Raw genomic sequence first — 139,372 nt, 5'->3', positions numbered from 1 at the left:
AAACGAGTTATATTAGAAGAATCATTGCTATAATTGGGTCAAAACTAAGGGACCATTACTTCAATTAGGTTAAGGTTGAAGGATCATTTCTCCAATTAGATTAAAGTTGAGAGACCATTTCTACAATTTTCTTTATTTAGTTTTCTATATTTTCTCATTGATTCAGCCTCACAAGTGTGGCACATGATTTATTTTGACGGCAGTTAACGAAGTAACGAAAAAGACCAAAGTTACACATTTTCATGAGTTAAGAAACCAATGGTTATGAATTTTGAGTTGAACAACTATTGCTCCAATTAAGTTAAAATTAAGAAACATCACTACAATTTTCTCTCTCTCTCTCTCACACACACACATATATATATATATATATGAAGAAATTAGGTTCTCATACTTCTTTTTGCTACTTCATTGATTAAAATCCTATTCATTTTCAATTTTTGATCAAGGTCCTTGGGTATTAATAACATCATTAATTATTACAATAATAAAATATTTTTTTATTTCTAAATATATTCATTTAATGTTAAAATGTTACAATTAGTATATTTATATTTATGACTAAATATTTTATCATATATTTTTAGTTTTTAGTTTGTACCCATTTTTAATTTGTAATTCTTTTTTAACTTGTACCAATTTTCCTTTCAGTTTTAATTTGTACCCATATATTAATTTCTTTTTAGCCCTTATTTTTTAAAGTTTATTTTTATTTGTACCCATATATTTTTTTTTATTTGTACTTTTTATTTTGCTAAATGTACCCTTGCTAATTATATGTACCCACTCATGTAAAACTTTTTAATCTTAAAATGTACTCATTCTTAAATATACCAATTTGTTATATGTAAAATTTACCCTTTTTTTATATATAAAATCTATTTAATTTGTTTCTAATACATTTTTAAACTTATATGGGTACATTCTTTTTTCTTTGATTTTAAAATGTATACATGTCAAGTTTAATCGAAAAAATTTATTAATGTTATTAAGCCTAATATCTTTTTTTTTTTGTGTGTGATTTTGAAGAATTTACCCATGTTTTGATACAATAATTTTTTTGGTTAATTTTATGTACCCATGTGTATATAGATACACACACACACAATAGTGTATTTATATTTTAATATTTTTAATCCCACAAATTATGTTTTATTTATTTAAAATCTCATTTATATAGACAATTAAAATTTCTAATTTTTAATTTAAAAAATATAGTAACGTACATAAAAATAAATTATCACATTAATTTCAAAGACCTCGATAAAAAATTAAAAACCAATAAGATTTCAATAAAAGAATATTCATAATTAAAAACCGTATCCAAAGTCTTTTTATATATATATTTGCAAGAATAAATATAAATGGCTGATGTTGAAATGTGGTGTGATCGAATGGATCTGACATATCGTTGCTTATGATATATATATATATATATATATATATATATAAGTCTTTTTATATATATATTTGCAAGAAATATAAATGGCTGATGTTGAAATGTGGTGTGATCCAATGGATCTGACATATCGTTGCTTATGATATATATATATATATATATAAGTCTTTTTATATATGTGTATTTGCAAGAATAAATATAAATGGCTGATGTTGAAATGTGGTGCGAACCAATGGATCTGACATATCGTTGTTTATGAGGACTGCAAACTGCTGCAGAATTTTTCTGCACCGGTCACCTCCTTAGCCATATAAATATTTATGGACCAAGGCTGACCAAATATTCTTTATTATGGTCAAAGGTGTTAGATAGTGTTGACCATAAAAACTACTAAGCTTACGTGGTATGTAGGCCGAGTAACTAATAAACTAATTATGTTCTTCAGTTATGTGCAGGGCGTGCCAAGTCGACGGGCGAGCTCGACCAGTGAGTAAAATATGCTGATGTTTTGTTGAACGCGTTGCTGACTTCTTAATCTTGTGATTGCGGCCGAGGAAGGAACATGTTTTGGCTTTTTGGGTTCTAGAGCCTAAAGACAAGGCTGCTAGTTCTACGAGTTCATAGATTGTCGGCGCCGGGGTTCGGTTTTAGTTATATTAGTCGTGAAAATATAACTACGCCGAATTGGGACCAAACTACACGGACACAAATCCTCGACAGAGATAAATGTCTTGATCGTAAATGTGATTCGGCCATCAACGTGCCAAACTCTAAAATGTAATTGCGAATATCCAATCATAAAACCACTCGGCGTTCAACGTACCAAGCCTAGTAACTTGTAACATCTTACTTCACTGAGAAGGCTGATGAGATGACATCTACCAATAAGGACCAAAAAATCCTTATCGACAGAGACTTGGATAAATAACCAGTCGGTCTCGAAACAGTACTGTTTATCCAAACTGAAGGTGCTCCTTGATCGACTGACTCTACGACTCTAGTGATATTTATCCAAATTGAAAATGTTGCCGGTTGCCTTCACAGTGCTGTTTATCCAAACTGAAGATGTGTTAGCGGAAGAAAGGGAAAGAAGGATAAAATCTCAGGTTGTTGAGAAGCTTTGCGCAGGGCAATTTGTGTATTGAATTGGAGGGGGCTTGGTGAGTTGCTCATGTTTCTGTATTTATAGAACATATTTACCTCGGCACGGCCTGATAATTACGTAGAGTTCAACTGCAACTCAAACTAGTGAAGATGAACCGTGTCATAGGCTAAGACCAATCCACCTATCCTTATCAAGTCACCACAAATAAACTAGTTTATCTCCATGCAATCACTTCACCAATCAAATCCATCATGTATATTTCCCTTGACGAAGGCCACATGCACGTGTGATGATTCCTTCACCAACTTAAACTATGAAAAGCAATTGTAATTGATGAAATATAATCACCATATCCCAAGACAAAGTCATGTGCTACAACCCCATCCATGAATTCCAAGTCTATATTAGAAATAGGACTTAGGTTTTGATAACAATTAGCCATGTAAGAGACTGCATGCACCTGGGGCTTGATATGATGAGCCTATTCGAACATCTTCATGCAACCCCTTGAAGACAGATCAGATAATCTTTTTTTTCAAAACAACCAGCTGGATATACCAAATTTTAGGTTTAGATATCCTAATATATCTTAAGAGAAAATATCATGATTAAAATCAAAATATTATTTCTAAATAATAACTAAAAATAGTTTCAACCACTTTGTCGTTCAACGGTCTTCTACCATTCAATGGCCTCGATTACTCCGGTCAATGATGTAATTTCGGGTCCAAACAGATAGATTGACCATGTTTCCGGTAAATGCATATTTTATTATGTAGGTCTCGTTCAGGTTTTAAAAAGCGCTAGGCGTTAGTTGGTTGACGGATAGAGGCTTAGCGCTTAGGAGTCTAGACCGAGACTAGGCGGTTTTTTTTTTGTTAATTAAATTAATTATATAACATATAAATGTGTACTTATACTTAAAATAAATAATAACATATAAATGTATACTTATACTTAAAATAAACAAATAAATGTATTGAGATACATAATACAAAAATAGAATGACATATAAAGTATAAAGTACTTAAACATGTTGAAAATATGGAGGACAAATATATAATGAGTGTTCATACAAGTATCCAACAAATCTCTTACTATTTATTGAAAAAATAAAATGCATGTCTAGGTGGGTTTAGGTGGGCGTCTAAGCAGGTCTAGATGTCATTTCTTATTTTTTAAATAAAAAAGGTCGTACCCAGTGCACAAGGCTCCCGCTTTACGCAGGGTCTGGGAGAGGTGAATGTCGGCTAGCCTTACCCCCATTTATGGAGAGGCTGCTCCCAAGTCTCGAACCCGAGACCTACCGCTCATGGGCGAAGGCACTTGCCATCGCACCAAGTGCGACCTCTATTTCTTATTTTTTAAATGCCTAGAAATAATCATGGTGGAGGCTAGCCACCTAAGCGGGGCCTAGACGGTGTTAGGTGGAGACTTTTAGCCCAGGCTCCCCTTCTTATTTTTTAAACGCTTAGAAATTAATCATGGTGGAGGCTAGCTGCCTAAGCGGGGTCTAGACGACGTTAGGCCGAGACTTTTAGCCTAGGCGCCCTTTCTTATTTTTTAAACGTCTAGAAATTAATCATGGCGGAAGTTTGCCGCCTAAGCGGAATCTAGACGGTGTTAGCCGGAGACTTTTATAACCGAGTCCTATATATTTTTTACCCTCGCCTTTCTTATTTTTTAAACGTCTATAAATTAATCATGGCGAAGGCTAGCCACCTAAGCAAAGTCTAGACGACGTTAGGCCGAGACTTTTAGCCTAGGCGCCCTTTCTTATTTTTTAAACGTCTAGAAATTAATCATGGCGGAAGTTTGCCGCCTAAGCGGAATCTAGACGGTGTTAGCCGGAGACTTTTATAACCGAGTCCTATATATATACATATATATCTCACACTACAAGTCTCAACTCACAATAAGAATTTGAGACGAAGTTTGTGATTGGAGCATTCAATAATCCAAATCCAAATGTACAAGTTTCCTACAAGTTTTTCATCAATGTCCCATGCCCTGACATTGCAGCCTGTGATGATAATTCAGGCCTTCAGGTACTACTCTGCAATTCCTTTCAAAATTATAAGCTACCTCACTAGTTCACTACTCTTTCAGTTCTACCTATCCTCCATTTTCTGCAAACAACAACAACAAACCCTAGACCTTGCATTCACAAGTAATCATGCTCCATTGCACTTGCCACTTGATTTACTAATCTGTAACCTTTCCTTTGTTTGTCATTCACGCAGCTTCAAGAACGAAAAGGACCGATTGTTTGGTATGAACACTATTTCTCCTCTACGTGATTATCCATTCCTTCCACACACACACACACTGTGTATCGTAATTTTTTAATCTTTAAATCTGCCACCTTATAAGACCAAAGAATTAAGAAACTGATCACGAATATGATTCTTCCAACTGTAAAAATCAGGTTGTCGTACGAAGGTAGCTCGCAATGCAAACATGGAGAAATTGCGGAATGGCCTGTTTCCTGAGGTGAGTTCATTCTTCTTTTGGCAATTGGATTAGTCTCTTGAATACACTATTCAGAAACTGATGCTAACAATATATATATATATATATATATATATATATATATATATGTATCTGTGTGTGTGTGTGGTAAATTCAGATTTCAAGGCTGGAGCTTGAACACATTGAGAAGTACCCGAATGCAAAGTTGATAAGCCTCGGAATAGGCGACACAACAGAACCAATACCAGAAATCATCGCATCAAGCATGGCTAATGTTAGTAAATTTAACTGAATCGATGAATATATTCTACTAACTACTTTTAAAAGCATACAGTTTACAGACGAAGGGGGAATAAGAAAAGAAAAGATTTTGGGTGGACTTTGTTTTCAATGTCTTAATAACGTTTAGAGAATTTTGATGTTTTGCAGTATGCACATGCCCTTTCGACCGCTGACGGTTATTCAGGGTACGGACCTGAACAAGGCAATAAGGTACCATAGTAATGCATGATTCTCTCCCGAATGTCATGAAAGTTGAGTTTTAATTAAATCTTATTAAGTTAAATCTCAATTGTTCTCATCTTTTAATGCTTGGATACCCTAAATTGATTGCTGATGAGTAGATTTTATATTATATATTTTACCCTAATCTTAGTATATTTTGGTTAATGTATTGGAAGAATTTTGATACTTTGAATTGTATTTTCAATATAGGACTTCCGACTTCCTCTGGAGCAAAACAGGATCAAATGGACGAATTTTGGAGTAATTCCAGAGGAAGTCGGAAGTCCTATATTGAAAATACAATTCAAATTATCAAAATTCTTCCAATATATTAACCAAAATATACTAAGATTAGGGTAAAATATATAATATAAAATCTACTCATCAATTGCTTTGCCTTCTTTCAACATTTATTAAATGTTCCATGCATCAATGTTTAAAATATTAATATTGGTGAAAATATCGATGAATGTATTGATACCAATTGTTTTTTATGGAAATGATAAAAATTTTGCTCAAAAACGTAAAAATTTAAAATGAAACTTTAGGATATGGGAGTTTGCTGATATTTAACCAATATATTAGAAATATTGATGAAATCAATTGATTTTAGTTGAAATTTAAGAGTTTCTCCAGGCCAATGCAATCTGTTGATTTTTCAATATTTCCACGGAAATGTCGACCACATTAAAGAAATTTCAAACTTTGCCGTGCATTCATTTTTTCTTCTTTTGCTTTGCTTCCCCGAGCTCCAACCATCGTTCTCTTGTCGGACTATGAATCTCAAGTGTGTTCCACGTTCATAGTCAACTGAACACAAGTCTAGCGAATTGACCAAAAAAAAAGAACACAAGTCTAGTGAGAAAACATTACTCCTCTTTCTCTCCCTCTATATACACGCTGGTGTGTTTGTGTGCGCGCTCGTTTCCGTGCGCTTGCTAAGTACCTAAACTTGTTTATATGTCTACATATAGGCATTGCGGAAGGCAATTGTAAAAGCATTCTATAAAGATCTGCAGATAAAAGACACAGAAGTTTTCGTATCAGATGGTGCGCAGTGTGACATTACGCGACTTCAGGTACACAATTACCGTTTAAGTTTGGCGGATGCTCGTTATCTTATTACGTGCAACGCTCGAAGCAAGGGTATTCTAGTAACACAGATTTATGATTTTCTTGTGTACTTACAGTTGTTGCTGGGTTCCAAAGTGACCATAGCTGTGCAGGATCCATCATTTCCGGTATGTTGTTATGTTACTGAACATGTTCCAAACGAAGGAATGCTTAATTGAATTATTCCAAACAAATGAAAGATTGGTATCTGATCCGATACATGGCGCTGGCAGGCTTACATCGACTCAAGTGTGATTATCGGTCAAGCTGGAGACGAAGGTGGGAGTGGAAGGTATGGGAGCATTGAGTACATGAAGTGCGGACACAAAAATAACTTCTTTCCGGACTTGGCAACCACTTCAAGAACAGATGTTATCTTCTTCTGCTCTCCAAACAACCCCACTGGTCATGCAGCAACTAGGGAGCAATTAGAGCTTCTTGTCAAGTTTGCCAGGGACAATGGATCCATTATCATCTTCGACGCTGCTTATTTGTCATATGTACAAGACGATAACTGCCCTCGTTCCATCTTTGAAATTCCCGGTTCTAGACAGGTTGCAATCGAAATATCATCATTCTCCAAGTTTGCTGGCTTCACTGGTGTCCGTCTAGGCTGGACAGTAGTGCCTGACGAGCTCTTATACTCGAATGGATTTCCTGTTATACACGACTTCAATCGCATTGTCAATACTTGCTTCACCGGGGCGTCCAATGTTGCTCAAGCTGGTGGACTCGCCTGTCTTTCCTCGCAAGGCTTCAAGGTAAACCTTTTATACATAAAATAAATAACTTCCAAACAAATTACACATCTCCAAAATTACAAATTCACATTTTGCGGTTTCAGGCTGTGAATTCTCTGGTTGACTACTACATGGAGAATGCAAATATACTGGGTGAGGCATTGTCTTCTGTTGGTTTACAAGTATACGGCGGTGCAAATGCTCCCTACATTTGGGTGCACTTTCCAGGTTCAAATTCTTGGGATTTATGCAAACACATTCTTGAGAAAACACACATAATTACAGTTCCGGGATCTGGATTTGGTCCGTTGGGTGAAGAGTTCCTGAGAATTAGTGCTTTTGGCCACAGAGAGTGTATCCTAGAGGCCGCAGCTAGGCTAAAATACCTATTTCTATAGGACTTAGGAACACTCTACTTCTCGCTTCATCTATTCACAATCATCATCCATGGCATCATTGGGATGGATTGGCCTGCTAAATGTTATACGTTACAACTTAGAGGGTTCATTTTATGAGAGGAATAATTACTAAACCAATAATGATTTGTGGCACGGGTAAAAATTTGTACGAGAATATGAGATTTATTATATTTTCTACCTATTAAAGTTATATATGTCTTTGAGAGCCTATGTGGGTTTTTTTAAATATTAAGTCGCTTGGCTGCACTTACCCTTGAATTAAAGAGTCTTGTCACAGAAGTAATCTCAAAGGAACGAGGCAAATGGATAAGCAAAACTTTGCCCTAAACATTCACTACCTACTTTCGTACAAAAGAAACCGTCATGATTAACTCAAACCACATACACTGTTTCTTTAAGAAAATGTTACGAAGATCTGCTGACATATTTATCTCACTCGCCATTTAACTACTAGCCACATCGCTTCAACTCACTATATATTCCAGGGGCTGAACGTCTGCACCTCAAAATAAAGTACTTCTTAAAGAAATCTACAATCTATGTCAACAGAAATGCACCAACAATCCGATGCACCGCTATCAAGATAAAGAAAATGTTAAAAGTCTTTTCTCAATGTAGCATAGAGGTAATTGAGCGAACTGCAGATCTGGGAAAATTAATTCATAACAAATTCATCAAAAGGAAAGAAAATAGCTTGAGACACCAGGTTTTATATACAATATATCCTGAACCTTTATAATTTTGCTTCTTTTAAACGCAACGGTCAATATAGAATGATTACATCCAGTAAAGAGCTATCACAATGCACTGATAAAAGTCTCAAATTTTGACAGAAAAAAGGGTAAGATAACTTATAGCAATCACATCAACCGAAACTTTTTTCAAGTTTTGAGCTATACTCAAAATCTTAAGGGAGTGCAAAACATCAAACATCAAGGACTAGACAGCTAACCAGTTCAGCAGGGAAAATCCATCAAGTTCGTGGTTTGTACTGATCTATTTCTCTCTCTAGATCTCTCGCATTCTCTCTCTTTGTCTCTCTTTGTCTCTCTCTCATGTTCATGTGTGTAAATTGCGTTGTTGTTGTTGCAGGTGAAATCATCTTCTTACACTCGACTATGTAGTACCAAGGAAATCCTGACTGTGAACGGCCGATTCCCAGGGCCGACTTTGAAAGCTCGTAGAGGAGTTAAATTATTATTACGGGCTATAAAAAGGCAAACTACATCATCATGTTTCATTGGTGCGTCATGTTGACTGATATTGACTCAAGTGAATGCCACATAATCTGTTACATCATCTGCCATGTCATTCATATTTCTGTTGAAAGTTAGTTAGGATGGTGCTGTGTAGCTTACACAGTAAGCAAGGTAGTTAGGCTACTAGAGTGCTATAAAAAGCTGATTGCAGCTTCATGTTTGTAAGAAAATATCATTCTATCAATACGAAACCTTTCATATTGTTTCAAAGTTTTCTTCTATATTCTCTGTATTGTTTCTTTCTCCTTCTTTCTGCAAGTCTGATCTTCTTGGTTAAGATGGTATCGAGCCAAGGTTGAATTTTTTTTGGGTATTTTCTTCCGCTGAGAAATTTTTTTTTTTTTGGGATTGATCGTTGAAGGCTTTGTTGGAGTTCTTGGAGGATTGGTGAAGTTCTTGAAAGCTTGCTGCTGAATTTTGGGTCGAGGGTCATTCAATCATGTTGTTGGTTCATTTCCCGAATTACAAACTCTACAGTTGGATAATGAGTGTGATTTTACTGGGGGTTTTTCATTTATTGCTGCAATACAAGATTTGGAGGAACCATCAACATTTCGAAAAGCTTCTACAAGCCCACATTGGCAAAGTGCAATGCAAGAGGAGTTTAATGCCCTCAAAACTCAAGGAACCTGGCAGTTGGTTCCTTCTCCACCAAACCGAACCATTATTGGCAGTAAGTGGGTATATAAAGTTAAGAAGAATCCTGATGGCAGTGTATCGAGGTATAAAGCCAGACTTGTGGCTCAAGGTTTTTCCCAAGAACAAGGCATTGACTACTCAGAAACTTTTAGTCCAGTAGTATGCCACACTACTGTACGACTCATTTTATCCTTAGCAGCTATAAATAAATGGGAATTGAGGCAGTTAGATATCAAAAATGCATTTCTGCATGGTGACTTACAAGAAGAGGTGTATATGAAACAGCCTCAAGGGTTTGTTGATCAAACTAAACCTCATTATGTCTGCAAGTTGATTAAATCGTTGTATGGGTTGAAGCAAGCCCCTCGGGCATGGAATTCCAAATTCACGACCTATTTACCAGCGTTGGGGTTTGTACCTTCTTCATCGGATACCAGTTTATTTGTGAAGAATGATGACAAGGATGTGGTGGTTCTTTTACTATATGTCGATGACATCATTTTGACAGGATCAGATGTTAGCAAAGTTCAGCAAGTTATTGATGATTTGGCAGGTGTTTTTGACTTAAAGGATATGGGCAGACTTACTTACTTCCTGGGACTTCAGATTCACTACAAGGCGAATGGAGACATATTTGTGAATCAATCCAAGTATGTTAAAGATCTTATTCATAAAGCTGGAATGAAGTCTTGTAAACCTGCAAATACACCATGCAAACCTCACAATCAAATGCTATTGAATGAGGGCATACCATTGCAGGACTCCACATTGTACAGAAGTTTGGTTGGTTCCCTGCAATATCTAACTTTTACACGTCCTGATATAGCTTATGCTGTGAATTCCGTGTGTCAATTTATGACTGCTCCAACAGATATACATCTTACTTCTGTCAAACGACTTATTCGATATCTTCAAGGCACTGCCAAATGTGGTATTACATATGCAGCTGATACTGATATGCATTTGACAGCGTTTTCTGATGCTGATTGGGCTGCTGATTTGAACACAAGACGATCTGTGACTGGTTATGTGGTTTATCTTGGTGGGAATCCAATCTCTTGGCAGTCAAAGAAGCAATCCTCCGTCTCTCGCAGTTCTACAGAGGCGGAATACAAGGCACTTGCTCATATTGCAGCAGATGTGGCATGGATTCGGCTCCTTTTGAAAGATTTGGGAGTTGCATTACCTATTAAACCCACTATATTCTGTGATAATAAATCTGCAATAGCCCTCAGTGCTAATCCGATGTATCATTCGAGAATCAAACACCTTGATACGGATTATCATTTTGTCCGTGAAAGGGTGCATAATGGTGATCTGTTGGTTGAGTATCTCCCTACTGATGAACAGACCGCTGATATTCTTACTAAAGGATTACATAGTCCGTCATTCATTCAGCATTGTTTCAATCTCAAGCTTGATTTCCCTCGTTGAGATTGAGGGGGGATGTTGACTGATATTGACTCAAGTGAATGCCACATAATCTGCCACATCATCTGCCATGTCATTCATATTTCTGTTGAAAGTTAGTTAGGATGGTGTTGTGTAGCTTACACAGTAAGCAAGGTAGTTAGGCTACTAGAGTGCTATAAAAAGCTGATTGCAGCTTCATGTTTGTAAGAAAATATCATTCTATCAATACGAAACCTTTCATATTCTTTCTAAGTTTTCTTCTATATTCTTTGTATTGTTTCTTTCTCCTTCTTTCTGCAAGTCTGATCTTCTTGGTTAAGACGTCATTTAATTTATATTCAAATTATAGTTCTATCCATGAATTTAACTAATTATTTTGTTTTTGTGTCAAAATGTGTTAAGATTTCAAAGTCGGGCCAACAACCTATTACTAATCATTCCAATAAAGTCCTACTTAACCATTTGTGTAGTACGACATGTGTTAAGTTTTATCGTAAAAGATCTCGATGTTACTTATAGCAGAACCATTCATCTATAAGTAGTAATATATTTTGCCAAGTTTTCGATGTACGATTGCATTTTTTGTTGTAAACTGAAATAGAAAAGAACGAAGTTACCAAAAAAATGTAGAACCCTTGAGTGGTGAATGATTCTTGGGATGAGTCGCAGACTAAGTCGCTCTCTTTAAAACGTTTCGCGGCTCTGCCTAAAGTGTGCAAGCAGTTCACAAACACCACGTCGTCCCCAGAATAAAACAGCCCAGAACCTGCTTCTTCTGATAAGATTCTTCCTTGCACAACGGAAGAACCTTCGAACTAAACCTTTTCGATATGTTGCTTTTTAAATTAATATATTTAAACTTTTTTTCCTTGTTTTTTCTTCTACTATTTCTACTCCACGCCTAACTGATATCTCTATCTGTATCCTTATACATATATATAAAGAAATAGATGTGGGGGGGGGGGTGTAAAACCGTAAGGATATAAAGAGAGTTTATGGGGTGCGAAACGGTCGGTTGCAAACAAAAGGAGTTATTAACATCACATTAATTTACTTCTTAAATTGCTTTAAGAAATTTCAGTTATAGACTTTGAAATGAAAAAATACGCAGTGCAATATTTACCAGTTGATGCAGATCAAATCAAAATGTAATTCAAATTCAAACAAGAAATAAAAACGAAATGGTTTGATTGCATAACTCCTTAAGCTAAAATCAATTGACTTTCAATATTGGTAATAAAGCAAAACGTTGTGTATATAATATTGGTAGTAAAACAAAACATAAATATATTTAAATATTTAAATAAAAACATATTTGCTCCAACATTTTTCAACAAAATGTATGTTTAATTTACAGGCATGAAGTTAGACAAGTAAAGAATCCATGGTCAGATGGACCTAAGTACCCCAATTCAGCCAGGAAACAAGTACAATTACAAAGTAGAGTTTTCAACGGAAGAAGGAACAATGTGGTGGCACGCACACAGTGGGTGGGCAAGAGCAACGGTTCACGAACCCATTTTTGTCTATCCAAAGTGTGGTTCTCGCTATCCCTTTTCTAAACGTCATGCAGAGGTTCCAATCATACTAGGTATGTACGTACTGAAAACTGAAAATGCAATAAGGTATGTACGTAGAAAATGCAATGATTATCCTATGCAGTGGGTTAGGAGAGGTCCGTGCTTATTCTGAAGTTTTTTCACTTTGTAACTTCTATTTGTGTGCTTTTGGTTGAACATAGTGCATTCTTCGACTTATGTGCTTTTGCTCCCAGCTAGCTTTATTATATTTCTCTAATTGACCAACAAAATGTGTTTTACAGTAGTATTATTATGAAACCAAAGCCTTATATCAACTAGCCTTCCTTAGTTCATCATTTTGCATGGTAGAGTGTTGTTTTACAATAAAACTACTTATATATGGAATAGAGGAAGAATTTATCTTGAAAGACCATTTTCATAGCTTGAACCATGGTTATTAATTTTTTTTCAACGTCATTGTAGAAACTTACAAAAAAGTTTGGTGCTTATGATGCATATATTATCTCAATCTTATTTTTTTTCCCCTACTCTCTTTTGATTAAAATTTGGGTAAATTACATAAAACTACCTCAACTATTGGGTCAGTCACAGTTTCATACCCCACCTTTAAAAAAATGTCAATGTCATATCTCATCTTACGAATTTCTTCCATTCGTGCTATTATATTTTGTCCAATTTCTTTTATATGGCTTAAAAGCCCCTCTTAACTCCAATTTTTAGCTCCGCCACTGATCAAACGATCTTTAAAATATTCAAAATTAATAATGTTATTGTTCTTTCTTAGGGGAATGGTGGAAGAAAGATGTTATGGAGATACCAGGAAATGCAAATATAACTGGAGGTGAACCCATGCTCTCAGATGCATATACCATAAATGGGCAACCGGGCCATCTCTATCCATGTTCCAAATCAGGTATATTGATATCAACAAAGAAAATTGATAAATATTCTTGTAAATAAATAATTGTTGTAGTATGAATTTAGTGAATGAAGAAAGAGAGAGATCGGTCAGAGAGAAGAGGAGAGATAAAGGCTTGAGAATTTGTGAGTGATGTTTCTCAGGCCCTATGCATTTATTTAAATTATACTAATAAGAGAGACAGAGAGAGAAACTTCTAATAGAAAATATCAATAAATTTGTGTCAATATAATATATTTAGGCTTGGTCTGGTTTCTTGAATTGGATTGGACAACTCACTACATTCAATGTATGCTAAAGGAGGAAATGAATGCTTAACCTTCAAATCTTGTTCTAGTCGAAGATGGAAAATGAATTAGCTATTAAAAACTTATCCTGTCAATAAGTTTCCTTCATGACTAGCTAGTCATTTTATAACTTTATTTTAAACAAAATTTTGAAGTTGAAATTGTAACAGCCCGTCCCAAATTTTACGTTTTTATTAACTTTAAAAGCGTGAATTCACGAAAATGCCCTAGAGGCAAGGACTTTGACTTTCGTTGATCATCGGTTAGAGAAACATATGATTTATTCTTTTAGCATATCCTCGTAGTACTTGTCGCTACGGACGCGTGGGCGCAAACGGGACTTGATTTGGAGCTATAGCGAGGGATATATTAACGTTTGAAGTTTGGGGCATATTAATAATTTGGTTATTATTAGAAAACTCTAAAAACATTTAAATGAAATCTGGTGTGCCACGTGGGTGGCCCAGATTTAAAGACAAGGATATGGATGGTTGTGATGGAAAGGCAAGAAGAGAGATGAGAGATAAGTGGAGCAATGAGGAGAAGAGAGAGAAGGGTGGACCAATGAGGGAGGAGAGAAAGGAGAGAAAGGAGAGAAGGAGAGAAGAAGAGGAGGGAACCGGTCGGGTTTACCATGACCCGTGACCCGACCTAGTTCCATCTTCCGATTCCGACCACCATAGACGGCGAGGTTGGTGTCAAAATGATCCTTAGCTCGAGGCCATTTGAAAATTCTTCATATTTCACCCCAAAAATCAAGGGATTTGGCATTGATTTCACAAAACCCGCACGGTGGGGTGCGGTGGTTTTGGGTTCGAACCACACAATTTCGAAGTTAATGACATCCATCACCACCACCCATAACATCCTCTTGAGGCCTAGAATAAAGCCCAAACAAGTTTGGGGGCGGCAGAGTTGTTTTGGAGTCGGATCGAACACACCCAATTTTAAGGGTTTCGTACGATTTTAGTAGAATTGAAGCTTTTCCAGGTCAAATTGGCCTTAGTTACAGGCATAGATCGATTCTTCTCGTCGATTAGATAAATTTTCATGTTTGGATCGTGTGATTTGGTTGAAAAATAAGAAAGTTATAACGATTTAAAGTTTGCCCAGTTTCCGGCGACCTCCGCCACTTTCGAGGCATTTTCCGGCCAAACCACTGCGAGTCGAGAAAGGTATCAATCTCTTCCTCTCGTCGAAAACTAAGATTTCCGTTTTTAAATCACTTGATTTCGTGGAGTATTGACAAAGTTATGGACATTGAAAGGTTGCCCATAAATTTTGGCGAGTTACCAGTTTTCCCGCGGACAGCCGTGTTTCAGACCATTTTCTGGACACCTCCGGCCACCATTTGGACTCCAAGCTGGTGTAATTTGTTCTACATTTCTCTAGCTTCGATTTGGTATATTATGGATTGAATTTGGTTGAGAAACAAGTGAGATATGGAGTTCTAAAGATTGCCCAGAAATCTGTGAAATCTGCAGAATCCGGCGAAGTTCCATTAAGGTCCACCACTTGATTAGAATAATAATCGACGATCCGACCATTGGATCGTCACCAAACGTTTTTACATTAGTACGTAATATTTGAAGAATGTAGGAATTTACGGATTGGGAATCCGACGTACGGATCTTCCCAAATTGGATTTGTAAGTCCATAAAATAGAATGTTAACCGGCACTTGGTTTTGGAAATTGGCGGAGATCCAACCGTTGGATCATAATGAAATTTTAATATGTTATTCTAGAAGTATAATGTGAATCTTTGGAAGTTACAGATTGGAAATTTGATATGCGGATCTTTTGGATCGAGTTATACAGGGTTGTAGACCCTACCGTCGATCTATGATCGACAGTTGACTGATGGTCAATGAGTCTCAAATTATTTTAGAATGTACTTGAAGATGTATTTTATGTGAATTACATATTCTATTGATAAGAGTTCTGAGATGTGATTCAATAATTGTTCTAGGTGCCAATCATTCGGGACTTCTCGATGCGCGTGCTAGAGAATCATAGCATGGACTCCAGGTGAGTGGGTCTTTTCCTTTTATTATAGGCATATAATTGATAGTTCCACAAACGCTTCTAAAGTGATTTAGGCATCTTACCTACAATTAATTATTGTGAACTACGAATGACTTGATCCCTGTTTAGAGTACGTAGTCAATCTAACGAGACGTTAGATGCAGCCATACAATAAGTGAGATTAAATAATCGAGACAAAAGCTTTGTTTGGGAAAATGAGCAATGTGAAGGAATCTGGTGAAAAACGTGAGATTTAACCATATGTTTTGGGTGAATAAATGTTGGTTATAAATCAACGTGCGAGGAAACGAGAAATTGTGGTTTTATGTTTTATAAATGCCACGCCATAATTAGTTTACATTTTAGTATGTGATTTAGTACAACCTTGCACAGTGTTGCACACCAATGCGGAGGCTAAGGTAAGTTCAGGTGAGTATATAATGTTGGTATAATTGATGAGATATGTGATGAGATATGAATAAGTCGTATAGGTCACTATAGATGACTCTGACTTATATGCTAGCCATGATTGATGAGATATGAATAAGTCGTACAGTTCACTACATGTGACTCTGACTTATATGCTAGCCATGATTGATGAGATATGAATGAGTCGTACAAGTCACTATAGGTGACTCTGGCTTGCGTGCTAATATGGTTTATTAAGCACATGATTATTTATACTGCTAATGAGTTGCTAAGTAGTATTATACTTTGGGGTTTACCGTTAGTATATTTTTGACTTCATACTTCTATGTAGTATGATTTTTTGGAAACTATACAGATTTTACAGTGAGGGGTTACTTCCTTTGATAATGGAAATGACTTTGAAAATCTTTGTTTTGACCACTCACACTTTCTATCCTTGCACCCCTCCAGGTTCTAGTAGCAAGGTTCCGCATCGACGAGGACTTGTGGCACTCCCAGTTCTGGTGGCTCTTTATGATGGTATAATTATTATCTTTGCTCACTAGACTTGTCTTATGCTCTGTATCACACGTGAAATGGCTCCAGACCTGCTCACCTAGCACTTATGAAATACTTTTAGAATTAATTTATTCACATTTTATACATTATTACACTTTATGGCTTCGTCACCTTCCAAATGTCGGCCAACATGGCTCGATTCGGGGTCATAGTGGACATTCCGGGTCGGGGTGTGTTAGAAATAATTTAGTGAGTTAAATTGTAAACCTCAAAAATAGACTTATCATTTAAGGCTAGATTATAGATTTTGAAAGTAAAATGTGTTGATGCACAAAATCCGGAGGATCTTGGACCAACGTAAATCCGGCCGTGAATCACACAAACGCACAAGAACACAAAGATGTATCGTGGTTCACCCCAATGTTTGGGCTACGTCCGTACTGATGTTGATTCTGATTCACTGTAAATGTATGGATTACAATAGATCGGCAAGTGAGCTCTCTATGGATGCAGCCCTTGCCATTTTGCTCTCTGTTTGGATGTGAGGGTATTGCCCTCTATTGTTGTGAGGATGAATCTGAGACTCTGTCTCTCTCTATTTTGTGAGGCTCTCTGGATGTGAGCCCTTGTTTCTCTCCCTTAGTGAAGGTTAGGCCCTTAATGAGGGTGAGGGAGAGTCCCTTTTATAGAACAAGGGCTCCCTCCCCTTTTACATAAATCATGGGCTTAGGGATGAGGCCCAAAGACGAAGCCCAAAGACGAGGCCCAATATATGGTACCAACATGAGTCCCCCAAGTCTTCAGTTAAGAGAGTCTTTTGGCTTGAGACTTCAAATCTAATCCATGTACGGGCCAAAGTGACTAGATGTCGTCCAGAACTGGTACTTAACACAAGGCAATACTCAACATAAAGCAATACTCGGCTAGAGGTATCACACGTTACGAGACTGCTTGGCTGGAGGCGATGCTCGTTGCGAGGCTGCTTGGCTAGAGGCTATGCTCGCTGCGAGGCGGCTCGGCTCGTGGTATTCCTTATTGCAAGTATCTACTTTATGTCGACATGCACTCAGTATGAGTAGATTCTCGACATGACTTGGGTCTGCTTGTCGGGTTAAACAAGAGATCATTGTTCAGACTGAATCTTTGGCACCATGAGCACGTGGCTCATCCGTTTATAAGTTGGTAGACTTCTTTAATCAGCAACAATGTTGATCAGTAGATCTAGTTGCTCAATAATTCCTGACAATAAATGACAGTATAAGTATGATTGTATAATGAATGAATCAAATTGACAAAAGTTTGTCGAGGAAAAATATTGTGCTATGTGCCTTCTATAAATAAATAATTTATTCAGTCGTGTGGTAAATCACATGTTGTATAAGTGACACAGTTTAATGGCAGTCACAATACTCTAGGCCAATAAATATTGTATAATAAAGTTTTACCCTACCACTTTAAATAATGAAGTCAGGAATGATTAAAGATGTAATAATAAAATATTAATTAATAAAATAACTGTAAGGAAGATTGCAAACAAGCATTTGTAAAGCATATGCACATTGTAAAGCAAATCAAACCGAGAACGCACTATATAGGTGTGATAGAAATGATGTGGCCTCATGTTAAAGAATATACACACAGATGTAAAGCAAAAGGATCTTATCAAAATAATAATAAAGTAATAAAATAATAAAAAAAAGAATCTTATCTTCCTATTCCCGTGGCTTTTTCAGAAAAGCCTTTTCATGATGAAAGTTTCATTGTTGATGGGCATCTTCTGGTCTAATAGAAAGTGGAGATGGGGAACCTTGGTGCAATGTAGTGGGAACTTTGCACCAGTTCTTATCTTATTCATGAGTGCTACGGTTGTCGATCCCATCTCCTCAAACCCATTCAAGCACGTTTTCTGATCCGTCACCGCGCTGCTTATCCACGTCTGTATGTCCTTCACTTTGTCTCCAGTCAACGCATTCTCTCCACGACATCAAACCCGTCCGTCCAAGTCTCCTCGTTGGTAAGTGCGGTGCTCATCCACATCTGGACGTTGCTCATCTGGAATCGGAACGACGAGGATTCGCCTCTTGAGTTTGCAGTGGAACTAAGTTGGTGCATCTGGTTGAGGGAGCCCATAATCTCGTTGAACCCTGGCGAAGCAGTCGTGGAGGGCTGAGGCGGCGCGAGGGTCGACGCCGTAGTCAGCTTGTCGGGATATGTTGGAGAAGTAGGCAGCCATGCGGCAGACCCTAGCGAGGTTGACGCTGATGGCTACCTTGGCGAGCCGAGTCAGGTTGTCCTGGACGACTCTGGCGAAGCGGGACATGGAGGTGTATCGGAGGTCAAGGTACAGAGTTGTGTTGCAGCTTGTACGGATGAATGCCGAGTCGTTGGATGAGAGTCCGACCGTGGGAATGAGGGTGGGAAAAGAGGAAGAATATGAAGGTGAATGAGAGTTGGGGGAGGAAGAAGTGTGGATCTTGAAGCTATGCTTTGGTATCTTGAAGCTATGTTTTGGTATTTAGAGAAGCAGGAAGAAGAAACTAGAGAGAGACCACAAGACAGAGAGAGGAGAGAGAAGAAATTGTGGTTGAGTTTAGGAGTTTTTCATTTTTGCATTTTTTAGAGATGGGTTTTGTAGTGACTCTGCAGGTGTTTGGTTCTTGGTTTCTGCAGATTCACTGTGGATATTGTGGTGAGGTTTCACGGTGGTGAGATGAAAAAATAAAAGAGAACCGACATAGCTTTTCGTGTCGTTTCCCACAGATGGCACCAAATGTTGATGCACAAAATCCGGAGGATTTTGGATCAACGTAAATCTAGCCGTGAATCACACAAACGCACAAGAACACAAAGATGTATCGTGGTTCACCCCAATGTTTAGGCTACGTCCACATTGAACTTGATTCTGATTCACTGTATGAATGTATGAATTACAATATATCGGCAATGGAGCTCTCCGTGGATGCAGCCCTTGCCATTTTGCTCTCTTTTTGGATGTGAGGGTATTGCCCTCTATTGTTGTGAGGATGAATCTGAGACTCTGTCTCTCTTTGTTTTGTGAGGCTCTCTGGATGTGAGCCATTGTTTCTCTCCCTTAGTGAAGGTCAGGCCCTTAATGAGGGTGAGGGAGAGTCCCTTTTATAGAATAAGGGCTCCTTCCCCTTTTACATAAATCATGGGCTTAGGGATGAGGCCCAAAGACGAGGCCCAATATATGGTACCAACAAAATGCATACGTGCTAGATTATTATTGTATAATAGAAAAAAATTTAAAAACTTGTTTTAATCTTTAATTCTTTTTCTAGTTCTCTATCTTAGTCTATATATATTTTACAATATCTGTTTTCTCTCTTAATCTCTCTTTCTTTAGTATATATATATCTTAAATCTTTTATTCATTTCTCTCTACTGACTCCTATAATATGAAATCCTTGTTCCGTCACTGCAGCAATAACATTGTTATTAACAACATTTTAATGGAACATGCATGTACTTTCGAAATGTCAGTGAAGCATAGGAAAACCTATTTGCTTCGGATAATTAGCACGGTAATGGATGAAGAGCTTTTCTTCGGCATAGCAAACCACAAATTAACATTGGTGGGAAAATGGTTACTAAACAAAACAAATCGAGACATCTTACACCTTAACATTCAATCTCTTTCGATTCAAGTTTGCAATGAATTCCAACTAGGGGTACTCATCCCATTCCAAATTGGAAGAAAAATGAGCACAGATGAGACGAGAAGATGAGGAGTCTAATGAAGAAGATGAAGCATGGCGCAACACACAATATGTGGTAGTCATGGCTGCGGTCAAGGTGTGTCAGCCAACTAAGGAACAATCTCAATAGGGTAGCTTTGTTCTGGTCGCTCTTACAAACCACAAAACAGAGCGATGACGCATGCTAATCTGATGAACAACTACTTCAACCCCAACTCGGTATACACGGAAGAGGATTTCAGACGTTGCTTCCGGATGAGGTGTCATGTCTTCTAGTGTTTACTTCATGATGTCGAGTAGGTCAATCTATACTTTCGACAGAAGCTGGATAGAGCAAGCCGCCCTGGTTTCTCACCTTATCAGAAGGTTTCTGTTGCACTCCGAATGATGGTCAATGTCTAAGTCTACATGCCTTGATACTCTTGTTGAATTATGTAATACAATTATTCAGCTTTACAAAGAGGAGTACCTCTGTGACCCAAATCAAGAAGATCTGGATCGGCTCATTCGCAAAGCTGAAAACTATGGGTTTCCGGGTATGATAGGGTCATTAGAATTCATGCATTGGAATTGGAAGAACTGTCCCACTAGATTGCCAGGAGACTTTAGCAGAAGGTCGAAAAAACCAACTGTTGTGTTAGAGGCGGTTGTCTCATATGACACATGGATCTAGCATGTTTTCTTTGGAGTCCCTGGATCCCAAAACGACATTACAGTTCTTGGGCGTTCACCCTTCTTTAATAACCTGATGGAAGGTAATCACCTCAACTTGACTACTACATCAACGACCGTGAGTACAATATGGGGTATTACTTGGCAGATGACATCTACCCAAAGTGGGCGACACTTGTCCAAGCAATTCCAAAGCTTGCGAATGACGCCGAAAAATTGTTTACCTTACAACAAGAGGCATACCAGAAAGATATTGAGAGAGCTTTCAATATTCTACAAGCACGGTGAAAGATCATCAGCGAACCGACAGGAGGGTGGAGTCGAGAAAATTTGGACTCCATCATGATGTCTTGCATCATATTACACAACATGATTGTGGAGGATGAGTGAGATGGATATATTGATGAAGAGTCTAATGACAACCAGATCTAAATAGGTTAAGAAGAGCTAGTGCAAAAATATACGATGGGCCTAATTTGCATTTGAATCCAAGAACTGGTAATATCTCTTTAAATGAGTACATGAGGTGCTATAGAATGATACGTTCCCGTGCCACAAACAAGTACATACAACAAGATCTTGTTGCACATCTTTGGGCCAAAAGAAGCATGAAGTAGGCGTTTAAGTTTCATATTGTTAAATGTTTTTAAAAATGTTGTTTAAGTTTTATGTTGTATAATTTTTATGTTGTTTAATGTTATTTAATATTGTTTCATGTTACTTAATGTTGTTTAATGACTTAGGAAGTTAAAGGGGAAAAAAATAGAATTAAAAAAAAAAACCAAAAAAACAAAAAAACAAAACTATGAAAAAAAAATTCAAATATAACAGCAAGCTGACATCAGTATGTTACCGTTGGGTTTCAAATTCCGGCCAGGCCCGGGGCTGGCTAGGTTGGACTAGCCAGTTGGCCCTTTGGCCTTTTTTTGTCTCGTGGGGCCCACGAGCCCTTTGGCCTAGCCTTTGGTTTGAGACTATTTTTGGGCTATTTTCGGCTCTCTGGTCCTTTAGACCCTGGTTGGAGATGGCCTAAGTGTATATAATATCGTTTATTAAAAAAAATATAATAATAATATACCAAAGTGAATGGGTCTTGTATATCTAAAACTAATTTTAATTTAGCTTCAAATTTCGTACATAACGAATTTGATACTAATTTATTCCCCACTTCTTAATGTAAATATATATAGGGAACGAATCAATATCATCATTTTTTTTTGCACAACTTTTGACACATTTTTCATAAACTCATTCAGTAATGTATTTTAATGACCCGAACCATCTATCTTTTAGAACATCATTCATAGATCATCGTTCGCAAAAAATTAGATGAGTCCAAAATCATTAAGACATTCATTTGTAGTGAAGGAAATTGACAAATCCAATTCTATAAAGAAACCTTAAACCTTTAATCCAACTGCCATATAGTTTCAGATTTTTTGGTAAACATAATCTTTGATGGAAGATCTAAAAGATAAACAGTTAAATTTGTCAAAATACATTATAAAGTGGACTCCACAAAAACATATGTCAAAAATTATGTAAAAAAAGTGATGCCGCAAATCTTTTCCTATTATTGTATATTGGAAAAGAAAAGTAAAAAAACTAATTATAATTTCATTTCCGTGCTTTTAAGACAAAAATGACTTTGTTCATATTTAACTTGAAGTACCTGAGTTTAGGAACATCGACGAAAGCGAGGTAAATGCCTAATTTAGAACATGTAAGATCGCATCAGAATAACGAAAAACCTCAAGCTCATTGAAATTTAGCAAAGAAATTTATAAGGTTTGAATTCTCAGCACAAAATGGAACCCTCACTGTTGAAAGCACTGCAAGGTATAGGTTGACTGCACCTCGCCATTGCCTGAAAAAATCAGAAAACCCTCTATTAGTCACTTATACGCGTACAAAACAAATGATCAGTAACCAAATATATAAATAGGAAGGAGAGAGTCAGGGACTATGAAAATTGTATTTAGCCAGAATCATTCCTTTCATTGATAGAATGCTCAATATATACAATATCTTTCCTTGTACAACAAGAAGACCTAGAAACTAGGAATACGATAACAGAAAGTATCAATTACAAATCAATTAAATAAAACATTCCTATCTAGTTACATTGACTTTCTAACACTCCCCCTCAAGTTGGAGAGTGGATGTCAAGAACTCCCAACTTGCCCAACATGGATGAAAATTTTTCTTTGCCTAAGGCCTTTGTAAAGATGTCTGCCAATTGTTGAGAAGAACTGACATATCGAGTAGTTATAGAGCCGTCTAAAATCTTGTCCCGAACGAAATGGCAATCCATCTCTATGTGGCGTGTTCTCTCATGAAAGACAGGATTAGCAGCAATATGCAATGCTGCCTGGTTATCACAAGACATAATGGCAGGTCCTGAAATGGGTACATGCAAATCTGTTAACAAATACCGTAACCAAATGAGCTCGCAACATGTTCCAGTCATAGCCCTATACTCGGCTTCAGCACTAGAAAGTGAGACCGTTTTCTGCCTCTTAGTCCTCCACGAAATCAACGAATTCCCCAAGAATATACAATACCCAGTCGTAGAACGTCGAGTTATCGGACAACCAGCCCAATCCGAATCACAAAAGGCTATCAAAGTTAACTTATTATCTGACTGAAAATATAAGCCCTGACCTGGTGCAAACTTCAAATACCGCACAATTCGAAGTGCTGCATCCATATGTGGTTGATGCGGTTGATGCATAAAACGGTTGAGTACATGCACGGAGTATGTGATGTCGGGTCTAGTAACGGTAAGATAAATCAACCGTCCAACCAATCTGCGATACAAAGATGGGTCTTTGAGTAATTCACCTTTATCTGAAAGTTTGTTTTCCTCCATTGGAAATCCTACTGGTTTTGCACCCAAAAGGCCGCAATCCTTGATTATTTCAAGGGCATACTTTCTTTGTGAAATACATAGTCCTCTTTTTGAACGAGAAACTTCAATACCCAGAAAATATTTCAGATTGCCAAGATCCTTAATACGAAAGCGAGTATGAAGAAACCGTTTGAGAGCATTAATGGTATCTAAATTGTTGCCCGTAATAATAATATCATCAACGTAAATCAACAAAGCTGTGAAGGATGTACCGTTCTTTTGGGTGAAGAGAGAATAATCTGCTTTGGACTGAGTAAAACCATTGGCAAGGATAGCTTCTGTGAATTTTGCAAACCACTGTCGAGAGGCTTGCTTGAGACCATATAAGGACTTGTTGAGGCGGCATACAAGGTTCTCCCCCTGACGCCGAAGACCAGGAGGAGGGGACATGTAAATTTCTTCCTGAAGGTCGCCATGAAGAAAGGCATTATGAACATCAAATTGTTGAAGAGACCACCCTTGACCAGCGGCAAGAGCAAGTAGACAACGAACTGTGATCATTTTGGCGGTGGGAGAGAAAGTGTCATGATAATCAATCCCCTCGGCTTGAGTGAATCCTTTGGCCACTAAACGAGCTTTGTAACGCTCGATAGAACCATCAGCATTATGCTTGATTTTGTAGACCCACCGACAATCAATGGGACGCTTGCCGGGAGGAAGCGGAGTAAGAGTCCAGGTATTGTTGGAAGAAAGTGCCTCAAGTTCTGAATCCATAGCTGCGCGCCAATGAGGGTCTTGAAGAGCCTCTACAAAAGAAGAAGGTTCTACATTTCGACTAATGTGAGCAACAAAAGAAAGATGCAATGGTGAATATCTGTGATAGGAAATAAAATTACAAATGGGATAACGAGTACCTTTGGTGGAACCGGATGACGAAGGCGACGAAGATTGGAGTGGGGGCAGCATCACCTGCGAGCAAACGTAGTCACGGAGACGAACATTGGGCTCCTTGTGGCGTGTGGAAAAAACGGGTGGGTTGAGTAGAAATAGGAAGGTCAGGGGTGGGGTCCGTGGGGGGGGTCCGTGAGGGGGTGAAAGGTGGGAGGATGTGAGGATGAGTCAGGCGGTGGGGATGGGTCAAGCGGTGGGTCAAGCGGTGTGGAAGTGTGGGGGACAATATCTAGTGGAGTAGTGGTGGAATGGTCAAGGGTGATGGGATCAAGTGGGATGGGTAAAGGTGTGGAATGAGGTAAATCGGATAAGGGAGGGGATGGTGCAGCGGTGGTGGATGGATCAAAAGGAAACGTGTCTTCAAGAAAAATAACATCCCGATTGGTGAAAATTTTATGTGTCTCAAGATCATAAAGCTTATAAGCCTTTTGACCTGGGGGATAACCAAGAAAAACACATCGATGAGCCCTCGGAGAGAACTTGGAGGAAGGATGGACAGACGTGGCATAGGCAAGACAACCGAAAACACGCATATGGGAATAAGAAGGTGGTTTGTTGTATAGTATCTCAAATGGTGATTTTCTGGAAAGTAATGGTGTAGGGAGACGGTTTATGAGATAAGTGGCTGTGAGAATACACTCCCCCTAAAACTTAACTGGTAAATGAGACTGAAAACGCAAAGCTCGGGCAATTTCTAGGATGTGGCGATGCTTGCGTTCTACAACACCATTTTGTTGTGGTGTGTAAACACAAGAGTGTTGATAAATGATCCCATTGTCAGAGAAGAAATCCCGCATGGAATAAAATTCACCCCCATTATCGACTCTAATTTGTTTGATTTTCGTGTGAAATTGAGTTTCAATATAAGCAAAAAAGGTTTTGAGGGTAGGTTGTGTTTCATGTTTGTGTCGCATTAAGAAAACCCAGGTGAAACGAGAAAAATCATCAACGATAGTTAAGAAATAATGAGCACCAGTAAGGGAGGCAGTCTTATGAGGACCCCAAATGTCACAATGCAAAAGTTCAAAAAAACTAGAAGTTGAAATGGAGCTACGACTAAAAGGTTGGCGAGTTTGTTTCGCTAACGGACAAACATGACAACGATGACTTGAATCAAAAGGGAAATTTAAGGTTTGATTTGCTAAATATTGTAGACGCCCAAGAGAAGGATGCCCCAGACGGCGGTGCCAAAGGTCAGCAGAAACGGTAATGAGGTGACAGGAGGGTCGGTTTTGCAGAGAAGAAGTAGAAGCCAACGCCACAAGGTAATAGAGATTGCCCCGTCGCTTACCAACACCAATCGTCACCTTCGAAATCAGGTCCTGTAAAATGCACTAAGAGGGAAAAAAAGTCACTGAACAATGTAACCCATCTGTAATTTTTCCAACAGATAATAAATCAACTTGGAAAGAAGGCACGCATAGAACATCTTTCAATTGTAGTAAATCACTTAATTGAATATTGCCAATCGAAGTAATAGAAGCATTCTCTCCGCTAGGCAGTGAGACAGGCGGCAAAGAGGTATTGTTAATGGAATTTGTCAATAAACTAGACGAGCAAGTGATGTGATCCGTTGCTCTGCTGTCGATGATCCATCGACCGGGAACAAGCAGAGACAAACCTGAGGGTGGTGGAGAAGTGATAGCGGCATGGGCTTGTGGTGCTTCATTCGCAGCTTGTGATTTGTCATTCTTGGAAGTCAAGGCAGAAAAGATGTCTGCATATTGTTTTTCGGACAGGTTGGGCACAGCAGCTTGAAGAGCCTTGATGGTGGGAGTAGAAGCAACGTGATGAGCAGAAGAACTTCCACGAGAGAAGCCGCTGCCACCACCATTTTGTTTGGAGTTGCGTGTCGTGTTGGGATTGTGACGGGGATGATCCGGTGCATAACCATTCTTCTGCCAACAAGTCTCAACGGTATGATACTTAGCGTCGCAGTAAGAGCAGTGAAGAGGAGGTCGACTGTTGCAGCTGGTCTGCGACTGTTGGTGCTGCTTCTTGGAAGATTGCTGCTGATGGCGAACCGCCATGGCTGCTGGTTCAGTTAGACTGCGGGATCCAGTGCCTAACTCCCGTTGTTTTTCTTCTTGGATGATCGAGGAATACGCTTGTCGGTAGGAAGGAAGTGGATTCATCAATAGGATTTGTCCACGAATAGCACTGTAAGACTCATTCAATCCCATGAGGAACTGCATAAGTCTATTGGTTTCATGTTGTGCGCCACAAGTGCAGATTGTTGAAGAACTATAGGATGCTAAAGACCCTTCAATTTTGTGTAATAAACAGCCACAGATTGTTGGCCTTGGGTGAGAGAGGCAATCTCTCTTTGAAGCTGAAAAATTCGTGGAGCATTGCTTTGAGAAAATCTTTCCCAAAGATCTTCCCAAACTTCATAGGCTGTCTTCAAGTAAAGAATTGAATCTGAAATATCAGATTCAATGGAATTGATGATCCATGCAAGTAACATGTTATTGCACCTCTGCCATGCGGCGTAAGCATCGGGTTGCTTTGTTTCAGATGGCATGTTCACCTTGCCGTTAATAAAACCAATTTTGTTCTTGGCACCTAAAGAAATCTCCATAGCTCGGCACCAAGTGTTGTAGTTGTCCACAATCAATTTTTTGGAGACTAAAATCAAACCAGGATGATCTGAAGGATGAAGAAAATAAGGGTCGGCAAAACTCTCGCCGTCGCCCTTCTTGATAATGGTGTTGTCGCTGTCAGCCATGGAGAAGGAGGACAACGAACGAAAAAAAGGTTCTGGTGGTTTCGGCGGAGAAAAGAGCTAGGGTTTGGAACCTGCTCTGTATACCATGTGAAAATTGTATTTAGCCAGAATCATTCCTTTCATTGATAGAATGCTCAATATATACAATACCTTTCCTTGTACAACAAGAAGACCTAGAAACTAGGAATACGATAACAGAAAGTATCAATTACAAATCAATTAAATAAAACATTCCTATCTAGTTACATTGACTTTCTAACAGGGACTGGGCAAGCTCATGCCAGAAAAAGAAAATGACTTGTACAGAATTAAAGCCAACAAAGTAAAATTGCCAGATTAGCGGCAACTTAAACTGATCGGAAACCAACAGTCAAGATGCTTATAATACAAAGACAAAAGTAGCAGTAGAAAATAGATGTGGGAGAAACCTTTAGTCTCTGTTTGCTATCCTTATCCCAAAAATTGAAAGAACCGTCAGAACCAGCGGTAGCAAATGTGTGATGTACCTGAAACGAGGAGCACAAAATAAGCTCTACTGCGACAAATAACAGGAAAACAGAAAATGAAGCCTCATAATTTATCAACATCTCACTCAACAACCTAACAATAACCATGACGAACCGACCGTGAATGTTCTATAAATTAGTTTGGATGGAAACTGTGAAATAATTAGGCATTCCAAATCATGATTCTGAAGTAAACTCATTCCTTAAAAAAAAGACAAATTCGAACATGAAGGTAAGATTTAACTTGACCAAATTCACCGTTCAGACAAAATAATCCAGTATACATAGCAATCTAACTACTTTACAGAATCTCATACACTATGACAAGCCAACAACCAATACAATCCATTAAAAATATAAACGAAAAATTGAAAACAAAAGAAAAATAGTAATTCAAGGATTATTCAGAAACCCTTTTGCTTTTTGTCTTTCACAATTCAAGAGAGTGAAAAGCAACAGGAAAAAGGAAAGGGGGACATGGGACATTACAGAGCTGACGAAGACTGCATGTAACGAAAACCACAACAGAGACATTTCACTTTGAAGTGTTTTGACTTTTGAGTTTCAAATTCTATAAACTACTCTAACGTATTTCTCTCTCCTTCACCCCTATCTTTAATTTAAAAACAAAAATATAAAACACCAAAAACAAATACGTTGGACCCTCAGTACATTGTCCAGACATAACTATGAAAAAGGAAAAAGACAAAGGGATCTTACAGGATGGAAGTTCAGAGAGTTGACCGAGTAGATGTCATTGCCCTCTCTATGGCACTTGAAGGTAAAGTTTTTACTTCGTAGTTCATCATCAAGATGATGTGCACCAACCCTCCCTTCAATAGAGCCAACCTGGTCAGAATCATAATTATTTGATTCCTTAATTATTCAGATAAGGTAATAGGTTATGAAGCAAAGGAAAAAAAAGAGTACAAATGATCCTATGTGATGTTCAATAATCACGAATCACGATAGTAAAAAAAAGTAGAATGACAAAAGATAGAACTGATGGCAAAGTGGTATATCAGTTATGTCCAATGATATCAACACATCAATTTCTCAAAGAGGTTATAATACATTTGAGCAGATAATTTACACAATCTCCCCCTGTGCTTTAGTGGAAGGGAACACCCATCTCATTCTGAAAAATTATAGCACTATTACCGAAGTCAAAGATATAAACTTGGCAGCGCTCATATTCTTCATGGTTTTGGTCTCCCCTAGATAATTAATAGAACAACTATACTTTTAGAGAGAAACTAAACAGAAAATTACAAGGCCAAAAAATAAATAAAGAACAATTTTGAAGGGAATATCAAATAATTACCAAGAATCCTTGCTGATCTGGAAATGCAGCAACACACCTTGTATGATACTTTAGGGGTGAAACAATTCTCTTGAATTCAGTCTGTTAGTAATTAGAAATAATTGAAATTAGAGGCAAAACATAGAATGTCAATGACGGCAACCCAATTAAATATTAGAACCTCTATATAATAAATCCCATCTCCATTGACTGGACTTGAAAACTTAAAAAAGAACTAGAAGCTTATCTTCAAGGTACCGCAAAAAATAATTAAAAGCCTAGATAAATGTTAATTCTGAAAACAAGAAGTAAATAAAGTTAACGAAGAAGTGAACTGCTTTAATTCGTTGATGTATTCTTGTTGCATCAAATTGATAAAATAAACGATATCTGATAACTCTTACAAATACAATGATACCTGTGGGTTTTGCAAGTTAAAAACAATCAGATTTCGGTCTGCAGTGCCAACAACCATTAGAGGGTATCTCACTGATAGAGCTTGGGTATGGATTGGAGTTTGCTGCCTCAGATCCCAATACCTGAAGATAGGTGGCAAAGGTCATACATTAAAAAGAAGAAGAAAAAAAGACTTCTTTAACAAATTATTTTAACAAGTATCCCACTAAAATTTCTGGTGCACAAATTCAGATAGCTCAAACTAGATAAAAACAACGGCTATGTTTTACTTACTTCTAAGTCTTGTCCCAGCTTCCTGTGACTAAGTAGTTCATCTCCGGGATCCAAGCAGCCTCTTTTATTGGTGCATCGTGCATGGCAACGGTCACCGGTTGGTTACCAGCTAAAGGCCACATCTTAACCTACTTGTCACAGCCTCCAGAGAACACAGTAGATCCATCATCCTTCCAAGCTGAGCACAAAACATATATAGAATTATAGATAGACATATATCCTTCCCAGTTATATCACAGAATTTCCTTAATTAACATACATTGATCTAATGTGGTCTCAAATCAAATGCACAAAACATATGTATTTAACTATTTATCAATAAATCTTTGAAATAGTGGTGATCCTTATTCAAAAGACTCAACTTTTTAAATGAGATCATAGAATAACGGTACAAAAATTACTTTCTTAATCAACAGCATATAACAAGTGTAAAAGCAAGGGGTGTGATATCCACACACCTTTTTTTACTTCTCCCACACCTTTTTAGTTTTCGGCCGTCGGATCGAAAGAATTGAAGAAGATCAACGGACATAAATTAACAAAGGTTGTGTAAGAAGTAAAAAGAGGTGTGTGGATAGCACACCCCAAAAGCAATTGTCCTTGATATCTTCATTGCAAACGTAAGATCTTGCAAACATGTCTCAGACCTCCCATAATTACAATTCCATATTTGACCTTCTACATAAAGATTGTACTGCTTTTATCTAACAAAATTTTGCGTCCAACTGTAACCATAAAATTTTTTTGCATCCAATAAATTTCTCCAAAACTAATCTTATATCGGTTCCTGAGTAATACATCTAGAAACAAAGAGCAAACCTTTTGTTTGTTTTGTACCAGAATAACACTAAGTCAATATGAAGAGCAGAAGTTAAGAATCATATGAGAGGGCCAAGGCCAGATGTAAACTCCCCTAGCTCTGCCAGTGGTACAGTAAAAAGTTCCAAGTTCGAATTCACCAAGTAAAGGCAGACAATCTATCATTTATAAACTCAACAGGCATTACCAATTCATACCCTAGTTCAAGTTAAAAAATATAGTTGACACATTGTTGTGTACGTATCCGTTATTCCACAATATGTTGGAATTCAAACATGTGAAACAAAATAGTTTGACAACCGAACTAGTTTCATGTAACATGGAGAGAGAGAGAGAGAGACGTTACCGGTTGGTCATGGGATATGGATGCCTTGGGCACACTAGCAATTCTGTCCACTCTGGTGTATCTCCCAGCATCACACCTAAACACGGGCATACCAGCTGTCATTACTTAACCAATCAACTGTTTGTTTGGTCGCATAGATAAGAAAAGAAATTATAAAATTCAATCCAATGGTGTATCTTCTTCAGTTACCATGAATCACACATACATACCACATAAGTAATAAATATAAATATATATATATATATATTTTTTTTTTTGCTCGAGAAAGGAAAAAAACTATTAACTAGAGTGACCATGGTCACAACCCGTACCAATACAATCAAATAAAAGAGCTTTTCTCGCCACAGGAGGCAAGGTTCCATCCCAAATATAAAAGTTGGCAACTTTAAATCCCATGCTAGTCGCTGCGTCCGTCACAAAGTTTGCCTCTCTAAAGACATGCTTCCTGTAAATAATTATATGTGAATCCCAATCTTACATTATAGTGCCTGGTAGTATGATGACAGAAATGCAATCCAATCCAATCCAATCCAACCTAATCCAATCCTATAGAAAAAACTTTCTTAGCAACCAAACAGAATGCAAGGCTACATACATACATACTTGGTTGTCCCAGGAGGTGGCGACCAGAATGTTGCTCTTGGGACTGAAGCTTAGGCTCGATATCGAGTCGTTAGGAGGATGGGTGACCTAAAATATCAAAAATTAAAATTGAAATTAAATTGAATAGAATAGAATAGAATTAAATTAAGTTAAGGAAGAAAATCAAAACAAAGCAAAATCGACGAATAACTGCAAGTTAATCGAATTCACCTCAAAGGACTTGTTCGGGTTCTGATTCTGATTCGAAGCAGCCATGAAATTCGACATTGGAGTAGCACTCAGAGAAATTCGCTTCTTCTCTACTTCGAAATTTCAAAAATAAATAAATAAAATACCCAGTATTTATCTGAGAAGTAAAACCTGAGAGAGAGAGAGAGAGAGAGAGAGAGAGAGAGAGAGAGAGAGTTACCTTAGCCGAAGGTCTGAGTGTGGTTTAGAAGTTTGAACGAAGAGGAAGAAGGAGACGAGTATGCATGGGAAACTTTTTTAAATGTCACGTGAATTTATAACTTATTTTAATTTGTAATATAAATATCAATTTCTTAAATCATTTTTCTGTCTAATCTCGTTAAGTTTTTCATTTATAATAAGTAATGTGTTTTGTATATGACTTGGTTTCAAGATTATTTTGAATTTTTTACTCTCCACACCCATTCAATATTATTTCGAATATTTCAACTCTTATCTTTATAATAACAGGATGGACCGTGATAAATTCTCAAAACTTACAATTAGTTAAATTCTATGTTTGATGTGATAGCAAATTTTAGTTACTCTTCGATTTGACGAAATTGTATTTACAAAACAAAGTAACACATTTGGTTACAGTCATAGCCACACGCCCAATGAGTGGGTTTGGTCAATGAACATCAAATGCTTAAGTTAGTTTTTCGGAAAATAGAGATTTTACGATTGAGTTGTGTAGAGTTAACTTCAACTTACTTGAGAAGTGTGTGAATGGGGTATTTATAGGGAGCATGGCTAGCTACCCGGAGAACAATTATTTCTTAAACAAGAAAGAGATAAAAGAGTTCTTCCCCCAATTTTCTACTTTGCTTGCCCTGCGAAGGGGTGTTCATCTTCTTTGTCCTTGCTGTTGCCGCACCTCCAAGGTAAGAAAATTTCTTCTTTTTTTTTTAATAGGAAAATTAACGAAAATTTCTTAAAAATTTTAGTTTTAATAAAAATGACAAAATAAATGTGTGAGTAAATAGTACCAGAAGTGAATTTTTAAGGTAAAAATGTCATTTTCGTTAAAAGACTCAGCTAGGGTTGATGGGCTGGCCCGTCTGTTAAGTTTGTTGGGCTACTACGTTAGGCTGTGCCTAAAGCGTTGGGCTTGGGGTGCTGCCTTTCCCTATTTTTCTTCTCTTTTTTTTTTTTCTCGAATATTTGTCGGTATTCCTATGTAGGACTTTTTTAGAATGTCCTCATCCGAGCGTAACAATGATGAAGATTCCCCACCTAAGTATCGTCAAGGTGGGTCCTCTGGAAGACTTGGATACTTCAAAGCTGCTCATGCCAAGATTGATTTTGATGAGTTGTTTTTGGATTTTCTTGAGGAATTTAGGCATGCAATCTCATCGGGAATTCGTGTTAGGCGCATGAAGGATAGAAGTAACCATGAACCATGCACTAAAGTCGCTTATGCAAGTGAAAAAAACAATACTAAACGAAGCCTAACACTATTTTTGCAAAGACAAAAGACAGCTACTAAATCAAAATAAGCTTTTTAACAAAATTCTTTTGTCATTTACCCAAACACAGAGAATCTTTCCCTTCCTTGCTTCTCTTGATTTGTCGTGCTAATTCGGTCCACTTTTGGTAGTCAAACGGGCCGGATTGAAGCTGTGAATAATTCGCCCAAGGGTACATGATGACACCTAAAATAAGGGGAGTCTTTGTCCACTTTCACGTCAAACGTGTAACATGGGCCACAAAATATTGAGACATAGTAAACTGGTCCGAACTTCATCTTCGTGCCGTAAAATTCAAAAGAATGTGCAACCATAAATGGTTGACACAAATTGGTTGATATCCACTATGATAGAGATTTTTTATTGTGTTGGAAATATGATCCGGTACATCAAACATAATAATACAATTGGTTATGAATTGATAGATTTTTTTTTAACCAATTGTATCATAACATTTGATGTACCAGACCGTATTACCGGAAAATTAAAATAATTTCTCACGACATGAATTCAAATTCACATGCTTGCTCTTCAAGTTTAAGTATTGCAAATTTGCAATGTAGGCAAGGTTCTAAAAGTCGCTAGGCGCTAGTCGGGGGGCGGGCGGGGCCTAGGCGGGCGCCTAGGCGGATTTAAGTAAATCTATCATATTTCAGGTAAATAAGTGTATGCTTCTACTTGAAATATATATAATTTCATCATAAACTACAAAATAGAATGCATATATATCATGAAGTATTGGAACATAATGAAAACATGTGAAATAAGGATATAATGTTTGTTCATTCAAGTATGCAACAAGTCTCTTACAATTTATTGGGAAAAAAAACAAAATGCAAAATGAAAGTTATGTATTTTCTGTCTAAGTGAGTTGCAACCTAGGCGGGTGCCTAGGTGGTCTAGGCGGTGGGCTGGGGCCTAGGCATTAATCGGGGCGGTGGGCTGGGGCCTAGCGCCTAGGCGGCGCTAGGCGGGGCCTAGGCAGCGCTAGACGGGGATTTTTAGAACAGTGAATGTAGGAGGAGGACCAATTTATAATTAAAACAGTAAGTTGTTATTAACACTTCTAAAAAGCCACTATGCAGTCCTCTCAGGTGTCACTTATCTCCTAGTTTTCTTAATGGAAAAAGTGCAGGTTGACTATTACGAAGAGTGAATAATAGCACCTTAGATTAATGAAATTTTTTTAGAATTCTTTTTGTAGTTGACGCTACTTAGTCTAAAATAATACACATATCAACTCGGTCCTTGCTAAACGTTTGTCCCCATGTTGATTGTATTTCATTAATTTTTAGTTGTTTGGCTGGTACGAAAATTTCGTTACTACTTCAAATCCTTCCTTTCATACACTTCATTTTCAATGCATTTAGTTGTGGAAATTTTGTAACTTTATTGCAGTAGACTTGGCACAAAGGGAGACTTGAGCCTAACGGAAGATTTAGCACAAAATCGAACGCAATGGTGTTCTAAGATTTAGAGGTGGTTTGAGAGTGAGGTACTTAAAAAAAAGCACCCATGAAAAAAAGATGTGAGAGTTTTAGGTGTTTAGTAAACTGAAAAAAAAAAAAGACTTATTTTGGAAGCTGTTGTGAGAATAAGCTGAAATCAAAGGAAAAAGCTGAAGCTACTATTTGCAGCTTTGGAAAACTGGTTTTTTTTTTAAAGCACACGGAGCTACAGTGCTCCTTTAATGAAAAGACCCACTATCAGACTGCTTTTTTTTTTTTTCCAAAAGCACTTTTACAAAAAAGTTTATCAAACACTCTGCTGATTTATTTCACAACCGCTTATTCTCACAGTACAACCACTTATTCTCACAACAGTTTTTTTTCAAAGCACAGCAATACCAAACCAGCCCTTATACAGTCGACTCATTTCGTGGCATAAAGCTTTATTGTTGTCGTTGCAGATGTATTCACTTCAACGGAGGATATCGTTTTCCTTGATTGGGAGTTTTCATTTTCTTATTGTTCTTCATCTTCTCTTGCATAAAAAGACGATTCAACATATAAACATCAAGGAGAAGAGGTCAAGTGCAGTTTCCCAGCATTTCACAGGTGGTCAATACGTCACTGTAGAAAAATGTGGAACAAGTGGAAATTAGGTGGTGGTGTGGAAAATAGATTTTTCCATTGTACTTATACTTAAAATAAATAATAACATATAAATGTATACTGATACTTAAAATAAACAAATAAGTGTACTGAGATACATAATACAAAAATAGAATGACATATAAAGTACAAAGTACTTAAACATATTGAAAATATGGAGAACAAATATATAATGAGTGTTTATAAAAGTATTTAACAAGTCTATTACCATTTATTAAAAACATAAAATGCAGGTCTAGGTGGGTTTAGGTGGGCGTCTAGCTAGGTGCCCTTTCTTATTTTTTAAATGCCTAGAAATAATCATGGAGGAGGCTAGCCGCCTAAGCGGGGCCTAGACAGCGTTAGACGGAAACTTTTAGCCTAGGCACCTTTTCTTATTTTTAAACGCTTAGAAATTAATCACGGCAGAGGCTAGTTCCTTAAGCGGGGTTTAGATGGCGTTAGGCCGAGATTTTTAGCCTAGGCGCCCTTTCTTATTTTTTAAACACCTAGAAATTAATCATGACGAAGACTAGCCGCCTAAGCAAGGCCTAGACGACGTTAGGCCAAGACTTTTAGACTAGGCACCCTTTCTTATTTTTTAAACGTCTAGAAATTAATCATGACGGAAGCTAGCCGCCTAAACGGGACCTAGACGGCGTTAGGGCTGAGACTTTTATAACCGAGTCCTATAGATATAGATTATATATATCTCTCTCATACTACAAGTCTCAACTCACAAAAAGAATTTGAGACGAAGTTTGTGATTGAAGCAATCAATAATCCAAATCCAAATGTACAAGTTTCCTACAAGTTTTTCATCAATGTCCCATGCCATGACATTGCAGCCTGTGATGATAATTCAGGCCTTCAGGTACTACTCTAAAATGCCTTTCAAAATTGTAAACTACCTCACTGGTTCACTGCCCTTTCAGTTCTACCTGTCACTCCATTTTCTGCAAACAACAAGCACAAACCCTAAGCCCTGCATTCACAAATTAATAATCATGCTCCATTGCACTTGGTTTGCTATTCTGTAACCTTTCTTTTGTTTGTCATTCACGCAGCTTCAAGAACGAAAAGGACCGATTGTTTGGTATGAACGTTACTATTTCTCCTCTACGTGATTATCCATTCCTTCCACACACACACACACTGCGTATCATAATTTTTTAATCTTTGAATCTGCAACCTTATGAGACCAAAGAATTAAGAAACTGATCACGAATATGATTCTTCCAACTGTAAAAATCAGGTTATCGTACGAAGGTAGCTCGCAATGCAAACATGGAGAAATTGCGGAATGGCTACCTGTTTCCTGAGGTGAGTTCATTCTTCGTTTGGCAATTGGATTAGTCTCCTGAATACACTATTCAGAAACTCATGCTAACAATATATATATATATATATGTGTGTGTGTGTGTGTGTGTGTGTGTGTAAATTCAGATTTCAAGGCTGGAGCTTGAACACATTGAGAAGTACCCGAATGCAAAGTTGATAAGCCTCGGAATCGGCGACACAACAGAACCAGTACCAGAAATCATCGCATCAAGCATGGCTAATGTTAGTAAATTTAACTGAATCAATGAATATATTGCACTAACTACTTTTAAAAGCATACGGTTTACAGAAGAAGAGGGAATAAGAAAAGAAAAGATTTGGGGGGACCTAACTACTTTTAAAAGCATACAGTTTAATTACAGAAGAAGGGGAATAAGAAAAGAAAATAATTTTTTTTTTTGGGGGGAGGGGGGGGGGTGGGGGACTTTGTTTTCAATGTGGTTTTTCAGCCAAAATGATCCGTGAGATTTGCATAACACATAACTTTGGTCCTTAAGATTGAAAATCAATAAAAGTGGTCTCTGAGATTGTTGACCATCCATTATTTTGGTCATTCCATTAAAAAATCCCTTTAAGTGGTCCCTGAGCTTTTTAACGGAATGACCAAAATGATGGATGGTGGACAATCTCAGGGACCAAAGTTATGTGTTATGCAAATCTCATGGACCATTTTGGCTAAAAATACCCTCAACTTAACGGAATTTTTTAACGGAAGAACCAAAATAATAGATGGTGGACAATCTCAGGGACCACTTCTATTGATTTTCAATCTCATGAGACCAAAGTTATGTGTTATGTAAATCTCAATGACCATTTTGACTAAAAAACCATGTGTTAATAATGTTTAGAGAATTTTGGTGTTTTGCAGTATGCACATGCCCTTTCGACCGCTGACGGTTATTCAGGGTACGGACCTGAACAAGGCAATAAGGTACCATAGTAATGCATGATTCTCTCCCGAATGTCATTTTTCATGAGTGGGCGGTTGAGTTTTAATTAAATCTTATTAAGTTAAATTTCTTTTAACATTTATTATGTGATTCATGCATCAGTGTTTAAAATATTGGTATTGATGAAAATATCGATATGCAAGTTTGTGGAAATATCTATAGATGTATTGATACCGGTTGCTTTCGATGGAAATGATAAAATTTTTGCTCAAAAATGGAAAAATTTAAAATGGAACTCTAGGATATGGGAGTTTGCCGATATTTAACCAATATATCAGAAATATTGACGAAATCAAACGATTTTAGTTGAAATTTAAGAGTTTCTCCAGGTCAATGAAATATGTCGATTTTTCAATATTTCTTTGGAAATGTCGACTGCATCAAAGAAATTTCAAACATTGTCGTGCATTCATTTTTTTTCTTTTGCTTTGCTTCCCCGAGCTTGTTATCTTGTCGGATTATGAACTTCAAGTGTGTTCCACGTTCGTAGTCAGCTGAACACAAGTCTAGCAAGAAAGCATTACTTCTCTTTCTCTCCCTCCATATATATGTTGGTGTGTGTGTGCGCGCTCGTGTCCGTGCGCTTGCTAAGTACCTAAACTTGTTTATATGTCTACATATAGGCATTGCGGGAGGCAATTGTAAAAGCATTCTATAAAGATCTGCAGATAAAAGACACAGAAGTTTTCGTATCAGATGGTGCGCAGTGTGACATTACTCGGCTTCAGGTACTCAATTACCGTTTTAGTTTGGCGGATGCTCGTTATCTTAACACGTGCAACGCTAGAAGCAAGGGTATTCCGGTAACACAGATTTATGATTTTCTTATGTACTTACAGTTGTTGCTGGGCTCCAGAGTGACCATAGCTGTGCAGGATCCATCATTTCCGGTACGTTGCTATGTTACTCAATCTTGTTCCAAACGAACAAATGCTTAATTGAATTATTCCGAATAACTGATGATTGGTATCTGATCCGATACATTGCGCTGGCAGGCTTACATCGACTCAAGTGTGATTATCGGTCAAGCTGGAGACGAAGGTGGGAGTGGAAGGTATGGGAGCATTGAGTACATGAAGTGTGGACCAGAAAATAACTTCTTTCCGGACTTGGCAACCACTTCAAGAACAGATGTTATCTTCTTCTGCTCTCCAAACAACCCCACTGGTCATGCAGCAACTAGGGAGCAATTAGAGCTTCTTGTCAAGTTTGCCAGGGACAATGGATCCATTATCATCTTCGACTCTGCTTATTCGTCTTATGTACAAGACGATAACTGCCCTCGTTCCATCTTTGAAATTCCCGGCTCTAGACAGGTTGCGATCGAAATATCATCATTCTCCAAGTTTGCTGGCTTCACTGGTGTCCGTCTAGGCTGGACAGTTGTGCCTGACGAGCTCTTATACTTGAATGGATTTCCTGTTATACATGACTTCAATCGCATTGTCAGCACTTGCTTCAATGGGGCGTCCAATGTTGCTCAAGCTGGTGGACTCGCCTGTCTTTCCTCGCAAGGCTTCAAGGTAAACCTTTTATACATCAAATAAATAACTTCCAAACAAGTTACATTGACTACAAAATTACAAATTCACATTTTGCGGTTTCAGGCTGTGAATTCCCTGGTTGACTACTACATGGAGAATGCAAATATACTGGGTGAGGCATTGTCTTCTGTTGGTTTACAAGTATTCGGCGGTGCAAATGCTCCCTACATTTGGGTGCACTTTCCAGGCTCAAATTCTTGGGATGTATGCAAAGACATTCTTGAGAAAACACACATAATTACAGTTCCGGGATCTGGATTTGGTCCGTCGGGTGAAGAGTTCCTGAGAATTAGTGCTTTTGGCCACCGAGAGTGTATACTAGAGGCCGCAGCTAGGCTTAAAACCCTATTTCTATAGGAATAAGGAACACCCTACTTCTCACTTCATCTATTCACAATCAGCATACACGACATCATTGGGATGGATTGGCCCGCTAAATGTTATACTTTACAACTTAGAGGCTTCATTTTATGAGAGGGAATAATTACTAAACCAATAATAATTTGTGGCACGGGGTAAAAATTTGTACGAGAATATGAGATTTCTTATATTTTCTACCTAGTATTAAAGTTATATATGTCTTTGAGAGTGTATGTGGGTTTTTCTAAATATTAAGTCGCTTGGCTACACTTACCCTTGAATTAAACAGTCTTGTCACAGAAGTAGAGTAATCTCAAAGGAAAGAGGCAATTGGCTAAGCAAAACTTTGCCATAAACATTCACTACCTACTTTCGTACAAAAGAAACTGACATGATTAACCCAAACCACATACACTGTTTCTCTAAGAAAATGTTACGAAGATTTGCTGACATATTTATCTCACTTGCACCATTTAACTACTAGCCACATCGCTTCAACTCACTATATATGCCAGGGGCTGAACGTCTGCGCCTCAAAATAAAGGAATTCTTAAAGAAATCTACAATCTATGTCAGTAGAAATGCACCAACAATCCGATGCACGGCTATCAAGATAAAAGAAAATGCTAAAACTGTGTTCTTAATGTAGCATAGAGATAATTGAGCTAACTGCAGATCTGGGAAAATTAATTCAAAACAAATTCATCAAACGGGAAAGAAAATAGCTTGAGACACAGGTCTTATATACAATATATCCTGAACCTCTATAATTTTGCTTCTTTTAAACACAACGGTCAATATAGAATGATTATATCCAGTAAAGAGCTATCACAATGCACTGATAAAAGTTTCAAACTTTGACAGAAAAAAAGGGTAAGATAATTAATAGCAATCACATCAACCGAAACTTTTTTCAAGTTTTGAGCTATACTCAAAATCTTAAGGGAATGCAAAACATCAAACATCAAGGACTAGACAGCTAACCAGTTCAGCAGCCCGTGCACTCCTTGTGGCAATTACTTTCCAAGGATCTCGTTCTGATTCTGCTGGTCGTTCAACATCTTCATGGGGGTCATTGCGAGATGAGGATGAAGCTACTGAGATCGATGCAAAATGGTCCGGCACAGAAGCCTGCAGAACAGCAATGTTGTTATTTGCATCCCTTGTGATCACATGAAGCTTCCCCAGCAAACCAGCAAGCAAATAGGGAGACTCTGATTCAGTGAAGTCACGAATTGGAACATCTTCTGCAACAACTTTCCAGGCATCAGCTTGGTAATCGTATACCTTGATCTTTGCACTGTCAAGAGAACTAGAAGGATCCAATGCATACAATTCGCCATCAACTGTGACACTCATTTTTGTCCCTGCCTGCCTTGCAGGCCAACCCTCTCCCATGCCAGTTGGCATTTCAACCCATGAATTTGCCTCTGGATCATAAACCTCTCCTCCAACGTCAACAAAAAATGGCCAGCAGTACAAACTCTGTGGAACGAACAACCTTCCCCTGTATGAAGTCATTCCGGTTGCAATAGGCTTCAGCAGGTCAGCCAAAAATGCAGTTGGTAACACCTGAGCTTTCGTAAAAGGCATGCTTGGTAATTGGGACCACACACCTGTTTTTGGATCAAATACTTCAGCTGATTGAAGAGGGGTCAATCCACCGTGACCCCTTGTAACACCTCCAACAACATAAAGCTTATCGTTTAAGATGCCGGTCTTACAATAAGCTCTACCAATAGACATTGGACTTGATTCACTCCAAGTATTTTTAACTGGATTGTACCGCCATGTGCATCTCAAAGCCGAAGCCCTTGAAAATCCCCCTAGCACATAGAGGCAGCCATCAATAGCCCCAATAGAGCAACCACAAAAAGGCATTCGATCCAGTGAATCCTTCCTCCCAAGCCAACCCATGATGACATCTGCAATTCTGACACTAGAGCCTGCCATGTTCCACATTCTCTGGCCAGTTAAACCCTTCCTAGATTCTTCTTCCGGAGTAACATTAGGCATAGATGGCAACCTTTGCCATTTTCTGGCCAGAGGATCCAGAGCACACCATACGAGCTTATCACTTTGGACCTTTGTTAACATGTAGAGCCATTCCTCCGTTGTTCCTAGTTCTTTTCTCAAAGAAAAAAGTTCAGGACTCGTAATGGTGGCTTTCCAGGTCCGTGAAACAGACTTGAGCTTCAAATAGTGGATCCTAGGAATTCTGGCAAGAATCTGAATAGATATCTCGTCAGGAATGCAGGGAATCAATCTTGGGTTTTCGTCATAAAAGCTTGGAGACAACTTCATCCTCTTGCATGATGCACTCAGCAAATCTTGAGAAGGTTCACTGACCCTAGTCCTGGAATGATTCAAGCTCAATATAGCCCCCATTGGGTATATCTTCCTTCAAACTCTTCAATCACAGTTGTAACATCCTATATATATACAACTACAGAACACCGAATAAATACATCAACAACAACAAAGCCTTAGCCAACTAAGTGAGGTCGGCTGTATGAATCCTAGAACGCCAAATAAACTTTGGCATGAGAAATCGAGAATCAATACCGAACGCCAATTATCATAAGTGACAGAATGCAATGCAGATCAAATGAAAACTGAAAACTCTAAAGTTATCATAAGTCCACTAAATTGGTACCTTGAATTCAAGACACCAAAATATAATAACTGCTGCCATCCTTCATCCGCCATACAGGTTAACTCAATGGATTTAAGATATAATTCAGATAACAATGGTTGCTAAGATATTCATGCCGAAAAATGGTTCATAAGATCAAATTATCAACTGAAATGGGTGCCATTAAGGAAATACGAACGAAACATCCAAATAAAAGAGTCCAGAATTCACAAAACAAATTCACTATCTTATTTGTTTGCCTCAATTTTTCTCGGCCACCAACTAACAAACAAATTTGATGCAATTGGAATCAAAATTCAACCATTCTACACAATTCAACAACACAATTGGAAGCAAAATTAAAAAATAAATCAAATAAATAAATTAAAAGGAGAAAGGGAATCGAGAGCGTTGGATCACCTGGGAAATGGAATCTGGGTGCTCTCCAATCCAAGCTTAATAGTGAGCTGAAGCAAAAGTCGTTGAAATCCCTCAGTTTCTTCTCCTCTTCTAATTGCTTTGTTTGTCTCTTTGTTTGCGTTGCGTGCGCTACCAAAGTCGTCCGATTCCCTGCAACGCAGTCCACGTCGTAACTTATGCCTCCGACTTCATTCGTCTTGCTACTTGTTAGGAAATAATCTGCTAATAAAAGACATTCGCATATTCACTCTTAATCCATATCTTTATCGTAAAACTTTCATAATCAAAACCGTTTAATCTTTTAATCTTCGTTTCTAGATCATTTGTACAAAACATCATTTGAAACAGTTTAATTGTGTAAATATATAAAATAAATCAACGGTACATTATGAATACACTACTTGGTATCTACACCGTCGATTTATTTGGATGACTAAAAGTTATCATATTCGAATGGTTTTTTTTTGTAAGGATAGATCTTTAAATGAAGATTAAGAGTTAAACGGTTCCAATGATCAAACTTCTACAATGAAGAATGAGTTCATCCCCTAAGAGGTGAATGCTACTATTATCCAAATTTATGTACACAAAGCAGTTGTTATTAGTACTCTAAAAATGTTATCATGCAATCATCTATTCATTTTTTGTGTTTTTTTTTATAAATTGAAATGTTAGAGACACTCTATAAAATAGTCTAATGAGCTTGTGAAAATCTCTTACAACTTAAGTGATAAAGGGGAAGATATTGATAAATTTTTAGGTTTTTCATGATCCATCACTTACATCACCGACATTGTCACCAACTTAATAACCACAATATAATTTATGTATATAACAAAGTTGGAAAATGAAAAAAATAAAATCATGTACAGCACGACCACCTTTCAATAGTTATCCTAGTTGTTCCCCAACCATCATTGTTACAATCCTCACTACCAGAGTCACCATATCTCCTTCACCCCACACCATTGCTACCACCTCCCACCACCATCTCAACCTTGTCGCCATTTCCACCACCATGGCCACCACCACCTCCACCATCTTCTCTATCACTCACCGATCTAAACCCTTTTTATTGTTATTTAGTTATTTAATCGCTTAGTTCACTTGTGAACTAGTGTTGTAACTAGGTTTTCATTGAAATATCTAATCTTATGTGCATGAGTTCTAGTTAACCCTGTGTATTTGTTTTACCACAACTTCCTTTCATCACCTATCATTCATACGTGTATCTTTGCCATCATCACTCAAATCATCTCCCTAGCACCCTTCCATCACCACCACGCCCTTTCCCCCTCCCCATCCCCTCTCCCCCACGCCACCATCTTCGCAACCATCACTCCAACCACCATTAATTGCTCCCTCTCTCCCAAACTGATGTAACCAAAAACCCCACCAACCAGTGTCACCACTACCCACAACCACCACCCCCTCTCCCCCGACCACGTCTATGCTAAAATTTATATTACAAAAAAGGTTACAACCAACCACTACTATAGATTTACTGTACATGAAACGTAAAACATGTATCATCTTTATAGAGGTCAGAGTGAATGGGTGTGGAACATAGAGAGAGAAGAGAGAGATGTGTAATTGTGAGGTGTGTGTTATTCCACCCCCAGTGTGCATTTATTTATAGTAGTAGGGAATGTAAATTCCTTATCCAAATAGGATTACAACTCTAATAGGATAATATCTAGTCTAAGAGATATAGTAGAATCTCATAAGGATATTCTAAATATGTTAGGATTTACACAATCACATTCCTAATCTAATAGGACTGCAACATTCCCCCTTGAGTATGTAAATACTCACACAAATGACGCATCAGGTCTTCAGCGATGAAGTAAGTACAGTTGATGAAGTCGTCGACACAATGAGCGAATGTGAGTCTCAAATCAACGGAAGAATGCATAAAAGGTAAAACTCACAAAATCTCGCTATGGTAAAACCTAAGATGGGAGAAAAACTCATAAACTAAGGAGAAAAGTGAGAAGTTGCATTAAGTCAAAACTATAAGTCTTCTGCACACAAGTAGAAGAGCTCACAAGGGTATGATCAGCCCAAGATAGGTGCCTCATCAAAACCTAGTTAGGTAGCAAAAACCCAATGGGAAAAATGCTCCTAATCATAGGAAAAAAGAGTACATTAAGATCAAGTGAGTATAATCTGAATACTCCCCCTGAGTTTGACAGACTTCTAAATGAGAACTACAAGCATTTCATATGAATAGTTAGGCATACCAGTTCCTCGAACAAGCTTCTGGAAGGTTGACTTCAGTAGTGACGACGTGTAGAGGTCAGCAAGGTTGTCTGGGATCGGCTTGCATGACTTCAATCTCCTGATGTTGTGTTGATGTAGATGCAATATGTCTTGGCATTGACTTCGTTGATGTATCATATCTTGGTGAGGTCGATACATGCGACATAATCTTCATGGATCGTCCATTAGACTCAACAATGGATGAAAACAGCAGGTACTTCAAATATGCTCAACAAGAGATCTCAACCATGCCTCACGTGTGGCATAGTGAAGTAAGGTGGGTCTTGGAACGAGTCGAAGATTTCGCAACTAAGGTCATCTTGTGGACCTCCAAGATATTACGATATCCCTAACGATAAAGATAACCATTTTGGGGATGTGCTTTGTGTGGGTTTGATAAGTAACCAGCGTCAACATAACAACAAGGCAAGCATCATTTCGATGATCAAGGGGTCGGATCTATTCAGGATGCGTTGGGATTAGTCCAAATCTGTAGTACCTTTCAGGGTAGCAGAAATCGTCTTTAATACCAATTCAGTCGATGCGTGTAGGTGTGATGCTGCATCTTTACTAATAGATCAACAGTGAAGAAGATGTTATTTCTAACGAAATGAGCTAAGTGCAACAAAGCTTAAAGTTGAACTCAGATATGGAACTTCGGATTCCATAACCTCTTCAAGGGTTTCATTTGTATATAGCGTATGAAAGATCATAGGTATACTCAAAAGGTAACACCCTAGGGTATAGTTCAACTAGTAGACCAAATTACCATTAGAACAACGCCTAAACTTCAGGGCAAGGCATAAACAAAATTTTCCAAGATCCATCATCTCAAATTCCGTCTTCAGGTGGGAAGCGGTTTTCTCAAGCTCTTCCAGAGTCTTAGTGAGGTTCATGTCATTTGACATAAACTGAAACTCTAGCAATTTGAAATAAGACTTCATAGTTTAACATGCAAGGGCATAATTCATATCCCTAATTGATCAAATAATCACTTAGACGGGTGTACCACATCCATCAGATTGCTTTAATCTGTAAGTGAACTCCTCAAACAAGTTAAAAGGGTGTGGTTTGGAACTATTTGAACCAGTCCATGTAATTCTTCGAGAACTTACATGTAAATCTCCGTATCAATATCCTCATGGAGAAACACTAACCACACCCGTAATGCTGCAGTCAATCACAGGGCGTTGAAGAGAAACATTGCGTCGTAAGGCGTGCATAATATCACAATATTTCATTCATCTTATTACACTTCATTTCCCACTTGTAACACAACAGGGTTACCTTAGGCAATGTAAAAACTACATGTCCAAACAAACTTTGTTAAGGAATTTAACTTGGATTGTAATTTCGGTTATCCAATCAATTCTACGTTGTCACTGATCAACGGAACGCAGTTTGATATCGTCGCTTTTCATTTATGTCGGTAGCTACCATATAAGTGAAAACATCATCAATGATAATCTCATTCCAATTCCATCATCTCATCCAAACTAGTATACTGGACTAAGAACTTTAAGTCTCGGGAGTAATTTGCATTAATCTCATGAGATGTAAATGATTTGAGATATCGATTGAGTATGGATTCATAGTGTGTTGTGACCTTCTTCTTTTAGGGAAGTGAATCCTATGAACCGAGTGATCTGTTGTGCTTCAGGTCAAAACAGATTGATTGGCTATCCGCCGGTGTACTAGACCGTTCAACAGGGGAGACACATCTTTCGATGATGTTAACTCGACGTCTGTTAAGTACATCTACTCTTGCAGGCATGTTTATAGCTGGTATATGATCTCATCACTTTAGCTAGATCAGAGGAATGCATCTGGAGCAACATTCTGAAAGCTAGAATACATCGTACTTGCTTATCACACTTGTGCGGTACTGGGATTGATATGAGACATAGTGAGCAACATCCATAGAAATTCACGTTGTTCTATAAGAATGTTGACGTTCTTATCTTCCCCTAACGGCGGGAAGACTGTCTCATTCAAGTGACAATCCGTAAATGAGCGGTAAAGAGATCACATGCAATGGCTCTAAAGAGCTAGTGCGAAGGAGAATCATGATCGATAAAGATTCACATCCTTATTTGATGACCCATATTGGTACATTGCGGTGGTGCAACTTGGCATATGGAATGCACACCCAAAACACATAAATACGAAGCGTCAGGATTCGTACCTAGTAACCGACTGTAACGTCAAAAATGGTTGGGTGGCCATGGGCCTCAAGGCGAACCAACATAGTTACGTACAAGATTGCATAGCCTTAGGCATAAACTAAAAGCTTGGTGCGTTCACCAAGGTTCGGAGAATCAATTAAATTGCACTTTATGATTGCTCTACGAGGCTATTTTGGGATGAATATGGGAATTTGATGTCTAATTATAAACCCAAAAGAAATGCAATACTAATTGAAAACCTTCAATATAAACTCTTCAGACTTTATGGGATAATTAGGATGGTGAATCCTTATAATCGGCTAAGAGGATTAACAACAATGTGTGTGGACAAACATGTGACCAGTTTGTCGATTCATTAACCAAAACCATAAGTGTTTATATGGTCTGCATTTTGGTTGGATTAGTCCACATATCGTATCTTTGCTAGGGATGATTTAGAAATCAATTTCCCCAACGAGCAGGCTTGGCAAAGTGTGCTTATAGGCACACAATCCTTATTTCTGGTAAGGAGATGCATCGTGGCATCATTGTTCGACCTAAGTGTCCAAAAAGTTGTGCCAAGGCAAGTAAACTGCTCAATCACCAGGCTTCAGGCCGGTCACATGTGGCGTGTTCCCAGTTGGGAGACAGCCCATTTGCCCCAAAGCAAAGCTTTAAGCTCATATTTGGAGGTGGTGCAAAGATATTCTACTATATTTTCCACCAGTGGTTTCATTCATGATTATTGTCATCTCGAATATCCTTAAGACTCAATGATGTTCTTCCAGAACAGATAGAATATAAGGTATCTTAAATGGTAATGTAGTACTATTCATACAACGATGAGCGTGCCAATGCTCTTAATCAGGTTGGATAGACCTGAAGTCATTGCTAGAGATGTGATTTAGGTCTAAAGTTAGTGTGCGTAGTATCACATTCATCCAAACAACTACCTTTCCCACATTTGTACCTAATCACGTGTTTAATTGAATTTGGTCACATGTATACAAGAAACATGATTCAATTAACTCATATTCAAGGACAATATTGATAAGATTAATGAAAATAAACACCAAACGTGAATCCAAGAACATAGAAAAATGTTCACAAAGTAAACCAAGGTTACTAAGGTGGATTCAGGCAACATGACCACGGTGTTTGCTGGAGCAAAATTAGTCTCACATATAGACTCCAACTGAAGCTAAGTCTATACCGTTCTCACATTTGTGGTAGTAATCAGATACGAGAATTTGGTAAACTTCTGTTTTCTATACTGCTACTTCAAAAGCGAGTTAGAAACATGGAATGACGAGAAAAGTATTCTTTAGTCAAAATTCAATCGGATTTATAACTTCAGAATCACACTCATTCATGGACGTAATCACGGTGTGCTTCAGGTAAAGTTAGAACATTCGGGTTCTAAGACATGGTTTGCATGAAAAACGTTGGGCTTTCATGGGTGTTTTGTTTTATGAAAACTTCGGGTTTTAAAGGCACTAAATTCGAAACTACAGGTTCAATTTAGTTTATGAACGTTTAGTTCATAAAAGAGAGGTTCCTGGAAGAACACAGAATGCATTATGCTGATTTAAGCGTAGTGGATTTAAGTTGCTTCAGGAACTTAAGTGTGAGCGCTTCGAGACTATGAAAGGATGTCAATGATTCAAAGAAGATAAATAAATTATTGAATCGTTAATATCCAAAAATGGGCATCAAGCCAATAATTTTGGATGTCTTGTCAGATTAATGGAATGTTGCTCACTTTTAATTAATTCAACAAATCAGGACCATACGGGGTCTATCATGGAAGCAAAATAATGACATTCGGGTCATATTAGCTTCGATTGGTGGCAGGTTAAGTGACAAGTGAATTATGGCTTAGTACAACTTTAACTAAAAACGTCCCAAAAATATTTGGGTATGGTTAAGAAGCACGGGATGCTAAAATATTGCATTGGGTCGAAAAAATAATGCAGCCTAGCACATATGGGCTGGCTGCAACACACTACCCCGCAACAAATAAAAAAATTGCAGGCCATTGAGCTTGGGGACACGTCTGTAGGTGGCAGCGGGCCGAGGTAAACAACTTATCAAAGCAAAAACAATTTGGTTGCTAGTGGGCTTGGGAAATGATGTTGTGCAACCCATCATACAAAGCAAGTTACAAGCTTACGGTTGAAAGCGAGCCAGTTGCAGATGCAAGCCTAGTCAACAATTGGCTGATGGGTTGGTGTGTGAGAAGCCCAGCAATGCGCTGGCTTCTGGAATGGGATGCGAGATAAGCCTAACAAGTTATGCTTGCTGGCTGGCTGGCTTAAGGCGTTGGACAAGCCTAACACGTGCTGACTTGGTCTGGCATGGGCTGGAGTGAGGAAGAGGCCAGCAAACAAGTTATTGGTATGCAGCTTGGAGGACTGTGGGCCCAACAAATTTCAAAACCAAGGTCGATGGCCTAGTTTACGTACGCAGCAAAGCCCAAATGGCTGCTGCCTCACGGGGGCGTCGATACGACATTGTTCCAACACCCAAGCCTCGAGCTACAGGCTTGGCTTTGGCATCAGGTCGGCGTGGTGGCGCGGCTCTAGGCCTCCGCTTAGCTGCAGATTTCCCAAATTTAAATTTCCCTTTTTTTTCTTTTTTTTTGAAATTCCTAAGGGTTTGAAAACCCTAGTTGCTTATATTTCTTTCAATTCTTTGACTCACAAATTCCATATAGCAAAAAATTGCGTAATGCATGAAATGTGTATATATATACACTAGCAAATATATGAAACATATACAATATATATAGCGGAAGGTAAATCTAAATGTAGGGGGTTCATGCATTATAGGAAATGTTTTCATGCTTCACGGTCGTTTCAAATATCTTAATTTATTTTAAAAGAACCTAATTGGCATAAAACAATTGGGCCTTTGAATTTGTAGAAAATCCTTCTCGGAAAGTCGGAATTGCATCTCCAATGGGTTGTATCACGTTCAATAAAGAAAAATTCATTTGAATCAATAGCATGTTGATCAATTCAAGAAAATAAATAAATTAATCATAAAAAATGATTAAAACGTGATACTCCCCTGATTGAAGAACAAACTCTCTTTAACACAGCGTCAAGAGCGTGCTGATAACGTGTTGTAGGCATAATTTACTAAACAATTATGGAGGCCAGAGGGAGGGGGTGCATCACATGGAGAGAGAAGAGAGAGATATGTAATTGTGAGGTGTGTGTTATTACACCCATTGTGCTTTTATTTATAGTAGTAGTGAGGTGTGTGTTATTACACCCATTGTGCTTTTATTTATAGTAGTAGTGAAGGTAAATTATTTACCCCCCAATAGGATTACAACTCTAATAGGATAATATCTAATCTAAGAGATATGGTAGAATCCCATAAGGATATCCTAGATATGTTAAGATTTACATAATCATATTCCTAATCTAATAGAACGGCAACACCATAAATAATTCATATCATAAAAATGCTAAATTTTATTTGTCCTATTCATTTTACAAAGTAGTTCTTCAAAAATCTTTTTATAAAACATTAAAGACGTGTCCTTATAGTAATCTTAAATTTTTTCATAAAAAAAATTATGATGCTTTGATACCAGATATAAAATTAAGGATCTAAAACTAATATTAATTACATACTAAATCAATTTACACATACAATGAATATGAAGATATGATTGCGGGCACTAGAAGATTGTCCTACTCCCACAAAACTGTATCCTTATGCTTTCAGTGATCACTGACAGAATTTAAACTTGTCTTTGAGAGAGGAGGGACCACCTATATGTAGTCTCATAAGTCCGTCAATATTGCACCTATTAGAACATGATAAAACTCTAACCTGCTAGAGTTACTACAATATGCTTAAACATATATATATAAAGCCTAAATTTACTTCATTAACCTGAGAACATATGAACTCTATATATTACCCCAATTAATAGTCCTTTCGAATAGTGATTATGTGTTCTCAATGTAGTAGATTAATTGAATAATTCAATGTATTGGGAAGTAAAGAAGAGAACGATACATACTAGGGTCGACATTTCTATAATGCTCCGCTTTTTTAACAATTTGTATAAAAATTCAAAATTAATATCTAAAACGATTAAATTAGTATACCAGAAAGCACCATATAACTAGCTTAGCTTTCCATTCAATATATCAAATCATCAATCTAGGCCCATTCTGGTTTTTGCTGCAGGTAGCATTAGTAAGGATGTGGTATATTTACTCAGAAGGGAAAAGGATTAAGGATATATTGCATATGCATATGTGATATGTGGGTATTGGATCAATACAACTGAAGATAAATAGTGAATTGGTGAAGTACATTAAACAGAGAAAAAGACAGGATGGTGAAGTAGGCTAGTACTAGAAATAAAATTAACTGTCTGGCAGAGCCAGTTGCAGTGCAATGCCTGCCAAACTCTGTTAGCTAAGTCATAAAGACAGCATGTTCAGTACCCTCTCCTTCTCATCCCTATTCTTATCATCCTGCCAAGAATTACTTACCTACTACGAGTATTTCATCAATAGTGAAGCATCCCTTTGACATCAAAATAAAAGACGCGTGTAAGTTTTGTCCACATGTATTTATTTTATTGACACATAACACTACATGACGTTGTACTCATGTTATGTAAGTTGTTCTCATTCCTTCACGCATCTTTTATCTATATTATTCACCGCTAGCGTTTGCATAACTTAGTTAACATACACTCTCACTCTCTCTGTCTCTCTCCCTCCCTCCCTCCCTCCTACTAATTAGTAACCAATTATATATCATGAACATGAAAAGCCGCAGCGGTACCAAGGAGAAGATGAAGAAGAAGATGATGATGAGAGGGTTCATGTGCCAGTCTCAGGTAGCAACTGCGGTGTGTATGACTGATGCTCGTTCCATTATCATGCCGCCAACAAGACCAGCTGCAGCTACCACTGTCCGCCACAATCACAATGCTGGACATGGGCATTACATGATGATGAGAAGATCAACTAGTACTAATAACGCTGGTGATGGCGGCAGCGGTGGTCAATACTACTACCCCAGGCTCCTCAACACTCCTCCAGCTCATGGCCATGAGACATCCTACTCTCACGGTCGCAGGCGAAGCACTACCACTAGCAGAATTCTTAACCACCATGATCAGCAGCCAATGTCAAAGTCGATCCGAAAACTACCATTATCTGATCCAGATTTACTACCACCGTCATCATCCGCGGACAATGTCTTCCAGGTAAAAATACATATTTATTTGCAAACTTTGTCATCAACTTTTAATATTTTTTTTCCAACTGTAGTGTGTTAAATGGAACAAAATTTTCTCAAATGTTTATATGAATGATCAACGTCAGTCTAGTCCTATGCAAAAATTCTCAAATCCCCTTATCCCGGACCTCAATCAATCAGTTGAAAATATATTAGGCCCACTGTCAGATCCAGTACTCAATTGAAAGCAGCCATAGCCTGCAAGGCCAGGCCCTCCACAATAACACTATTTTCCTTCTTTTGTTTTTTTATGTAACTATACTATATTTTCTGGATTGTATACTACTGAAGAGTAAAAGAATATCATGTAGGAAATTTGCCAAAATAAATTACAATATATAATGAAAAGTTTCACTTGGTCCGTCTCTCTCAAATCTTGGTTTATATTGCCGACTTCAGCTTAATTACTTTCCTTTCTGCCTAGAAAAACAAAACAAAACAAAAAGTAAATCAATAGTCAAACAAGTTTTACCCTTATATCCACCCATAAAAAAATTATAAGAAAACATTAAGTTCTTCCAAAATTGACTATATATCTCTCTGTTAGAAGTGTTTTAGAAATGTCTACGATCAAGTAAATAGTTCTATGAACGAATGGATCGGGTTGAATTGGAATCATTCTCAACAAGTCCATACGAAGTGATCTCATTTTTTTTCATCCGGTCGAGTAGAGATCAAAGGTCTTGAGTGAATGATCTGGCATAATAACTCAAAGGATAAAGAAATATTCTTAACTTAAAGGTCAATGCAGTGTAATGTGTTGGTTACATATATATGCAGGTGGTTGTTATGAGAGTTTCCATTCATTGCCAAGGATGTGCTGGTAAACTGAAGAAACATCTCTCTAAGATGGAAGGTACGTTTTAATATTTTATATGACTACGAATATCACATTAATATTTTCTAGGCTTTTTCTTCTTAGGGTCCTTGATTCTATTGTGTTTAATTTTCTCTTAGAACTTAGAAGGTTTGATTCACTATATATGTCTTTTAAGGGAGGCACCAATCTTATTTTTAAGAGTTAAGTTATTCACACCCTTTAAAATTTATCGTGTTTTCTCAAAATTTTCATGAGTTCAAAAAATTACACTAAAATCTCCCAAAGTCGGTTTACCGTGTATTTTTCGCTTAACACTTTTTGTTTTGTTATCATTTCCTGTTTGTTTTATCCATTTATGCTTGCAATTAATTAACATTTTCAGGAAATTAAATATTTTTGGGATTTTGTATATATACCAGGGGTTACATCTTTCAGTATTGACCTAGAGACAAAGATGGTAACTGTTAGGGGACACGTTTCAGCAGTTGGAGTCGTGGAGAGCATTTCAAAAGTGAAGAAGGCAGAGTTATTAGCCTCTTGAATCCATTCAAGGGTTACCCCATATAGTGGGAAAAGTTGGTCAATTTTAATAGGTATTTGTCATTACCTTCTGTTTAGAGTAACTACTCCAAGAGGTATTTGACCAATAAAAAAAAAAAAAACTACTCCAAGAGGTAGGTCCTTCCAAAAAATAAAAAGAGGTAAATGTGGGTGCTAATTCGATCATGTGAGCTATGGCCCTATTGATATTGACATGTTTATTTTTCCCTTCTTCCTTTAATTTCCCTGGTCACAAATTGAAAGTGATGGTGATGTATCATGGTTTGACAATCGAAGCAAAATTGAATTTATAGTATTTCTTTATTTCTTACCCTTGTTATGGCAAAAGAAAATTCAAGAGTGGACCGGCTCACAATATAAACAATGTGAATGACGATAAGATATATGATTGAAAGTTTAATAACTAAATACGTAAAGACCAAAGATCTCGATTCATACAAAAAGGCATTTATAGATGTTAGTATTCCCTAAATTTGAGTTTGTAAAGGTTAATATTGTGATAGACCGTTGTCTTCAAATAACATTTATTCTCACTCAAATGAGTTTGGCATTTGGTTTTTGGAAAATCACTTTCAGGTTACATCAAAGTTTGAAATTTTCAACCTAACAATATTAAAGTTATCCTTTGAAAATTCTACAAATAAGTTTAGGGGTGTTTTTTAAGAAGGATTGGATAGAAAACAACATTTCCAATTTTCATTCCAAAATTTTTTAATTGGATTTGATCATAGTTTTTGTAATACCCTGAAAAATTTAAATATATGAATTAGATATTCATAATTATGAATATATAGATAAAATCGAAAATAAATCGATTATGATTATGGAAATAGAATTGGGAAATTTGAACGTTTTGTTTCCGGAAATTATGATAATCTGCGTATTTGTATTATTGAGCTTTTATATGATTTTTTGAGAATTATAATAATTTATGTGAGTTTAAGTTTTAGGTTAAACTAGCTACGAGGTTTAAAGTTTGGAAATTAAATATTTAAAATCTGTAGACCTTTTGAGGTCAAAATTTATACTTTTGAATAGAGCTCGATCTCACGAACACGTAGGCATAAACCTTTCGTGAAACGGAGTTATAACGAAGAAATTATTAACGTTTAAAGTCAGCAATATTATGGTAATTTTATTCCCATTTAGAAGGCTCTAGAAAATCTGGAGCAATGAGTTGTGCCACATGTGTGGCTGTGGTGAAAGGAAAAATAAATGATGGATGGCTGTGATTAAAATAACATAAGAGAAAAGAGAGAAGGAGAAAGGAATCAGGTGGAAATGGCCAATGGGGGAAGAGAGCAAGGAGATGAAAGGAGAGAGGGGAGAGGAACCCTTCGACTCGGTTACATCCATGACCCAACCCGGCCGGATCTCCCCCAATTCCGGCCACCTTGGACGACGGGAAGGGTGCCAAATTGATCCTTATTTCGAACCCAATCGTTACTTCTTCCTATTACACACCAAAAAGAAAATATTTGGCCTTGCAATTAGGAAAAAAAAATGCACCGGTGGTGCGGCGGCTCTTGCTCGAGTTTCCCAAAATTTTGAAATGTTTCCACCCAATTACTACCACCATTAGACTCCCCTTGGGACGTCGGAGTTTTTTTGGAGTCGAATTAAAAACACCAAAAAACAAGGGTTTCCGGTGGTTCGTGGCCAATATGAGGTGTTTTCAGGCCAAATTGGACTTGGCCGCAAGTATGAAACTTGATCCACCCATTGAGATCTACATCTCTGTAAAATTTGGTAATTTTTGTAAATAGTTGATATTTTTCGGCGATTCGGAGCGGCCGACCGCCACCAGCGGCCCCGCGTGCGGCGGTGAGCCAACGCCATATTTTTAAGTCAATTTTGTTTGATTTATGGTTACTTATGTGAATTTCGTAATTTGGTTAAATTTAAATTGGTAAACTACGAAATGTTTGATCCCGTTCAAGGGTATGTAGGCAGTCTAACAGTGTTAGATGCAGCCTTAAACACTTTGAGAATAAATGTTACGTTAATGGAAATTGATCTATGAAATAAGATGGAGACATAGCCATAAAATAAGTAGTACATTTGTTATGGAAATTATAAATTATGGTTCATGGATGGAAATAAGGAATATAATTAAAGAATCGATAAATGGTAGTTAAATAATCAAGAATTTATTTTTTGTGAGAAGTTGTCGTAATAGAAGTAAATTTGGAATTTGAATTGATAGTCTAATAATATGTTTTCACATTGAAAAATATGGTTAGCTATGAAGGAAATTAAAGCATGAAAGTGTAAAATTGTGATTATTGGTAGTAAACTAAACAAAAGTTTAGTTTGGGCCTATTACTAATATAATTATTATTTTCCGAAATTAAACAAATATTTTGGGGCAGGGCTTTACAATTTTTAACTTCAGATCAGTTTTCAGCAAATTCAGAAATTTCGGAATCAGAGTAATCTCGAAAATTTCATAACATAATTTGCTATATGCTTATGTATTTTATAATTTTTTGAATATTCTCAAACATTTTCCTACATGCAAATTATTGTTCTTTCCTAATATTTAGTATATGCTTATGTATAAATTTAAATAACTTTGTGGTATACTAGTATGCTTATCCTTTTTAATATATAAGCGTATGTTTAATAATATAAAAAATTATCAAAATGTATCCAAAACTAACATTATAATACAAAAATTAATTACAAAATATAGAATATGACTCTATGAGTAATTAACTATAAAAAATTAAAAAAAAAGTTTTGGAAGTTTTTGTATTGGAATAAGTTTGGAACACTAAAAAAAATTCGGATTGAAAATACTCGGATTTGAATTTTCGGGTTCGGATTTTAAAACTTACTGGCGAAATTGGAAACACGATTCCAATTTGCACCCCTAAATAAGCTGCCTTTAAATCTAAACTTTAAAATTTTCTTTTAAATATTCTACGGATTATTAGTACTTCAACCGAACCAACTTACCTATTGAACAAGTGGTCATATTTTTTTTATCGGAAAAGGATTTTTGAAATGTACAATCCAATGCAACCCAAACCATTTTGGTTGGATTGGTCGGGTTAGTCAGCAAACCCACTAATGCCCAACCCATTTAGGTGTCTCTATTTTTTAAAATGGTTTAACTTCTCACAAATTGAGAGTATGTGCACGCTGCTAGTTAAGATTTAATTAATCTAGGATAAAGATGTGTTAAGGAGACTAAATATTTAATTTTAATTAAATTGGTCTTACTAGTATTACTCTTAATTGATAGACCCACTGTTTATCCACAAATAGTTACATTATCAAACTATTGTCATTTTGTTTCTTGTTACAAAAGTTATTGTTATTTCTAATTCACTGCTCACAGCTCACATATGAAAATAGCGTTTTGCTTTTTTGCTTTTGTTTTTATCCCTTCTTGGCCTGGAACTGTAGATAATAACAATATAGACATAAACATAAATGACAAGAGAATGTAATTTACTAATCTAAGTTTGGCCGTATACCTACGCGCATATATATTAGAAATATTTATCCTTTGTCTCGATTCGGTTACAACTTTTCAAAGTAGGATCAAGAGTGCAACTATAATTATTGTGTTTCGTTTAGTATCACCAGTGCATGTGAGTTTGGCCGTATTACGATTAATTAGTATTCCTTTTAATTTTTAAGTGACAAGAGCGAAGACTTCTATGTCGTCCAACAGCTGAGTCAGAATTTGGCTGCTCAATAATAGCCTGCCAAACCTTGAAACAGAATGACTGTATTTAGATGCATATATAGTCCGATCCTATTATCTTCCTTCCTTTAGCTTCGTTGGTTCTGACGCATATTGTTTTTGATACAAAACTGTTTTAATTACCTTGGATTAATTATATTGCACGCCCACACTAATTAGACAAAGAGATTGATCAGTGTCGTCAATGCTTTCAAGGTTCTCAGTGATCCACATTCAAGTTTATTATTAAGGTACCAACTTAATTACTCTACACAGCTTAATTAGACTCTCTGTTCAATATATATATATATATATATATATATATTGTTCATATTTCTAATTTGGAACATGATATATTTTGGTTATATGTTTTTCAGTGTCATTCATTCTTTATAATGATTTTCATAGTTTCATTGTTGATCTTGAAAATAAAGTGAAGTACAAATTAATTTGAGTAATTGTTTGTAATTGTCACTGCGCTTAATCGTTAATCTGGCTGGCGGAGAAGGATCACCATGCATGAATGGCTGTCGTCTAAAGTACGTTCCAAAGTCCAGCTAGCAAGTATGAGAGAGACGATTGTATGGTACTACGATTTAGTGATATTCTGCTCTACTTACAAGGGAAGATCTTAGCTTTTACTCTTGTGAATGGTGAGCTAAATACCAAATGATTATGATTGACTAACCCATTGTGCGTCTCAACTCAAATTCCCCATTCCATAGTGCAAATATATCGTTGTATTTAAACAACCAAAATTATATGAAGGAGTTGGATGATTGTGATGTCAAGGTGTGGTTAAGCTCAGCTTGCTTTGTTGGCATGGTGAAGGCTACTGAATTAAACACTTGTATATGTAATTATATATAGTGAGTTTGAGTTGAGGATATCCTTGTACGGTTCACCTTCCAACAAGCTGTTTGTTTTCGTTCTTGCAAAAAATCACTTAAATTGAATATCTAAATGGTTTTGAATTTGTCTAATTTTCGTAAGGACGATCTATGAATGAAAACAACTATAGACAATTCGGATGATTAAAAGAGGAACTCTTAGAGTTATTTGATTTCCCCTTGGTGGTAACTATCTTCTGCTTAGAAACTGAAGTACGTTCTTTAAGATGTTATGATCAGTTTAGCTCAAAAAAAAAAGTTTGTGAAACTGTAGCAGGGTAGCCAGCTCGATTGTAGAAGTGGGGTGTCTGGTCTTGGTATAATGAGTAAGCGTATCAAAGACAATGAAGCGGACATCAGCAGCGGACCTTCATCGAACCAACAAACTAATTCAGCTGAGAGAGTGTTGCCGCAGCAGCAGCAGCAGCAGGCATATCAAGTTCATAAGGTTGGAGAGCCTGCGAAGCCACAACTTTTTGAGGAATTCAGTGCCATCATGAAGGAAACTTTCTTTTCGGATGAGCCCTTGCGTGCTTTCAAAGACCAAACAAAGAGGAGGAAGTTGGTTCTCGGTCTTCAAGCTCTCTTCCCGATATTTGGGTGGGTGAGGGATTACAACCTTTCTAAACTCAGAGGAGACGTCATCGCTGGATTTACCATTGCAAGTCTCTGTATTCCTCAGGATCTTGGATATGCAAAGCTTGCCAATCTGCCCAGTGAGAATGGCTTATGTGAGTCTTCCATCTTCGTCTTCTACCGGCCTTTAATGCATGTACCGTAGCCAAGTCCGGAATTTGATAGATAAGTTAATACATATACACGATTATAACATGATCCGTACGTGATGCAGACAGTAGTTTCGTACCACCGCTTATTTATGCGTTCATGGGTAGTTCAAGGGACATTGCAATTGGACCGGTGGCCGTCGTGTCTCTGTTGCTTGGGAGTTTGGTGCAGAATGAGGTTGATTATAAAACGGATGCAGATGACTATCTGCGCCTAATGTTAACTGCTACATTCTTTGCCGGAGTCACACAACTTACTTTAGGATTTCTCAGGTATTATCATCATCATGTCTGTCTATATAAAAGAACATATATATATGTGTGTGTGTGTGTGTGTGTGTGTGTTGTATGCATGAATATTAGTTAGTAATTAATTCATAGTTTTGTGCAGGTTGGGATTCTTGATTGATTTTCTATCTCATGCTTCCATTGTTGGATTTATGGGCGGAGCTGCCATTACCATTTCCCTTCAGCAGCTTAAAGGGTTACTTGGCATCAAGATATTTACCAAGAAACCTGACATTGTTTCCGTTATGCGTTCAGTATTTTCTGCAGTACATCATGGGGTACTGATATATTGATGCAGCACGATATAATGAACAAGGAAATTGAACGAAATACTCTAAGCTAGAATTCACTAGCAAACTAAGAAAACCTCAAAGTTTATTGTTGAATGATATGGAAAGATTACAATCCTAGCCCCCTAAGGCTGCTTATATAGTCTTAGCCATAGGATTTCTAGAGTACAATAGAAAACGAGAAGCAAATAACAAAATACCAAAAGGGTCATAAATCTTAAAATCCCATTTTAGGTTTGTAAATGAAGAAATTAGGCCAAAATGACCCTACAGTAGGGCAAAGTGATTTTTTGGTTCACCTTGCCGTTCTCTCCGAAACGGCAGGTCACGCGTCCAAACCGGACATGGGAGGCCAAATCTACAATGCTTAGCCTTGCAGCCGATTTTACACCTTTCCAACAAATGTTTTTCAATCCTTTCAGCCATCTGTCCATATATATAAGCTGATCATATGCACATGTGTCAAGAGCGATTAAGTGAGTTTAATTGATATTGTTTATAAAGTATATACTGTTTTCTAACTGACTAGCTTATAGTTCGTCGAGTGGTACTTCTTTTCAATGTATTAATACGTCTCAAGTTCCAATTCCCCTCTTGAATGCCTTTTCTTCATATCTAATTTATCAACTGTATGTCTAACTTTGCAGTGGAACTGGCAAACTATACTAATAGGAGTCTCCTTCTTGGCATTTCTTCTGTTGACGAAGTACATCGTAAGTTCTATTGCTTCTCATAAATTTAGTTCCGCTCAATTGAGAATCAACTGTATATTCATTGATTAATCTTGAATTAATTGATTTATTGGAGCTTGCTAAATTGCTAATGATAATGCTGATGTAGGGAAAAAAGAACAAGAAACTATTTTGGGTGCCTGCAATTGCACCTTTGATCTCAGTTATCCTGTCTACCTTTTTTGTTTATATCACCCGTGCAGATAAGAAAGGTGTTGCAATTGTAAGTAAATTTGAATGTACTGCATTATAATTAAGCATATATAATACTGAAAATTCATTTGACGTTTACGTTTTAATCTTTTTGTTATTTCAGGTGTATAAAATAAGGCCGGGCGTAAACCCACCTTCCGCTCATTTAATTTATTTCACTGGAGAGAATGTTATGAAAGGCTTCAGGATCGGTTCTGTGGCCGGTATGGTAGCATTGACGGTAAGCTTGAACTACGTACTTGCCAAACCAGCTGAACGAACATATTAATCTTGAAATATTGATGGATGGATAATTTATTGATTGACTAATTAATTGATTGATTATATTAAACAGTTAATGTTTTTAATTAATACGCGCAGGAAGGTGTAGCAATCGCGAGAACGTTTGCTGGGATTAAGGACTATGAGGTTGATGGAAACAAAGAAATGGTGGCAATGGGAACCATGAACATTATTGGTTCTTTCACATCCTGCTATGTTGCCACCGGCTCCTTTTCTCGCTCAGCTGTCAATTACATGGCCGGCTGCCACACAGCGGTCTCAAACATCGTCATGTCTTTGGTGGTCCTCCTCACGTTGGAACTCATCACACCCATTTTCAAGTACACCCCCAACGCCATTCTCGCTTCCATCATTATTTCAGCTGTGCTGGGACTGATCGATTTTGAGGCCATGAAACTCATCTGGAAGATTGACAAATTCGACTTTGTTGCTTGCATGGGAGCCTTCTTCGGTGTGGTTTTCATTTCCGTTGAGATTGGCCTGTTGCTTGCCGTCTCCATTTCATTTGCCAAAATCCTCTTGCAAGTCACAAGACCAAGAACCACGCTGCTAGGAAAGCTCCCCAGGACTAATGTGTACAGAAACATCCAGCAGTATCCCCATGCCACACAGATTCCCGGGATTCTCATTATTAGAGTTGATTCTGCAATTTACTTCTCCAACTCGAACTATATTAAAGAGAGGTATGAGAATAACTACATACACATATATGGATGTGTGGATCAATCTGCATGTCCAAATGTTCTCTTATCAGACAATTTGTTCTCGCTTAGACATATATTCGATATTCACAATTTACCATCGTAACTCTAACAAGTGACAAGTTAACGTACTAGGTATGATCACTGGTCGGCTAGAGCCTAGAGAACTAATTGACACCAATTAACTAATTTCCTTCAGGATTTTGAGATGGGTAACAGACGAAGAAGAACAACTAAAGGAAAAGAGTCTACCCAAAATCGAGTACTTGATCGTAGAAATGTCACGTAAGTGAATTCTAATTTTGTCGACTGCCATATAGATTTTACTGATTGAGAGAGATGGCATTAATTCACGGATTTTCATTTCCCGGCCGCAGCTGTCACTGACATAGACACAAGTGGAATTCATGCCTTGGAAGAGCTCTACAGGAGTCTTCAGAAGAGAAAGATCGAGGTAATGCCTTCAATCTTTTCGATAAAAATCTACTCATTGTTACTGCAGTTAACAAGTGACTTGGTTGAAATAACTAATTTGACAATTTCGGTAATGTTACATTTCAGCTTGCTTTAGCAAATCCTGGCACAGTAGTCATTGACAAGATTCATGCATCGGAGTTTGTCGATTTGATTGGAAAGGGCAAGATTTTTCTTTCAGTTGCAGATGCCATTCTTACATTTGCCCCCCATCATGAAGAACCTTGATTTACTCCAACAAACAAGACAGGGTTATCCAAGAACTATATTTTTCGTTTCCTTCTCCTCCTTCCTTTTCTGTCTAAAGTAAGATGGCTAGGGGTCACTTTCTTTTTCCTCTCTTTTTGTATGCTGTATTTTTCTCTTTTTTCTGGGTCATCTTCCGACCTTCGCACACAATGTATATGCAATCTGTCTTAGTTTTTTTCTTGTTCTTTTTCCTTGCGAATTCAGTTTTCTTGCAGTTTGTTTTCTTCTGCGGAAGCACTTATATGCTGAACAATTTAAATGACAAGCAGTCCAAAAGGCCTACTAACGGCTGCAATTTCCAATCTAACGGCCGGAGAATTTTCTTGCCAGACGTCTGGCAAAAGATCAGTTCTGATAGTATGATTCGAGACTCGAGACATCAACATAGTTTACAAAGGAATTTGGCTTAAAAACCATAAATTATAGAATAGCGATGTGCTGCAATCTTGGTGTTGTTCTCTCGGAAATTGCATAAAAACCATAAACCTAAGTCGTAGCACGGAGCCCAAATCTGTGCCAAGTGGAGCTTGTAGTTGTATTTGTGCTTGTCGAGCTGATCTTCGATACAGTCTACGTAAAACCACAATTTCATTTTGTTTTGGGTGTTGTTTTCTTTTAAAATTGTTTTTAGTGTTAAATTGTGTGCCATGTGGGGGCCATCCCCTTTTTGGTCTCCTTCTTCCCTCTCTTTCCCGTCACTCTCCCTCACTTTCTCTCTTTCTTCTTATCCTTCACCGTGCCACACTCATAACCCATATCCTAAAATCATCATCAAATCACAATTTCAACATCGCCATCGTCTTTATCTCGTCACTACAAACTCAACCATAGTCTTGGCATCTTGGAAGTTGAACCATGAAGCCCCGTACACGAGCTCCGACGCAGACTGCTACTTTCGAGGCAATTTCCGGCCAAACCACTGTGAGTTGGCATGTGTACAAGGTATAAATCTCTTCGTCTCACTAAGTACTACAACTTTTCTTTTTGTTTCAACCAATTACGTTGAGTATTGAAGAAGTTATATCCATTTGAAACTTACCCAGTTTCCTGCGACCTCAATGGTTTTTAAGGAGTTTTCCGGCCAAACCACGGTGCGTTAGACATCTTGTAAGGTACCATTCTCTTCGTCTCGTCGAGAACTACAACTTTCATTTTTGTTTCACTCAATTTCGTTGAGTATTGACAAAGTTATGAGCATTTAAAGTTTGTCCAACTTTCCGGCCGAAATCCGGCCTTCCCTTCCGTTTAGCTCTGGCGAGCAGCAACCCAACCAGGCCTTTGGGCCTTTCTTGCCAAGCCCAACCCAACCCTTTTAGGTTTTTTTGTTTTAAAGGCCTTTGGGCCTTGTAGGTTAAAGCCCAAAACCAAATTTAGTTTGGTTTTATTTTTGTTTCTCAAAAACCATAAGGCTTTGGCCCTTTCTCCTTTAGGGCCTTCGGCCCGAGTAACCCAAAACCCCAATCCTCTAACCTATTAACCCAAAACCCTTTTTAAATTAGAAAACCCTTAACCCATTAACCCAATTATTTACCCTAGGCCTTTTATCAACCCAATTCCCAAACTCATTAACCTAAACCCATTAACCCTTTATCCTAAACCTAAACCTAAACCACCTAGACCTAAGCCCTAAACCCTAACCAGTACAAACCCTTTTTGGGGAATATTCCATTACGAAATATTCTATCAGGGAATATTCTATTGACTTTTACAAAATTTAACCGAGACCCTTCTTAGGGTAATTCGACATCCTGAATCCGTTTCCAATGTATGTTTTCCCAAATTCAATTGCTATTATATAAGTTTTATTAATTGGACCCTTTATGTGTTTAGGGGCAATTATTTGTGGCGTTTCTGTCTTCGCTAGTTGCATGGCTCTTTGGCAGCTAAGTACTGTGAGTGGACCCCTTCTAAAAATGCATGTTTTAACAATAGAAATGCAAACATGAAAAGCATGATTTAATGATTACGTTTTATGAAATGTTTTATGAGATAACATGCTTACTGAGGCTAGTTTGAATTATTACTATTTTTCCTATAACCCATGTTCTTATAGAATATCCAATGAATGACAATATGATATTGAGAACATGTTTCGAACACCTCTTTATAGTATAGATGATGGATGACCTTATACTATGAAGTTGCTTTTCAATATATATATATATATATATATATATATATGTTTAATGGTTTTGTACTTACCTAGTGGTCCTTTCTGCTACGGAACGTAGGGATAGATTCTAGTCCGTCCTGGGCGACGGTTTGGTGTTGCCATAGGGCCTGGAGTGTGTTTCCTCTGGCTATTTAGCACAGGGACAGGGAGCCGGCATGGGGCCTGGGGGTTATTGGACAATTCACTAGTGATTATTATATATACAATTTATGATTTGAGACATTGCACGACATGCTAGGTTTCAGAAAACCTATGTTTATCATGATATATATGTGTTTTCATAAAACCTGGGGATTAGTATGTTGATAAATGTTTTAGTATGTGTTTTCATAAAACCTTATTCCGTTAGACATTGTTGATTTTGATGTGATTTTGGGCACTGATTGCTTACATTATAATCGTGCCAAGATAAATTGCTATGGAAAGGCAGTTACTTTCCATCGTCCTAGATTATCTGAAGTTACATTTGTAAGAGAGCCTAGCGGGGTGAGGCATGGTGTTATTTCTGCCCTGAAAGCTAAAAGATTGTTGTGGAAAGGTTGTCAAGGATATTTGGCTCATGTGGTGTTGAATGATAATACTCCTAGTAGTGTGGAGGATATACGTGTGGTCAAGCATTTTCCGAATGTGTTTCCTGATGATTTGCCTGGATTACCGCCAGATAGAGATGTGGAGTTCGTTATTGATCTTCTTCCAGGTACGAATCATATATCTTTGACTCCTTATAGAATGGCTCCTACTGAATTAAGGGAATTGAAAGTTCAGTTGCAAGAATTAGTGGATAAAGGATTTATTCAGCCTAGTACTTCACCCTCGGGAGGTCCAATCTTATTTGTGAGGAAGAAAGACGGAACCTTGAGACTATGCATTGATTACAAGCAATTGAATCAAGTAACAATTAAGAACCGTTATCCGTTACCTCGTATAGATGATTTGTTTGATCAACTCCGAGGTGCCTGTGTGTTTTCTAAGATTGACTTGAGGTCTGGTTACTACCAGTTGAAGATTAGAAGTAAAGATGTCCCTAAGACCGCATTCAGGACTCGATATGGTCATTATGAGTTTCTTGTGATGCCATTCAGGTTAACTAATACACCAACAGCTTTTATGGATTTAATGAATCGAGTATTCCAGCCATATTTGGACAGGTTTGTCATTGTCTTTATCGACGATATTCTGGTATACTCTAAGACTAGAATAGAGCTAGACATCTTAAATTGGTGTTGAAAAGTTTGAGGGAACACCAGTTATATGCTAATGCAGTGCAGGTGGATTGAGTTACTTAGTGATTACGATTGTACGATTGAGTATCACCCTGGTCGGGCAAATGCATTGGCATATGCACTTAATAGGAAGACTCCAGCTAGACTTAATGCCATCTATGATTGTCATGTTCCTCTTCTTACGGATTTGAGGTCCACTGGAGTGGAGTTAGGAGTAGAAGATAGAGGGGAAGCCTTCCTTGCTAATTTTTAAGTTAGGCCAATCTTAATTGATCGTGTGCTCGAGGCCCAGATGAATGATTAAGAGACCCAGGAAATAATTCAAGCAAGGAATTAGGGGAAGAAGAAAGATTTCAGAATTCGAGAAACTGATGGTATGCTTATGCAGGAAAGTAGAATGTATGTGCCGAATAATGTAGAGTTAAAGAAAGAAATCCTTGATGAAACGCATATTTCGGCATATGCAATGCATCTAAGAGGTACCAAGATGTATCATACCATTCGACCATTTTATTATTGGCCGGATATGAAAGAGAAATTGTCGAATATGTGAGTAGGTGTGCCATTTGCCAATAGGTTAAAGCTGAAAGGAAGAAGCCGTTTGGGTTGATGCAGCCACTTCCCGTTCCACAGTGGAAATGGGAAAATATCACCATGGATTTTGTGTACAACCTTCCTCGTACACAAAATGGTTATGACGGCATTTGGGTGATAATTGATTAGCTTACTAAGTCAGCACACTTTATTCCAATGAGGGAAAAATATCCATTAAGCCAATTAGCTAAGTTATTCATATCGATGATCGCAAAGTAACATAGTGTTCCAGTTGATATTATCTCGAATCGGGATCCTAGATTTCCTTTCAAGTTTTGGGTAGCATTCCAGGAAGCTCTTGGTACGAGATTACTTTATAGTACGGCATATCATCCTCAGACTGATGGGCAATCTAAGAGAACCATTTAAACGTTAGAGGATATGTTAAGATCTTCAGTGCTGCAGTTTGGCGATGGTTGGCATGATTGTTTGGATTTGATGTAGTTCGCCTACAACAACAGTTACCATTCGAGTATTGGTATGGCACATTTTGAGGCACTTTATGGCAAGTCTTGTCGAACGCCATTATGCTGGTCAGAAGTGGGTGAAAGAGTTTTAGTGGGTCTTGAGATAGTGGAGGAGACTACTCAAAATGTTCAGGTAATTAAGTATAACCTGAAAACGGCCCAGGATCAACAGAAGAGTTTAGCAGATAAGCATGCCACTGACTGGAGGTATAATGTAGGTGATTGGGTATTTCTGAAGCTATCACCATGGAAATGTATTGTGCGGTTTGGAAAAAAAGGCAAGCTGAGTCCTAGGTATATTGGACCATATATGATCACCGAGCGAGTCGGTGAGGTTGCTTACAAGCTTGAGTTGCCTCCAGAGTTGTCCAAAGTGCATGATGTGTTTCATGTTTCGATGCTTCGTCATTTTGTTGCAGATCCTTCACATATGATTCCTCCTCAACCTTTGGAAATTAATCCGGATTTGACTTATGATGAGGAACCAGTGACTATCTTGGATTGGAAAGACAAGGTTCTGAGAAATAAAACTATGTGTTTAGTGAACATTTTGTAGAGAAATCATTCAGTGGAAAAAGCTACTTGAGAGACAGAAGGCCGGATATGTAGTAATTAATGAAAAATAGATTAAACACACCATAATCATTTATATATAATGATTTACTACAATATTTTACACTTTATACATTGCATGGTAAGATACATGAGTGATTTAGTACCACATAAAGTTCCTATGAGATTCAAAAATTTCACTATCTTCATCATCTCTATGTGTAGACTAAGTTTATTGTGAAGAGTATTCATCAAACGATAAATCCCCAAAATAGTTTTGCATGTAATTGTTAACATGCCACTCATATAAATATAAATATTTTAGCATATTATGACTAAAACATAAGTGATATATGGTGGTTACGGTGTTGGAGGAGTAAAATGGGAGGGGTTCAAATCCCCTTCGTGTTTTTTTTCCTCCCTTTTTCCCTTTTTTCCCTTCTTTTTTTTTTTTTTCCTTCCTTTACATCGATATTTTCCAATATTATCGTCGATATCATCGATATTGTCGATATTTGTACGATATGTACATGGATATGTTCCGAAATATCCGTGATTCGAAAAAACCGAAATATCCTCGATATTTCGTCGATATTATCGATATTTCAGACTATGCTTCTACCCAACCAACTTACCTATTGAACAAGTGGTCATATTTTTTATTGGAAAAGGATTTTTGAAATGTACAATCCAATGCAACCCAAACCATTTTGGTTGGATTGGTCAGGTTAGTCAGCAAACCCACTAATGCCCAACCCATTTAGGTGTCTCTATTTTTTAAAACGGTTTAACTTCTCACAAATCTAGAGTATGTGCACGCTGCTAGTTAAGATTTAATTAATTTAGGATAAAGATGTGCTAGGGAGACCAAAGATTTAATTAAATTGGTCTTACTAGCATTACTCTTAATTGATAGACCAACCATAGTTATTTGTTTATCCACAAATAGTGACTATCTTGGATTGGAAAGACAAGGTTCTGAGAAATAAAACTATGTGTTTAGTGAAGATTTTGTAGAGAAATCATTCAGTGGAAAAAGCTACTTGAGAGACAGAAGGCCGGATGAGAGAGATGTATCCACGCCTATTTTATGATTATTAGTGGATTGTATGATTGTATAAATTTCGAGGACGAAATTTTATAAGGTGGGTAGATTGTCACAGCCCGTCCTGGGATAATTTTATCGATGATGTGAAATGACAATTTTACCCTTAAACGTGGGTAGTGGTGTGCGTACATGACTTAGGTTTAGGTCCAAGTTATTTTCCTAAGTATGTGGAACTAATTGGAATTAAGTTGTATTTTTGTTTTGGTTGGTTGGTTGAAGTGGACAATTTTGGACCACACACACTCCAACTCCCTATCTCTCTCTCCTTCCCGTGCACTCTCTCTCTCCTCCCTCTCGATTTTCTTCTGTTTCAGTCAACTTTGTACGGACGAACTTCAAAACCAACCATACACGCACAGATCGAAGGTTCAAAGGACACCATTGTGTTCCTGAGGTTCATACGAGTTGAATGGTACCATTTTTAGGTAAGAACTTCTTTGAAAACTCGTGAAAACCCTAACCCGATTTTTGTCTCTATTCATGCAATCGTAAAATCGTGTGTTTTTTGGGATTTCAAGCTCACCTGAAGCTTTAGGAGGTTCTCACGAAGCTCGGAGTGGTTCGTTGGAAGAAATGGGAAGTCAAATCATCGAGAACAACGGGTTTTAAGATTTGCCGGAATATCGAGGCTTTTTCCTGCGAGTTTCTAGTGGTTTCAGGGCTCGACTCAGATATGGTTTTGTTCGTCTTGGTGAGATCTTCAAAATGGTTCAAGTTTCTTGAAGTTTGGTGTTAAAATGAGAGAGAAATTAAGGTTAGAAATTTTTCCAGAAACCGGCGAACAGTCGCCGGCGTCTAGTGACTCGTCGGGGAAAAAGAAGCATATTCCGTCAGTTTTGACGGAATATGCTAACGGCGGAAGGTAACGCCGTTAGTTTTTAGACGGAATATTCCTGACACATTAATTGATGCCGTCAATGTGCTAGGCACGTGCCCGCGCGTGGGTAACGCATTTGGCAGTGCCTTAGCCGGAGCATGGCGGTGCGTGAGGGGTCGGAAAATTTTTCTAAAAATATAGGGATGTTCGTGTGGTTGTGTAGATCACGTTGGTATATTCAAATATCCCATTTGAGCAATGTATGAGAAGTTATTAACTAGTATTGGTTATGTGCTTTAAATTAACGTTTTTATAGTTGTTTCACATATAGGGGAAACTTATCCCGAGGATGAGCGCAGTCAAGGGCGACTCGGGGGCTACGACCCTTCGACATACTAGTGAGTGGGCTTTTGGTTTTAAGTATATACGTATATGCTTGATATTTTCCCAAAAATGCATTTAAATGAGTTATGCTTTGAAAATGCCATGCCTATTGATTTATGCTTAAACCATGAGTTAGAATTGTATGCATAAATGTGATTTGGTGCTGTGGGCGCTCAGGTAAGTTCTATGTGAGTTTATGAATTGCGAATGTGTATTGAACGGTTGTGATTAATTGGGAAACTTGAGCTCATAAACCTGCACCCCAGTGTTAATGATTTAGCCAGAGATATGGTACATGCCTGTTTATAATGTCACCTCCCGCACTCTATGCTCACATTGGATCCAATTTAGGTGCACAGTCTTGTCGTACAAACCATCATAGGTGGTTCCGACTCTTAGGCGATTTATTGCATAGCTATCATGAGTGCGTAGCATTGAGTATAGCTATATTACACCCAGTCTTGTCATACAAACCTTTTTAGTGGTTTCGACTTGTGTGCAGTGTAGTGCCGTATAGGTCATTTGTAGTGACTCCGGCTAGATTGACTAATGAGCTATAAATTCAGTTGTACAGACTTCTGCAAGGGTTCCGGCTAATATATTATTTTCCATGAATATATTTTTACCTGAGTTACTTATTCTGTTTTATATTTGGCATGGTATACTTATGATTATGAATATGTGAAGCATGAATTGTGTGTGTGTATATATATATATATATAGATGTATATATTTATATTCTATTTCTGGGAAAATTTATACATGTTTTACGGCGAGGGGTTAGAGCATTTTAATGATGAAATGGTTTTGAAAAACATTTGTTTTTGCCCACTCACATTTTCTGTTTTTGCGCCCCTACAAGTTTTAGGTAGACTTGCAGTTGGTGGCATTAAGGATCTCGGCAGTTCTGACAGAATAAAATATTTGTAGGATATATTTTGGTACTATATAACTAGTACTTGTCATACTGGACTGCACCTAGACTTTCTATGCTCTGATTATGAGTATTTACACTTGTATTTCACTCTTAGCAATTCCTGTTTATTAGTGCACATTAGTAGCTTTCGGTTTTTATTTATTCGTATATTTCTTATCTTTATTACTTCTGCACTGTGCACATAGCTACGTCACCCTCACGTGACGGCCAGCATGCTTCGATCTCAGTCGGGGTGTGTCATAAACGGTTACAATAAAAAAATTCAAACATTTTGATTTAATAAATGGATAAAAACTATTTAAAAATAAGAAATAATAAATGGCAAAAGAATGTATCCATAGTGTTAAAAAAATTGGACATTTCACATATAACAAAGTGGTACATTAATAAAGAAGAATTGGTACATTATAAATAAATTAGGGTACAGATAAAAGATTAAAAAATTATGAGTACAAATGAATTTTTTTAAAATATAGGTGCTAAAAGAAATTAATACATGGGTACAAAATAAAACTAAAAAGAAAATACTACAAATTTAAAAAAAAAATGTTGCAAATTAAAAGTGGGTACAAACTAAAAATATAAATATATGATACAAAGTTTAGGCATAAAACATAAATATACCATATGTAATTTTTTTATCATTGATTAAAGGGTAAAAGACTGTTTACTACCCTTATGTTTTGTGGTTTTCAACATTTAGTACATCAAGTTTTTTTCGTCTCAGATTCATACCTAAAGTGTAAATTTTGAGACAGTCTCATATATCTGTTAGTCAAACTGTTAAATCTGCCGTTAACTGTGACGTGGCGCCATGATTGGGCGCCACGTGTCATCCACTTTTTTTTTCTTTTCTTCTTTCTTCTTCTTCCTTCTTATGCAACTTTTTTTTCTTCCTCCTTCTCCTTCTTCCTTCCTCCTTCTTCCTTCCCCTTCTTCTCCTTCTTCCTTCTTCTTCCTTCTTCCTTCTCCTTCTTCTTCTTCTTACTCCGAGTTGGGGAATTTTTTTTTTCTTTTTTCTTCTTTCTTCTTCTTCCTCCTTCTTCCTCTTTCTTCTTCTTCTTCTTCCTCCGACTGCAACTTTTTTTTTTTTTGTCTTCTTCCTTCCTCCTTCTTCCTTCCCCTTCTTCTCCTTCTTCCTCATTCTTCCTTCTTCTTCCTCCTCGTTCTTCCTTCTTCTTCCTTCTTCTTCTTCCTCCAAATCTGGGGAAGATGAAGGTTTTTTTTTTTCTTCCTCCTTCTTCTCCTTCTTCTCCTTCCTTCCTCCTTCCTTCTTACTCCGAGTTGGGGAATTTTTTTTTTCTTTTTTCTTCTTTCTTCTTCTTCCTCCTTCTTCCTCTTTCTTCTTCTTCTTCTTCCTCCGACTGCAACTTTTTTTTTTTTTTGTCTTCTTCCTTCTCCTTCTTCATTCCTCATTCTTCCTTCCCCTTCTTCTCCTTCTTCCTCCTTCTTCCTTCTTCTTCCTTCTTCTTCTTCCTCCAAATCTGGGGAAGATGAAGGTTTTTTTTTTCTTCCTCCTTCTTCTCCTTCTTCTCATTCCTTCCTCCTTCCTTCCCCTTCTTTTTTTTCTTCATTCTTCTTCCTTCGAATCTGGGGAAGATGAAGGTTTTTTTTTCTTCTTCTTCCTCCTCCTTCCTCCTTCTTCTTCTTCTTTTTCCTCCGACTGCAACTTTTTTTTTTTCTTCCTTCTTCTTCATCTTCCTCAAAAAAAAAAAAAAAACCTTCATCTTCCCCAAATTTGAGGAAGAAGAAGGAAGAAGGGGAAGGAAGAAGGAGGAAGAAAAAAAAAAAAAAGGTTGTAGTCGGAGGAAGAAGAAGAAAGAAGAAAAAAAAAAAAAAACTTCCCCAGATTCGGAGGAAGAAGGAGAAGGAGAAGGAAGAAGAAGGAAGAAGGAGAAGAAAGGGAAGGAAGAAGGAGGAAGGAGGAAGGAAGGAGAAGGAGGAAGAAAAAAAATTGCAAAAGAAAGAAGAAAAGAAGAAAAAAGAAAAGAAAAAAAAAACGTGGATGACACGTGGCGCCCAGTCATAGCGCCACGTCACAATTAACGGTAAATTTAACAGTTTGACTAACGGATGTATGAGACTGTCCCAAAATTTACACTTTAGGTATGAATCTGAGACGAAAAAAACTTGATGTACTAAATGTTGAAAACCACAAAACATGAGGGTAGTAAACAGTCTTTTACCCTTGATTAAATATACAATGTCACGTGACGGTATACACATTGGTACAAACACAAATAAAAGTTTAAAACATTGGGCACAAAAAGAAACTAATATATGGGTACAAATTAAAAATGAAAATAAAATTGGTACAAATTAAAAAATATTTGCAAATTAAAAATAGGTACAAACTAAAAATAAAAATATATGACAAAAAATTTAGCCATAAATATAAATATACTAATTGTAACATTTTTAACACTAAAGAAATATATTTAAAAATAAAAATATTTTATTATTCAAATAATTAATGATGTTATTAATACCCAATGACCTTGATTAAAAATTGAAAATGAATAGGATTTTAATCAATGGAGTAACAAAAAGAATGATATGAACCTAATTTTCCTCTATGATTATCCTACTGTTAGTTAAGACTTAATCTGATAGCTAATTAATTATTATTAATTTTCCTTTATAAGAAATTATTATTACTTTTTGTAACTTATATACAAAATAACAATTAAATGCACAATAATCAATCAAGCCTTATATGGTGCAAATTTCAAAAGTTAATCAAGTAAGAAAACTCTCAATGGTTCTCCTTCTCCAGTTTTTGTTCACCATTGCAGGCCAAGGAAGAGCATCCCCACGTAGGCAATCCTTCATATTGGATTTTCAGAGATGGAACAACTATGGATCGAAATTTCTTTTGCAGTAGATGAGCCTGGAAGATCTTTTCCAGTAAGGTTACTAGAGTTCATGCCAATACAAGGAAGCAAGGGATGAGAAGGTTCAAATGGTTGTGGCATGGTTTGGTTCCAGTAAGGTTGCTAGACGAGTCCGGAAAGATAAACATCAGAACAAGTGATTTAAGTGATGCCATTTTGATTACACAATTAAATGACATTCCTATCAAATGCAGAATTCACTACCCCAGAAACGCCTCAAAGGAATACAAATCTCATACGATTTTCCAGAATTCAGAAGACGCAGTCTTAAGATTCATGAATGAGCCCATTTAATTAGCTTACCAGATACAAGAGCTGGATTCAGGAAATTTTGGAGATATTAAGAGAAGGCGCAAACAAACAGAACAGGAAGCTACAAGAACGTAATTTCAAAATGGCAGCCTAATGTGACTAACTGATCAGGCAACCAAATCTCAAATGACCAAAATTGCTGGATATTCTCATAGGAAAGCAAAAGAAAAGAAAGAAATGGAAAGTTAATGGGATTGGGAGAGAGAATCAGAGTCATAATTAAAAAAAATGTTTCATATTTTTATTTCTAATGTATGTTTTTATTTAAAAATTGTTAAACCTTCCCACATCGGTGGGGTGAAGAAAACTAAAGAAGTTTAAATAGTATTACCCCACTCTAACTAATACCGAGGCCTTTTGATAAAACCCCACACCTGAGGATTGTGCAGGTGGTTAAGTGGGGACAGTATCGGTCTTGTTAGAGTGGGACGGGCCCGGCGATCCAACAATTCCAACATGGTATCAGAGTCCACGGTTGCGGGCCCGTGCAAGCCAACGAGCTTGTGTGCAAGCCAATGAGCTTGTCACCACCCGGAAGGAAACAAGTCTAAACTCTTAATATAGAAACGACCGCTGAGTTCCAATTGAAAACAAGTGGGCCCAACGTGAGCCGACCTCTGAGTTTCAATTACTGATGTGGATCTCCACGTGTGAACCACTAAATGAGGTTACACGTGAGGGGGAGTGTTAAACCTTCCCACATCGGTGGGGTGAAGAAAACTAAAGAAGTTTAAATAGTATTACCCCACTCTAACTAATACCGAGGCCTTTTGATAAAACCCCACACCTGAGGATTGTGCAGGTGGTTAAGTGGGGACAGTATCGGTCTTGTTAGAGTGGGACGGGCCCGGCGATCCAACAATTCCAACAAAAATATCAAATTAATTGTCTTATAAGGTTAAATCTTAACCATTAATAATAGGATAATTTAACGGCTTAAAACTTGTGTCAAATCTTGTGTAAAACTGTGTTCTAAATTTGTTATTATGTAAAGCCAATTCACTCAATGCATTTTACATTGAATTGTAAATCTAAAGAATATTAACAATATAAAATAAGAAAAAAATAAATTCGTATAGAAGTAGATCGGCCCAATAATTTTACGGGCTCAATTTGATCAAGAATATTTAGCAAGTACAGAATTGGTCCAAGAATTTAGTAAAAAGGAAATAAGTGAATGAATGAAATTATGAAATGAGGTGATAAGAGTAACTAGTCAATGGCGCGAGCTCTCCTCATTCTGCTGGCCCATGATCCTTCCTTTTGCGACCTTCTCTTCAACTCAAGAATTTGTTGACTCCATCTGTTTTGTGCACCTTGATTATTTCTGACAGAATTATCCATACTGTATGTGAAGGTGCTCCTCCTACTACAACTATTGTTACAATAATCTTTCAAACCCAACTCGTAATCGTATTCATCACGCAACAGAGGATCTGATAGCGTCTTGTAAGCCTCGTTCAGTTGCACAAATCGCTCGGTTAAAATATTGGAATTTTGTTGATCATGACATACATCTGGATGATAGCGAAGCGCCATGCTTCTGTAAGCTCGCTTGATCTCGTCTTTGCTCGTTTTAGTATTCGGACTCAAGCTAAGTAGCTTGTAGAAATTGGTATGACTAGTACTACCGCCCTCGTAACAATTCGTGGGTCTGCATGAAATTTTAGTGGCTTTGCGTGCATGACAATTTAGAAAAGAAGGTTTAGGCTTAGCAGCTGCAGCACTGGTACTAGGGTTTATGCAGCTTGAAGAAGTCAGCAGAGAGGTGTTCATGGCTATGTGAATGTTCTGCAAAATGCATGGAAAAGAGTTATGCGGGTTGAGGCTAATATATACCAAGGAACATATCCCATCTTTGTAAATATTAAATTATATATCATAATCCAACCATTAAGAAAGGGCTAAGGAAGGTGTTAAAGAAAGACAAGGTTAGGGAAAGAAGGAAATAAATTACTACTAGGCAGCGGTGACTTCTAAACACAACGCGTTTTCTCCATAATAACCATCGAACTACTTGGTTAGCGTTGAGATTACGATGATGATATAAATTAGTTTACTTGGTTAGCGTTGAATCATAAACTATCGTCTTGTCTTGCACAATGTTTTCCCTGCATTTGGAGAAATATTTGTATTCACGAATACACCACTATGGTAGAGTTCCGTATTGTAATATAAAACTATGTGTTAGTTTATTTTTATGTACTCTTATATTATTAGCACATCATTATGACAGTGTACTCGTAATATATAAGTGTTAAAGAATAGAGTTTTATATTGAAAATATAGCAAAGTAATATATAGTTTATATGTTAGACGTCCACTTCTAACATCACTGAGTACTTTTGTAATCACCTATTAACATGTGATTAAATTTGGACAATATCAATGATATTAGTGGTGAACCATGTGGATTAAAAAGGTTTGATAATAAGTTGTTATACTGATTGAAAAGCAACTTATATGAAACAGATTTATTGTCACGTGGCCTCCCGATTAATAATATATCATGTGGAGAAAAATTTACATTTAACAATATATTAATGGATAGAGAATGTTACAAGTAAAATCGTTCCCTATAAATCTTTCTCATAATTTTAATAAGAAAAAGTCCATGGCCTACTGTACTGACCAAAAAGAAACGCTCGGCCGAAAGCAAAATACAACGGAAGCTGCTTTGGTTTCTACGAAAAGAGAAAAAAGAATGTTTACTTTGAGGGGAACTTTTTGGTTTTCTAAAGTCCTCGCGCATGGAAAAGATTCCTCACCGGATTATCTTTTGGGAATTTTAGAAATTCTGTGATCGTAATTGTTCATCATACATAGTTAGAAATTATTTTAAAATTTAAAATGTAAAAATAAATATAAATTATACTTAATAACAACTGATTGCATGATGTATGATAAACGATCACGATCACAAAACTCTTAAATCCCTAAAAAATGATCCAGCAAAGATCCTTTCTCGAGCATAGCCGACTTGTATTATTGATGATAACAATGTTTTACTGTAGTAATATGTTGGTGTCCTTTCCTTTTCTTTCACAACTTCTAACTGGGGAATCAGGTAGCCGACGAGTTTGCTAAACTTATCGTTGAGGATGCATATCTTAAGGCAGAGAATAAGGGGACTGTATATGAGCCAATTAACGATGCAGCACTGAAACAAATGTCTTTAATCTATTGTTAATTAGGATAAAAATGATTGATATATTCTTAATATTGTATTTTTTTTTGGGAGTTTTAATGAAAAGCCCGCGGTACTGTTCATTTTAACAAAAAATCACATTTTTACACTAAAAAGTCAAACCTGATATTATTCATTTTACCCTTTATTTTGTCCTTATCATTAAAACTCAAAGTTTTCAAGCCCTTTTCATTAGTTTTCTTTTTTTTTTTGATAAATCTCCAAATATTGTATTAACAAAAAAATCACATTTTTACACTAAAAAGTCAAACCTGATATTATTCATTTTACCCTTTATTTTGTCCTTATCATTAAAACTCAAAGTTTTCAAGCCCTTTTCATTAGTTTTCCTTTTTTTTTTTGATAAATCTCCAAATATTGTAAATTTTGATTTAGAATAAAGGGTAAAAGACTGGTTACTACATTCATGCTTCGTGGTTTTCAACATTTAGTACATCAAGTTTTTTTCGTCTCAGATTCATACCTAAAGTGTAAATTTTGGAACAGTCTTATACATCCGTTAGTCAAACTGTTAAATCTGCCGTTAATTGTGACGTGGTGCTCATGTGAATAATGACTGGGCGCCACATGTCATCCACGTTTTGTTTTTTTTTTCTTTTTTCTTCCTTCTTCTTCCTCCGACTGCAACTTTTTTTTTCTTATGAGTCATCCACGTTTTGTCATCCACGTATTGTAATTCGCAGTAAATATATATCAAATTACTCCAATGGACACAAGTCATTCTTACAAGTGAACCACTTAAATCTTGTTGTTTTCGTATCCGTTTGGTCCCTAAAACCCCCAATGGTTACTATACTGGTCTGTTAACCTCTCAGTTTTGAGTGTTTACGATGTACAAGTGGTTAAGTTAGAAACAATATATATAATATTTATATTGATTAGTAGTGACCTATTATACCGCTTATAAAATCTCCACAATGAAAAGTTTACTTTTAAGTAAAATAATGATATCGATATTGATTAGTAGTGCTCGTTAGACTGTTACAAGTCCGGCCATGTTGATCCTACAAATATCCTCTTCCTTCATTATCAGATTGAGCTCCTCTCTCGCTTTTGTCGGCCTTCTCGAATAAGTTTCTTTTGACAAAAGAAACTCAAGACCAAATTTGACTCTAGGCCCATAGTGGCTCCACCAGTGGCCTAGTTTAGAATTAGTGTTTATGTGGTATCTGTCATCTAATAAAATTTCTATTTGAATGCAGCCCCTCTTTTCCACCCCAGCCGGCAGACCCCTCCCCCTTTCAAACCTTACCGCTGCCCCTCCCTCCCCACCCTTTCTGCACAGCATATATCCTCATTCAGTCATCCTCTACTTCTTACTACTTTAGAATCTAGTCGCCAGCTTTGAGGCTTTGGTATTCACACTATCTTTGCCACCGTCAATGCTAAAATGCATGCGTAAAAATCACTTCCAATTCATTTGTTAATTAATGTTATTTGAATGCACAATATCCCAAAGCAGATTTGGAAGTGTGTTTGGAAGCTTGAGGTTCGGCCAAAAATAAGATCTTTTATGTGGAAGACCTTACAAGAGGCAGTGGCCACGAAAGTAAATTTGTTTATGCGTCGATCCTCTTCTTCAACAATCTGCCCTATTTGCAATAGGTATGAGGAATCATTGGTACATCTTTTTCTCCAATGTTCGTGGGTAGAGGAGGTATGGCTTGGGGGAAGGTTGACAAGAGGCTTGCGAAGGGGAGTGGTCACAACTTGGGCTAATTGGTTGGGTGATATTGTTGGTTCGGTAAATGGGCAGACAAGTGTGAGGAACAACATGCTTTCATATGTTGCTACAACATGTTGGTATATATGGAAGGCAAGATGCAATTTTCTCTTCAATCAACAACCTATCTTTCCTCGACAGATCATTGCAGTTCTCACCCATTCTGTGGCTGCCTTCAAGGAATCTACTCAGGCTACTGTAATTAGTTTGCCAATTTTTGTCAATGGATCGGCTTCTGATGTCCATTGGTCTCCACCTTGTGTGGGTTTTATCAAAATTAATGTGGATGCAAGCTGGTTAAGGAGTGGGGGTTCGAGTTTTGTGGGTGTTGTGGCTCAGGACGATGCGGGCAGGTTTGTGGCAGCGAACAGGATGAGGGTCACAGCCTCTTCTGTGGCTGTGGCAGAAGCTTTGGCAGTGCTGCATGGGTGTGAGTTTGGAAGAAACATGGGATGGAATTTTGTCATCGTGGAATCTGACTCTCAGGAATCCATATCCTGTATTCGAGACTTGGATACGATGGGCAGTTAGGAAGCTTTCCCAATTTTAGCGCGATGCAAAAGAACGGGGGAGGCTTTTAATGACTGCCGCTGGTCTTGGGTTCCAAGATCGGCCAATATGGCTGCGGATCTTCTGGCGTCGCGGCAAAGTAGGGAGGTATGTGATAATATTTGGGTCAACAGACCCCCATCCTCCCTTGTTCATGTTCTGTGTAATGATGGTCTCCCTTGTCCCCATTAATTTCTTCCTGGCAGTATGAGGAGTGACATTTTTAGCATTTGGTGCGATTTCGTCTTTACCTCTTTGTACTGCTTTTCCTTAGTTGTTGCTGCTTGCTTTTGCCTTGGGGTAGGCTTCTTTGTATCTTTGGCATCTTTGCCCGGTTGTTATTTAATCCAGTTCGCCAAAAAAAAAATATATCAGAGGGCCCTTTACCACATTCATTATGAGAGAGATAATGTTAGAGAGACCAAATATTAAGGGTAATGTCAGAAATACCAAATATTAAGGGTAATGTCAAAGAGACCAAAATTTTAGATAAAATTATGTAAACTAAATGACATGTAAGTTGATGATTAGATTATTACTTAAATGATGTTGATAAACATGCTCATATCTATTAAGGACACATCATTTAGTTTGTAAATTTTGTCTACAAATTTAGTCTATCTAGCATTACCCAATTTTTAAACCAAATTTGCAAATCAATAAGAAATAAGCACGTTAATTAATATTTAAGTAATAATTTAATTATCAACCACCACATCATTTGGTTTACAAATTTGGTTTGAAATTTTGATCTCCTAGTATTACCCTTCCGCAAAAGGCAAGTAATTATTACCTTACAGTATATGCAATTTACAAAAACTAAATCTTTCCAATGCTACAACATTACTAGCTAAAGCTAGAACCCTTCATATCTCGGGATGAGGATCTTCTCCGGATTCTCTTTGTGGGGATCCTAAGAATCGTCACATTCTCGCCGTTCTTCATGCATCATGTGGTCAGTTTTCATTAGGTATTATTTGTATTTAATTTTAAATAAAAAAATCTTCGGACCACTCGATGTACGATAAACGGTTAGAATTTAAAGATTCTTAAAATCCCACAATTTAGATCCAGATGAAATCTAAATTCCATAACTCATAAGTACGAAAATTATAAAACAATCAACAAACACAACTACCAGTAACTACCAACAATACGATGGAACCCTCATTAGCAAACAGTTGTACTCAAGGCCCTTTTCTCTTCTCTAAAAAGCATGGCACCATCAGTTGTACTTCTGCATCACTCTTGTACAACATCATCATGCATCTTAGAGCAACTCCAGTGTTGTAAAGGCCCTCTAGGTCAACTTACTATTGAATCCCCCTAGTGAATAGTAACTACTTTAATGAACAGTAACTGTCTTTTGCATCTACACCCCTAAACTGAATAGCCATAGCAATAGGTAATAAAATATTAGTATTTTTATTTTATAAAATAATACAAAATAATTTTATTTGTAATTTCAGATAAGATTTTTAATCATTCTCATTGCGCCACGTGTCATTATTCGAAAAAATAATTTTTGGTGATAGATTTTGAAAAGATTTTTATCCAATGTCGTTGTGCCACGTGTCGTTACCTTTTCAGAATCGTTAATGATAGATTTCCGATATTATTTTTAACCAATCACGTCTCGCCATGTGTCACAATATGTTTACAATCTTTGAGGATAGATTTCGATCAGATTTTTAACGAATGACGGCATGTCACGTGGCATTATCTACAACCTAATCCTTTCTTTTTCCTCCATATAACCCACCATCCATCTTAAGAAATCACACACTAAAATCAAAATATCTATCATTATTCATAGTTTCTGCTTTCTTCTTACAATGTCTTCTTCAAGGATGTTGTGGGCAATCGATGAGCAAGAGAAAGAATTGTTTAAGCAAGGGGAAGAAATGATCAATCTTCAGGTGGGCGAAAATGAGATGGATGAGGATGAGGATGAGGAGCATAGAATGAGAGATGACGAAGCAAGAAGTCAAAGAGCCTCACATTTCCATCGAGTCATCCAAGCTGTGGCTCAGATCTCCAGGCCCAGCCGTTCCGCAAACATTGATAGAAGTAGGCAACGATGAGGTACAGATCTCTTGGACGATTATTTTGTCCCTAACAGTGCATTCCCTGATACGTACTTTGTACGTCGTTTTAGAATGGAATGACATTTGTTCAACAAAATCATGATTGCTGTTTGCAACCATGATTCTTACTTTGTGTAAAAGAAGGATGCTTTTGGTGTTATGGGTCTCTTTCCTGAGCAAAAAATTACTGCTGCTTTGCGGATGCTTGCATATGGAGCATCTATAGACCAAGTGGATGAGATAGTAAGGATGGGGAAATCAACCATTCTTAAGTCCCTGATGAGGTTTTGCTCCACAATCGAATCTATCTACACTACAGAGTACCTACGGAGACCTACTGAGATGGACTTGCAAAGGATTCTAAAGAAATGCGAGATGCGAGGTTTTCCTGGGATGATTGGAAGCATCGACTATATGCACTAGACTTGGAAAAATTGTCCAAGTGCATGGCAAGGAGCTTATGGAGACATAAAATGAGCAAAAAGTATAATTTTGGAGGTGATGACATCATTTGATACATGGATTTGACAAGCTTTTTTCAGTGTTCCCGGAGCTCAAAATGACCTCAATGTCCTTACCCAATCCCCAGTGTTCAACGATGTCCTACAAGGAAAAGCACCAAGAGTCACGTACTTAGTCAACGGACATAAGTACCACGCGCCATACTACCTAGCAGATGGCATTTACCCAAGGTGGTCATCGTTTGTCAAAACAATGCCACATCCACAAAGTGCAAAGGAAAAACACTTTGCAAGCTGTTAAGAGGGGTGTAGGAAGGATATGGAGTGTTGTTTTGGTATCCTCCAAGCTCGTTGGGCGATTGTCAGGGGTGTTTCCAGAATGTTTGATTTAGAGTTGCTTCGATCCATCATGACGTACATCATTCTTCACAACGTGATTATGGAAGATGAGTATGATTATGATGCCGTTGATGAATATGAGGCAGACACGATGAACAATTCCAAAACATAAATATATTGTGCTCATGACACCACCGAAGAACCCATGCAACACGAGCCATTACAAAGGGATGGATGTTACAATGAAAGGCTCATTCAACAATATACTGCACTTCAGGACCCATATATGCACAATTCCCAGCAAATTGACTTGATAGAGCACCAGTGGGAATTGAAACAAGCTCAAGAAACTTAAGTTCATTTAGTGTGTTTGTTTTTATTTGGTGTGTTTATTTAATTTTATTTGGTATGTTTTTTAAGTTCATTTAGTGAGTTTGTTTTGATTTGGTGTGTTTGTAATTTTGTTTGGTATGTTTATATCGGTGTGTTTATATCCTTTGAATAAAGGTTCTCTTAGTTTAAATAAATTACCAAATTAAATAAATATAAAGTACTAAATTCAATAAATTGGAAACAACATAAAAGTACTCTATTCAATAAATAAGAAATTACAACCCAAAGTGATTGGAAATTATGAGCTTCGATTAACTACAAATTCCCTAGTCCCTCGTGAATGGAAAATCATCACCTAACCAATTTGTGGTGCTAGGATCATCTCCTCTTGTGGTGCTAGGACCATCTCCTCTTGCTTTCGCTTCTCTTACATGCCTCCTTCACACCACGTCCGCTTTCTCCGAATTCCAAAAATATTTAGAATTCGGAGACATCACCTCTGCAGGCTCCTTCATAATGTCACGATCTTATTGTGCCCTTCTTTCTTCTTTAAGCTCTTCCCTTACTTGCCTAAGTAGCTCTCTTTCTCTCTCATTAGCTTGAAATAATCTCTCAACAGCTGCGGCTTTTATCTCCTATCTAGCCTTATCAGCGTCAAATTTAGCCATTTCCCGCGCCAAAGTTAATTCACCTTGGCGAGCAAGTTCTTCCATATATTTTGCATTATCATTCTTGGAAGCACTCCATTTTCTCTTTGAAGCCTTCTTACCTTGAGGCCTAATAGGATAACGGGTGGACCCCGACTCTTGTTCAGGGGACGTTTCTGGCACTTTTTCTGTGTTGGTTTCATGAACATACGAGGCATGATCAAACGTAAAGTGTAGAAGGGTGTTGTTCATGACAACTTCTGGACCGACAGGCATAACTCTGAATTTAGGACAATCTTTGACAATATTCCAACATTTCCACCGGGTGAATGATTTGTTTTTGTTTTTGGTTTTGGCATTATTCCAAGCTTGTGCTTGAAGTGTCTACACAATGCGGGAGAAGAAATAATTATAATCAAAGTAGCTAATGTAAATTTGGGTATAGTACAAACAAATAAATAATATATTGTTACCTGATCCACTAAATTTTCCCCACTTCAAAGATTACTACTAGCTTGTGTCAAGGCGTCTCTCCAAAGACTAAACGATTGGTTGAGTATTCTCCAACGACTAGACATCAATTCTGGCTGAGTATTCTCCAACGACTAGACATCAATTATTTGGTTCTTTTCCCACTAATTTTCTCAAGATAATTGGTATGAATAAGACTCCACATTTCTCGCAACTGCATCTCATTACCCGTAATAGGATCATGAGTAACTTCAACCTAGTTAGAACACAATGTAACATCTTCAATAAGCGTCCAATTTGTACCTGCATCATTTGTCACAGCCCGTCCCGGAAGTACTTTTGACGGGAATGTGAAATGGCGGAAATCCCCTTGACGTTCTAAGGTACGTGTGTGTGAGATTTTATTGGTTCAAATATTATGCAAGGGTAAAAGAAATATATTAGTAAGTTGGATAATATTGAAAGTTTGATTTTTGTTATGTATGGTTAGGATGAAAATAGATGGTGTGGATTAGTTTGGACCACACAAAGGACCTCTCTCTCCTTCTCATTCCCCGTGTCTTCTCTGTCTCTCTCCCTCACGATCTCTCACACACACACACCCAAAACGTACGACACACACCCTAATCCTCCAAAAACTCGACGGATCGAGGCAACCAAGGTATGCATCTTCATCCTTTCGACGTTCTGAGTTCATTGGTGCTAGTTTTAGGAAGTGAAACCCTCGAAATCATGTGGAACCCGAACCTCCATTTTTGAGTTACTATTCATGCACACGTAAAATGTCGTGTTTCAGGGAATTCTAAGCTTGTAGTGAGCTTAGTGAAGTCCTAAGGAGGCTCGGAGTGCTTCGCTTGAAGGATTTGGACGTCGGGATCACGTGGTTCCATTTTGTCCGAAATTCTTGGGAATTTTCCGGTGAGATTTCTTGTTTTTAGAGCCTTAAACTAGTCTATCGTGATTCTTCATGTTTGGGGCTTCAATTTGATATAAAATACGAAGAAAATGGGTGAAAAACGAAAGAGAACGAAGAGTTTTAAAACTCGCCGGAAAATGGCCGCCGGAAAAACCAGTCCGACGAACCAAGGTTGGGGATGATGCGCGTGGGGGCGCGTGTCCCCGTGCTTGTCCTGGCGCGTGGGGGCGCGTGCTGGCTCCTAAAATTTTTCTAAAAATATGTCGACGTCCGTGACGTCGAGTAGATCACTGTGGTATATTTATATACCCAAATTGAGCACCGTATGAGAAAGTTATTACGAATTGTTGGTTAGGTGCTTTAAATAACGTTTTATGGTTATTTTGCATATAGGTGAAAATGTGAATTGACGATCCGACCATTGGATCGTCACCAAACTTTGATATGTTGTAATACGTAATATTTAAGGATTATAGGAACTTACGGATTGGGAATCCGAGTTACGGATCTTCCGGAATTGGAATTGTAAGTTCATAAAATAAAATGTTAACCGTCACTTAGTTTTGGAAATTGACGGAGATCCGACCGTTGGATGGTGATGAAATTTTAGGAGGTTGTCCTAGAGGTATATTTTGGACCTCTGAAAGTTACGGATTTGAAATCTGAGTTGTAGATCTTCCGGATCGAACTACGTAGTGACGTATTTTATATAAGTTATATATTCTATCGATATGAATTCTGAGGTTGGATTTGATTATTGTTTTAGGCGCCGATCGTCATGACGCCTTGGCGTATTGTGCTAGGGAGTTGTAGGGCGAACTCCAGGTGAGTGGGCAGTTTTGTTTTCGTATTACCTATATACAACTATTTTTTCCAGAAAATGCGTTTATATGAAAGTTATGAATTAATTTGCCATGCATACAATTGTTGAGATACCTAGATTGATAATTGATGCTTATATATATGAATTGACGCGGTGGACGCACAGGTGAGTTTTATTATTATTCAGCTGAGTTATTTTATATTAATTGCATTGAAAGCTCTTAAGCTGCACCTAGGTGTTAGTGCTTATATTGTTATTCACCACACCGCACGCTCGCCTTGGATCCAAGTAGGTGGATGTCGTACAAACCATGTGAGGGTTCCGACATGCTAGTCATACAGATCACTAGATGTGATTCCGACTAGTGGGTGACCTTAGTTATGCGCGCTGATGATTGATGAGAGAAGCACTAGAGCATATTATTACACCTATCATCGTACAGACTACTATACGTAGTTCCGAGTGATGTGCAGTGTAGTGCCGTACATGTCATAGTTGGTGACTCCGGCAAGGCCGTATAGGTCACTGTGGTGACTCCGGCTGAGTGGGATGTTGAGCTTTAGAACCAGCCGTACAGGACCATTGTAGGGTCTCCGGTTGATATATTATTTCACCTGATTGATATTGATGCATTCTGATTATATTTTGGGCATGGCATGTCATTATTGAGATATTATGTTGATGAAATTGAGTTGAGTTTGATGTTGCGTATATATATATATATGTATATATACTATTTTCTGGGAAAGTATACAGGTTTTTACGGTGAGGGGTTAGAAATGTTTTAAATAAAAGGTTTTCGAAAGACTTTGTTTTACTGACCCACTCAATTTTGTTTTGCGCCCCTCCAGGTTCTAGATTGCAGAGCTTTGGTGGCCACGAGGAATCCAACGGTGTTCTGACAGAATTCACAAAAGTAGGACTCACCCTCGGGTGTTTCATCTTAATAATTGTATCTTTAAGCTTCCGAACTGTGTAAATGGTTACGTCACTCTCACGTGACGGCCAGCATGTCCTCTTCCGGGACGGGATGTGTCAGTTGGCATCAGAGCCTAGGTTGCAATTCTGGACATCTTGAGAAATTCCTAGTGTCTTCTGTCAGAACGATACCGCCTCGTAGCGAGCCACGTAGTTCGGATGAACCTAATTTCCCTGATATGGTAGTTGGGGGAAATTATTGCCATTATGATTCAGTCTATTATCTAAAGGAACCTTTGAGACTGGTTATAAGTTAAATTTGAATCCCTCTAGGGATATGAAGGACCTAAGGGAGCAGACTGATGGCTTAATCATTTAGGAAAAGGCGTTTCGGATTATGCAAAGTCAAGGGAATCTTCATCCCGACAAGTGAGTCAAGATGACTACCTAGTTTTTAAGTGTTGAATCTGCATTCTGATGGAGATAGGAATGTCATCCGATGATATCGGAAGGACAACTGTTTGGAAGTTGTTTAAAGAATTGTTTAAGAAAAGTTCATTCCTTCGGCATATTGTGATGGTAGTAAGCAAGAATTTGCAAATGTGAGACAAGGAAAATGACGACGGATGAATATTATAGAAAGTTTATAGACTTGCCTTGTTTCCATTCGGATGTTGTTGTTAATCCGGTCGAGGTGTTATGTCGTTTTTGGCTGGATAATAAGAAGTGGCGTACTTTGGCGGCCACTATCCAATGTACTATTTACCAAGAGTTTACGAGATGTTGTTGAGAATTGAGGACTCTGAGAGCATGATCAGCGAGAGTAAAGAAGAATAAGAAAAGAATGGTAATTAGAGGAAAGACGATAAAGTTAAAGAATATTCATATCAAGGACATCGAAAGACTCAGAGCTTCAAAAGAAGTGAAGTTAGAACTAATTCTTCCAGCTTAGGTTTTAATGCCACTGGTCAGAGGCGAAGTGATAGATTTACTGGTGATCCCAGATCTTAAAGACAAGGTGACTCGAGTAAGGAAAATGTACGTTTGTGCCATAGGTACAATATTAGACACTTTGGAAAGTGTGGGGATCAGTGAATGTGTTCATGTGGACGGATGGGACATAGAGTTATGAATGGTCCCTAGAATCAGTTATTACCCAGCAGTCTTCCCTGACACCACAATATCGATCCAGCAGGTTTATGGACTTAATAGTTTGGTCAGATGGGCCGTGAGTACAGGGATATTTGATGAGTTATAAGTCCAGCCGTACAGGCCACAAGAGGTGGATTCGGCGGACATATTATTTGGAAAATTGATGAGTAAGTCGTACAGGTCACTATAGTTGACTCCGACTTATGTGCTAGCATGGACGGTTGAGCTAGAGAATCAGCCGTACAGGTCATTCTAGCTGACTCCGGCTGATATATTTCTTATTATGGACGATGTTGCCAAAGAGAGTAATGTTGGAACACGATCGAGGCGTGTATATGTATTTTCTAAAAGAGGCAAGATCGTAATATTGTATCCTTGGGAATTGTTGCTTACTTATCGAGACAACAGTGAGTTATCTGTATTGCGGGCTGCAGACCGTAATATTTATAACTTATTTGTTGGATTCGTTAAGCAAGTAAACAGGTAGGTTGCCCTACATTGGTCTGGTGTTATTCAGGGTGTTCAGTGATGGTGGAAGATATAGTTAAGCCAGTGAATCTTATTTCGTTGGATATCGTGGATTTGGATATGATTTTAGGCACAGATTAGTTGCGTTATAGTCATGACAAGATAGATTGCTATGGGAAACCAGTTACCTTCCACCAATTTGGATGACTAGAGGTTACTTTTATGGGTATGCAAAGTGGATTGAGTTAGGCCGTTATTTATGCTGTGAGAGCAAAGAGATTGTTATCGAAAAGCTGCCAAGGATACTTAACTCATATGGTGCTAAATGATGTTGCTTCTAATGGTATGAGAGATGTAAGGCGGTTAGACATTTTCTTGATGTTTTTCCTGAGGAATTACCTGGATTGCCGTTAGGCGGAGATATGGAGTTCACTATTGATTTGTCTCCAGGCACAAATTTTATGTTAAGGATTGGTTCATGATGAGTTAAGGGAATTGAAAATTCGGTTACAGGAATTGGTTGACAAATGTATCATTTAAAGTACATCACGTTGGGGGGAGCACCAGTTTATTGGTGAGGAAGAAAATGGACATTAAGGCTATGTTTTAATTATAAGTAATTGAATCGGGTAATGATCAAGAACCGTTATCCATTGTTGCGTATTGATGATTTATTGATCAACTTAGAGGTCTGCGTATTTCCTAAGATTGACTTAAGGTCTGGTTGTTACCGATTGAAGAGTTAATGATAACGTTCCTACGATTGTGTTCAGGACTCGTTACGGTCATTATGAGTTTTCGTGATGCTATTCGAATTGACGGATTCTCCTGCTATTTTATAAGTTGATGGATGAAGTTTTCTAAGAATATCTTAACAGGTTCGTTATTGTTTTCATTGATGATACTCTGGGATACTCTGAGCCGAGAGCAGAGCATGTTAGATATTTTAAGTTGATGTTACAAAGATTGAAGGAACGTTGATTGTATGCTAAGTTTAGCAAATGTCAATGTTGTATGAATCAACAACAATTATAAAATGCGTTATATATGCTTAAGGTATTCAAGCGAAATTTTAAAAGGTAGCAGCGATTGAGAATTTGGAACAACCGCGAACCGTGGCTGAAGTTTGAAATTTTCTTGGCTTAGCAGGGTGTTATAGATGGTTTGTTGAAGGTTTTAATGATGCTTCTTGGAGTGGTGTTGGATGTGTTAAAGTGGAAGTGTTAAGGTAATTGTCTATGCTTCGCGACAAATGGAAACCTCATGAGATAAATTACTCTACTCGTGATTTGGAATTAACAACTATCATCTTTGCTGGGAAGATTGGGAGACATTATCCTTATGAAGGAAAGTGTAAGATTTCTACGAATCATAAGAGTCTCCAATATCTGTTTACTCAGATGAATCTAATCTTAGGCAACGAAGATGGATTGGGTTGCTTAGTGATTATGATTGCACGACCAGGGTGATCTTGAAATTTTTGCGACCAAAGCACTTGGTAGGAAAGCTCCAGTAAGAATTGATGCTTTGTATACTTGTTATGTTTTCCTTCTTGCGGATTTGAGACCTACTGGGATGAAGCTTAAGGTAAAGGTTAAGAAGAAGTTTTATTGGCTAATTTTCAAGTTAGGCTGATTTTAGTTGATTGTATACTTGACGCCTAGAAAAGTGATGAAGGAATTCAAGAATTAACTGAAGGAATTAAAGGAAGCAATTTTGATGATGTATGCGATTCAGTTACGCAATGCATCCCGGAAGTATTAAGATTTATCATACCATTCGTCATGTACTATTGGCCGGGTAGGAAAAGAGAAGTTTCTGAGTATGTAAGTAAGTATATTATTTTGTCAGCAGGTTAAAGCGGAAAGGAAGAAACCTTTTGGTCGGATGCGGCCACTTCCCGTTCCTCAGTGGAAATGGGAAAATATCACTATGGATTTTGTGTATAAGCTTCCACGTACACAGAATGGATTTGATAGCGTTTGGGTGGTTGTAGATCGGCTTACCAAGCCAGCATACTCCATTTCAGTGGGAGAAAAGTATCCTTTGAATAAATTGGCTAAGTTGTTCATCACAAAGATTGTGAGGTATCATGCCGTTCCAGTGAATATTGTTTCTGATCGCCTAGATTTAATAGAATTTGTCTACAACAATAGTTTTCATTTGAGCATTGGTATGTCCCCATTTGAGGCACTTTATGGTAGGGCGTGTCGAACGCCATTATGTTGGTCTGAGGTTGGCGAAAGGGTGTTAGAAGGCCCTGAGATTGTGGACGAGACAACTCAAAATGTTCAGGTAATTAAGTCAAACCTGAAAGCAGCCCAGGATCGACAGAAGAGTTTAGCGGATCGGCATACTACTGATCGAGTGTATGATGTGGGCGATTGGGTGTTTTTGACATTGTCACCTTGGAGAGGTGTGGTACGATTTGGAAAAAGAGGGAAGCTAAGTCCGAGATACATTGGACCTTATGTGATCATTGAAAGAGTTGGTGAAGTTGCCTACCGGTTGGAGCTACCTCCGGAGTTATCTAAGGTCCATAATGTGTTTCACGTCTCTATGCTTCGACATTATATTTCTGATCCTTCTCATGTGATCCCTCCTCAACCGTTAGAGATTAATCCGGATTTGACTTATGATGAGGAACCAGTCACTGTATTGGATTGGAAAGATAAGGTTCTAAGGAACAAAACGGTGAGTTTGGTGAAGGTGTTGTGGAGGAACCATTCTGTAGAGGAAGCTACTTGGGAGACAGAAGACCGGATGAGAGAGATGTACCCAAGGTTATTTTATGAGTATTAAATGGTTTACTTGGTCACGGGAATTTCGGGGACGAAATTCTATAAGGAGGGAAGATTGTCATAGCCTGTCCCGGAAGTACTTTTGACGGGAATGTGAAATGGCGGAAATGCCCTTGACGTTCTAAGGTACGTGTGTGTGAGATTTTATTGGTTCAAATATTATGCAAGGGTAAAAGAAATATATTAGTAAGTTGGATAATATTGAAAGTTTGATTTTTGTTATGTATGGTTAGGATGAAAATGGATGGTGTGGATTAGTTTGGACCACAAAAAGGACCTCTCTCTCCTTCTCATTCCCCGTGTCTTCTCTGTCTCTCTCCCTCACGATCTCTCACACGCACACACCCAAAACGTACGGCACACACCCTAATCTTCCAAAAACGCGACGGATCGAGGCAACCAAGGTATGCATCTTCATCCTTTCGACGTTTTGAGTTCATTGGTGCTAGTTTTAGGAAGTGAAACCCTCGAAATCATGTGGAACCCGAACCTCCATTTTTGAGTTACTGTTCATGCACACGTAAAATGTCGTGTTTCAGGGAATTCTAAGCTTGTAGTGAGCTTAGTGAAGTCCTAAGGAGGCTCGGAGTGCTTCGTTTGAAGGATTTGGACGTCGGGATCATGTGGTTCCATTTTGGCCGAAATTCTTGGGAATTTTCCGGTGAGATTTCTTGATTTTTAGAGCCTTAAACTAGTCTATCGTGATTCTTCATGTTTGGGGCTTCAATTTGATATAAAATACGAAGACAATGGGTGAAAAACGAAGGAGAACGAAGAGTTTTAAAACTCGCCGGAAAATGGCCGCTGGAAAAACCAGTCCGGCGAACCAAGGTTGGGGATGATGCGCGTGGGGGCGCGTGTCCCCGTGCTTGTCCTGGCGCGTGGGGGCGCGTGCTGGCTCCAAAAATTTTTCTAAAAATATGTCGACGTCCGTGACGTCGAGTAGATCACTGTGGTATATTTATATACCCAAATTGAGCACCGTATGATAAAGTTATTACGAATTGTTGGTTAGGTGCTTTAAATAACGTTTTATGGTTATTTTGCATATAGGTGAAAATGTGAATTGACGATCCGACCATTGGATCGTCACCAAACTTTGATATGTTGTAATACGTAATATTTGAGGATTATAGGAACTTGCGGATTGGGAATCCGAGTTACGGATCTTCCGGAATTGGAATTGTAAGTTCATAAAATAAAATGTTAACCGTCACTTAGTTTTGGAAATTGACGGAGATCCGACCGTTGGATGGTGATGAAATTTTAGGAGGTTGTCCTAGAGGTATATTGTGGACCTCTGGAAGTTACGGATTTGAAATCTGAGTTGTAGATCTTCCGGATCGAACTACGTAGTGACGTATTTTATATAAGTTATATATTCTATCGATATGAATTCTGAGGTTGGATTTGATTATTGTTTTAGGCGCCGATCGTCATGACGCCTTGGCGTATTGTGCTAGGGAGTTGTAGGGCGAACTCCAGGTGAGTGGGCAGTTTTGTTTTCGTATTACCTATATACAACTATTTTTTCCAGAAAATGCGTTTATATGAAAGTTATGAATTAATTTGCCATGCATGCAATTGTTGAGATACCTAGATTGATAATTGATGCTTATATATATGAATTGACGCGGTGGACGCACAGGTGAGTTTTATTATTATTCAGCTGAGTTATTTTATATTAATTGCATCGAAAGCTCTTAAGCTGCACCTAGGTGTTAGTGCTTATATTGTTATTCACCACACCGCACGCTCGCCTTGGATCCAAGTAGGTGGATGTCGTACAGACCATGTGAGGGTTCCGACATGCTAGTCGTACAGATCACTAGATGTGATTCCGACTAGTGGGTGACCTTAGTTATGCGCGCTGATGATTGATGAGAGAAGCACTAGAGCGTATTATTACACCTATCATCGTACAGACTACTATACGTAGTTCCGAGTGATGTGCAGTGTAGTGCCGTACAGGTCATAGTTGGTGACTCCGGCAGGGCCGTATAGGTCACTGTGGTGACTCCGGCTGAGTGGGATGTTGAGCTTTAGAACCAGCCGTACAGGACCATTGTAGGGTCTCCGGTTGATATATTATTTCACCTGATTGATATTGATGCATTATGATTATATTTTGGGCATGGCATGTCATTATTGAGATATTATGTTGATGAAATTGAGTTGAGTTTGCTGTTGCGTATATATATATATATGTATATATACTATTTTCTGGGAAAGTATACAGGTTTTTACGGTGAGGGGTTAGAAATGTTTTAAATAAAAGGTTTTCGAAAGACTTTGTTTTACTAACCCACTCAATTTTGTTTTGCGCCCCTCCAGGTTCTAGATTGCAGAGCTTTGGTGGCCACGACGAATCCAACGGTGTTCTGACAGAATTCACAAAAGTAGGACTCACCCTCGGGTGTTTCATCTTAGTAATTGTATCTTTAAGCTTCCGAACTGTGTAAATGGTTACGTCACTCTCACGTGACGGCCAGCATGCCCTCCTCCGGGACGGGGTGTGTCATCATTAGTCATTTTGTTGGAAACCAATTGGATTGAAACTTTGAGAGAAAGATTGGCATGTGGTTGAAAGTATTTGAGAAAATATGAAATTGTGGTGTAAGGTAGAAGATAATGAGAAGGTATTTATAGAAAAGTAAAATCTTTTTTTTTTTAATATTTTTTTATTTTTCGGATTTTTTATTAATTTTTAACATTTTTATTAACATAATTAATTTCTGTTGTTGGATTAAAAAAATTTGAAATCCAACCCTCCAGGATAACATTTCAGAATTTTTTAATGTGAATTTTATTTATTTATTTATTTATAAAGGTAAATAACGTGGATCGTTGATCTCGAATCCAATGGCTGATATAGTGCCACGTCATCTAGCCGTTTGCGGAAGGTTTGAATTTTTTTTTTACCGTTGGAAATCCAACGGTCCAGATAAGGTATTCGTTGAAATCCAACGGACGACTTCGCGCCACATGCCCCACAATGGTAACATTTCAGAACTCTGCGTTGCAGGCCCCACCGACTAAAAAGCTGTTGGTGACGCGCCCCTACGCGCACGTGAACGACTCGTGCCTGACACAAATTTTTTTAAATCGTGACTAACGTCACCCTGAAGTTAGCCTGGCATCACTTGGCCCTCAGGCTCTCGGGCCACCGATTCAAGCCGGGCCTCTCAATCGGGCCCCCCTCAGCCTACACGCTCGCATGGGCTAGAGCAAGCAACTTGGGCTATTGGGTAGGAAAAATCGAAGGTCCATCGGGCTATTGGTCCCGGTGGAGTTGCTCTTACATTTACTCTCCCACCGCTCACCCTTGTTTTTTAGGATTTTCGACAAAAGTTGATATAAGAGATTATTTTCAGTGGTATAATTTTTATTTTCTTTTACTGTACTTTACTATGCTTTACCATCATATGTGAAATGAATTCAATCTCGCTCACACGCACTCTTGTCTTTAGTCACTTTTAAAATTTTATTTATCCATATTTTTCCACATCATTACACTTTATTACTTCGTCACCTTCTTAGTGTCGACCATGATAGCTCAATTTCCAAGTCGGGATGTGTCAGTTTGGTTCTCCTCTCTAAAATGCATACTACATCATGCATCTTACATTTACTCTCCCACCCTGCTTTGGGCGGGGACATTGCAAACAGAATGATAAGAGGCTGACTTGCTAAAAGCTGACGAGAACCGCGGGCGTGTTCTTAAGAAGATTGAAACTGGGACATGGTTGTCAAGTCGAACCACAACCTAATGATTCTCAACATCTACAACATCATGCATCTTACATTTACCCTGCACCCTTCGTTGCCCTCTCCTAATGCCGCGTTTGCGCAAAATGCGGCCACAACACGAGAAATGTTTCGTTCAAACGTCAAATTCAATAGGAAAGGGAGCACAAATGTACATAAATACTGGAATAGGATAGAGATTAATACATTAGGAAAACGTTGTCCAACCAACTAAGCCATCGAAACAGGTTTCGAGTGACCCCGAAAACAATGTTAAAACCTAGCTTAGTCACCCCTCAGAATGAACTAACCCCAATGGTAAAATAAACAGAAGTGCCATATATCACATCATCCCTCTCTACTCGCAAAAATGGCACCACCAAACTCGGCTCTCAGAAACAAGGGAATGATGCAATTACAAGACCAACAAGTAGGGATCCAACCGAACTAGCGAGCGTAAAAGAACCTGAGCTTCCCTGAGGAGATGCAGCGGGTGTTTGCTCATTCCCTCCAGTAGTCGACGACGCTGGTGCACCACCAATGTCAGCACCTGACATTGGAGAAGGTGCCGGCGAGGTAGGTGCTCCACCTATATACATACAATTCATTAATCTCAAGGGACAAATCCACCAAAAGTTGAAATCAAAACAAGTATACGCACTCGTATAATATATAGTGAATTTGGACACTCGGAGTTTGCAGTAATATGAATTCATCGAAGGAAAGTAATTTTCGCACACCGTTGATCTCTTTGCAATAAAAGAGACAGAAATAAAGAACCATGTGCAGAAATTGCTTTCCTTCATTAAATTATTATTCAAGATTAACACATGCGTTTAATTCTAAACAGTATCCTATAGTGTAAAGATCAAGCAAAGTCCAGAAAGAAAATGAATGAGGATCATTCGTCAGATACAGTTTACATTCAATTTTAAATAAAAAAATTACAATAATTTCTGAATTTTCGATGATCGAATGTGACTGAAGGATCTAAAAATCCTCAAAAAGAAACCGTCGAAGAAAAATGCCCCAAAACAAATCAGCCAAAATAATAAATAATTAAATATAATATAAACTAAATACTTTAAATATGCTTGAGTGCTGTCCAGATCTAGGTATAATTAATAAAATAATTAAACAACAAACAAATAATTAAACAAATAGCAGAGCAGCATTAAGATAATAATATGAACATACCAGGAGCACCAGCAGGACTGAGAGATACTGAAAAAAACAACAAAACAAATGTTAAAAAGAGGTTTACTCGTCAATCTTAATTCCCAAAAAATCTAAAAATAAATAAAAATAGATAAAAAGAGAAAAGAGAAGGAAGACAGACATCCACAGTTGGAGGCAGACGGAGCGGAGACTTTGCAAGCGGCGGGGAGGGAGATGGCCTTGGTGATGTTCAAAACGACGCCGAGTTGAGCACTGCTTTTGAAGGCCTCACAGAGGCAGGAAGCGTCGGCTTTGAGAACAGTCTTGAGGCCACTGCAGCAAGTCCCTGCAGGCTTCGTGTCCGTGCTCCCATTCGACACAAACGACAAGCAGTCCGCCATGTTCAAGATCAGGCTCGAGCAGTCCACCGCAGGAGCCGGCGCCGCGCAGTCCCCAAGTCCAAACAGAAGCACCGCCATCACCACCACCAGAGTCGTTGCTGCTCCCATTTTTTCTTGTGGGATTGTGAAAACTCAAGAAGGAATGATGGCACAAAGTAGGAAGTGGGTTGGTGAGGGATGGGATTTTGTAGGATTAATATATAAGGGAGGGGATTAAGTGGCGAGGTGGGAAGGAATGATGGCACCAAGTGAAGAACTCTAACTCCCAACAAAAGATAATGGACTTTATCTCTCATCAAGGTAAAGTATATAGAGAGAGAGACAGAGAGTGAGAGGACAGTGGGCGCAATCGGTAGTCGGTGCTATGAAGTGGGGCTCTATACGTGTATCGCATCGCGTGCTCCTTGTTTCATGCCATTAAATTTCAAAGGCCTCTTTTTCTATTTGAAATGATTTCTACGCATCTTTTTTTTCTCTTGACCTAAATAAGTTAGGAAAGTTAATGAAAAAATTTTGAAATTTTTTCATTTTAACGATAATGATAAAATAAAAGATAAAGTAAATAGTATTATAATTAATTTTTTAATGTAAAAATATAATTTTTCGTTAAAATAAACAATACTAAAAACTTTTCGTTAAAATTCTCAAATAAGTTTTATTTTCTCAATGATTAAAAGTATATAGTCACTTATAGATTTGACATCAAATTCAACGGAAAGCGAGGGTGGCGATTATTATAGTATCAGAAAGAAATTATGTTTATCATTTTTAAATAAAAGATTAATTGGTAGTTTCATTTAAAAATAGAAAAGACTTACATAAGTATTTTTATTTTTCACTAAACAATGAAAATAGTTATGTTTATAAATCTTAGTATATGTTCGATTCTCACTAAACTACTTCTCCTCTTAAAAACTAATTATTTAATGGAGAGTGATCAAATTCTTTAATCATCATGTGACCAAAGAAACATTTATGTGCCCTTTACACATTTTCTCTATTTTCTTGTGGTTCGATTGAATAAAATTAAAAATTAAAAAAATAGAATTATTATTGGCACTCCAAAAATCTTATTTTGCGCTTCTCATAAGTGTATATTCTTTCTAAATTTTGAAAATTTGGAGTATAAATTGAAAATTTTAGAGTGCTAATAACAATAATTTAACAAGTTGACAAATTAAATGAAAAAAGATCGTCAAATATTACTAATTAACTATTTCATTTTATACTAATATTTCAGATCATTCAAAATTGAGATGCTTTAAACTTGAATTTCGTGGATAACAAGTTCATCCAAATTTATCATGATTGACCAATAACGTGGATGAGCTTAAATTCCTCCTAACACCTTAATGTAAATATACCCTTGTATTAAAAAGTAAAATGAAATTCATCCATCGAATTTCTCTTTCACTTACAAATGAAGAAAAGTACTACTAAACAATAGTAGTTCAGACAAATTTAAACTAAATATTAATTTTAATAAATGTTTTAAGAAAACTATCCTTTCCCATTCTATTTGAATAAGCCACAAATTGTGAGCAAATACGTATGTGAACGTTTATATTTTTGTTCTATTACACATGATCCACATGCCACCGGTGTAAATGCAACAAATTGTCGCCGGTCACCGTCATTGTGACTGATTTTTTTTCAACAGTCGGAAAATTTCAAATCACTGACTTTTATTTTTACAAATGATAGCGTTAACGGATTAAACTGTTCAACATTGAGTTAAAAAATAAGGATATTGATATCTACACACCCATTTTACTTCCACACACCTCTCTCAATTTTTGGCAATCGGATCAAATGAAAATTTTTAACAAGGATGAGTGAGAGATAAAAATAAGTATGGAATAGCACCATCCAAAAATAATGCATGCAACTTTTTCATTTTATTATATTTTAATGTGTGAGTTAATTGTTCCTTTACACGTATACGCAATAAAATTAGTAAAATTCATTATCAATATTCACATAATTGTTTTGGTTGATTATTTTTTCTTAAACAAACGATATTATCGACGGAAAAAATACGCTTAGCCTCACTAAAAGACAGAAAGAAAAAAATCTGATTTTGAGAAAGTTCATCACGGAAAAGCATATATCTCAAACGTAATATTATTGTCGTCATGTCATATGGGTCTCGTCCGTCATTCCACGTTCACAACTCCCATGTGTGGAGAAGTACCCAATTTAATTTCTCAGAGGGACCACAATTTTAATTTGTCCCCATCGATCGATCAAGCTAGGAATTCTCCAAGGAGAGGTTTCTTCACATGCCCACCAATTTACTTCACCACGATCTAGGTGTTCACACGGACCACGTTCGAGATTATATTTTAGAGAGTTTTAACAAAATATTCTCGGTATTGTTCAATTTTAACGAAAAATCATATTTATACATTTCTTTGGTACTATTCATTATACCTTTAAAAATGACTTTTCATTAAAAATGAAGTTTTTTTAGACTTTTCGTTAGTTTTCCTTATATTTTATACATCACATCTAAATCATTTATGTAATAGAGATGGAATCTAAATTCATATTTTTATTAGAGAGATGGTTTGTATATGGTTTGCAAAATTTAATGTTCTTAGCATCATAATTTTTCAAATTCTACCTCTTTCGACATATGCCTCAATGTGTACATTATGGATGCAAATTTCGTCCAAGGGTAATTGATAAAATTACACCTATAAAACAATTAACATTGTTAGCCTAATTGACAAACACATGAGAAAATGGAAGAGCTTGTCAACCAAAGAGCCTCTGATGCCTAAGTAGGAAAATAGGAGAAGTCTTTGATGGCAGGCCTATGGCAAGTGTATGCCTTGGAGAGCATGGCACTCAATAAAGACTTCGAATAGTTGACCTCTGCGGCCTTATTGAGTCGGGAAAGGCACGATGGCAGGAGAGGAATATCTTGGGTCCGAAGGGCGCTTTGATATGTGTATGAGTCCGCAGGCAAGCAGATGCTTAGCCCCTTAAGGTTTGGTGTGGTATGCTCGCAACTTCAATAATAAATCCGTCATATTAATATAAAAGTCTATATGTCGTTCTCTTATTTAATATAGTTAATTTATGTCTTCATTAACAGTGTATTTGATGAAATACCTTTTCTTTTCTTTTTTCGAGAAATGCTAAGAAGGCGATTTGTTGTATCCAAATCTAATCTCCCAAACCTCTTTTTTTTCATTTGGTTCTCCAATAAAACTTGGTTAAATACTTTTTAATCCTCAAATTTTTGTGGGCGGGTGAACCCTAAGATTTAATGCTTTTATTATGCATATTAAATGAATAACAACGACTCCCGTTTGACCGACTTTTGTTTCCGTCCAAACTCAACTGTCGACAGTTGTACACGAGTTTGACTCTGGATCTCGAGTACTAATTTGAAAAAACAGAAAAGAAAAAGAGGAACTTATATAAAACAAATCTATCGTTATATAACGTCTTAATTTACCAAAATAATGATATGTATTTAAAAATGTACACAACTGCTAAAAATTTTACAAGACTTTGACTTTGAATCTCGATTACTACTTTGAAAAAAGAAAAGAGAGAGATAGTGATCAACCAACACAACTTATATAAAACGGGTCTATCGCAATATAACGTCTCAATTCACTAAAACAATGATATGTGTTTAAAAATGTACTCAACTGTTAAAAAAATTTATAAGACTTTTGACTTTGAATCTCGACTACTATTTTGAATAAAGAAAATAGAGAGAACTAAACATGAGCGATACACGAAAACAATTTATATGAAACGAGTTTATTGTTACGTACTTTCTCGATGTACTAAAACAATGATTTGTTAAAAAAACGTACACATATCAAGATTTTATTAGAATTGAACGCTACATGAGTGCTAAACCCGTTTCATAAATGCTCTATGAGAAGGACACTTAATGTTGTTCTGGACATCAAATATGTGTCGGCACTGAATACATACACTTAGTCAAGAAAATCGGTGCAGATGGAGATGATGAGTTGCGAAAGAAAGCCAGCAATATCATAGGAAAAAAGGTGTTGCCATTTGCCAAATGATGATCTTCATAGGCTGCCGTTGTTTATAAAGTTGGGCATAAAATCATGAGCTTCCTTCCTCTTTCCTTTTCATCTTTTTGCCTGGCAAGCATGGCGCTTTCCGGCATAATTGCGCTTGATTGAGAGCTACTAAGAAAATCACCCTACACACTTTTTAATCACAATCATCGCAGTCAATCAAATGTTCAAACAGCCGAGAACCGCCAAGAAAGGCCGCTTTTGTACGTTCAACTCCAAATTCAAAGAAACGGTGTAAAAAACTGAAAGCTAATGAGCCGTTGTGATGATCATTTTATTTTCGGTTTTTTATTTTTTATTTTTTTTAAATCAAAATTTTTGGGATGGTTATCGAACGAGTTTTCAGTTTTCAAAATAATGACAACTAAATACTAACAACCAAAACAACTAAAAATTGAACTAAAAACAAAATAATTATCAAACAGTTTCTAAATTAACCGAGCGCTAAAATAACTTTTGGAGTCCAATACTAGCTATTTGTTCTAGTAGTGGCATGCTTACCCACTTCCATCGTAAGATTTACTCAACTTTGTTGAACCTGACTTCTGAAGAGGGCAGATTTTGGGCAAACATGACATTAACACCATCCGCCGACCCTTAGGCCAAACACCAATATTTCAATTTTCGTTTACATTCTATTTTCCTCTCTCCTTCACAGATTCTACGACAAGAAACGTATTTCACACTCCAGTCTCAATACTACGTCATAAAATGAGTGTGCAAAAATCATTTTCTTTTAGAAATCAAATGCGTGGAATACTTTCCCACTCTACATGCATATATACACACAAGCCGTAGATTTTCATTTAAAAGAGAAATTCAAAGCTTCCACATTAGCTACTCACTGACATAATCAAGGGCCAAAACTTTGACATCACAATTGCTTTAGATATACTATTTTATTCAAATTTTACTAGCATACGGGCACACACAAAGTGTATGAGAAAAAATTTTATTTTTGTTTTTTAAATAGAAGGAGAGAGGAAGAGAGTGCTAGAAAATGTGGGAGTGGAAAGTTTTTTTTTATTTTTTTATTTATTTTTTAATTAGAGATATGTTAGAATTACATGTAGGTGAGACTTTGAAAAAAAAAACAAAATTTGATAAAAAATGATAAAAAAATAATGTTACGGAAACCAAATTTGCCCTTCCGATACTTCGCAATTGAAACAAATGATAAAAAATAAAAAATAAATAAATACACGAGTGCAAGGTCACGAGCACACATATATACATGAATAATGTTAAGGAAACCAAATTTGCAAACCAAATAATGTGTCACAAATAAGAAATAAGCACGTTAATCAACATTTAAGTAATAATCTAATTATCAACATCCTTATCATTTAGTTTATAAAATTTAATTTAAAATTTTAGTATCCTAGCATTACTCTATATACATGTACATATTACTTACGTAAGTTACCGACGGGTTTCTTTTCTACATATGACAGGATAACGACCACGTCGTCAAGCTTGCCGCCGCTATATCCGGCATACCCAGATGCCTCGGCTGCATCAGCAAATGGGCTCCTTGTAGATTTAGATCGCCCCAGCTCTTGTGCACTAGTGGCCAACAACTCTGCTATGTCCTTTGAATAGTTGCACACACAGACAACCAAAAGAAAATGCATATAAGAAACCACTACAAAGTAGTTAAAAACTAAAGCTGTCTGTTTTACCAGCAATCATGGTTTTCCTAGCTCAAGTATTTTGCCAATAAACTCGGAAATTATAAGTATGAAAGTCATTGAACGAAAAGATATGGCACCACCACCATCGAGCCATGTATGTTTTGTCGAAATGCCCTTTTCTGCAATGTCTACGGCACCTTTAAGCGAATGCATGACAGTTTTTCTTGTTCGGTTTCCTTTTCAAAGAAAGCTTACGGGAAAGAAATATATCAAGAAAACATTGAGACTACGCACCTGTAGTTCCAATCCCGTTTGCAGTGACTTCAATACAATTGAGGTGATCTCTTGCTCGTACAAGTTATCGAATAGGCCATCTGTTGCAGTAACAACCACATCTCCCTCATCCAAATCAATTCGGTATTTCTGAAAACAGAGTATTCTTGTTAGCATGATCTCTCTCATTGTGTAAAACAAGCAAGTTGCAAGAAAGAGTTGGTAAAATAAAAATAAAAATATACTGTTTCTGCCATCATCTTCCACGGATAAGGGAGGTGAAAAGTTCAAATCTACTTCTTACGAATGATAATATGTCAGGAGCTAGCATTATGGAAAATTTGTTTGGGCACACGATATGGTGATAAATTTATAATGCACGTACCTCTATAAGTTCTGAGGGATCATCACCTCTTTCAACCCGTACTGGAAAATTGAATTCGTGAACCATTGGTGATGATTTTTTAAAGACAGCACCATTTCTAATAACGATAAATCCCGAGTTTCCAATGTTGGCCACATGAAGAGCCTGCAAAAGCAAATTTTCATTACCCATGAACTTGAAATCAAAATTTTCAAACATTACATTTTAAGGTTGTCATATGCAATAACCAAACCATGGTTCACGAAAGAACACTCCGTAATGCTATATGAGGAAGAAAAAAATGAGATAATTAGTAATACCACCCTCATGAGGAAGAAATAATAATCTTAGTTAAGGAAAACTTCCTACCTGACCATCAAAATAAGCAACCAGAACCGTGGATGATCCAGGAGATTTTGTATATGATGAACCTTTAATAAGGACTTCTTCTGGTTCAATCAATGGTAAACCTTTGCAATTGGATATGAACCTTTCACAATTCTCCATGAGTTCACGAGCATATAGTCCAGGATTAACCCCTGAATATATCAGGAGCAAAGTATAACAAATTTAGCCTAGATTTTGTCTAAACAGAGGGTTTAGGGCTTAAGGCATATTGCACAAATAAGAAGAAACATTTGACTTTTGCCGTTGCCCATGGAAAAAAAGACTAATTAACAAATGGAGATTGAGATATAAGTATGGCTATCAGGCTATCAATTATTCCAGTTCAACTTCCATGCTACGTATCATTATATGCTATGACCATTGGATGGTCTGGATTCATGGGACCACAATAAAAACAATAATCTAAACCAATTTAGGCCATCGTATACTCGTAGCATAGAAGAATTTTCCCAAATATTTAACAATTATGGGAACACTGAACCAAAAACATGAACACAAAAAGACACAAGGATGCACCCACATACAAACAAGTTTAACTTCATATTGCGTAATCAGAAGTGAATAATTTAACGGATAAATATGTAAAATATTTTGGCTTCACCATTGAAATAAGTGGGTTAACTAGTGATAGCATTTGGAAAAGAATCTGGTAGTCTAACATGCTGAGATATAGGTATGGCCATCCAATATTCCTAACAGTATTTATCGTGCAAAATTAAACTTCAAGGTGGCGATACCTTCTAGTGACCACTGACCTACTCCATCGGCCACACCTAACCAATTTTGGCAACCAACAAAGTAAGCATCCTCCCCACCTGTCAATGCCTGGAATTTATTAATTCGTAAATTATTTACAGTTATGCTAAATGCAACCGTAAGGTCAAGTAAGTATGGTGTGTGTGCACACAGGTTTGTATGCATGTGTGTGTGTGTGTGTGTGTGTGTCTACCTGCGTATAAACAAACGAGAGAGAATTCAAGACCAACCGAACATAAAGCTCGTTTATGCAAATGTGCATCTGTGGGTTAGATATGTGTATCTGTCTACCTACATACAATTGAATGCATTGATAGATGCCAAATTGCTATTAGGCAATACGAGTTATGTCCACTTCAAAAGGATAAATTTTGGTACTCTGCTAGCAATTTTAGCTAAAAAATTTAGAATTTTTCTACGTTTTTTCCTTCAAATGGGGCATAATGAAAGTTAATAGGGCGTGTATAATATAATTTTGAAAGGGAATTCATGAGACCAAAGTCAGACTGAAACTTTGTTTTCTTGTAAAAGTATAACATATTGAATACAACACAAACTTGTCTGTCAACATCAGTATGTCCCTCCTCACCGTTTTGAGTTTCTTATCAAAAAAGAAAATAAACGTTTACAATATTAGGTACCACTCTAAATTATCCAAAAGTTATATAAAGTGTGTACTAAAACATTACATTGTAAACTTGAGAAGATACCTTTGAGGGATGGGGTAATAAAGCAGCACTAGAAGATAGTTGAAGAACAGCTGCAGATACGTCCTCCCTGTGGAAGAAAGAACGGGTAAGCTGTCCTAGTGCGCTTTATTGACGAAAAATCCTCAGCAATAGACAAACAACATGGTGTAGGAAAACAAAGCATGAACGAAAACATCAACCAGGCTTTTCCCGAAATCTAATCCTTTCACCACCATTACCAAGAACCGATTTTGTATAACAAATAAACTCATGCCATCCTTGTCCGTGCACCTATTGTACACAGACAGCTGCACCATTTTTTAACTCCTCAGGTGAATTCTATTGTCCTTTCATTTTTCAAACAGAAAATTATATCTTAGAAGAAGATGAACTTCAAAAGCAGAAAAAAAAGTATATTATTTATTAGAGGTATATCAAGATTCAAGAGAAAAACTAGCATACCCATCAGAAGTGCCTTCAACTATATTGAATTCCACTATCCTAGAAGTTGATATTCCTGAAACATCTGTTGTATCAGCTTTACCCTCTGTGAATTCATCTTCTGGATTTGTGGAAGGGGCATTCTCTGCTAACTATGTACAATACAAAACAAAAGCATGTGACCCTTAATATTAATATTAAAGAACTGTGTGATGTGCCAGACTGAAAAATAAAAGTAACTGTATGCCCAAGGAGCCAGCTGCCAAGTTTAGTTAAAGGTCAAGCTATAAATTAAGAAGACATGTAAAACATGTGTGCAGGAGTGGGGGTGTGCATGTATGTGCAGATTCAAGACTTTTGGAAATTTATTCTAGTTGTCTCTTGGGGTCTTATAAAACAAAATACAGGTCCCCCACTGCTAAAAGTTATCATGTATCGGCTAGTGCAATGGACACGTTTATAGTAATAACTAATTCATAAAAAGGCACCAAGCAGGATTGAGTGTGTGTAATGTAAACCATTGGTAGTTGGTACAAATCTCCGTAAGAGCTTAACTGCTAACACATTGGACCTTCATATTTCAATCATAAAGAGGAAAGGAATAGCCATCCAGATCATTAGGATATATAAATTATCATCCAATTTGCAGGAGCTTCGGTTGTAACCCCTCTAATTGATGCAGAAGTCCCAGTGACAAAGTTAATAGACATAATATAAAAATGAACCTCAAGTGCAATTTCCGCCTTTCTTAAACTTCCAACTCTTCCACCATGTTTACTATTAAGTCCGAAAAATCAGTAGCTTTATTAAAAATTTAGAACAAAACAATAAAGAACCAAACACATATTTATTATTCATGTCAATTAGTAGCCTCTATCATTGCATCTTTAAATTCTTGTAATTATTGTGTATTCCAGACAAAAATGAGAAGAAAGAAGCGGTAAACCCTTGTAGGGCGTTGAAAGCATACTGAACCCAAAATCCAAATTAGAAACTAGCTCCATGCCCTCAATCGCTTTAACTGGTCCATTTCAAGTTATACCTTGTAGGTTTGAGAACAGTACGGAAAATACAGCCAAATAACCATCTGAAAATGTTGAAATTGATCTCAGCAAAACAATGCTGCACTTGTAAAAATGCTTCCTCTCAACCACCAAAGACGAAAAAGGAAAAAGGGAGCAGCCCCCGGAAACCTTATTAGTAAGTAGTAACTAGCATATTTCTTGACAAAAGTCCCATGCTAAGTGCTAACCAGCCTTGGACACTCCTTGCACTAGATTTCACAAGTCCCATCTAGAAAACTGAAAGATTCTCAGTTGTTGAAATATTCACATATAGCATCTAACCCCATTCAAGCATCCTTTCTAGTCATTAGACTTTTTTTTTTTTTTGAGAAAAAAAACAATAACAATTTATTAAAACAATAACATGAATTACAAAAGGGAATTGTTATTAGCACTCCAAAAATCTCATTTAGCACTCCAAACTTTCTATAATTAGAAAGAAAAATACACTTGAGAGGAGTGTAGAATGAGATTTGTTGAGTGCTAATAACAATTCCCTTACAAAATAGTGGATAATCATGATATCTATCTATGTATCTATCTATCCACGATACGAATCCATGTGTGCCAGTGTTGGTGTGGGTGTAGTAGTCTAAGTTTCGACTACGATTGCGAAATAGCTGACCAATTCAAAATTTCTTAAAAAGGTGAGGCAAGGCAAGAATCAAGACTTAATTAGCTTTACTAACCACTGGTGAGACTTGAGTTTCATCTGATGTGGTGGTTGTTGTGGCCGTGGTTGTGATTGTAGTTGTGGTTTCTTCACCGCCACCACTAGTTGCATTGTTGGAGATCGTCACTGAAACCGCATCAACAGCATTCTCCTCAGCCTGAGCATGAATGTCATTGCTGACTTGAGTTTCATCTGTTGTGGTTGTGGTTGTAGTTGTGGTTTCTTGGCCACCACTGCTACTGCCACCAGTCGCAATGTTGATGCTCGCCACTGAAACCGCATCAACAGCCTTCTCCTCGGCCTCCGCATCAACAGCATTCTCCTCGGCCTCCGCACCGCTAATTGCTGGAAAAGAAAAAATTTCATTGCTGACTTGAGTTTCATCTGTTGTGGTTCTGGTCGTAGTTGTGGTTGTGGTTGTTGTTTCTTCACCACCACCATGACCGCCACCAGTCGCAGTTCTGGTGCTCATCACTGAAACCACATCAACAGCGTTCTCCTCGGCGCCACCAATTGCTGGAAAAGCATGAATGTCATTGCTGACTTGAGTTTCTTCTGTTGTGGTTGTGGTTGTAGCTGTGGTTTCTTGGCCACCACTGCTACTGCCACCAGTCGCAATGTTGATGCTCGCCACTGAAACCGCATCAACAGCCTTCTCCTCGGCCTCCGCATCAACAGCATTCTCCTCGGCCTCCGCACCGCTAATTGCTGGAAAAGAAAAAATTTCATTGCTGACTTGAGTTTCATCTGTTGTGGTTCTGGTCGTAGTTGTGGTTGTGGTTGTTGTTTCTTCACCACCACCACGACCGCCACCAGTCGCAGTTCTGGTGCTCATCACTGAAACCACATCAACAGCGTTCTCCTCGGCGCCACCAATTGCTGGAAAAGCATGAATGTCATTGCTGACTTGAGTTTCTTCTGTTGTGGTTGTGGTTGTAGCTGTGGTTTCTTGGCCACCACTGCTACTGCCACCAGTCGCAATGTTGATGCTCGCCACTGAAACCGCATCAACAGCCTTCTCCTCGGCCTCCGCATCAACAGCATTCTCCTCGGCCTCCGCATCAACAGCATTCTCCTCGGCCTCCGCACCGCTAATTGCTGGAAAAGAAAAAATTTCATTGCTGACTTGAGTTTCATCTGGTGTGGTTCTGGTCGTCGTTGTGGTTGTGGTTGTTGTTTCTTCACCACCACCACGACCGCCACCAGTCGCAGTTCTGGTGCTCATCACTGAAACCACATCAACAGCGTTCTCCTCGGCGCCACCAATTGCTGGAAAAGCATGAATGTCATTGCTGACTTGAGTTTCTTCTGTTGTGGTTGTGGTTGTAGTTGTGGTTTCTTCACCACTACCACTACCGCCACACTTCGCAATGCCCGTGCTCGTTACTGAAACCGCATCAACAGTATTCTCCTCGGTCCCGGCGCTGCTAATTGCTGGAAAAGCATGAATTTCATTGCTAACTTGAGTTTCACCTTTTGTGGTTGTGGTTGTGGTTGTGGTTTCTTCACCACCACCAGTCGCAATGCCCGTGCTCGTCACTGAAACCGCATCAACAGCATTCTCCTCGGCCTTGGCGCCGCCATTTGCTGGAAAAGCATGAATTTCATTGCTGACTTGAGTTTCTTCAGTTGTGGTTGTAGTTGTGGTTTCTTCGCCACCAGTCGCCATGCTGGTGCTCGTCACTGAAACCGCATCAGCAGCATTGTCCTCACCCTCAGCATGAACGTCATTGCTGACTTGAGTTTCAACTGTTGTGGTTGTTCTTGTAGTTGTGGTAGTGGTTTCTTCACCACCACCACTACCGCCACCAGTGACAATGTCGGTACTCGTCACTGAAACCGCATCAACAGCATTCTCCTCAGCCTCGGCGCCGCCAATTGCTGGAAAAGCATCAATTTCATTGCTGACTTGAGTTTCATCTGTTATGGTTGTGGTTGTAGTCGCGGTTTCTTCCCCACCGCCACTACCACCACCACCAGTCGCATTGTTGGTGCTCGTCACTGAAACCGCATCAACAACATTCTCCTTGGCCTCAGCGGCGGCTGTGCCAATTGCTGGAAAAGCACGAATTTCTTTGCTGACTTGAGTTTCATTTGTTCTGGTTGTGGTGTCTTCACCACCACCACTGCCGCCACCAGTCGCAATGTCCGTGCTCGTCAACGAAACCGCATCAACAGCATTCTCCTCGGGCTCGGCGCCGCCAATTGATGGAAAAGCAGGGATTTCATTGCTGATTTCAGTTCCATCCGCTGTGGTGCTGGTTGTGGTTGTAATTGTGGTTTTTTCACCACCATAACCGCGGCCAGTCGCACTGCTGGTGCTCGTCATTGAAACCACATCAACAGCATTCTCCTTGGCCTCAGCGGCGGCGGTGCCAATCGCTGGAAAAGCATGAATTTCATTGCTGAGTTGAGTTTTATCTTCTGTGGTTGTGGTTATGGTTGTGATTGTGGTTATGGACCTTGTGGTTGTGGTTTCTTCGCCACCGCCGCCAGTAGCACTGTCGGTGGTCGTCGCTGAATGCGCATCAACCGTCTCATCGGCCTCAGCGGCAGCACCACCGCCACCACCACTCCCTCTTCTTCCCAACAATGTTTGGCTCAGTTTTGAATCTTGCACGGGATCCTCCAGATGACTTTGAGCATCAGTTGCTGTTTCAGTGGTAACAGATTTCTCGCTCTCGTCCCCAAAGCGGAAGAGAAGGCTGCCATCCCACGACTCTGTCACACACAAGTCAAAAGCAATCAAATAAATAATACTAGTAACTGATACTCGCACTCACACATACACTCTGTTTGTTTCCTCAGAAAATTGTGTTTATTTCCTGAGAAAATTGGGGGACAAACATACCGGTTGTGGAAATGATGTCAAAGTTTGAGGAGGAGGAGGAGGAGGATGAGTGCGGCGGAAGCGTCCGGCGGTGCTTCGGAAATCCAATCGGAATCCTAGTGAGGAGTGTTTCGTGCAGGGGGGGTTTAAGTGGCGGAAGAATGCTGGTTGGAAAGGAGAAGCTCAATCCGCTTCTCACGAACGGATTACCCATTTTCCTGTTTTTTATTATTATTACGTCATCGTATAAGGCAATCTACACATGCATTTGCCTTTTTTTTTGCCCTTTATATTGGTTTTTTCGTGAATTAGAGAGAGAGATTTAGCGACTGAAAGACATTAAAGATATTACTGTTTATTTTTACTTTTTTTTATACTATTCACTACATTTTTATTTGTTATTTTTATTAAAACTAAATTTTTTTTTAAACTTTTCATTAATTTTCTTCTGAAAATATCAATATAGGTAGAAATATCGATAAATATATTATTAGTGATATCAATTGACTTTAATGGAAATTATGGATATTTTCAATTGGAGGGTTATCAATTTATTCAAATTAATTGATTGATATTAGAGAAAAAAAAATTCAAAAATTTAAAATCTGCAATGGGTTTTGACAAATTGAAGTTTTCATTTCACCTTATTTCTATAGCGATCATTGATTTTTTGGATATTTCGACGAAAATATTGAAAATTTCTTGAATGTTTTAAACAAATCGGGGCAAGAATGTTTAATGGAGAAAGATTTACATGGTATATACCGTCAGAGCTGTATTTTATGCAAATAAATAAAAGTATGTGTAAGTTTTAAACTCAAATATGTACAGTGGAGCGATGGTATAATTCTAAGAAAAACTAATAAAAATGATTTAAAAATTTTAAGTTTTAACAAATAAAGACAAAATAAATGATAAAGTGAATAGTACTATAATTGACTTTTTAGTGTAAAAATGTAATTTATAAACAGTAACATAAGCTTTTCATTAAAGTTCTTATAATTCTATTATTGTACAACGACCTGAATGAGGATCCTCTTTGATTCCAGAAATTCATGTTTGTTCATGATACATCAGTGGCCAATTTGTTAGGTACTATTTGTATTCAATTTTAAATAAAATAATTTTAAATCACGCGAGTAGATATAATTAAAAGATAAATCTGGGAGGATCCTCATTCCAAGGACCTCGATGATATTTTGTACCCTTAGCCTATATGGCTAGTCCACGTGGTTGGAGGGAATATATGGATGCGGATGGAGGTCCAGTTCCCATTGGTCCGAAATCTATCTAATACAACCAAGTCGGATTTCATTATCCTAGTTGGCTACTCCCAACGCCACCCTTTAGATTCCCTCTTCCCTACTCAATGGTGATAAAACACCACCCAGACAAACAACTCTCAACCTCAAACATTCATTGCCACCAGAAACACTCTCTGAGTCTCTGTTTTTGCTCGTTCTAGAGAGAGAGAGAGGAGAGAGGGAGATGGCGGCAACCACCGGTGCAGTGCTCAACGGGTTGAACTCGGCAGCTTTCTTATGCGGAGGCAAGAGAAGTCAGGCCTTGCTCTCCGCTGCCACTGTCGGAAGCAGGGCTGGAGGTCCTGCTCCTAAGAGGTTAATTGTGGTTGCTGCTGCCGCAAAGAAGTCTTGGATCCCGGGGGTTAAAGCCGGCGGCAACTTCACCAATCCCGAGTGGCTCGATGGCTCGTGAGTTTCATATATTATCAACCATATTGTAATTCTAAGTTTGTCACACATACACATATGAATCTGATCAGATATATGCGTGCAGGCTTCCAGGGGACTACGGCTTTGACCCACTAGGACTCGGCAGGGACCCGGCGTTCCTCAAGTGGTACAGAGAGGCGGAGCTCATCCACGGCCGGTGGGCAATGACCGCGGTCGTCGGCATCTTTGTTGGCCAGGCCTGGAGCGGTATCCCATGGTTCCAAGCCGGAGCTGACCCTGGCGCCATAGCACCCTTCTCCTTCGGCACACTGCTCGGCACTCAGCTCTTGCTCATGGGTTGGGTGGAAAGCAAAAGATGGGTGGACTTCTACAACCCCGAGTCCCAGTCCGTCGAGTGGGCGACACCTTGGTCCAAGACTGCGGAGAACTTTGCCAACGCCACCGGAGAGCAAGGCTACCCGGGAGGCAAGTTCTTCGACCCCTTGGGGCTTGCCGGCTCCATCCAGGACGGGGTTTACGTTCCCGATAGCGAAAAGTTGGAGAGACTGAAACTGGCTGAGATTAAGCATGCAAGGATTGCTATGTTGGCTATGCTTATATTCTACTTTGAAGCTGGACAAGGAAAGACACCCCTTGGTGCTCTTGGCTTGTAAACCATTTGGCATTTACTTTTTTATATGTAGATATAATTAATTACCCAATTTTTTTTATCCTTTCCAGCACAAGGACTAGCAATCTGTTTATAACCAATGCGATAGTTCAATTTAATCGCTACTTAAGTGTCGTTACCGACATCTTGTCTTCATAATCATGGCAAGAATTAACCATAAAAATCTCTTTAACAAACTCTTAACTGCCAAAAAACGCTTACACGAAAGAGAGGATCAAAATGAAAGAGAAGACAAAAATTGTACACGAAACCAACTTTAGCAATGAAATTACCGAAGAAAATGTGATCAGTCACCACCGGTACCAGTAGCCATCAAAAACTCCCCCTCACATACGACCTCACCTCCAACGTAGGCCTTGCCTTCCATCTTTGCAATTCCAAAGCGTTTCTGCAACTTAATAAGCGTCATTCTCATCACTAACGTGTCGCCGGCAATCACTGGTTTCCTGAATCGAACTTTGTCGATTCCAGCGAAAAAGAAAGTGTCACGAGAGCCTCCCACTTCTGGTTGCAGCATAACCAAGCCACCGACCTGTGCCATTGCCTAGATACAACAAGCATTGACATATATCATTACTAATCCAAACAGAACAGCCAAGTGTTAACGGGAAATTTAGTCGACTGCAGCAATATGCATTATCTTGTTGTGAAGCATACAAAATGTGATTCTACGACAAGTATATCCTAAAACAGTCACATTTGCTCTGAACTTTTCTTAAGAAGCATCAATCAAAGATATGATTAGGGGCTCGGGAATGATATAACAAATGACTACACAAAAACCACTGAAGAATGGATCGACAAATAGTGCGTCAGGAACAACCAAATCCCAAAAACTTAACTAAGCGAAAAACAGAACCCTTAACCCACAAAATCGGACCATGGAATGAGGCAAGCATAGCAAAATTCCAGAGTATAGCACTTTTTTTTATCTCCTCTCCCCAGGCCAAATTCAGTCAGAAAAGAATAGTGGTTCCTTGAAGCTACCTGGTCCAAACCAAAGGCCCTAACTTACCTGTTCCAAATCAATGTCATGAAGGCGCATTGCAAAAATGTGTTCAGAAGATTCAGCCATACCTTTTCAGAGTCGACATCAATTACGATATAATTTAGCATAGGGCCTTGTCTTCCAAAGCATATCACATGAATTGATATTGCAATGAAGTATCAGCCAAAGAAAAACAACTATAATGGGAACCCAGGCTTCCAAATAAACTTGTCAGGACCAAAGGTGGATGGTTTGGGTTATCTGAGTAAAGAAAGACAGAAAGACTTGCAAGAAAAACCCAGAATCTTGGATAGCCCAGACGCTTCAATCAAGAAGAGAGGATGCAAGACAACATTAATAATCCATCCCAAACCAGACTAGTTGACAGGAATGAAGTCGTTCACATTGAGGTTTATTAGGAATCAAATTATATAGGTCAAACTAGTACAATAAATCAACGACTATTGCACAGACTCCGGGATAAATGTCGAGATCTTCCATAACCACTTCCCTGCAATTCTTAAAAACCGCCAAATAGATGCTGTCCAGTCCAAATGATTTCTTACGGCCACACTCAAAAATTGCACGAGCAAACTCTTCCTTCAAATGATCGTTCTAACCAAGCTTCCTTCTCAATTATAGGACTCCAATCTACATGCTCTAGTTTAGAAACTAGCTCCAGTTTAGAAACTAGCTCCAAATTCTTTCAAAAAAGCCAAAATGCCAACTCCAGGATGTTGCAGCAGAGTTCATAAGACTAGAAATATTGTTAAATGAAAGTTGAAACCTAAGATATATTGTAAAGCCTGGGAAATAGATAGCGTAAACATTTTTCACCCAGCCACCCTAAATTCAATTTCATCTTCCCCTCCAAGTACAAAATGACAACACCCCAAAACAGAATAGAACCCTGGGAAATTTCTCTCCAATGACTACAATTTGAGCCATTCAGAAATATCTTGAGTTCTTGACTAGTTGGGATTTAAGAAAATCTGCAACTATCTTGGAATCCTATATGAACTAGTTATAAAGCCAGTCCGAGCATCAATTTTGGGTTCAGATACATATTAGCTGCAACACATATATATTCTTTCCATTGCAAATTGCACAAATACATGCTCTTTCTCCAATATGTGGGATTTCAGTTTTAGGAGAAATCTTAGAGAGAATATGGTGGTGGAGATGACAAACTTATTGAGGCTGAACAAGATGATGATATTATTTCCATACAGAAAGGATGCAAGAAGATGGTGCTTAGAGACTTCTTTGAACACCTTATTTAAATGGGTTAAGCTTATAAATGGAAAGTATGGGAAAGAACCTGATAGCTTAGAAATAGTTGCAAGGTTAGCATGATCAACGAAAAATATTTTGTAAATGTACAACAAATAAATGTATTGCAATTTTCAAAAGCCCCCACTCACAACTCTGTGAATGTACCAATAAAGGAATATAGTAGAAGTAAATACAGGTTATAACAGTTTCATCAAAAGGAAAAAATATATCTCACTGATGAGCCACCACAGTTAAACTGACATTTCTCCATCACGATTTTCATGCATCACAGCAATTCATAACTTAGTAACAGAGGCTGAGCTAGAAGCCTAGAAGAGCCCCTGACATACCAAGGTGCTCACGGTTGAGGAAATGATTACGATTAGAAACTTAGAATAGGTCAAGTTTTGATCCACGCATAACCAGTTGATAGACAATCTGGTTCAACTTTAAGTGGACTTTTCAAACCCTTGATATGTATTAATGCAGGGATTTTGATGCGGAAAGAAAGATAACTTGGTCAACTTTCAGTTGCTGATCAACTGGCATAGCCACCAGGCAATCGCCAAACATTAAACCAAATGCCAGTACAAGTTTGTTGCTCAGTTCTATCCGACAAGTCACGTAAATATGGTATTTACACAAATGTCTTCTATCTTTTTCAATAATTACAAGTTAAAACACATACAATCACACAAAACAGAAAACTCAAGAAAAAAGAAGTGAAATCTACTCCCATGTTTTCATGTTACTGTCACTCAGTGACACCATCTCAGTGAGTAGCATTGACATGTCCTTGACTTAGGAAAGATAAAAAGCTTAAAATTGTGCAGAAAGGACCATGTAACTGGACATGCGTGTTTTTGTACGGGTGTTTCCTAACATTCACTATTAATTTTAGTTTTAACATATTACTCGTGTTATTATTTTCGCTAGCTGTAGATCAGTACTCTAGATAGAATAGCGGAAATCGTGTCCCCTGTTTTGTAAGTTTCATATGCTTCTTCTATTAACGAAAGCACGTTTATTCTAATATATGCGTATATAGTACACAAACACACACACTCATGTATCTTTTAGTACGATAACGAAAAAAAAAATTACCTCAACCATGAGAACACCAGGCATAATCGGCCTCTCGGGGAAATGCCCAGGAAAGAAATTATCATTGATGGTGACATTCTTGATTGCAACAGCTGAAACTCCAGCATTGTACTCAATCACTCGATCCACTAACAGAAACGGAAACCTAAACCCCCAGAAACCCAATCAAACAAACAAAATGTAGACTCAAATTAGTTCAAATGATTTGGAAAAGAAACCGAATTTCGCAGGAAATGGTGCAGAAAAAGGCACTGACCGGTGAGGCAAAATTTCACGAATTTGATTGATGTCCATGACGGTAGGAAAAGCCTCATATCCTGCACAGTCACAGATGGAAGTTGTGATGAGGTATGATCAAAGAAATCAAGGAACTCAGTTCAGTCCTTACTGAGCTCAATGGGAGTGGAGTCTTTGTCTTTCGCAGCGTCGGCGGAGCAATAGGTGGTGGTTGAGTTCCTCCTCTTAGTTTTCAAATGGGGCAACGGCGGCAGAGATCTGGGAATCGCGACGGCGACAGAGATTCGGGAGGGAGCATTTGGTCGGTGAAGGAGCGGGGGGTGGCAAGTGAGAGAGGCGGAGTAAGCTGCGGTCGACATATCTTAGGGCTTAGGGCTTAGGATTTAGGTGTGATCTGTGTCTCTGTGCTAAGGAGCATTTAAGACGAAGGAGGACGACAGTCACGAGGGTGGTTGTGTAAGAAGAAATCGTCAATCGCTTGGTTTCGGACTTCAATGGCGGAGATTACTATGAACTGCTATTAAATAAGGCGTTTTGGTGAGACTGTCATTGAGTAAATACGTAAATTTGTAGATTAAATTTATAAATTAAATGATATATCATTATTAGAAGATGAGCACATTTATCAACGTTTAAGTAATAATCAAATTATCTTCTATATCATTTAGTTTATAAAACTTGGTCTACAAATTTAATTTTTCTAGTATTTCTCAAATACTTTTGGAAGAAGCACACTGAAGAAATTAAATATGAGATTTTTCAGAGTGCTGAAATCAGTCCAGTAGGAAGTGTAATAATGTAATTGGTTGGTAATTTGAAAAAAAAGTTATAAACTAATTATATTATGATACTTAGCGTTTTAAAGATAATTTTGTCGTTTTGATCTTATTTAACATAATTTTTTTATCGAATGACCAAAATAATTGATGGTGGACAATTTTAGGGACCACTTCTATTGATTTCAAATCTCAAAGATCAAAGTAAAGAGTTATGCAAATCTCATGTACCATTTTGGCTAAAAAGTCAAAATAATATTTAAAGGCATTAAATATGTATTAACACATGTCCTTTTTTAAGGCTTAAATGTTAAAATGGTTTCTGTGTTTTCGTTATTGGATCAATTAAGTTCATGTGTTTTCAATTTGACCAATTTGGTCATTGTGTTTATCTCTGTTAAATGAAATAAAATTAAAAATTAAAAGAAAAATTATTCTCCTCCCAACTATCCGACCTCCTCCCTAACAATACCCCTTCCCTTTTCTATGTCACAATAATCATTTTTCAAATCGGAAGCTTTATTACTTATATGTGTTATTTTTCATTGATTTGCATTTTTCTGTAAAGAGAAAGGGTAATTATTTCTCATATGATTTTTCTTATGAATTTAAAAAAAAAATTGAATGAAATGTCTTAGTTGTCTAACAGAGATAAACATGAGGGTTAAATTAGCCAAATAAAAAACACGGGGACTAAATTGGCTATATGACTATAACACATAAACCATTTTGACATTTAAGCCTTTTTAAAATAAAAAAGTTTACTAGCATTCTCTTATATCTTTAACATATTCATAAATCACGAGCTGGTAGCCTAGTGTTAAAAGACAGATTACGAGACTTCCTTAAAACTAAAAAACTGGAGATCTCAGGTTCGAAACCTATTGCTAGGTTGGAAGCTAAACTTGTGGCCAGATGAGGCTAAAATGCCTCTTTGAGTATTTTCGGCCCTCAAAAAAAATGGATAACCGTAACTTGCCACCAATTATCTATTTTTTTCATTAAAAAAAATCATATTCATAAATTCATCGTTAAAAAGACCAAAGTGCCACGTAAGTAAAACTAACGGTAAAAACCTCACATGCTCCAACCACATCCCTTGAAATCAAAAAGGTGCTTTTGGAACCACGAATAACCGTCTGAAAGAAAGAAGAAGACGGCAATGATCCGACGACAAACGTGTCAAAGTGTTGCATTCATGTTGAGCCCAAGAATCGAACCATTGGAATTTCCAACACATCTATCCATCCGCATTTCAACATTCTGCCTCAGACCACGACGAACCCGTGCATAAGGCAAACCTTTGGTCGGAAAATAAAACAACCACCAGTTTGTAGACATATTAGAAAGTTTGTGCAAGAGACACGGTTACGAAGTACACATAAACACCGCTCTCGTTAAATGAAGTTTTAACGAAACACTCCCGGTATTTTTACTTTAAAAAGTCACTCGACCATTCACTTACAACACATTTTTGTCATTTTGATTAAAACTCAAAGTTTTCAAGCATTTTTCATTATTTTTCCTCCCGTTTAAATCCCCCGTAACGACCAAGGGCGGATGACCATGAGACATGCACATCATTAAGATCATTCAGGAGAGCTCGACGCGCTATATAGGTGGTCTTAGCATAAACCCAAGAAAAAGCATACAAAACAGAATCAACAGCACAAATACATGAATTCAAGTTTGCCACAAATTAAGCAGATACACAAGGAAAAAGAGACGCTGTGTTTATCGTGGTTCGCCACAAATTAAGACACTACACACAAGCTGAATTTCTGTAAGGCGTACGGAATTCATCATTCTCTAGTCTCTACAAAATCATGGATGTTTCATACTCCACACTGCAACTTTCCGGCAAACTGCACAGTTACGTTTAAGCGTTTAATAAACTCTTGTTTTTCTCTGGCAGCTACCCAAATCAGATCTGGTTATAAGTCCAAAAGGCCAGCTCTAATCTTCCTTTTCTCCAGACCTATGCTCTCTGCTTTCAGCCTCAGTGGAAGAGCTTGTAGCGTGATCAATCTGGTCTGCAGTATGAGCAACAGGAGGTTCGTCGTCTTCTTTACTGATTGATCTAATAAGCATCGTTACTATAACCAAAAAAACCATTATGTATACAGTTCGCATCCCTAAAAATGAATTCATAACACTCCCAAATGACGGACCACCAATTCTTTTCTTTATTATTCTTCCTTCCTTGTATCCTTGGAGGAACTGTGAGACTTGAGATGCCTGATCTTCCTCATCAATGCTTTCCGAACCATTTACCTATTTTACAAAATAATGTCAAGAAACATGTAAACATTATAAACAGAAACACAAGGAATACAAGAAGCATGGACAAGTAGTCCGGGAAACAAGAAACACATTAGAAGCGCACAAAAACACAGAAAAACCACAACACCAACCCAGAGAACTCTCGATACAGAGCACCTGCAATCACAAAATCCACACAAAAAGAAATATTCTTGACCTATTTTGACAGGGAACATAGAGATAAACACACCACCAAAGTGATAGAACATATCTCCACAAAGTGAGCACCTTCTTATGAGCCCGCTTAATCAAACAACCTTCTGACAACACCATACTGCAGTTTCTTCAGCAAACCCACCTCAAACCAAACAACCCCAAAACAAAATCTGTCACCAGTGCAAAACTAAATGTTTCACCCGCTCCCCCTCCTCTTTACACAACACACACCAATGAGTAGATAAACAAGGAAAGAGAGATCTTTCTGGAACAAGTCACAGGTATTAATCTTGAGGTTTTCTATTTAAACACCACACATGTCTAAGAACACTCACCAAAGTTCCTTCTCTTATTTACCCCTTCATAAAAACCAAAAGAAAAAAACATAAAACATACAACAGAAACCTAGCACCGGCCTCTTGCTGCCAGCTCCTCACCCATGTCAGGCTGTGGGACGCCATTGTTTTCAGTCTTCTCCATCAGCCCCATCTTTTTTGGATTTTCACTCTCTATTGTGTACTGATCCTTCTAAGTTATTAATCAAATAGATAATTAATTAATTAGTTGTGGATATTGTGTATTTTCATCTTAATTTTCGATCCATCCAACAGACATCTGCTTTAGTCTTCCAAAATTTAAATCTCTCTCCTCTAAATAATCCATCCCCAAAAGAGCCACCACTCCCAATCACAACTTATATCTTCTATGCATCATTACCAAAATCCGAAAGCAAGGTCATGACCATTAGGATGAGAAGGCTATGAATCATAGAGAGAGAGAGAGAGAGAGAGCAAGGCTTGGGGGACATCAACGGTGGCCAGTCAGCGAGAGAGATGGGGGTTGGGGTGGCATCTTCCCAAACATATTCCCATTACCAACCACAAATTTTCATCAAAACTGAACTTATATATATAATGAATTTCATAAGGCACTGATGGTCACATATTATTTACTCAAATATATGAAACATAGATTCACCCAAAAAAAATCAGCAACCATATACCATTGTCTATACTAAATTTAGCATGGAGACCTAATAACATATGTCTTTCTAATAACTAATCACTTACTGTAAAGTACTCCTCCATTCGATCCCAGACAACCATTTTTGGTAGTTTTGTCTTCTTGGTGGCTCCAAAAGTATCCGCAAAGTCTTCCCACTGTTTGATCCCAACATAACCAAATACAAAGTCTCGATTTGCCGATGCAGCTGATTTCAAAATCTTGATAAGTTTCTTTGACTTCTCTTCATCCTCATCTTCCACAATTGCCAAAACAATTTTTCTTTCATCATCACTCAATGACTTTAATGTCTCATAATTTATGGGCATGGCCAAAGGGAACAAACTTTGTTTTATAAAATCTTCCAAAAAATCCTCTGCACATTCAAAAAAAAAAAAGTAAGAGACATAGAAGTTGGCTGAACATAGATGAGTCGTGTTTGAGCTTTACTTAATGATGGTTAGCCTTACAATGCACAAAACACTTCCTTCAACACCATGTCATATGGTATGCTTAAATTTGAGAAAGTTTAACTTTGGGATAAAATTCAGCGGCAACTTCTAAATTCACCACACATCTAACTCTAAATAAAAGAGATAGCCACCATTGTCTCCTAGGTAAGCATGAACCATATAGCTCAGTTCCTTATAAGGAACTAGCATAAGCTAATAGGTAAATAAACTAAAACTAGCATACGAAGAGCTAAATCGATTCATTCAAGTGTATTATTAAAAATGAAAATTCTATTAGCCTGTCCGAGATGGTGGGGGGAATTAAACTATTACACTCACCTTACCTTTGTGATTTTTAAAAGAAGAAGCTTTCACTTGAAGAGATTGCATCCCTTATTTCATTTAGAATCACTTCACAAGCAATGGGTTTTTGTCCACATCTCAAGCACAAAAGGAACTAGGCAAGAAAAGGGTGCTAACAAGAAGGCATGAAAAGCAATCTCATAAAGCTTACTCGACCACATCTATGACTTCACGTACCTTATGAAAAGACGGGTCCTAAAAACAGTGCAAGTTGAAGAAATACTGTAAATTTGTGAATTTATGATATGATGTATCATTATGACTCAGAAAAAGGTGTCACACTAACATACCATATACATATTTGAACGCACTTAGCGGTGAACTAGGACTGATCAACCAAAACAACCTAACCTTCAAAGGGGCCATAGAAGATGTTGCGCTCATCGTACGTTGGATGAAGGGATGCCAAAGCAGGAACCTTGTCAAAATCATACAACACCATTACATCCTCGGAGAAATCCTTTGCAACCGAAAACCAGGCCTTCTTTTTGTACTTTATGGCTAACTTTGATATCAGCAACTCGTCCAACCCAAAACCAATATATATAGGAAAGTAAGTGCCAGCTGCTTCGACAAATTCACTAATAGCAGAGTCTGATTCAAGTATGGAAACATCAGGAGCTGCAAATTTCTTCAGATAGCGAACTAGCGATTCCGCTTTCCTGGGTCCATTATATTCTATGGGGACGCCGTGCATAAACAGTTTGAGGGTAGGATATGCACTATATAAATAATGAAAACAAAATTACAAATTAAAATTAAATAAAATTCTGACTGCAAATGGACATAAAAGAGGTTTGAAGAAACGGGATCATACTCGATTTCGTATTTCCGAGCTACAGAGGTGAATTTGTCAGCATTAAGTTTTGCAATCGCTACTGGGTGTTTCAACCCAGCAAGCAAGGGGGCAGCTGCATCCAACTACAGAAATTAAATTTGTTAAAATGTAAATAAATAACAATTTCTAGTTACAATCTGTTAATTAATCATCAAAATTAACATGGATGGATCATGGATGGATGGAGATGGATCTTAGATGATCGTTGAAAATTAGGATTCTAGAGAGAGAGAGAGACCTGAGGAGAGAGACGCTTGCAGTGGCCGCACCAGGGGGCGTAGAAATCAACCAAGACCAAGTCCAAGGCGGAGATGGCGGAATCGAAGTTGGAATCGTCGAGCTCCAACACCGTCCCGTCCACCGTCCACGACGACGACGCTGCTACTGCAGGCCAATCGGGTGCTGTTGATAATATCAGAAGCACCCAACAGCACAACGCCCTTGCGCGCATGCCCATCGTCGTCATAGTCTTCTCTCACTTTCTCTTCCTTTCTTGTTTATATGGTTTCAATTTTGCAGTCCTTTTTCTTTTCGCTAAGGATTTCAGTCCTTCGGTCAGTTCAGAGACGCTTGTATTCTGTCCATTACATTCGTTTTTAAATCGTGTCTTGTAATGGTCACTACTAGTAGCGTTTCTTACTTGAAAATGCGAGGATTTAGTTTTGAATTTCGTGGTTGGCGAATTTGATACTAAATTAAGTTATTTATTGTGTGGTTTAATTGAACTTCTTTTTTCTTTAATGTAAAAATACCAATGCACTCGAAAAAAAGGTAATAATAATAATTCGTGTCTTGTAATGAATGGTTTCGTACCAGTAATTAAAATTGGAGGAACTAAATAGAGAAGAATTCAAATTCAAATTTCATTATAAATTATTTACTAAAATATTCTGAAATCAGAGTAAAAATAAAATTGATTACATAAAGAGTTCGTTTAGATGTGCTTTTAAAATGACTAAAAACGTTTTTGATGAAAATGTTTTTGGAACCAATCCTTAGTAAAAATGTATGTAAATCTTAGAAAAACATTTAAAGTGCTTCCTAGAAGAAGCACATAACTGGATGTTCTTGTAGAAACCACTTCAAGTGCTTTTGGAACCCAAAAATATTTTCTATAAAAACACTTTCAGTAATTTTGAAAGCACATCCAAACGAGTCCAAAATTGTTTATTAATTTAGTAGAATTGTAATACCATCATTTCTAAATTGCCTAGGCCCAAATCAAATATTTATATGCTTGGTTTTTTAATAAAATTTTATATGCCCTTGTACCTCTCTGTAAATTTGGTGAGAGCTGCGGCTTAGGAGAAAGTGATACAGCCCTTTTAATGGGTTAATACGAAGGGCAATTTTGAAATTTAAAAAATAAATGAGCTCATAATGGAAAGAAAAAAAAGTCCATTTCGATTACCCCACGATCGGGGATCCAAATACCATCAAATTGTATGGATCTATTTCTATCAAATTTTGGAGTTGAAATTTAAAATATACGGGAGTTACATGAAATGTTAGATTTTCAAATATTTGATAAACACAAGAGTATTTCGCAATCGAAGTTCAACTATTTTCTTCTATTTTGATTACTTTTACGTAAACGTGTCATAAATTTAAATAGAAAATGCTCTAATGTATCACCGTTACATTTCAAAGTGAATGAAATACTGGTATGACATAGGTTACGAAGTCTTTGATATCCAAGGCATATGAATGAACATTGACTAAACTAGCATCACACTCATGACACAATCATTTGATTAGAACTTGAATAAATAGACACAAACACAAGAAACTAATCCTAATGTTTCTTGCGTGTTGGCAACATCCAATGATGGCACGTCCGCGAAAAACACTTTCACTCTCGAGCACCCGTCTTGGTACAAAGAGCAAAGGCACGCTATACATCAGTTCTACTCATGGCACGATCATTTAGTTAAAAGCTGAATACCATTCGTTGGAAGAAGATGATGAGAGGGAGAAAGATGGAACCAATTCTCTACATAGTGCCGTTAGTGTTGCCTTCATTGCAAATGAATATTTGGAAACTTAGATGAAAATGATCGAAACTTGTATCAAGATAGAAGTTGCAAGTACTGGCTCTATTAGACATTGTGGGAAAAAAAAATGCACAAAAACATACTTGTACCATGCCTACATTTCTGCAATAATTTTTGTTTGCTGCAATGTAGTGAAGTCAAAGAAATATCCATCTTAATAAAAATGGTTTTTTTCTTTTTTTTTTTTCTTTTCTACAGACGATATGCGTTAGTAGGTTAAATTGTTAGTTGTTAGAAAGATCAGTAGAGATTGAACCTACACCAAGATGCATATATAGGATTATTGTCTGCATAAAGCGTCATCTGCAAAGAAAGAAAATATCTACCAAATTTGTTTGCTTTATCTCTCTCTCAAAAAGAAAGAAAAACGATCCTTAGTTAGCTCTAATGATGTACATCATTATGCAGACATAAATTTATTCAAATTGACTTGAATAGTGTACTCTTCCACTGCATCTGAGTTTCAATATCGTCCTCGTATCCCATGTCATATCGTTTTCTTCATTTGTTGTAAGCAAATATTAAAAGGAAATGCATTGAAGATGACAAATAATCTAACATCAAGTTATTTTTTTTCTCTATCAAATATGGCTTTAGTAATCTGTGTGTCGATTTAGTTCCTGAATTATTACTTTAGTGAAAATTAGATCTCTAAATATTTTTTTTTTCTCAAAAAAATCAGTCTTCAATGAGTTTAATGACTTATTTTTGTCAGAAAAAAAAAATGTACAGAGTTAACTTTGTTGGATAAATTAGAAATTAGATTCGCAATCAATATGCAACATTAAACTGGTTGCAGCCAACTAACCTTGGAGCCTCATCATCAGCACAGATGGTATCAAACAAGTTATGGTCCAGGTTGTGGAATGCAAATGTCCCACCAAAAGTTCAAGTATGTTTATGGAGACTCATCAATGATTTCATACCTGCCCGAGCAATCCTGGCAAAGCGGCATATAACTACGTATTTGGGATGTGTCCTTATGGAAGAAGGCCCTTTTGCAAAATGTGCTTGGTTGGCTTCAAGTCTTGGACCTTTATTGAGGAATACCCTGTAAGAATATGAGTATGAGATAGAGGAGTTTTAGGACCGGCTATATGTGTTCAATTGGATAGAAAAGTCTTGATAATAAAAGGAATGCTAATCCCTTATGAAGAGGGATTCTGTACAGCATGAAGATCAGAACAAGGAGACAAGATTTGTTTCCTACATGGATTTTGATAGGGAATCCTAATCAGTTATGGTAAAGATTATATGTTTATATATAGTGGTCTCTCTTCTCACAGGTGAATGTTGATATTCTAGACTTAATCCTATTTATAAGTCGAGCTCTTGATAACCTGCGAGAGAAGAGAAGGTACACTGAAAGTTTGCGGCTATGGCTTCGGGTTCTGCTACAAGTGCAGGTATGTTCTTCTTCCTGTGTTTCTCAGATACATAAGTTGAATATTTCTCTCTAAGTTGTAGTTCATGTTTTGGTCTTGGTGATTATGATTAAGGGTCTTACATGTGGTATCAGAGCCACAAGACATATCAACATGAATTCGATCAGTAAAGGAGAAATTTTGTATGTTACTATAAAAAATAAAAAATAAAAATTTTTTTTTTTTTTTTTTAACTCTTACGAAGAATCGAAGTCCGGTTCTGGAGGAAATAAAAGAAGCGTTGGTAATAATGAACCGTCAAAGGAACCATTAAGTTATTATCGAGTGAAGGTTTTCCAGATTGAAGAAAGCAATGCTTTCTTCCATAAACATCGATCTGGGTTTTTCCTTTCCAAAACTCAAATCTTCTATTTTCAAATTCTAAATCGCTTCCGCTGCCCGATTCGTGAATTTGAGTTATAAAGATTAAAAGGTATGTTGTTAATTGCTTTGAATCTTTTGGTAAAATGTAAAGATGAATGTGTTTACTTTCCCAGTTCATCGACTGCAAACGTAAGTCATATGCAGATGTATTTTGATCTTTTAAAGTAGAGATACAGACCTTATTAACCATTCGGTGCTTTCTTTGATCACTTTCAAAATGCCTTTTACATGTATGAGACACCATTAAACCATTTGGTGTCTAAGGATATATGGCAGAAATCAGCGGATCGTTTTTCAAGTTCTTGCTTAATCATTCCACTCTATGTATGCTTATCAACAGATTGTTGATTAAGACTATATATATGGGTCTATGATTATAGTCATAATGTGCAAGGTGATGTTGAGATGAAATCAGGAACTAATAAGTTCAAATTGTGATTTCATTGCAGGTTCATCATCTGCAATATCGTTCCGGACTATGAACTTGGCAAACATTCCTGTTCTCACAGGGGGAAGCAACTACAAGAAATGGAGACGTGAGATTGGGCTCTTATTGACACTCAATGACTTTGACATAGCCCTTGAAACTCCCAAGCCGATTCTGACTGATCAAAGTACAAGGGCTGAGAAAGCTGATGCAGATAGATGGGTCAGAGCAAACAAAGTGGCACTTTCTATACTTGAAAGTGCTATGACTGATACTGTTCGCGGTGGAATCAAGAAGCATGAACTAGCTATTGAGTATTTACAAGCAATTGAAAGAAAGTTCAAAGAATCTCAAAAGGCAGAAATCAGTCACTATATGGCAATGCTGACCACATACAAGATTGATGGCATAGGGTCAATCAGAGACCATATCTTGAAAATGACTGATGCAGCTGAGAAATTAAATTCTTTAGATGTTAATATTGGTGAAAAACAGTTAGTTTTCATGATCCTTCAAGCTCTTCCAAACAAATATAGTCAGTTAAAGGTGTCTTACAACACTCAAGACAAGAACTGGGATGTTGATGAGCTAATTGCACAGTGCGTTCAAGAAGAGGCTAGACAAGCAAGAAAGAGGGAAAGAAACTGAAACGGTGAATTTTGTGCAACCAGACAAGGGGAAGAAATCATTCAAATCATTATCTGGACACTCTGGTAAGAACAACAATACCAAGGTAACCTCTTTTAAGTCTACTGCATCTGCCAAAGTAAAAGACTCTATTAAGGGATCTAGCAATCTTATGGTCAAAACTAAAAATATTGCCAAACTCAGATGTTTTTTCTGCAAAACTAAAGGACACTTAAGAAAAGATTGTCAAGTTTTTCAGGACTATCTTAAAAGTAAGGGTGTAGAAAATGTCAATGTCTGTGTTGAGTCTAATTTGATTGAAATCCCTGTGAATTCTTGGTGGTTTGATACCGGTTGCTCAGTTCACATTTCAAATTCTTTGGAGGGTTTTGTGAAATCAAAACAAACTGGTTTTAAAAATTATAATGTCTTTGTGGGAGAAGGTACTAAAGTTGCGGTAGAAGCTATAGGTATGGTGTGTTTAAAATTGTCTTCTGGTTTTATACTAAAACTAAAGGATGTGCTTTATGTGCCTAAAATGAGGAGAAATCTGATCTCTGCTTCAAGAATTGTCAAAGATGGTTTTGCCTTTCTAGGTGATGATGAAAGTTTAAAATTTTTTGAAAAGAACCACCTAGATTGTGTTTTGGGAACTGCATATTTGAGTGACAATCTGTGGTGTCTAAATTGTACTTTGGAGTCCCCAAATCAACATGTTTTAAACATCAGCACTAAGAGGATGCACTGCAGTGATGATTCTTTCCTCCTTTGGCACAAGAGGTTAGGCCACATATCCAAAGAAAGAGTTTTAAAACTGTCCAAAGCTCAGTTGATCCCTGAATTAAATCTTGCTACTGCAATTGAGTGTGTTGATTGTGCAAAAGGGAAGATGACTAATTCTAGAAAGTTAGATGCCAAAAGGAGTCAGAATTTGCTAGAGATTATACACACTGACATCTGCGGTCCTTTTCCAACCAAAACTATTTGCGGTAATTCTTATTTTGTCAACTTTATTGATGATTTTTCAAGGTTTTGTTACACTTATTTAATCAGTGAGAAATCATATGTCCTAGATTATTTCAAGGTTTATAAAACTGAGGTAGAAAAACAGTTAGGCAAGACCATTAAGATTGTTAGATCGGATAGAGGATGAGAGTATTTTGGCAGGTACAGTGAGGCTGGACAACACAAGGGTCCGTTTGCGCTTTATCTTGAACAACAAGGCATTGTTGCTCAATACACTACACCAGGAACACCACAGCAAAACGGAGTTTCAGAAAGGAGGAATCGAACTCTGATTGGAATGGTACGAAGCATGATGACAAGATCAAAGTTACCAGGATTCCTATGGGGTGAAGCATTGAAGACAGCCACTTATATACTGAACAGAGTTCCGAGCAAAGCGGTTTCATCAACACCTTTTGAAATCTGGAATGGCAGGAAGCCCAGTTTTAGTCATTTCCATGTTTGGGGATGTAAAGCTGAGGCTAGAATTTACAATCCAAATGAGAAGAAATTGGACTCAAGGACAGAATCATGCTACTTCATTGGCTACTCAGAGAAATCTAAAGGCTTCAAGTTTTATTGTCCTCAAGCTCACACCAGGATTCATGAAACTCATAATGCCAGGTTCTTTGAAGATCAAGATATTGCAGACTTATCACAGGGCAGTTTCATTTTTGAAGAGATTGATCAAAATGAGAAGTTTTTTTGCAGTAATTCTTACAAAGAAATGTTGATCACTCCTACTTCCATGATTGAATTGGAGGAAGAACAATTAGACTGTCCAAAAAATATTGACAGAATGGAAATTGATCTTGGGTCCCAACCACAGCAACAAGGGGATCCAACTCCAACTAATGATGCACCAATGAATCCGAGCACTGAAGTTCTCCATGATCCGACATTACCATTGAGACAATCTTCAAGAATCAGAAAAACCACAATGTCAAATGACTATGTTTATTTGCAGGAGCATGAGTTTGATTTTGGCGATGTGGATGACCCTCTCACTTATTCTCAGGCCATGAATAGTTCTCAACAATCCTTATGGCACAGTGCAATGAAGGAGGAATTGGAGTCGATGTCCAAAAACGAAGTATGGACATTAGTGGATTCCAATCCTCAATTCAAGGCTATTGGGTGTAAATGGGTTTATAAGACCAAAAGAGATGCTCACGGCAATATTGAAAGGTACAAGGCAAGGTTAGTTGCCAAGGGATTCACTCAGAGGGAAGGGGTGGATTACAATGACACCTTTTCTCCCGTCTCTTCCAAAGATTCTATGAGGGTCATAATGGCACTTGTTGCTCATTTCAATCTGGAACTGCATCAAATGGATGTTAAAACTGCCTTTCTTAATGGTGAGCTGGCCGAAGACATTTATATGAAGCAACCTCCTGGATTTGTTGAAAAGGGGAAAGAAGACATGGTTTGTAAACTTAACAAGTCAATCTACGGGCTTAAACAGGCATCAAGACAATGGTTCTTAAAGTTTGATCAAGTAGTTACAAGGCAAGGTTTTGTGGAAAACAAATTAGATGATTGCATCTATGTTAAATTTTCAGGCACTAATTTTATATTTTTAGTGTTGTATGTCGATGACATCCTTCTTGCCAGTTCTAATATGAAGCTGCTCAAAGACACTAAGACCATGCTCAGTAAGAATTTTGAAATGAAGGACCTTGGTGAAGCACACTATGTACTTGGTATTGAAATTGTTCGAGATAGATCAAGGAATTTACTCGGTTTATCACAAAAGGGATACATAGAAAGGGTACTCATGAGGTTCAATATGTCAAGCTGCAGTAATGGTGAAGTACCAGTCAACAAGGGAGACAGATTCTCAAAGGCTCAATGTCCCAAGACGCCTATGGAGATAGATAAAATGAAGAATAAGCCTTATGCTTCATTGGTGGGAAGTTTGATGTATACAACTATCTGCACTAGACCGGACATAGCTTTTATAGTTGGAATGTTGGGCAGGTTTCAAGCAAATCCAGGAGAGGCACATTGGGTAGCAGCAAAGAAAGTTTTGAGGTACTTGCAAAGAACCAAGAATTATATGTTGGTTTATGGCAGGAATGAGCTATTGGAGTTAGTTGGCTACACTGATTCTGATTTAGCCGGTGATGTAGATGATAGAAAATCTACTGGAGGTTATATCTTTATGCTAAGTGGTGGTGCAGTCTCCTGGAAAAGTGCAAAACAGACTATCATCGCAACATCGACAATGGAGGCAGAATTTATAGCTTGTTTTGAAGGAATGAAACAAGCTGTATGGTTGAAAAACTTTGTGACAGATTTGAAAGTTGTAAATTCTGTGCAAAGGCCTATCATGATGTATTGTGATAACAATTCTGCAGTATTTTTTAGCAAGAACAATAAGAGAACTTCAGCTTCAAGACTGATGGATGTAAAATTCCTTAAGGTCCGAGAAAAGGTTAGAGAATGAGCAATTCAGGTGGAGCACTTAAGCACAAATGTAATGATTGCGGATCCTTTGACTAAAGCATTGCCGATTGGAGTATTTAAAACGCATGTCTCTCGGATGGGAATACTTGAATCCTTTGATCAGTGGGAGTAATTCGTTAGTCTTATTATGACTGTTTATTCGCTGCTGTGAAGTTCAGAGAGCTGGTGTGGTGATATAGACAGGTTTCAAATTTCAAATTTAAAATCTTATGGCTGGATAGTATTATGTTTGTTAGTTTGTTTTGTTTATTTTATCGAATTGAGATCAGTTATGATGATCTATTGTTTCGAACAAAATAAAGTTTGATATAATTCATTTGTTGCTTTAATAATGGTTTCTCCGTTTAAAGCATTTAGTGATGAATTGTTGATTCATGCATTGTTTTGAAGCAAAGATTTGTTTTACATCTTGCTGACAATGATTTGAAATAGTGGGAGCAAATTATTTTGCTTATTACTGATATTGATCAAGTTCACAACGTTGAGCATACAAATTGAATGTCTGTAACTCTTGAAAACCTGTTTGCTTTATTGTGGTAATACAGTTACAAGCGTTCTGCATTTTGAGATGTATGATAGCTGGTTGTGATTGAAATTTTATTAACAAGACTAGTGATCACTTCTATCTGCACATAATTGACTTGGCTGAGTACTTAAAACTGTTCTCATACTCAAGTGGGAGAATGTAAGAATATGAGTATGAGATAGAGGAGTTTTAGGACCGGCTATATGTGTTCAATTGGATAGAAAAGTCTTGATAATAAAAGGAATGCTAATCCCTTATGAAGAGGGATTCTGTACAGCATGAAGATCAGAACAAGGAGACAAGATTTGTTTCCTACATGGATTTTGATAGGGAATCCTAATCAGTTATGGTAAAGATTATATGTATATATATAGTGGCCTCTCTTCTCACAGGTGAATGTTGATATTCTAGACTTAATCCTATTTATAAGTCGAGCTCTTGATAACCTGCGAGAGAAGAGAAGGTACACTGAAAGTTTGCGGCTATGGCTTCGGGTTCTGCTACAAGTGCAGGTATGTTTATGGAGACTCATCAATGATTTCATACCTGCCCGAGCAATCCTGGCAAAGCAGCATATAACTACGTATTTGGGATGTGTCCTTATGGAAGAAGGCCCTTTTGCAAAATGTGCTTGGTTGGCTTCAAGTCTTGGACCTTTATTGAGGAATACCCAACATCCTAACTTCCTGTTGTGGATGGATGATGTTGCGAGGTTAGTTCCAAAGAAAATTTTTGATCTTTTCCTCATGATTTGTAGGTCTTTGTGGGGAGCAAGGAGCGGCAAACTATGGAATGATAGGACCGACCCTCCTGATGTTTGTGTAACTCGAGCTACATAGTGGTGGCATGCGTTTGTTAGAACTTCGGCGCCAGGTCTTGCGGCTCAGGTGCCAGTTTTTCCAAGTGGATTGTGTTAGAATTAAACATAAACCAATAACAAGTTATATGAGCTACTGTTATCAAAACACAAATCAATGTTCATTAAACCAATGTATAGAGAAAACCGTACCTGTAGATGAACTTGAACCGGTTGCCATATCTGATTTCTGTAACAATGTTGCAGTGCACCTTCTCCTCTCTTCAGTGTTCAAGGTTCTCAACTAATAATAGGTCTTAGTCTTGTATTGAGTTCACACTGCGAGAGCAAATGCCACCATATATATACTATACAATCTTAACCAAATTCTATAAGGATTCCCCTATTAAAATCCATATGGAATACCAATTCATTCCAAATAGCAGTCCAGTTACGACATGGATTTACAAATCCATTCTCAACAAGACTTCATATTCAATCTCTAATCCTACAACCAAGTTTACCGATTCATACTCATGCTCATATTCTAACAGATTGCTCCACCATCAGGACGCCTCAAACTGAACATTGATGGGGCTTGGAACGGGGAACGCAATATGGCAGGCTTTGGTGCCATTGTTCGTGACGGAATAGGGAATTTTGTGGCAGCTAAATGTGGTGGGGAAGACGATGTTTTCTCTCATCTCCAAGCAGAAGCGATGGCCTTAAGGGCAAGTTTGTCTTGGGCAGTTGACTGGGGATTTCAATATATGTTATTTGAATGCGATTCACTTCAAATTGTCGAGGCATCGTGCGATCTTTCTCTAAATTTGTTGTCGATTGGCCAAATTGTGGAAGATATCAAGGTGCTTCTCTATTCAATTACTGAAGGTAAAATTACCCACACTCAACGTCAAGCAAACTCGATTGCCCATTGCCTTGCATGAATTGGTCTTTCGGTGCAACAAGACTGTATATGGAATGTGACTCCCCCAAGTATTGTCACCGACTTACTTGTGGAGGATAATGCAATGCCATGATCGACTCTTATAAGTAACTACCATATCTTTTTCCCAAAAAAAAAAAAAAAAAAAAACTTACTTAAGGACAAGAAAATGATGGTATTACCCTTCAAAATGTGTTGTGACTTGAGTTGATGAAAAATTAGATAGAATAACTTTGAAAACAATAATAGGGATGAAATTAGCATTTTTTTTTATGAATTTAGGGACTTTATCAAAAAAATAAGTTAAGTACCTAATTTTCACTCAAATGATAATTCAAAATCTAAATTGGCAAATTCATCCATAATTTTTTTTTTCACATCTCTACACCTAACTACGAATCTACATTCCTTTAATTTAGTGTCGAATATTATTTGTATAAGAAAATTATTTTCTCTTTGTCATATATTTTTTTGTAAACTTTCGTTTGACCTCTTGAACTATTACCCTTTTTTTTGGTAAAGTAAACTCCTAAATTATTTGAAATTAGCCTTTCGTTTAACCATTCACCATAAAATTCGATGAAATTTTATCTACTTTGCTGTCAAATATTGGCACGTGACCAGCACACGATTCACTCTTGAGTGTAAAGTTGTGTCAGTATTAAATGACAAAGTGGACGAAATTTATCGCAGTTGATAGTAAGAGGTTTTAGTTGGCTGATTTCAAATAGGTTAGGGGTTAATTTACTAAAAAAAAAAATAGTTCAAGCCGTCAACTTAAGTCTTAAACTGAACTAATAGTTAATTTGTTTAGGGATTAAACGGTAATTTACTATATATTTTTATATGTTCGGTAAACGCTCACCACCCGGTCTTGGTTACTAAACTGGAAAATAATTTAAAAACGGGGAGAAAAAAGAGACTGTGCTGGTCAAGACGCCTCATGCACCAGATGGACCGTCTCATCTGCCTCTCTTTCCGGGGATAGAGAGAGAGAGAGAGAGGGAGGGAGGGAGGGAGGGAGAGAGCAACTGCTAAAATCGCCGCCGATCGGGACCAACTCAGTATGCAATTAAAGCCCTTCAACTCCTTCAGCATCGCCTTCATGATGAGCGGCGCACTCTTGCTCGTTTTCTTCTGCAGCTTCCTCGAATTCCCTTTTCTATCAACCTCAATCAAACCCATCAACGATCCGACCAAGTTCACACCCGACCCCTTTACCAACTTGATCGGCGCCTTCAGGAAGTGGGATGCCCAAGTGGGTTGCTCTCGTTTCAGAGAGAAGCACAAGCTGCAGATGTTGCAGAACAAGTCTTCTTCTCTGCAACAAATTCGCGGCGAATCGGAGTGTGGGGAGGCGAAATCGGAGCATGTTAGCGTGCTGGTGAAAGGGTGGACTTGGATTCCTGATAATTTGGATAGTTTGTATTCATGCTCGTGTGGGTTGAGCTGTTTGTGGACTAAATCTCCTGTTCTTGCTGACAAGCCTGATGCTTTGCTGTTTGAGACTACTACACCTCCCCTTCAGGTACTCCATTTTCTTTCTAAATGTTGTAACTTTCATTGATTTCAATTAATTCGTATTATATGTATATATGTATGTATGTATATGTGTGTTTTTACATTATAGCTTGGTTTCTTCGGATCATGATTTATTGATAGAATGTGGTTAAATCTCCAAGAATTTTCTTTTTAATTTTAGAACACATTTATAGGGCGAGCATTTGGAATGATAAACGGAAATATAGCAGACAGTGGCAGATCTAGGAATTTTTCCTCGTGAGTCCGAAATTATGCCCCAATTTTTACTTTCCTTAGGAAAGTTGCTTCTTTGAGCTTTTTTCTTTTTTTTTCTTTCTGCAAACATTTCGGGGGAGAACACTGGAAATTAAAGGGAAAATACCTTAAAAGTACAATGCGAAGAGATTGAACTGGTGCAGTCGCTTGACTACATTCCGTTCCATTTTTTATCCACCACAGTAGGAAGAAGACTCCGCTTCCCCACTTTTTCTGTGTTGAGGTTATGGGAGGGAGTAGTAAAAGACTATATTCAATGCAGGTCAAGAGCTATATATGTATCCAGTTTCTTCTGGTCCATGCTTTTACATGATTAACTCGTATTTAAGAGCTACTTGATTCTTTTACTTGGAAAGTGCACGAGGCTTACTACTACAAGATAGGGAAAGGAGCTAGACCTCTATGGTTACTGCCTTGCGTTAGCACTTTGCACTCCCATTACATACTTGCAGTAGCATTATGTAAATTCCCTTGAGTACTTGTGGCAACAGTTTATAATGTCACTCTAGTGTCTTGCAACTTTACAATAGGATTTTTTATTGGTTGGTAGATGCAATAGGAGTTTGAGTTCTGCAAGCGCTTTACCAATGTTTTCGTTGTTAATTCACTAGGATAAGTAGGCTTCTCCTCTTACTTTCCTCCTGAAGATGAGGGATTCTTCATACAATAGAAAGCTAGGACCTGTGAGAACCTACCTTAATGATAGATTGAAGAGTGCGCTTGTGAAACTAGAGTGGAACTAGAGAATTTTCTCCTGTTTTCTGTGTTTGTACAGCATGTAACTCGTATTGGAATTACAGCCCCAACCATTTTCATATGAAAAAGGTTACTGCACTACCAGGTGTTCTTAGTGTAGCATGCTTGGACCAGACTAGATGGGTGATGTTCTAAGAAGTCTTTTTGTTCAGTTGCAGTTCTTTGTATCTTCATTGTGGCAATCTGCTGATTTACCATAAAATGCTCCTACTCTAGGAAAATTAATGTCTCAAATATATAATGAAACTAGTACACAATATGCACAATGCATGGGTTTCTATAAAGAGAAGTACAAGAAGTAAAATTATATTTTGCGCTTGAGGTAATGATCTAGCTAATGAGGTTCTAACTGTGGCGAGTTTATTGCTGGAATAAAGAGAAGTAAAAGCCTCTACGTTGCATTTCAAGCATACAAGTCATATAAATGATAAATATGTTCTCTAAAAATCAAAGAATGAAATAAGTTCCTCAAAGCTGGAAGTGGATACTTTTTTTTTCTTTTCTGATAGGAAATACAAGTCATATTCGTAAAAGTTGAAGGGGTAAAAATGTCCGGTAGGATGGAAATTTTTGTGTATTTTATAGTCTATGAAACTGAAGGGTTGCCTTTCTGATCTCTCTTTTACCTCAGGAGCTAGTGCTTGCCATCTTAGAATTTCTTTTCATCAATTCTTTGATGTTTTCATCTCACTATGCTCCTGCGTCCTGCCAAACACATCTGCGCAAACAATCAATTTCAATTACCCATTGATGGGGGGACCTGCAAGGGGATGCTCATGCATGTAGCCTGAATGATTGAGATGTTACTATGCTAAGCATTTCTCTGAACGTATATAATGAGTTTGGAAGATATTTGGACCTTTAATAGTTACTGTGCTTTGATATTATGGAGCAAACTGTTGAGTAAAGCAAAGTTAATTTGGGATCTACATTTGGTTCTCTTACTTTGATGCGTGTCATTGTAGAGTGAGATGTGACGGTAATCTTGAGGGTTATTTGGTAGAGCTGAATGAGAGGATCTTCGAAACTTATGTGATGGGTGGGGTTTGATCACTTCACTTGAGGGTAGAGTTCAGTTTTGGACAATCTTTGTGGTCATTTTAAATTAAGTTGATGTTATTCACTGTTCCATCTGGAAAATACACTTCGGAGTTTTAATGACATAATCTATGGGACCAAGTACATTAATCTTGTTACATATGGAGACTCAAAGACAATGAATCTACGTATACATTTTGTAAACTGCATTTATTGCATAAGAAACTTGAGAGACCCTTATTTCTTGTCCTTTTCAACCTGGCTTCTGCATCAAAACTGAAGGTGAGGCTTGTAGTTTTTCTTCCTCATAGTCGGTAAGTCATTCAGTGTTTAAGAAATGCAGTAGTTTCTTTTTCTTTTTTTTTTTATTGTTCAAGATGGAATGAGTTACTATCAGCTTAGGGCCCAACTTCAAGGTAAGGGGTTTATATGATAGTGTTATAAAATTTATCTATCTTGCTACAAGTATGAAAACCGTGACATTTTCCATGGATTTTGTGTTTATACAATATCACTATTTTTGAAGTTAGACAAGTCTATTGAAATGTTTTGGGGTTTATCCAGATTGATATATGGATGTATGGACTTTGAGATTATTTATGAAGCATGAGAACTTCACTGATGTGTTATTTGAGGGGATAAAAGTGCCATGTGGGGACGTAAAGCAGTGAAGTGATTTAGGCGTAAGTGGAAGTCTCACCCTGTGAGGCGATTTAGGTGCACGTAGTGGCCCCATATTATGAAGTTAACATAAATATAAAAAGACAATGTAATATAGGGATGTAAGGCAGTGAAGAAATTCTGGGGACGTAAGGCAGTAAAGCGGTTTAGGTGTAGGTGGCGATCTCATGTTTTGAAGTTAAAAGTGCTGTGTGGGGACAACATAAAAAAAAAGGTCGTACCCAGTGCACAAGGCTCCCGCTTTACGCAGGGTCTGGGAGAGGTGAATGTGTGGGGACAACATAAACCAGCAAAATGATTTAGGTGCGTGTGGCAGTCCCATGTGATGAAGTTATTCTAAATATAAAGGGATAATGTACTATGATACAGTGTGATTTATACTTTAAGATAAATATGAAATTCTTTAGCGTGTAAAATGACTCTGCTTGACTAGGAGATACAAAAAATAATCACTTGGCCCATTGAAGCTCACCCTCCAGGCTTCTTATGGGCAGGACAAGTTAGGCCAAATGAGATTTTAGATATTTTCGGATAAGTTTTCACTTTCTGTACCTGTAGAGAATTCACTTATTTCTATAGAAAAATACACTTTTTGCGTTATTTTATTTTATCACATGCTAGATTGTGGAAATATAAATTTACAGAAAGGAAAGATTAAAAGGAAGTTTGGAGAAAATTAATTAAAAAAGGTGAATATTTATTAATTTGTTGTGTAAGAAAAGTTTTATTTTTTAGAGATAGGTATGCATCATTTTACGTTAATGTAGGTTTAATTATCAAAATGCCTCATGAAGTATCACGACTGTATCACTTTCGCCCTTTCTTTTGCAACCATATCACTTTTCCCCTGGATTTCATTCCCTATTCCAGAATACTCAGTCTGTACAATTAACTTGCTCCATGATATCGACATAATCATGATGTCAATAATATGGATGACATATTTCCGACATATCGAGAATCTAGTAATCAAATGTTAACAGTAAATGGAAGGAGTTGACAAACTCTGGTAATGTGAGACACAAAGTGAAAGTTCAGGGGGGAAAAGTGATTAAGGTTCAAAAGCAGGGGGTAAAGTGATAAGTCGGGGGTATGTTCCGGGGGAGTTTTGATAAATAAGCTTTTAGTTTATATGACCTTTTTATTTAGTTCATATTTCGTTCTTTTTTTTAACTTTGGTTTTGGACTTCTTTTTCTTACTTTTCTGGCATTATATTTGTGGTCCTCTTTGTTTTATTTCATTTTTTATTTCATTAGTACTCCTTGTTCTGTTTATTTTGTACCGGGTTAGAAAGCTAACATGGGCAGTAATCTTGCTACAGCCTTATCTTGCGCATTATCTATGTACATTGTCTTGGTATGTCGTTTTCTAGGTCTACTTCATTGCCTTAATACTTTTTTTGGTTTTGTTAGAGACACAGTGGAGATCCACTTCGCGTGTACATGGATCTTGAGGCTGGCAGGAAGCGATCTGGTGTTGAGGATATATTTATAAGTTATCACGCCAAAGATGATGTGCAATCCACCTATGCCGGTGCACTCTTTCACAATGGTCGAAATTATCACGTGTCTCCCTATAAAAACAATGTAAGTACTTGGCTTCTTGTTCTTTCTGTGTTCTTTGCATACTGTTTTGCTTATTTCTGTTCATCTCTGTCGCATGATGTACATTTTCAAATATATACCGCTAGTTGTATGACTTTATCTGGAATTCTTTGAAGGATACACTTGTTTATTGGTCATCATCACGCTGTCTGTCTCAAAGAAATATTCTTGCCCATAAGCTTCTCAGCTTACTACCTCACCATTCATTCGGCAAGTGCTTGAACAACGTCGGTGGCTTGGACATGGCCCTTTCTTTCTACCCCGATTGTGCCGGTGATACGGCCACCCAGAAATGGTGGGACCATTTGCATTGTGCCATGTCTCACTATAAGTTTGTTCTTGCTATCGAAAACACAATGACAGAGAGTTACGTGACGGAGAAGCTATTTTATGCCCTAGATTCCGGTTCAGTTCCAATCTACTTTGGTGCCCCTAATGTCTGGGACTTTGTTCCTCCCCATTCGATAATCGATGGCACTAAATTTAAGAGCTTGGAGGAATTGGCGTCTTACGTGAAGTCCCTCGCCAACGACCCAGTTGCGTATGCCGAGTACCATGCGTGGCGAAGATGCGGGGTAATGGCGAATTACGTCAAAACCCGCGCATTGAGCCTCGACACATTACCATGCAGACTCTGCGAAGCTGTTAGCAGAAAAGGTGGGAGAAATGGAAGAACCAAGTGAAATTTTTATGTTTTATGTATAATTTGTATACAAGCACAGCTGATACATGTATTAGTGAAAAGAAGAGAAAACTGGGAATTGATTAGAAATGAAATTAACGGACAATTTTTGTCGAATTTATTTTCTGGTGTTGATCTTTCTTGTATTACAAGTTATAAGTGTCTGTGCGATGTTGTGTGTTTAAATTTTTTTGAAAATACATACATAATGAAAACAGATGTTATAGAAGGTGGACTCATAATTATCAAAAGCTTGGCAGTGCTCAACTACTCATTGCTTAAAAGATAGAGATACTATGAAAGTTAGATTTATGTACATTAGTTCATAGTTATCAGAAGATTGGCAATGTTCAACTGCTCATATTGTTTAAAACACAGAGATGCTACGAAAGCTAAATTTATGTACCTAAGTTGCAATGTTCAAAAGATAAAAATGTTACATACACGTCTATAGTTATTAGAAAGTTGACACTGTTCAAGTACATAGTTTGACGACCTTACTTTGGAGATCTTGATTCTTTCCACCCGTATCAAACAAAAGAAGAATAAGACTACAAACATAATCCGACGATCAAACTTTTATGTGTAGTTTGACTTGCCTAATCTTTCATAATCTCATTGATCTCTTGAATGTGTTACAATTTAGCATTCTCTATCCTACTATTAATAAATATAAGGGTTCTTTAGATATAGACCCTTGCAACTCTTATTCTCTAGATAAAAACCCA

General features: G+C 37.6%; 17 protein-coding genes across 19 annotated transcripts; 8 read left to right on the top strand and 9 right to left on the bottom strand.

Annotated features, from left to right (window-relative positions):
* The first annotated feature begins 4,949 nt into the window (after nt 1–4,949).
* Nucleotides 4,950–7,892, top strand: LOC103416347 (aminotransferase ALD1, chloroplastic-like). Its single transcript, XM_070813352.1, has 7 exons — nt 4,950–4,997; nt 5,134–5,250; nt 5,406–5,468; nt 6,455–6,559; nt 6,671–6,721; nt 6,827–7,354; nt 7,438–7,892. Exons 1-7 carry the CDS (start codon nt 4,965–4,967, stop codon nt 7,729–7,731), a joined length of 1,191 nt encoding a protein of 396 aa, XP_070669453.1. The 5' UTR covers nt 4,950–4,964; the 3' UTR covers nt 7,732–7,892.
* Nucleotides 7,893–18,725: 10,833 nt separating this feature from the next.
* LOC103425338 (pectinesterase inhibitor 10-like) lies at nt 18,726–19,738 on the bottom strand. The gene is made up of 3 exons (XM_029093546.1): nt 19,695–19,738; nt 19,006–19,264; nt 18,726–18,875 (listed from the first exon to the last, which is right to left on the bottom strand). Exons 1-3 carry the CDS (start codon nt 19,736–19,738, stop codon nt 18,726–18,728), a joined length of 453 nt encoding a protein of 150 aa, XP_028949379.1.
* A 3,045-nt stretch (nt 19,739–22,783) lies between these two features.
* Nucleotides 22,784–32,419, bottom strand: LOC103402294 (protein RAE1-like). Its single transcript, XM_070813353.1, has 10 exons — nt 32,361–32,419; nt 32,162–32,250; nt 31,952–32,038; nt 31,349–31,424; nt 30,184–30,361; nt 29,912–30,032; nt 29,515–29,595; nt 28,911–29,039; nt 28,113–28,190; nt 22,784–23,021 (listed from the first exon to the last, which is right to left on the bottom strand). Exons 6-10 carry the CDS (start codon nt 29,966–29,968, stop codon nt 22,953–22,955), a joined length of 414 nt encoding a protein of 137 aa, XP_070669454.1. The 5' UTR covers nt 29,969–30,032; nt 30,184–30,361; nt 31,349–31,424; nt 31,952–32,038; nt 32,162–32,250; nt 32,361–32,419; the 3' UTR covers nt 22,784–22,952.
* Nucleotides 30,186–32,218, bottom strand: LOC139187584 (protein RAE1-like). Its single transcript, XM_070813047.1, has 3 exons — nt 32,162–32,218; nt 31,952–32,038; nt 30,186–30,311 (listed from the first exon to the last, which is right to left on the bottom strand). The coding sequence occupies exons 1-3, from the start codon at nt 32,216–32,218 to the stop codon at nt 30,186–30,188; spliced, it is 270 nt and encodes an 89-aa protein (XP_070669148.1).
* Nucleotides 32,420–36,489: 4,070 nt separating the features above from the next.
* On the top strand, nt 36,490–40,205 carry LOC103425337 (aminotransferase ALD1, chloroplastic-like). The gene is made up of 9 exons (XM_029093929.2): nt 36,490–36,615; nt 36,809–36,837; nt 36,997–37,064; nt 37,188–37,304; nt 37,951–38,013; nt 38,656–38,760; nt 38,872–38,922; nt 39,028–39,555; nt 39,640–40,205. Exons 1-9 carry the CDS (start codon nt 36,536–36,538, stop codon nt 39,931–39,933), a joined length of 1,335 nt encoding a protein of 444 aa, XP_028949762.2. The 5' UTR covers nt 36,490–36,535; the 3' UTR covers nt 39,934–40,205.
* Nucleotides 40,206–40,622: 417 nt separating this feature from the next.
* LOC103402259 (F-box/kelch-repeat protein At1g22040-like) lies at nt 40,623–43,224 on the bottom strand. Of its 2 annotated transcripts, none has more exons than XM_070813350.1 (2): nt 42,992–43,224; nt 40,623–42,382 (listed from the first exon to the last, which is right to left on the bottom strand). In XM_070813350.1, the coding sequence occupies exon 2, from the start codon at nt 42,322–42,324 to the stop codon at nt 40,894–40,896; it is 1,431 nt and encodes a 476-aa protein (XP_070669451.1). In that variant the 5' UTR covers nt 42,325–42,382; nt 42,992–43,224; the 3' UTR covers nt 40,623–40,893. The 2 variants fall into 2 exon arrangements, with proteins under 2 accessions (XP_070669451.1, XP_070669452.1); XM_070813351.1 differs by having other exon boundaries at nt 40,623–42,368; nt 42,992–43,185.
* Nucleotides 43,225–51,838: 8,614 nt separating this feature from the next.
* On the top strand, nt 51,839–54,389 carry LOC103402260 (protein SODIUM POTASSIUM ROOT DEFECTIVE 1-like). The gene is made up of 3 exons (XM_029095303.2): nt 51,839–52,666; nt 53,479–53,554; nt 53,938–54,389. The coding sequence occupies exons 1-3, from the start codon at nt 52,214–52,216 to the stop codon at nt 54,057–54,059; spliced, it is 651 nt and encodes a 216-aa protein (XP_028951136.1). The 5' UTR covers nt 51,839–52,213; the 3' UTR covers nt 54,060–54,389.
* Nucleotides 54,390–57,812: 3,423 nt separating this feature from the next.
* LOC103425329 (sulfate transporter 1.2-like) lies at nt 57,813–62,870 on the top strand. The gene is made up of 11 exons (XM_008363409.4): nt 57,813–58,027; nt 58,941–59,397; nt 59,517–59,724; nt 59,843–60,017; nt 60,677–60,742; nt 60,870–60,983; nt 61,077–61,193; nt 61,334–61,938; nt 62,156–62,241; nt 62,334–62,410; nt 62,518–62,870. Exons 2-11 carry the CDS (start codon nt 58,989–58,991, stop codon nt 62,656–62,658), a joined length of 1,998 nt encoding a protein of 665 aa, XP_008361631.2. The 5' UTR covers nt 57,813–58,027; nt 58,941–58,988; the 3' UTR covers nt 62,659–62,870.
* Nucleotides 62,871–63,534: 664 nt separating this feature from the next.
* LOC139192001 (uncharacterized) lies at nt 63,535–67,692 on the top strand. Its single transcript, XM_070813046.1, has 5 exons — nt 63,535–63,621; nt 65,261–66,000; nt 66,121–66,289; nt 66,652–66,783; nt 67,114–67,692. The coding sequence occupies exons 1-5, from the start codon at nt 63,535–63,537 to the stop codon at nt 67,690–67,692; spliced, it is 1,707 nt and encodes a 568-aa protein (XP_070669147.1).
* A 7,660-nt stretch (nt 67,693–75,352) lies between these two features.
* Nucleotides 75,353–75,916, bottom strand: LOC103416348 (chaperone protein dnaJ 20, chloroplastic-like). Its single transcript, XM_008354605.3, has one exon. The coding sequence runs from the start codon at nt 75,914–75,916 to the stop codon at nt 75,353–75,355; it is 564 nt and encodes a 187-aa protein (XP_008352827.1).
* An 18,997-nt stretch (nt 75,917–94,913) lies between these two features.
* LOC103425330 (non-specific lipid transfer protein GPI-anchored 11-like) lies at nt 94,914–96,800 on the bottom strand. Its single transcript, XM_008363410.3, has 3 exons — nt 96,123–96,800; nt 95,981–96,007; nt 94,914–95,372 (listed from the first exon to the last, which is right to left on the bottom strand). The coding sequence occupies exons 1-3, from the start codon at nt 96,448–96,450 to the stop codon at nt 95,176–95,178; spliced, it is 552 nt and encodes a 183-aa protein (XP_008361632.2). The 5' UTR covers nt 96,451–96,800; the 3' UTR covers nt 94,914–95,175.
* Nucleotides 96,801–101,660: 4,860 nt separating this feature from the next.
* LOC103431768 (uncharacterized) lies at nt 101,661–109,814 on the bottom strand. 2 transcript variants are annotated; one of them, XR_011575890.1, is made up of 9 exons: nt 109,572–109,814; nt 106,737–109,441; nt 105,005–105,135; nt 104,564–104,630; nt 103,835–103,912; nt 103,059–103,228; nt 102,711–102,854; nt 102,347–102,475; nt 101,661–102,010 (listed from the first exon to the last, which is right to left on the bottom strand). XR_011575890.1 is itself a non-coding variant. In XM_070813349.1 (9 exons), the coding sequence occupies exons 1-9, from the start codon at nt 109,762–109,764 to the stop codon at nt 101,828–101,830; spliced, it is 3,810 nt and encodes a 1,269-aa protein (XP_070669450.1). In that variant the 5' UTR covers nt 109,765–109,812; the 3' UTR covers nt 101,661–101,827. The 2 variants fall into 2 exon arrangements, 1 of the variants encoding a protein (XP_070669450.1); XM_070813349.1 differs by having other exon boundaries at nt 103,835–103,922; nt 109,572–109,812.
* A 713-nt stretch (nt 109,815–110,527) lies between these two features.
* Nucleotides 110,528–111,954, top strand: LOC103431753 (chlorophyll a-b binding protein CP24 10A, chloroplastic). Its single transcript, XM_008369924.4, has 2 exons — nt 110,528–111,262; nt 111,348–111,954. Exons 1-2 carry the CDS (start codon nt 111,039–111,041, stop codon nt 111,895–111,897), a joined length of 774 nt encoding a protein of 257 aa, XP_008368146.2. The 5' UTR covers nt 110,528–111,038; the 3' UTR covers nt 111,898–111,954.
* A 53-nt stretch (nt 111,955–112,007) lies between these two features.
* On the bottom strand, nt 112,008–116,329 carry LOC103431754 (uncharacterized). Its single transcript, XM_008369925.4, has 4 exons — nt 115,670–116,329; nt 115,538–115,598; nt 115,282–115,426; nt 112,008–112,458 (listed from the first exon to the last, which is right to left on the bottom strand). Exons 1-4 carry the CDS (start codon nt 115,875–115,877, stop codon nt 112,201–112,203), a joined length of 672 nt encoding a protein of 223 aa, XP_008368147.3. The 5' UTR covers nt 115,878–116,329; the 3' UTR covers nt 112,008–112,200.
* A 1,626-nt stretch (nt 116,330–117,955) lies between these two features.
* On the bottom strand, nt 117,956–122,034 carry LOC103431755 (protein disulfide-isomerase 5-2-like). The gene is made up of 5 exons (XM_008369926.4): nt 121,666–122,034; nt 121,407–121,510; nt 120,941–121,311; nt 119,843–120,150; nt 117,956–118,568 (listed from the first exon to the last, which is right to left on the bottom strand). Exons 1-5 carry the CDS (start codon nt 121,891–121,893, stop codon nt 118,251–118,253), a joined length of 1,329 nt encoding a protein of 442 aa, XP_008368148.2. The 5' UTR covers nt 121,894–122,034; the 3' UTR covers nt 117,956–118,250.
* Nucleotides 122,035–130,827: 8,793 nt separating this feature from the next.
* LOC108172241 (uncharacterized) lies at nt 130,828–132,086 on the top strand. The gene is made up of 3 exons (XM_017329563.1): nt 130,828–130,855; nt 131,341–131,435; nt 131,694–132,086. Exons 1-3 carry the CDS (start codon nt 130,828–130,830, stop codon nt 132,084–132,086), a joined length of 516 nt encoding a protein of 171 aa, XP_017185052.1.
* An 869-nt stretch (nt 132,087–132,955) lies between these two features.
* LOC103425331 (alpha-(1,4)-fucosyltransferase-like) lies at nt 132,956–138,765 on the top strand. Its single transcript, XM_008363411.4, has 3 exons — nt 132,956–133,613; nt 137,771–137,944; nt 138,079–138,765. Exons 1-3 carry the CDS (start codon nt 133,152–133,154, stop codon nt 138,643–138,645), a joined length of 1,203 nt encoding a protein of 400 aa, XP_008361633.2. The 5' UTR covers nt 132,956–133,151; the 3' UTR covers nt 138,646–138,765.
* The last annotated feature ends 607 nt before the right edge of the window (nt 138,766–139,372 follow it).

The sequence above is a fragment of the Malus domestica genome, chromosome 15, assembly GCF_042453785.1.
Source record: "Malus domestica chromosome 15, GDT2T_hap1".
Lineage (NCBI taxonomy): Eukaryota > Viridiplantae > Streptophyta > Magnoliopsida > Rosales > Rosaceae > Malus > Malus domestica.
Note: the sequence above shows the minus strand (reverse complement) of the source record. Positions and strands in the feature narration are given on the sequence as shown.

What these genes read in the sequence shown, in the direction of transcription:
- LOC139187584 (XM_070813047.1), bottom strand. Translation starts at nt 32,218, where the DNA reads ATGTCGAATTTCATGGCTGCTTCGAATCAGAATCAGAACCCGAACAAG. An exon ending in ACCCGAACAAGTCCTTTGAG is followed by an intron (nt 32,039 to 32,161) that starts GTGAATTCGATT and finishes TTGATATTTTAG; the next exon opens with GTCACCCATCCTCCTAACGA. An exon ending in CCACCTCCTGGGACAACCAA is followed by an intron (nt 30,312 to 31,951) that starts GTATGTATGTAT and finishes TGTGACAAGTAG; the next exon opens with GTTAAGATGTGGCCTTTAGC.
- LOC103425331 (XM_008363411.4), top strand. Translation starts at nt 133,152, where the DNA reads ATGCAATTAAAGCCCTTCAACTCCTTCAGCATCGCCTTCATGATGAGC. An exon ending in CTACTACACCTCCCCTTCAG is followed by an intron (nt 133,614 to 137,770) that starts GTACTCCATTTT and finishes TGGTTTTGTTAG; the next exon opens with AGACACAGTGGAGATCCACT. An exon ending in TGTCTCCCTATAAAAACAAT is followed by an intron (nt 137,945 to 138,078) that starts GTAAGTACTTGG and finishes AATTCTTTGAAG; the next exon opens with GATACACTTGTTTATTGGTC.
- LOC103402294 (XM_070813353.1), bottom strand. Translation starts at nt 29,968, where the DNA reads ATGGTTGTTGGCACTGCAGACCGAAATCTGATTGTTTTTAACTTGCAA. An exon ending in TTAACTTGCAAAACCCACAG is followed by an intron (nt 29,596 to 29,911) that starts GTATCATTGTAT and finishes AATTACTAACAG; the next exon opens with ACTGAATTCAAGAGAATTGT. An exon ending in ATAGCAAACAGAGACTAAAG is followed by an intron (nt 23,022 to 28,112) that starts GTTTCTCCCACA and finishes TGATTTTTTCAG; the next exon opens with GCAATGGCGAGGTGCAGTCA.
- LOC103431753 (XM_008369924.4), top strand. Translation starts at nt 111,039, where the DNA reads ATGGCGGCAACCACCGGTGCAGTGCTCAACGGGTTGAACTCGGCAGCT. An exon ending in CCCGAGTGGCTCGATGGCTC is followed by an intron (nt 111,263 to 111,347) that starts GTGAGTTTCATA and finishes ATATGCGTGCAG; the next exon opens with GCTTCCAGGGGACTACGGCT.
- LOC103425329 (XM_008363409.4), top strand. Translation starts at nt 58,989, where the DNA reads ATGAGTAAGCGTATCAAAGACAATGAAGCGGACATCAGCAGCGGACCT. An exon ending in GCCCAGTGAGAATGGCTTAT is followed by an intron (nt 59,398 to 59,516) that starts GTGAGTCTTCCA and finishes TACGTGATGCAG; the next exon opens with ACAGTAGTTTCGTACCACCG. An exon ending in TTTCTGCAGTACATCATGGG is followed by an intron (nt 60,018 to 60,676) that starts GTACTGATATAT and finishes CTAACTTTGCAG; the next exon opens with TGGAACTGGCAAACTATACT.
- LOC103416347 (XM_070813352.1), top strand. Translation starts at nt 4,965, where the DNA reads ATGGAGAAATTGCGGAATGGCCTGTTTCCTGAG. An exon ending in TCGCATCAAGCATGGCTAAT is followed by an intron (nt 5,251 to 5,405) that starts GTTAGTAAATTT and finishes GATGTTTTGCAG; the next exon opens with TATGCACATGCCCTTTCGAC. An exon ending in GTGACATTACGCGACTTCAG is followed by an intron (nt 6,560 to 6,670) that starts GTACACAATTAC and finishes GTGTACTTACAG; the next exon opens with TTGTTGCTGGGTTCCAAAGT.
- LOC103402259 (XM_070813350.1), bottom strand. Translation starts at nt 42,324, where the DNA reads ATGGGGGCTATATTGAGCTTGAATCATTCCAGGACTAGGGTCAGTGAA.
- LOC103425338 (XM_029093546.1), bottom strand. Translation starts at nt 19,738, where the DNA reads ATGGCAAGGGCTGCATCCACGGAGAGCTCCATTGCCGATATATT. An exon ending in AGCTCCATTGCCGATATATT is followed by an intron (nt 19,265 to 19,694) that starts GTAATTCATACA and finishes ACCAAAACATAG; the next exon opens with CTTCAAGATACCAAAGCATA. An exon ending in TCAGCGTCAACCTCGCTAGG is followed by an intron (nt 18,876 to 19,005) that starts GTCTGCCGCATG and finishes TCCCTCAACCAG; the next exon opens with ATGCACCAACTTAGTTCCAC.
- LOC103431768 (XM_070813349.1), bottom strand. Translation starts at nt 109,764, where the DNA reads ATGGGTAATCCGTTCGTGAGAAGCGGATTGAGCTTCTCCTTTCCAACC. An exon ending in TATTACCCCATCCCTCAAAG is followed by an intron (nt 103,923 to 104,563) that starts GTATCTTCTCAA and finishes AATAAATTCCAG; the next exon opens with GCATTGACAGGTGGGGAGGA. An exon ending in ATCCCTCAGAACTTATAGAG is followed by an intron (nt 102,476 to 102,710) that starts GTACGTGCATTA and finishes CTCTGTTTTCAG; the next exon opens with AAATACCGAATTGATTTGGA.
- LOC103431754 (XM_008369925.4), bottom strand. Translation starts at nt 115,877, where the DNA reads ATGTCGACCGCAGCTTACTCCGCCTCTCTCACTTGCCACCCCCCGCTC. An exon ending in CTCCACTCCCATTGAGCTCA is followed by an intron (nt 115,599 to 115,669) that starts GTAAGGACTGAA and finishes GTGACTGTGCAG; the next exon opens with GATATGAGGCTTTTCCTACC. An exon ending in CGTGAAATTTTGCCTCACCG is followed by an intron (nt 115,427 to 115,537) that starts GTCAGTGCCTTT and finishes CTGGGGGTTTAG; the next exon opens with GTTTCCGTTTCTGTTAGTGG.
- LOC103402260 (XM_029095303.2), top strand. Translation starts at nt 52,214, where the DNA reads ATGAACATGAAAAGCCGCAGCGGTACCAAGGAGAAGATGAAGAAGAAG. An exon ending in CCGCGGACAATGTCTTCCAG is followed by an intron (nt 52,667 to 53,478) that starts GTAAAAATACAT and finishes ATATATATGCAG; the next exon opens with GTGGTTGTTATGAGAGTTTC. An exon ending in ACATCTCTCTAAGATGGAAG is followed by an intron (nt 53,555 to 53,937) that starts GTACGTTTTAAT and finishes TATATATACCAG; the next exon opens with GGGTTACATCTTTCAGTATT.
- LOC103416348 (XM_008354605.3), bottom strand. Translation starts at nt 75,916, where the DNA reads ATGAACACCTCTCTGCTGACTTCTTCAAGCTGCATAAACCCTAGTACC.
- LOC103431755 (XM_008369926.4), bottom strand. Translation starts at nt 121,893, where the DNA reads ATGACGACGATGGGCATGCGCGCAAGGGCGTTGTGCTGTTGGGTGCTT. An exon ending in GCTCGGAAATACGAAATCGA is followed by an intron (nt 121,312 to 121,406) that starts GTATGATCCCGT and finishes TTATTTATATAG; the next exon opens with TGCATATCCTACCCTCAAAC. An exon ending in CTTCTATGGCCCCTTTGAAG is followed by an intron (nt 120,151 to 120,940) that starts GTTAGGTTGTTT and finishes TTGAATGTGCAG; the next exon opens with AGGATTTTTTGGAAGATTTT.
- LOC103425337 (XM_029093929.2), top strand. Translation starts at nt 36,536, where the DNA reads ATGTACAAGTTTCCTACAAGTTTTTCATCAATGTCCCATGCCATGACA. An exon ending in CGAAAAGGACCGATTGTTTG is followed by an intron (nt 36,838 to 36,996) that starts GTATGAACGTTA and finishes TGTAAAAATCAG; the next exon opens with GTTATCGTACGAAGGTAGCT. An exon ending in TGCAGGATCCATCATTTCCG is followed by an intron (nt 38,923 to 39,027) that starts GTACGTTGCTAT and finishes TTGCGCTGGCAG; the next exon opens with GCTTACATCGACTCAAGTGT.
- LOC103425330 (XM_008363410.3), bottom strand. Translation starts at nt 96,450, where the DNA reads ATGGGAGCAGCAACGACTCTGGTGGTGGTGATGGCGGTGCTTCTGTTT. An exon ending in GTCTGCCTCCAACTGTGGAT is followed by an intron (nt 96,008 to 96,122) that starts GTCTGTCTTCCT and finishes TGTTTTTTTCAG; the next exon opens with TATCTCTCAGTCCTGCTGGT. An exon ending in CAGTCCTGCTGGTGCTCCTG is followed by an intron (nt 95,373 to 95,980) that starts GTATGTTCATAT and finishes GTATGTATATAG; the next exon opens with GTGGAGCACCTACCTCGCCG.
- LOC139192001 (XM_070813046.1), top strand. Translation starts at nt 63,535, where the DNA reads ATGAAGCCCCGTACACGAGCTCCGACGCAGACTGCTACTTTCGAGGCA. An exon ending in TTCCAGCCATATTTGGACAG is followed by an intron (nt 66,001 to 66,120) that starts GTTTGTCATTGT and finishes AATGCAGTGCAG; the next exon opens with GTGGATTGAGTTACTTAGTG. An exon ending in CCACTGGAGTGGAGTTAGGA is followed by an intron (nt 66,290 to 66,651) that starts GTAGAAGATAGA and finishes ATTTGCCAATAG; the next exon opens with GTTAAAGCTGAAAGGAAGAA.
- LOC108172241 (XM_017329563.1), top strand. Translation starts at nt 130,828, where the DNA reads ATGGCTTCGGGTTCTGCTACAAGTGCAG. An exon ending in GGGTTCTGCTACAAGTGCAG is followed by an intron (nt 130,856 to 131,340) that starts GTATGTTTATGG and finishes ACCAATGTATAG; the next exon opens with AGAAAACCGTACCTGTAGAT. An exon ending in TCCTCTCTTCAGTGTTCAAG is followed by an intron (nt 131,436 to 131,693) that starts GTTCTCAACTAA and finishes ATATTCTAACAG; the next exon opens with ATTGCTCCACCATCAGGACG.